At 29.4% G+C, this 121,896-nt stretch overlaps 7 protein-coding genes and 1 long non-coding RNA gene across 12 annotated transcripts; 6 read left to right on the top strand and 2 right to left on the bottom strand.

Annotated features, from left to right (window-relative positions):
- Nucleotides 1-12,392: 12,392 nt before the first annotated feature.
- On the top strand, nt 12,393-17,884 carry LOC136968665 (uncharacterized). The gene is made up of 7 exons (XM_067262667.1): nt 12,393-12,529; nt 13,579-14,047; nt 14,704-15,786; nt 16,254-16,325; nt 16,720-16,869; nt 16,954-17,078; nt 17,160-17,884. The coding sequence occupies exons 1-7, from the start codon at nt 12,527-12,529 to the stop codon at nt 17,364-17,366; spliced, it is 2,109 nt and encodes a 702-aa protein (XP_067118768.1). The 5' UTR covers nt 12,393-12,526; the 3' UTR covers nt 17,367-17,884.
- Nucleotides 17,885-29,296: 11,412 nt separating this feature from the next.
- On the top strand, nt 29,297-30,386 carry LOC136968827 (cuticle protein 16.8-like). Its single transcript, XM_067262875.1, has 3 exons — nt 29,297-29,335; nt 29,452-29,580; nt 30,007-30,386. Exons 1-3 carry the CDS (start codon nt 29,297-29,299, stop codon nt 30,340-30,342), a joined length of 504 nt encoding a protein of 167 aa, XP_067118976.1. The 3' UTR covers nt 30,343-30,386.
- Nucleotides 30,387-47,530: 17,144 nt separating this feature from the next.
- Nucleotides 47,531-47,939, top strand: LOC136968263 (uncharacterized). The gene is made up of 2 exons (XR_010879632.1): nt 47,531-47,756; nt 47,846-47,939. It is a non-coding gene; the product is annotated as an uncharacterized lncRNA (long non-coding RNA).
- A 567-nt stretch (nt 47,940-48,506) lies between these two features.
- On the bottom strand, nt 48,507-50,606 carry LOC136968267 (uncharacterized). Its single transcript, XM_067262256.1, has 3 exons — nt 50,166-50,606; nt 49,009-49,252; nt 48,507-48,934 (listed from the first exon to the last, which is right to left on the bottom strand). The coding sequence occupies exons 1-3, from the start codon at nt 50,433-50,435 to the stop codon at nt 48,669-48,671; spliced, it is 780 nt and encodes a 259-aa protein (XP_067118357.1). The 5' UTR covers nt 50,436-50,606; the 3' UTR covers nt 48,507-48,668.
- An 8,754-nt stretch (nt 50,607-59,360) lies between these two features.
- Nucleotides 59,361-73,472, top strand: Tctp (translationally controlled tumor protein). Its single transcript, XM_067262679.1, has 6 exons — nt 59,361-59,516; nt 59,596-59,666; nt 70,670-70,851; nt 70,924-71,045; nt 71,126-71,238; nt 73,263-73,472. Exons 1-6 carry the CDS (start codon nt 59,489-59,491, stop codon nt 73,263-73,265), a joined length of 519 nt encoding a protein of 172 aa, XP_067118780.1. The 5' UTR covers nt 59,361-59,488; the 3' UTR covers nt 73,266-73,472.
- A 3,243-nt stretch (nt 73,473-76,715) lies between these two features.
- Nucleotides 76,716-104,761, top strand: LOC136968683 (ankyrin repeat and death domain-containing protein 1A-like). 4 transcript variants are annotated; one of them, XM_067262699.1, is made up of 10 exons: nt 76,716-76,846; nt 86,190-86,237; nt 86,329-86,449; nt 92,725-92,817; nt 94,458-94,678; nt 94,752-95,007; nt 97,681-97,813; nt 97,993-98,195; nt 98,294-98,548; nt 101,675-104,761. In XM_067262699.1, exons 4-10 carry the CDS (start codon nt 92,739-92,741, stop codon nt 102,298-102,300), a joined length of 1,773 nt encoding a protein of 590 aa, XP_067118800.1. In that variant the 5' UTR covers nt 76,716-76,846; nt 86,190-86,237; nt 86,329-86,449; nt 92,725-92,738; the 3' UTR covers nt 102,301-104,761. The 4 variants fall into 4 exon arrangements, with proteins under 4 accessions (XP_067118800.1, XP_067118792.1, XP_067118812.1 ...); XM_067262691.1 differs by lacking the exon at nt 86,190-86,237; XM_067262711.1 differs by lacking the exon at nt 86,190-86,237 and having other exon boundaries at nt 94,503-94,678.
- A 619-nt stretch (nt 104,762-105,380) lies between these two features.
- Nucleotides 105,381-108,905, top strand: Arr1 (arrestin 1). 2 transcript variants are annotated; one of them, XM_067262267.1, is made up of 10 exons: nt 105,381-105,578; nt 105,649-105,709; nt 105,771-106,012; nt 106,091-106,218; nt 107,025-107,245; nt 107,310-107,382; nt 107,459-107,596; nt 107,670-107,756; nt 108,621-108,743; nt 108,812-108,905. In XM_067262267.1, exons 1-10 carry the CDS (start codon nt 105,390-105,392, stop codon nt 108,897-108,899), a joined length of 1,350 nt encoding a protein of 449 aa, XP_067118368.1. In that variant the 5' UTR covers nt 105,381-105,389; the 3' UTR covers nt 108,900-108,905. The 2 variants fall into 2 exon arrangements, with proteins under 2 accessions (XP_067118368.1, XP_067118379.1); XM_067262278.1 differs by having other exon boundaries at nt 108,636-108,743.
- A 1,457-nt stretch (nt 108,906-110,362) lies between these two features.
- Nucleotides 110,363-121,620, bottom strand: LOC136968708 (FUN14 domain-containing protein 1-like). Its single transcript, XM_067262722.1, has 6 exons — nt 121,497-121,620; nt 118,657-118,712; nt 117,988-118,105; nt 111,356-111,431; nt 111,160-111,279; nt 110,363-111,088 (listed from the first exon to the last, which is right to left on the bottom strand). The coding sequence occupies exons 2-6, from the start codon at nt 118,661-118,663 to the stop codon at nt 111,008-111,010; spliced, it is 402 nt and encodes a 133-aa protein (XP_067118823.1). The 5' UTR covers nt 118,664-118,712; nt 121,497-121,620; the 3' UTR covers nt 110,363-111,007.
- Nucleotides 121,621-121,896: the final 276 nt, after the last annotated feature.

The raw sequence follows: 121,896 nt of genomic DNA on the forward strand, positions 1-121,896 counted from the left end.
TTGAAACAAACGAGTGAACATGTTATATATATACGAATACAATTAATGAAGATTAAATTATGAAAGTATTGTATGGATGAACCAGGCTAATCCTTTCCTAATACTGTAATTAACCTGGTAATTTTACTTTCCTTTTTCACTAGGGTAAATCAATTATTGATTTAATCTTTTTATGTCTTAATGTAGTGGATGTTTGTAACGCTTTACGTGATCTAAACAACTTATAAGAACGGTCACTTTCCAGTCTTATCTCACCTGCATGTTACTATAGATAATAATAGTTGGCTTACTGGATACAATAAAGTTATTCTTACAAATAAGTGGGATCAATCGAAGGTAAATACGTTCAACGTCAATCTAAATAATTGTCTGGAAAAGATTATGTTCATCTCGTTCTATTTTTGTCATGGAATGATTGACATTTTTCGAAACAAATTTAGATCAAGTTTATACGACACGAACTTTCTAACATGTGCAAAAAGAAAAGAAAAACCTTAGATGCAAATTTTAAATCTACTGGGTCAATAACGATTGTAAAATCCTTTGTTTAACTGTTCTCCTCCATCCTCCGTGACTGGCTGCTTCCAAATTCCTCTTTATTTTTAGAGAAATAATTTACTTATTTTTAAAAACGATATAAAAACACGGTAGAGATATAAACTAAAATACCAGCAGTATTAACTAATATTCGAAAGGTTGTCTTTCGTATGTATAAAATTGAAGGATGAAGAAAAACAGCTTTCCATGGTTTCGACAATTTGCTAGACGTGGAGGAACTGCTAATTTCTTCTAGTATAATACAACTCACTCTTTTGGAACGTAATTTTCGTCTATAAGTATGTTTTGCCGGTATCTTTTAAGGCCTTTGACCTCTATAGATATCTGCACTTTTCTCCAGCTTGGCTTATCTTTCAAATTTACTACTACTATCATCTATGGGTTATTTTCTAAGCTTAGTGTAGTTGTTCGTCAACGGGGAGAGCTGTCAAATGAGGTTGACAGTCTCGGCTGGTACATATTTATTCTTCCTGTACTTAAGTGATCTTCAAACTTTTTTCTCGTTATTCTCCAGACAATGTTTGTTTTTCCTCATATGAAATTTCTCACTTATGTATGCGAATGACATAGTTATTCTCGCAAAAACGCAAATAGCACTCCAAAGAAAAATAAATAAGTTTTGCAATTATACGAAAGAGCCAATTTAAGTCAACGTTTTCAAATTCACAATAGTAATTTTTCTGCTGATAATAGAAAAAATCATCTAGAAATAGTTAACGAGTATGAATATTTGGGAGTGATCTTCAATATCCACTTATACCCCGATACCGCATTTGTAACAAATTATTATATTGTATGCTATCCAGCCAAACAAAATCCTATTATTCTTGTTTTCCGGAATAAAATTAACTGGTTTGTAAATAATTTTTGGGCTATTTAAATACTATATATGTAAGTAAGTGTCTCCAATTTGGGCGCTTAATTTTCGGACAAATTGGAGTTTAAAATCAATAAAATTAATTTAACTAAAAACTTTCTAATGAACTTTCTTTATTATATGATTCTCTTGAATACACTTTATTGCAGTTAATAATGGAAAGATTCTTCCACCACAAAAAAATACGGATTGCTTCAAAGCCCTGTAATTAATTAAATGTTATCCCAGGAGGCTTTAATCCAACTTTGATATTGTCTGATCGGCCATATTTGATTTTATAGTGGACTCGACAGTTTAGTGTTTACACATTTATTGTTCCGTAAAATTTACAAATTTTATTATAATATATTAAATCTTATCATGTCAATTCAATTATAATTCTTTTGTTTGTGTTCTCTGTCTAGATGAGGGATAAAATACAAACAATTTCTTAAGTCTCGTCAAAAATGCTTTAAGGAAAAATGTTAAAATATGCTATTAATGCCTTATATTAACGCTTACATTTTATTCATTTTTAGGTTGAATTTAAAACTTTTAGTTCTTATTTAAACACATTTTCATTTGTCAAACAGTTTCTTTGTGGTGTTAAAATTGTATTAATGTAGAAAAACTTTGTTCCATTTCAATGCTGAACTGCATAAAAAGGAGAATGCACTCAAAGCAAGATTGCTAAATATCCTTCGTGCGATTTTTTCCCAAAATTTTACTGGTTCCTCTGATTACTTTGCTGAATTTGAAACTAAAATTTGATAATAAGTAATTTCATCTATCGGTACATTTTCTTCTGAAAACATCTAGAGCTCTGAAGGAATGAAATACAATTTGTTAAAACAAGCTGGATCCAATTTCTGAACTTCTTTCCAAAAAGTAGTAGAAATGTTGTCCATTCGTATAAGTAGCTATTTTTGGCTGGGAAAACTCTTTATTTAAGAATGTCTGAAGAGTTCTGAGATTCTGCCAAACATTACTTGCAGGAAACCCATAACCTGGTCGTGCTTCAAGCTGGTAGATTAGCTTGCCAATGTCTGGAAATATTTTTTCGATAGCTTTTAACTGCGTTTTAAATTTCAGTACAGCTTCTTAGTAACTTAGTAATTTTAACTTATCATTAGAGGAAGAGATGGCAAAACATTTGTTCTTCAATTTCTCTTAAAACAGTCTAAAAGATTCTCTCTTCTCGGCACTTTCGTAGTTGCTACTTTAACATTAGTAATGAACAGATCCAATTTCTTCAGCCTGAAGGTGAAGAACCCAGCGTACAGTAATCTTGGACCAAATACCCTTCGATCTTATGCCAGAACAAAGCGTATATGGAGCACTGATCAGTGATTAATTTTTTTATTGACATCAATATGATTAAAGCCTCTTCTGCAATGGCTTCAGCGTTACATTTCTATAAAAAGCAAGTAACAGTCAAAATTTTATGAATGATTCAAGCCTGTACACCAAGATGTTGAGAACCTTACGATTTTTTGTCAAATGATCTGTCTACTATTTGGCATGCATCACAACCACTAGACAAATTCATAGTCAGCGGCATCTCCGAGACCCTACAAGTAACAAAGAAATGTTGATTCACTTAGTATTGTTTCTTCGCATTTTAGTCACTCAAACTTCTTCGGCCATTTACGTAATACTTAAAACTCCTCTTAGCCAATCTTTCCTCTGATATAATACTTTACGTTGACTTAGTATTACTAATATTCTGCTAACTCCCTTCACTTTTAGCTTTACAGAAGAAATATGTTGTTTTCACAATGGATTTCTTCTCAAATAATACTTAATTATAGGGTATTCACTATAAATGTTTTTATGCCTCTGATCAGCCTTATTAATTATATAAACTGTAATATATGTATATATATACTCAAACCTCGATATAGCGCCACTCTCTTAAGAGCGAATGAATACGTGTAAATAGATATTCCTCATAAATATTAAATACAGAACTCCTCAATAAATGTAAATTACTAAATATACAATATATATTATTCTTATTTTTTCAAGTAATTCGGTTTAACGTCACACTCAATTTAGCGCCAGTTTCAAAAAAAGAAAGAAAAATGAAGTTTGACTGTATATTACATATATGATCAAATATATACATTATTTATCTGAATACAATCGTATATAAATCACAGTTTTATTAGGTAAAACCTCTGAAAAAATATATATATATATCAGACTCGAAACTTTTTACTGTACATACTTTAAACATATATTTGAATTCATAAAATATTTATTTTGTGAATTTCTTCTCGAATAAATATTTTGTATTCACAACATTTGAATGTTTTTGTTAAATATAATATGAAGTTTCCTGAATTTTCACCCGAAACCTTTAAGAAAATTATGTTAATTATACGGTATTATATTTTTTAAACATCTCCCTGGCTTTTATTTTTTTTATTAGAGTATATTTTAATACCGTATTTTCTTCAATATAAAAGAATTTGAGGTTTTAAGGATTTCTTGTAGGATATTTAATTCTCTTTCAAATCAGAAATTCTCTCAAGTTTAAATTTAATGCATACGAAATGAAACTATGTAATGTATTTTTTATGTAAGAGATTCTAATACACTTAGGTAGAATTTTTAAATACGAGAGAGTAAATAATTTAAATTGAATGCAGTGAAATAAATATATTATTATTATTTTTTCCCCCATTTAATTCCATGCTATAATTTTCTTTTTATCGATACTTTTATTCAATGCAGAACGTGAAAATTGTTACAGATCGGATCGAAGAATTTAGGTTAACCTTAAAATCAAAAACCCAGAATTTTCTATAGTACTATTTTCTTATATAATTTATACGTTCTGTTAAAAAATAAATTAAAATCATTACAGTTAAGTTACATCTGTAGACACGTCTAAATTATTAATTTTTTAAAAATAAATTATTTACAGAATCTTGAATGTATTTTTTATATTTATAAATAAGAATATAAAGGTAGAAATTTGTAATATATTTTTTTAAATGAATAAATATTCAATAGGTTTGTGAATTATCTTTGCAAAGAGAAGATATTAAAACGTTTTTCTGGTAACTGAAGATAAGGAAACGGTTATCAGTCGTTAGTGAATTGACTTGAGAAATTACCTGTTACCATAGAAACCTGATTTTGGGAACTATGCGTTTATTATATTATTTCTAAGTTGTTGTAATTGCTAATACAAATTTTCAGTCCTTTAATAATTTATGCAAATTCATTATCCGGAGAGAAAGATTCTTAATATTAAATCAATTTATTATAAACAATACAATGTATTTATTTCGTATATTTTTCTTTTAAATAGTGATAGATGATATTAATTTTTACAATTATTAATAAAAATAGTAATTTGTCTATAAAAAAAAATTATTAAATTCATATTAACGTAGTGTTAAATGAAGGTTCGATTTGAAAGAGTGTAGAATATCTGGAATATATTTTTTGTATGTAACGTTATAAATTTTAGAATGCTTGAATCTGATATATTCTAAAAGAAAATGGTATAAAAAGATACCTTTCATTTCCGGTCAACCAGTGACCGAGTGGATAAAACCATAGTAGTAGTCTCTGGTAGTTTGTCACCTGACCAAGAGCTAGTCACGTGAAGTTTTCCGGGTTTTCTTCACGTGTCTAACATCTAAATAGGGGCCATAAATGTCTTCTAGTCTTCCTGGAGGGTACACTGGCTAGGCATATGGCCCATGCAGTGAAGTTCCTTATTGCAACAAAACCAATCTTTCATTTTCGAGATGGCCATTACTTATTGATAGTAATAATTACAATAGTTTAGTATAAGTAAAAATTGTAATAATTATTAACATTTCTCGGTAGATATTAATGAAATAAGTGTTTTCTGTTGCATTGTTTGTCTTTATCTAGGAGTAATAATAAATACAATACTTCTATAATTTAATGTAATAATTATATCTGTTATTCTAAAATAACACAGTTTACAATTATAATTCAATTATTACCAATAAAATTATTAGCATAGGTTAGGTTAGGTTAAAACGTGCGTCCCCACTGTTTCCATTCTTCTATTTGCTGGAATCAGAGACGAGCCGCCATTTTGGAACCATAGGTAACATTAACCGAAATTTTTAACAAATAATCTATCATAATTAATTATTTTTATTCTAGATTTGTTAACTTTACAATAACAATGTACAAAATAGAAGAATTTTCAGCAAAAGATAAATTATCATAAAATGTTTACTTTAAAAAACGCATAAAATTAATTAATATTTACATTAAATTAGAGAAAAATTCATTAATAATTTCATTAATTTTTAATATTTTAACTTGACTAATTTAAATTTTTTATCAATTTAATCTATAATCTCTCTTCATTAAACAGGTTTACATAATTATTTTAGCTATTTTTTACCCCGTATAAAAAAATTAATTTTTTTTACTCTAATTATTAAATTCGATCGATACAAAATACGTTTTTAAATACACCTGTTATTATATATGTCATCTTGAGGTCATTTCTGATTAAAGAGGATTATAAAATGTACGAATCAACAGGAGAATTATATGGAATTTCAATAATCCGCACCTTAATCGGAATTTAATCCAGGAAACAGTTTGGTAAATGGGCTCATTCTAATGGCAGATAACTAACCGCTGCTTCTGAATTTAATTAATTAAATGAATAATCGATCTATGTAATATCTGCGAGTGATATTCATAACGTTATAAGTTATATCGAAAATATATCAGGAATACTCAGTGTTTATACTCATAAAAATCTTTGGTTAATGTAACTCTTGGTGCCAAGATGGCGGCTCGTCTCTGATTCCAGCAAGGAAACAGTGGGACGCACATTCTAACCTAACCTAACCTATTCTAATAATTTGGTTGCTAATAATTATGGTAATTTATTAGAATGGGTTAAGTTAGGTTAGAACGTCCGTTCCACTGTTTCCTTGATGCCGCCATATTGGCACCAAGGGTTACATTAACCAAATCTTGAAAATTTTATAATATATAAGATTAACTCGATAATTTTTTTCTTCTTTATAACGTTTAGAAGCTTACAATATATTCAATTTCCATTATATTTAAAGAATTTAAACAATTAACACGCACTGAATATGTGTAAGATCTTACTCAATTTGTCCAAAAATTTACATACAGATACTGTATACATAGAAGGCACACATCGATGAATCCTGAAAATTTGCTTAGGGAGGATGATGTAAATATTATCTGAGGTGAGAGAACAAAATGATTCTTTTAAAAAGATATTTTCTAAGAATGAATTGAATTCTCGTCTTTTCATGTTTATAGTGAGATATTTGGCAAATAGTGGGCTTAATTAAATTTTTTTTAATTAAAAAAATATTGAAAATTGTACAGTAAGCGTATAGGAAACTAGTAAAAACAAGAGTGTGACTGATGATTTGATAGTGTTTACTAAGGAAAATGCAAATTAACAAAATTACTGTAAATTGTAAACAAAAAACAATTATAAATATGTAAATTACATTGAAATATGAATAATTCATAATCGGTAACATACAGTTAGGTGTTACAATACAGGCAAGAGAATTGACAAAAATTGTTTTGTTTAAAAATAATGGATTTACAAATAAAGAGGAACGTAGTGTTACGCCATATTGAAGCAGCAATGCAACTAGCATAAAAAAAATTAAGCTCTTCGTTCAATTTCTGAATAAACTTCGTCTTTTATGTTAGTTTATAAATATATGAAGTATATAACAATACAATAAATGTATCCGATATAGCAGTCCATAAATGTACAGTGTATAACAGTTAAAGAAATAGTACTTGAAGCGAATTATTCCAATTATCATTCCATTAAATCTATATAATAAGTTTTAGACAATTTATTTAAACAGCAATTCTCCAAATGGATAACGAAGAACAAAAAATTATTCTAACACAGATTCATTCGCGTAATTCATATATTACAAGAAATGTAATAAATAAATATCCTCAATATTCAAGAAGTTTGTTAGAAGATGAAAGATGGGCAATAATTACCGTAATCTGGAGAAAATCCATTAGCAGATGATCTACAAGATAATAATACTACACGAACAAATAACAAATAATTGAAAAGAAATTAAATTTAATTAAGTTAAATGTATTGTATTATATAATAATTTAAATTTTATGTCTAACACCTAAATATGGAGCAGTTTTCCATAGAATGTCCTGATGGAAAGCGTAGATGGCCCACGTGTTTTGCCTTTATAATCAATGCAATCTCATCCTTTTTCACATTCATCACGAATTCCTCTATATCCATAAGGAGGATATGCAGATGGTAAGAGACTGGGTCGACATAAGATGACTCCTTAATTACCTCAGCTATCCTTCCGTCAAATTTACTGTAGTATTTTTTTTCCATTCGTCGTATTCTTGCAGATTTCCTGTAACTTACATTATGCATAATTCATATTATAAAAATAGAAAGACATTGTTTCCAAGTAAACAATATATATGTATACATACGTGTATTGTACTGTACTGTATATATGTCTGTACATGTTCTAAAGGGTACCGACTGCAAATTATTACGTTTTCAGGTAATTATTTATGCACAAGATTTCCATTTTGTATTATATTTTATATTGAATAAAATTAATACATAAGAACTATATTTATACATTTGACCCTTCAATGACGGCCACCTCTAAACAGCGGCCATTTTTTATATTCCCGTCAGCGGCCGTTGGTCACAGATTTGACTCTATTAAGATACTCATTTAATTAGTTAATTCAATATTAAGTAATTAAATTTACATCACCATTATGTTAACATTAGAATATTATAATAAAAGTTAATTAGATTTCGAAAAATATTTCAAAAATAACAAATAATATTTTTAGAAAATCGATTAATGTATTTCCAATTTCATATTTTAAAATTTATGAAAAGAATAATAACGATATAAAAATTGTTCTTGCGTAAAGTTATATATTAATTTTGATACTTACAAAAGTCAAAAACAGCTTATAAATTACATTAAAATAAAAATAAATTCATTCTTTTATGATCGAGTGGAAAAACCACTTGGTTGCGAGTTCGTAACTGCTGATGTGAGTTGACCATGTGGAATTTTCCGGATTTCTTCGCGTGTCTAACACCTGAATAGAGACTAATTTCTATACTGGCCACCTGGAATTTTCCGGGTTTCTTCACGTGTCTAACACCTGAATAGAGACTAATTTCTATACTGGCCACCTGGAATTTTCCGGGTTTCTTCACGTGTCTAACACCTGAATAGAGACTAATTTCTATACTGGCCACCTGGAATTTTCCGGGTTTCTTCACGTGTCTAACACCTGAATAGAGACTAATTTATATACTGGCCACCTGGAATTTTCCGGGTTTCTTCACGTGTCTAACACCTGAATAGAGACTAATTTATATACTGGCCACCTGGAATTTTCCGGGTTTCTTCACGTGTCTAACACCTGAATAGAGACTAATTTATATACTGGCCACCTGGAATTTTCCGGGTTTCTTCACGTGTCTAACACCTGAATAGAGACTAATTTCTATACTGGCCACCTGGAATTTTCCGGGTTTCTTCACGTGTCTAACACCTGAATAGAGACTAATTTCTATACTGGCCACCTGGAATTTTCCGGGTTTCTTCACGTGTCTAACACCTGAATAGAGACTAATTTCTATACTGGCCACCTGGAATTTTCCGGGTTTCTTCACGTGTCTAACACCTGAATAGAGACTAATTTCTATACTGGCCACCTGGAATTTTCCGGGTTTCTTCACGTGTCTAACACCTGAATAGAGACTAATTTCTATACTGGCCACCTGGAATTTTCCGGGTTTCTTCACGTGTCTAACACCTGAATAGAGACTAATTTCTATACTGGCCACCTGGAATTTTCCGGGTTTCTTCACGTGTCTAACACCTGAATAGAGACTAATTTCTATACTGGCCACCTGGAATTTTCCGGGTTTCTTCACGTGTCTAACACCTGAATAGAGACTAATTTATATACTGGCCACCTGGAATTTTCCGGGTTTCTTCACGTGTCTAACACCTGAATAGAGACTAATTTATATACTGGCCACCTGGAATTTTCCGGGTTTCTTCACGTGTCTAACACCTGAATAGAGACTAATTTATATACTGGCCACCTGGAATTTTCCGGGTTTCTTCACGTGTCTAACACCTGAATAGAGACTAATTTATATACTGGCCACCTGGAATTTTCCGGGTTTCTTCACGTGTCTAACACCTGAATAGAGACTAATTTATATACTGGCCACCTGGAATTTTCCGGGTTTCTTCACGTGTCTAACACCTGAATAGAGACTAATTTATATACTGGCCACCTGGAATTTTCCGGGTTTCTTCACGTGTCTAACACCTGAATAGAGACTAATTTCTATACTGGCCACCTGGAATTTTCCGGGTTTCTTCACGTGTCTAACACCTGAATAGAGACTAATTTCTATACTGGCCACCTGGAATTTTCCGGGTTTCTTCACGTGTCTAACACCTGAATAGAGACTAATTTCTATACTGGCCACCTGGAATTTTCCGGGTTTCTTCACGTGTCTAACACCTGAATAGAGACTAATTTCTATACTGGCCACCTGGAATTTTCCGGGTTTCTTCACGTGTCTAACACCTGAGTAGAGACTAATTTCTATACTGGCCACCTGGAATTTTCCGGGATTCTTCACGTGTCTAACACCTGAATAGAGACTAATTTCTATACTGGCGACCTGGAATTTTCCGGGTTTCTTCACGTGTCTAACACCTGAATAGAGACTAATTTTTATACTGGCCACCTGGAATTTTCCGGGTTTCTTCACGCGTCTAATACGTAAATAGTGGGCAGTTTACTATAGAAAGTCTTTTCGGGATGGACTTTTCCTTGCCACGTGTTCCCTTACCTTATCCTATCACTCCACACCATATATACACAAAAGTATATATTTGTACAATGTTTTATCAATATTGTTTCCCGTTTTGAAAAAAAAAATTAATTTAAAATGATAATTTTTAAATTAATACAACACCATGTATGCAGTGTACAAAGAACATTTTAACGATTGTTTTTTTTTTTTTAATTTCTTCGATAATTTTCCTTGTTGTCAATACGTCACTAATCTTAATGGATTGCCTGTACATATAAATAAGAAAATAATAACAAAAACTAATATTTGTCAATAGATAATCCAGTCTTAAAGAAAATTGTTTCAATGCACTTCGAAGTGATTGAGTGTATCATTTCCTACATAAAAGTTATTTCTTGTTGCTACATAATCTCAGTTCTATATACATAATATGCCATAAATCAATAAAAATGCATTAATTATAATTAATACTAACAACAATTATAATCATATTATAATTAAAAATACATAAGAGCCAATAGCCATTTGTGTTAAATTTATACAAGAAATATAACATTAAAAGTTATAAAATTAAGAAAACTAAGTTTAAATTTCTGTAAGAATTTACTTAATAAGATTTTATAAAATTTAATTTATTAACAATAAACGTTTTATGATTATAAAAAAAAAGACTTAAAATTCAATTTAAGGTCGTGAAGAGAGATTAATCAGATGCATTTTTTTTCTTAATAGCATGAAAAAAAATCCAATTTAACCGTAATATAATAATGTTTATCTCTATAACGGTAATGAGCAAAATAATCTTCACAGTTCATAAATTCTTATAGAGAAGGATCGATTTGTTTACGTCACTTCAACGTCAAAAGCATATGCAATATACTTTTAGACAAACAGAAAGGAACTAGATTTTAAGATTAAAAATTCAAGAATATTTCTATAAATATTTCAAGATTAAAAACATTATTTTATTTAATAAAACAAAAAAAAAAAAGCTCTTCTGTATTTAAAACACTTTATAAACACTTGATTTAATTATTAATATTTATGTAAAATATTCGAAAATATAAAAGATGTTTGCAGTCCTGAATACATAATTATATGATAATTAATAGTGTTTACAATTCTGAATTTATAATTAAATTACCACTATAATGTTTAAATTAACACAGATACTGTGTCTATATACAATTGATTTTCTTTTGTTAAAATTATGGCTTAAATAATTTAATAAAAAAAAAAAAAATATTTAAATTAATTTATCTAAAAACAGAATGACAAATTTTAATGATTACCTTTAAAAATTTTCTAAAATAATTCTGTTTATGCCCTTATCTCTCTTATTTTTCTACCCTCATCATTATGATTTCACATAGGATTTTTTAAAATGAATTTATGTAAAAAATAGGCCTTTTAACTATATTAATAATATTATATTGACGTAATTTATATGCCAAAATTTCCCGTCGTTAACGAAATGGAGTTTATGAATGAAGAGCAGCTCACAAATGTCAACCTTTATCTCCATACAGCAGCATCCATCTCCAAGGAGATGATATTAAATTCAAGAATGCAGTTAATAAACTCTCCTATACTTATATTAATATATTTATATATAAATTCAATCGATATCAATTGACATCCTCATCGTTTTAAAGCTCATAAATTTAAAAAAAAAACAAAACAACAATGCTTTTTTTTTACATTTAAACTCCTGTATTCCTAGCTGTACTGTAAGCCGGGTCTTATATAAGATTAAGAATTGTAAAAGGTTGTATATTAAAAATAAAAATAATGATTTTCAAAGACTTTTAACTCGTAAAGATAAGAGATTAAGTGGAGAATGAAGGAGTAATCCTTAAATGTATTGAGAGTGTGCGTGCGTGCGTGCGTGTGTTGTCATAGTAGCATAAGGTCTGGTTACTGTATCATCGACTTATGATCTTTCCTGGTCAAAAGACCTCCTATAGTGTACATATCGAGCAAACACTATTTTTTAATTAATTGTTAAAAGGTTCATTTTTTGGATAGCAGCTTGCTTCGTTGGAAAGTTTCTCACTGATGTCAATACCTAACCACGCAAGCGTGGAGGGACTGCGGGTTATGACGTCACAGATGGAATTGAGGGTGAGCATAAAAGTGATCCTTTGTCTGTTAACGGCGATTCCATGTCCAAGTATCGTGTTTTAGCTTAAAGGTTCTTTTTATCAACTTCATACAAGATAATGGTAAGATGCAAAAACTGTAATTAATAACACGATTCTAGTGTTGTATCTCTGTAAAAATCAAGTGAATATTTATGTATTTATGTAGATATATATATATTTTTTTTTTCTTAAATCTTATACGATAATAAATCGAGATGTATTTTTCTTCGTTAAGTTAAGTTAGCGCACTTATTAATTATAAAATTATTTTAACATGTAAAAGGTTGTGTATAGTTAGCTAAAATCGATTATGAATGGGGAAAACTGGATCGATAAGTATGGCTGATCTTCATCGCTGTAGTCGTTATCAATTTTTATAAATAAAATATTTGTCTACCCATTATTTTTTCACTCATAAAATAATCGTTTGAAGTGCTAACATAGTTTCCACGCCATTTATTTCACTAGATTTAAACAAAACGAAGCGAAAAAATGCTGCTTTCCTGCAGTACAGAACGTGGAGATTCTTAATATAAGAACTATACTGAAAACTTTAAAAAATTTTTGTAAATAGAACAGATAAAACCTCCATTATATAATAAATTTAATGCTATTTTTGTCAAGTATCAAAGCTATAAATGGAAGAAAAAAAAAAACAATCGGAAAATTTATAATAAGAGCATTCATTTCTCGTTTTGTAAATACTGCAATGACAGCAGAAAGCATTTTCGTGCATTAATAATTAAATTATAAATTTAAAAATAATAATAATAATACCGCAAACACTAAAACACACTCATCAATTATTAAATGTGAGAAAACTTGCATAATATCTTGTTTAAGCGATAGATAAAAATTGATTTATGTCGTGCCGTTGTTTAATTTAAAAAAAAGACACCACAAAAATTCACTAGAGTTAAGAATTTGGTAGTCAAAAACGTACAATAACATAACATGCAAATGTCAAATTGTCGTCGTCATAGCAACATTCGAATTTGCTTATTAATTGGCCTTGGGATATTTCCTATATTATACCCGTTATGTAGTATATATAAATCAATATTTAATGCTAACATTTTTTTTAAAATATATTAATAATAATTTACGAATAAATATTTTATATTTTTTAGGCCAGAAAAGGAAAATTTACATCGTTTGTAGATCACCAGTTACTACTATTTACAATATATGTTTTGATAGGAAATACTGTTTGTCTATCTTTGGATAGTTTACACGAAAGTCGAAACCCTGAAGATGAAAATTTTAAAATGGCTTTAGATAGCATTCATCATCGGAGGAACATGGCCGAGAAGAGAAGATATCATTTTGATAGCCGTTTCACCAAGAAAGATCCTCAATTAGAACAAAACGATGACGAGTACGTTAATAAAAATTATCGACCATTAAATTCTATTTATTCTCCAGCTTTATCGAGAAATATTCAGAGATTTCTGTCGGAGATTGATGATGATGATAACATAAAAAAGAAACGAGACAGAAACGACAAGTACGAAATTAGGGAAGAAGAAGAATTGAAACCTGACGTAACCACGTATGATGGAAGGAGGAAGAAGTCCCACAAGAGACAATTCGTCACGGGTAAATTTTATTGTTAAATTTATATTTTTAATGGATAATATTCGTGTAGAAAATATATCATGATTTTTTTGCTGGTTATACTACTATTAATAGTTAAAGAATACTTTATTAAACTCAGTGGCACGTTATCCTATGGGGAAAAAAGGGCAATTGCTTGGGGCCCTCGTTAACTGGGGGCCCCAAACCAGCCTTTTATAAGAAAATATTTTCCTCAAATCATTTCCCCGAAGAAAAATGTCCGAAACCAACACCGTACTGTACACGAGGCCCCTAATTTAAATTTTATACTTTTTAAGATAAGAATATTTTGCTTATATTAAAGAAATAAAAAATTAGATTATTAAAGTAAATGATATTAAGTAAAATTCATTAAAATAATGGCTTAAAAAATCATTAAGGTTAAAGAGAAATTTTTAAATGACCTATTAAATAACGCGATGAAGAATTTTCAGTAGATAGAAATGATTAATGATGAGTTTTTGCTAGAGAAATAATAAAAATAGGAATTTTTCTCATTGATATGATTGATATTATCAAATTATTCATAAATTTAATCGTGTTCTAATTTTAAAAAATAGATATTTATTTCGTAAAGCTACAAATTTCAATATTATTACTTTTATTAATTCGTTATTATTGTTACTGGATGTATTTAGATATGGAAGGACCCTCGAGAATTTTCGCTCATAAATCCTCTCCTATTACTAATAACATGGAAGAAAGTACGGAATATCCGATAAGTAACGAATCAAAACACCCAGAGGGTAAACATTCGACGATAGGCACGAGAAGAAGGAAAAAAAGTAAATCGGATCTCTTCAATTATGCTCGAGGCATTGAACATTATAGTCACTTCTGGGATCCTGAAAGAGGTCGAGAAAAGTTCCAAAGAAAGCGGAATTTTCGTTACAACAATAGGGAAAATACTTGGAATTTTACCAAGAGAGGTCGATTCGAAAAAAGAAGAATGCATTCGGGTAAATCAGAGCTTTCCGGTCACACGAATGTCAAGAGATCGAAAGATAACAAGGAGCAGATCTTAGGGGAATTAAAAGAGATATTCAAAGACGAAAACGAAGATAAAAAAGACATTAAAAAAAGGGAGGATAAGGATTCTGGAAACGATATCTCGGAAACGAAATTAGATAACAGTAGCGATACTCAGGGACAAGGAAAAGTAATAGAAAACCGAGAAGATTCCGTTAGTTCTATTATTGAAAAAAATGTCAAAGCGGATAAAGAAGCTGGAGATAAATTCAATCAGTGGTTAAGAGACGAGTACTTCAAAACAATGGCCATGACCATGGCAAGTACAAAGAAGAAAAGGAGTGGGTGGGCTCCTATTGTAGCTGGCGATTTCGATGATTTTTCCACACCTGGAGTACCCTCGAATGAAGATGTCGACGATGAGAAATCTCAGAAGTTTCAAGCGATCGATGACAGATTGAAAACAATTGAAAGCGCTATCTTATCTGATGCACTTCAACTAATTCGAGAAGGAGCCGAAGAAAGGATCGGATCTGAAGAATACGGACAGAAAATATTAGATAAATTATACGCGGCCGATGATGTTCAAAAGTTAAGAGAGGCTTTGGATCATTTACAAGGTTCGATGAATAAGATTAAGCATTACGACGACGACGAAGAAGAAGAGGAAGAAGATGATAGTTTAGAAAGTAATAACAGTTACGAATCCGACAGCATTAAAAACTGGCCAAGTGTTTTACCTAGAAAAAGAGGTATGTTTAACAGTGTTTGTACTAATATTTTATTTATAAACTTACAATTTTGTTAAATCAAATCAAAGCAATTTAAATCATCGAATATCATGTTAGAATTTTTGAAAACAGAGAATACGTTTTCTAATGTCTAAACGAATTAAACTTTCGACAAGTGATACATGTCCTACAAGAATAGAAAAATCAATACAAGTCTCTGTTCGACAAATTGGTGGTTTAAGTTGTTTATCAGATATCGAGATAGTCTCTAAAAGGTTTGAAATGCCATGGTTCAAGACGACATTTCGGTTTCCACCATCTCTTCATTATTATTGTTGTTTTTTATAACTTTGATGTATTTCTTTTTATCAAAATCGAAAGATAAAACCATTTAACAAAATTATGATAGTTTCGTTTAAACATTTATTAATATTTTATACAAAAAAAAATTTATTTTAATATTCAGACTTTTTACTTTATTTTTCTAGAAGAGGATCTCGCAAAAGCTTTAAGAGTGATGGCTCCTTACCAAGCTAAAAGACAATATTCTTTGTCAAACGGTAAATAAAACATTTAATTACATTTTGAGTATCTTAGAGAAAAAGAAATCGTATGATATAAATTTTGTATGAAACGATAGCTGTTTTCGACGATAAGTCTTTCGATCAATACACTTCAATCTTCTATGACATGTCTGACTTCTTCCGAACTTAACTCGCCTACACATTTACTGCGTGGGTAGAAAATGCTATTTAGATCGTCCTACTTCACTACATTTCAATATAAATTTTCGACATATACTTGAAAACATTGTATAATAAAGTCAGAAGAGAATTCTAGTTCATAAAACAATGTATATATGTATTTTTATACGATAGTTTACTTCCTTACTAAAATTTATCGGGGTCTTTGTATCGAATGATACTATATTGTTATGTTTATTACATTTTACAGGTATAGATTCATATTTGCCAAGGATATCAATGCGTAGTCTACCTTCATTCACTCCAGATGAGAATAATTCAGGGCAGTTAGTTTCGGTGTTCTCTCCAGAGACTATCTATAATGGCGAAGTGGATGAGGATGAAATAATGGATGCTGCAGGTTTGTTCTTAATGTAAAAGCAAACATGAGTTAACTCGTCTGATAATTTCTTGTTTATAAACTTTATATTTATATAATTACTAGAGGAGTGTCCTGCTCTAGACCTTCTCTCGAGTGACTGTTCGATTTTGGGAGATATCGTACCGGGCGGGCCATTAAAACGCCTTGTTTTAGAAGCATGTAACTGGCACGAAGTATGTTACACCTGTGTAAGTATACGAATGATTATTATTTTTTTAATTATGTTTATTTAATTTTCAGTTAATTAAGATAGATATTTAATTATTTAGGGAGTTAGTTTTGGTATGAGCGCCGACGATTGTGATATTGGTTTCGTAGAAGAGAGTAAAACTATTTGCCAAGACGACATTCCATGCCAAACTAAAGCTAAGATGATGATGTTGCCACTTCGCCAGAGAAGAATTTTCTTTAAAAGAAGCGTACCTGCTGTATGCCATCGTGATCCTTGCGTTGAAAGATTTCTGAAGCACGGTTGAAAATTCCCCCTCTTCAGAACGTAGTCACAAAGCATCTCTTTAATATGTTCTGTTTAAATGTGGACATTCTATACTGTATTTGTAGCATTGTTGTGTTTTGTTGAGACCATTCATTTTAATAGTCATGCCAGAAAGAAAAAAAAAAATATTAAATAAATAACACATGGCTGATGTTGTATAAGTGTAGTTTAGGCAATACAGTAGATCAATTGAGGTTTAAATAAAATAATCTTAAAAAATACAAAGATGTAAGAATATGGAACTAAGGCTACCATATTCTTTAAAAAAGGGACACAAGTGCAATATAAAATAAAGAAAAAATATATTAAAGTAATAATGTGTTCATTAAAAAAAATTGTAAGTATGTATATGAGATCAATCTGTATATGTCTAAACGCACGTAAAAAAGTTATTATTATTATATAACCACTATAAAAAAAATGCCATGAATGACTGAATGCCATTGTGTGACGAACGTTTTGACAGAAATAAAGATCGGAAGTCTTATATTTCATAGACATTGAATTTATTAATTATATTTTTTAAATATTACAAATATTGTTAATAAATATAAGCATCTACTACTACTATTATTATTTTGAATAAAACATTAAAAAAAAAAAAACATTTTCATATTTAGATGTGTGTAAACACTGGAAAACCTTCGATCGATAACTTTGCGGATAAAGAAATGCTATTTTTCAGAACGATGATCAAAAAAATTCAATATTTTATATAAGAAATTTAATATAACTTTATTTTTATTTTTATTTCTTTTTTATATTATTTTAAATAATTTTTTTTTTTGGAAATAAAAATATATTTTATTATAAATATCAATTTTACACTACCTGGAATTGTCAACAATAGATAAAAGTATACTGCAATTTATCACGTGTAAACATAGTGTTATGTATAAATTCATCTTCCAACTTATCTTTATTATGCATAAAAGATGACCACCCAATCGATATTGACAGCTTATCGAAATATACCCAACAGAAAATCACGTTTTCTTCCTCTTATCTACTTTAAAGCCCATTTTTATCTCTCATTTCCATACTTAAGAGGTTTAACTTTATGTTTAAAGTATTTAACCCGGCCATTTAAACTATCGACTTGCAAAAAAACCCAAATTATTATAATGCAAATTTAGTCGAATTTATCTAAATTATGTAAAAATATTAATATTTAAAATTATAATTTCTTTAAATAATAAAATATTTAGAAAGTTTTCAGAATGTATGCAGTACAGCAAGCTTTTAATAACTTCTATTTCTTAATTATTATTATTATTATTATTATATTAATTAAAGCGAATAATTTAGATACGTTCGTCGTTAAATATTGCTTAAATTACTTTAATTAAATCGGTGTTTTTAGCTTCGTATCGATCCATTTTTAGTTTTAATTCTCTTCACAATTATGAATACTCCATATTAATGTATTTAGTTAGCATTATATTAAACTGAAAACAGCTTGACCTTTAAAGAAACTCTTCTGTATTTATAATAATTGAGGCCTACTATAAATACACATATATATATATACGTTTTTCTACACAGAAATGAGATCAAATAAAATTAAACATATCAAATATCAATATTTAAATAATAAAAAAAAGTCAAATTTACATAAATTCGTATTATTATTAAAGTAGAATACTCCACTCATTATAAAGATTAATTAGAACATTGGCTCGTTATTAGTGAGTTGTTGTTATTATTATTAATACTCCATATTAACATTAGAAATTTAAGAGGAAATGCATTAAGGTAATAAATTACTTTTATATCGCCTACAACGTTCCTATAAACATCGAAAAGGCTTTTATTAAGCCAAATCTACAATGTTAAAACCTATCAATAATACAAATTAATATCTAAAATATCCAACTTTAATGGGAAAAGTAAGTAAAATCTATTAGAAAAAAAAAACTTTTATATTTTTAATTTTTTATTTCAACATCCAATTGTAATTTATCGAAGTAATCAAGAAAGAAGAGAAATTAAGCTTGAACTTTATTGTATTTTTTTTTTAATAATAAAGAATGGCTCAGGTCTACCGTGATAACATTTTATTGAGCCACTTGAGATTTACTTTATATATAAAATAGAGAGAAAATTATATAAAAAAAAGTATTTTAGATAAAATTAGAATTCTTCTATACGTTATTGAATATTTCTTTAAAGAAGGAATTATATAAAAGAAATTCTAGGTGATCATCAATATTCAATATTTCTATATTTAGGTCAATTTCTATGTGTTGAAGTATCTTTAAATCATTCATAAAACTATAAAAACCGAGTGGAATTTTAATTAAAAAAAAACTATATATAAAAATTATATTATTTAAATGATTTTAAGAATAAAATTAATTAATTTTTTTGTTTATTTTGACGTTAATAAATGACAACAAAGATTTAAATTTTGATTTACTTTTTTTTAAAAATCGGTTTTTATAAAAGTAATTAATTAATAATAAAAGTTAATAAATATAAATTTAATTAAGTTTTATTTATTTTTTAATAACAATTAAGAAGTATGCGTACTAAAAATGTTAATATTAATAATGTTATAATTCAATTATGACGTCATATATGATATAAGAATAAATTATAATTATAATATATAACAATGTTATTTATATAAATCGAAATCAACACGTTATATACGTTTACATAAATTTTAATTTGTTTAATTAAGTATTAAATTACACGTAGTTCATTGACTTAATAATGAATATTAATATTTCGAAATGGTATTAATTTTCTAATTTTACAGCTTCCATTATTAAAATATTATAAAAATAATATTTTTAAAGGCATTTTAAATCAGAGAAATAATAATAAAAAACAAGGGGAAGATTTATATTGACATTATATACTTATTTTTATGGTAGATAATGGAATTTTTTTTTTTTATATTTATTATCTGCACAAATATACCGTAAAGGTCAAAAGAAAAAGAATTTATAGATTTCTTTCTGATAATTTAAGTTGTAAGGGATACGTATATTGTTATGTTTATTTCGATCTGAAAGAAATAGAGTAAGAAGTATTAAAGGAATCAATTGTGTATTGAATTTTTTTATACTTGTATTTCTTTATTTATTCTTTCGTATCTCTTGTGATTGAAGTATGAAATGTTGACAATGATTGCAAACTAAAAATAATCTTCTATAAATATTACAGCGTGAACTATGAGCAAATGTATGTTGCATTTTATGCCCTAACCTTTTTTTCTGTGGTTTTATGGCATTTACTGTTGGATATCAAGATGATTTACTGATTTATATGAGTAAAATATATATGTTTGTTTGTATTTTTACGAATAAGGGGGAGCTTGGCGATAAATAAATATATCAATAAATTTTTAATTAATTATTTAATTTTTAATTTTTTTTTCCAGTAATTTGATGACCTGTGGTGGTAGGTGTAAGGTTACATATCTTAAACACTTTTACGGTTATAATTTCTGGAAGTTTTTAATCGATTCTGGGCGAGTGCTCTGTTTACTCCCTCTACGGATGTCCATGAGTAAGTATATTCTTCGTCTCCTTAATTTGGGATTCTGAAGAAGTAAAATTATAAAATTAGAAATGATATATATATATATATATATATATATATATATATATATTTTTTATTAGAATTTTAAAATATAATGAAGACTCGGTCGTGATTAATTGTTTAAAGATCCTGAAATTTATAAAATTATTATTATAAATGGTTACTTAACTTTGTTTTCTCACTTATAACAAAAGATTTATTTGCTATTTTCTAAGAAAGATATTGATATTCAACACGATAATAGGCTAAATTTAACACAGAGAGATTTAACTAGTTTCAAAACTGTTACTACTATCAATATATAGATTAAAAATTCTAATCATATATTTTGCAAGTAACTATGAATAAATATTTTCAAATAAAAATATGTTAGACTAACACATAAAAAGAGTTAATGTTACTTATGGTTCCAAAATGGCGGCTCGTCTCTGATTCCAGCAAATAGAAGAAAAGAAACAGTGGGGAACGCACGTTCTAACCTAACCTCCTTTCTTCTATTTATTGGAATCAGAGACGAGCCGCCATTTTGGAACCATAGGTAACATTAACCATAAAAGTTATAATTTTTACGCTCTATAAATCTACTTTATTATTCCATATTCGATAAAGATTATGTGAGTAACGCCTTGCATTATGTGAGAATATTACAGACCCACGCTGCATATTAATAAAAGAAAAGTTACATCACGTTTTTACATAAATTCTTCTAAGAATAATTTAAGATATTTTTAAAAAATCACAATACAAGCTTAAACGTCTCATCTTAAGTCAAAATAAAAAGAAAAATTCAATATAAAATCGGAAACGAAAATATTTCAGCTACAAAGTCGGATTAGCAAGAGATAAAGGCATCATCTTAAGAGAAAAAAAAAAAAAACAGACATTATTTGACGTAATCTGTTTCAGTTTATTTTTGATGTCGGACTACTCAAAGAAAATAACTTATATCGAAATGCCTTCAGGTAACTATTATAAATATAGAACAAAATTGAAGCCATTTTAATTTATGCCAAAATATTAATATTGCGTAATGGAAATACTAATAACTAGTTAAAAGATTAAAGATAAACAGGTTTATAAAGACGTCAAACATCATCATCCCCCTGTTTTTTCCCCTACTCTCTTTTAATCGTGGCTCGATTATCCCGTCCTAAAGAAGTTTCCATCTTCACCTTTTTTTTTTAAACTTATTTTTGCTTTTTTTTAAACAAAAAGTCAGGAAGTAAATCGTGTCCTTGATCTTTCATCATGTTTGCGATGGTCTGTGACTAACTATATTGGCAAACTTGTTTTTCCTTATCGATTTTGCCTGTGAGATGTACAAGATCAGACATGGAATATTTTTCTCGGGATATCTTCTCATTCTTTATGTATTTAGAAAACTATGACAAGCATTTCGCTTAATATAAGTCCAATCCACCTACAAACAATCCTAAATTGGATTTTACTTTATATACCTGCCCACGTACGAGTCACAAAAACACTCCTCTATTATCCTTTTATTATATTTTTATTACTAAACCGGCATAAAACTATAATAATAATTATTATTATAAAAAATTTACACGGGTTATACATCAATATAACACAGTAGTGATTTTATTATATGTTTTTTTTTAATTAAAATAATATAAAAAAAAAATGTTAGAAAATAATAAAATCTTGCCCTTAAAAATTCCTTTTTAAAATGTCAAAAATTTAGTGGAAATTATTACTTAAAATCTTTATTTATTTATTATTTTCTGTAATAAAATAATGTTTTATGCAATAAAACAAACTGAAGCAAATAAATTACTTTAAATGTTTAGTTTTATGACGAATTTTATTATTAGAAATAGCAATAAAAAATTTATTCTATCGCATATAGGTCATAGATAAAATATATTTTAAACACTAAATAAGTTTTTCTTTATTAATGATTAATGCATTGAAGACTAAGTTAAATTTTTGTTTTTCTTTTTTTTAATTTAAATTAAAGAAGCTCTACTTTACGAATATAATATATTTAAATTAAAAACTTAATTAAAATATATTATTAAAAAATTTGTAAAGAATTTCTTAACATAAACTTAAAGATTTAAATTGAAAATAATTCAAATTGTTTTTAAATTTTAAGCGGTTTTAATAAATAATTTTTATACTTATTTTCCTAAACTACATTAAGAAATCGGTTTTAAAATACTTACAAATATCTATTATCTTCTTAATTATCTTAATTACACGTTAATACGAGTATTAATTGACAATGCACGAACACGAAGATAAAATTAACAAGTTGCATTTTCAATTGAATGCTTTATGGATGGGCAGTCTTTCAGGGCACTATGAAATATTTTCCTCTATGATAAATCGAGATATACGGTATCATCTGACCTACTAAGATAACCATTGAGAAATGTACTGTAACTTAGTCTTGTACTGTTTCGTATTAACTTCGATAGTGTTAAATAACACTTGTAATTAATAATTACAAGTTTGTTAACCATAAAGGTTAATGTTACCTATGGTTCCAAAATGGCGGCTCGTCTCTGATTCCAGCCAACAGAAGAAAGGAACAGTGGGGACGCACGTTCTAACCTAACCTAACATATTCTAATAATTTTGTTGGTAATAATTGTGGTAATTTATTAGAATAGGTTAGGTTAGGTTAGAACGTGCGTCCCCACTGTTCCTTTCTTCTATTTGCTGGAATCAGAGACGAGCCGCCATTTTGGAACCATAGGTAACATTAACCGTTTATTTAACTATACGAAAGATAATAAAATCATCGAGCTTTAAAATTAAGCATTTAACAAGCAAAATACACGATATCAATTATAAATATTTCAATTGAAATGACGTAGATTTAGTCATATTTTTGCGTGTTACACGTTTCTGTTGATTTGGTTATGCTTGACAATTGTTATATTGAATATATACACTGTAATTTCTGCATAATTAAGGTTTAGATCCGCGTTTCTCAACCGGTAGTTCGCGGTCCATTATAGTGTAGGGTTTTAGGGATCAGAAATATTCTTAAAATATGACCACCGCCGTTTACAGGTTGCTGCTATTGGAGGTTCGACTGTATTACGATTTTTAGGCTATAAAATTTTCACGTTTTAATAATGTCAGTATCGTTAATTATAATATTTCTAATAATCTAATACAGATTTTTATTAAATTTTAATTCTATATAATTTTATATTAGTGAAGTCTGGTGTAAATTTTGATGGTATTATTAAATCGGTGTTTTCTGAAGCACGTTAGTACTAAACTCTTCTTACCAAGTAAATAACTTTTACAGCAGTATTCATGATCAAGGATCAAGAGTTAGAGTTCGAAGTTAATCAATCACAATTCACTTTACATTTAATACGTAGACGGTGATACGTGAACCAAGGATCAAGTGTTAAAAGTTAGCCAATAAGCTAACTTTTAACACTTGATCCTTGGTTGTAAATATAAACACTAGAGTCCTTATTGTCACGTATGTCGAATCTGAACGTGTCCTTACTGACTTCTTATAGCTTTAATCGAGTTTTCAGCTTCCAGGACTGTTTTACCGTGCAATGAAATTAAAATTTACAACAATCCAATTCACATATTCAAATTACTTACAAAGAAGAAGTCATAAAACAGAAAAGTAATTTCGTTTTAAGTAAAATAACTAAGAATTGCTACTAGAATCTTAACGAGTCAGGACAATATTAGAAAACGTTAATTTATATAGAATTTAGAATCGCTGAACGTTAACCCGCAATAAATGTCAACTTAGATTATTAAGGAAGCTTTCCACCGTTTCCTTAATTGAACTGACTACAAATGTCTTATTAAATCTATAATTATGTTACTCAGTTTAAGAAAGGATTACCCAATTATTTTTTCCACTTGATGCTTATCTTCTAGGTCGATTTTCAAACTAGAATTGTTCAAAATTTAATAACAATTAATATATATATATTTTTAAATTAGATTTTTACCTATTTTATCATGATATAATCCCACTAGAGATATAAATATGAATCACAGACAAGTTTAAATGTTACAATATATATATTTTACTTCATTAAAACCCATAAAATACCAGTTTTCCTACTTAATAATCATTAAAGCATAATAATCTTTAGTGTTTTTATTATAATGTAGTCACACTACAGAGCTAAACATGAATCACAGACACGGTTTATATAAATCTAGATGTAGATAATATATTAAATACTATAAAATATTATTTTTCCTATTTTATAATCGTTGAGGCGAAATAATTTTAAGCATTTTTACCTTAAAACACTTATCTTTAATGACTAGAATTGATGATGAACAGGTAAAAGAATAAAATAAATTCGTGAATCAATTTAAAATTAATCAATAATACGATTTATAAATTATAGAAATGAGATTATAGTGTTAATAATATGCAAGTTTTCTTTAAAGATAATTTTATATAAGGGCATAAAAACTAGATCTGTATGCTTCGTAGTAAACCGGAATATTATCTCATTTAATAATAAAAACTTAATGAAGTCTACGTTTCCTGTTAAGTAAAAGAAATAAATAAAAAGATTATACAAAGAGACAAAAATAAAACTGATTACTCGATAAAAAGTTTTTTTATTATCGTTAAAATTGATACGGGGGTTTCTTCTATGAAATATATATATATGTGTGTTAACAATAGGCAGAAGGTAAGATAAATGTTATGAGAATTGAAAACAATAACAGACAATAAACGGATTTACAGGATAATAATCCATTATATATAAATATATATATAAAAACAATAGAGAACAGGAAATATTATACTGTAAAACTACACAATAAAATAAAAAATGAGTTGACTTTAAGCTTATATAATGTAATAATTTAATAGTTTATTAACTATTTAATTAAAAAAAAAGGGTTTAAGCTTTCTTAATTAAACTATTTTTATAGGAAAATAGTTTTGAATGGATTTTTTTACTTCATTTATTCAGATTATTAACATGACATTTAAATATTTTTCAACGAGATAACAAGCTTAGGTTAATTTATTGCGGATTTAAATAATAATAGCTAAATAAACTCACTTAATAAGGTATATATTTCTTAATAATTAAGAGGAAAAAAATATCTGAAAGGTTTTAAGTTCTTATGGTTTATAAAGAATGCATTTTATTCAGATTTCCATTTTAAAATGTGAAATTTTCTCAAGTGAAATGATCCTTTTATCGGTTAAATCCTCGAAAGATAATTATGTATCCTAAATTCTCGTTCATCAAAGATGGGTTTGTATCACGAAAAATGCGAACCTTATGAATAATGCTATATAATTTAACTTACTATTAACAAGGTTGAGTTGTTTTTTAGACGATATCACGAACTCAACGTACTAAAAATGTGTTCTAGAAGAAGAAGAATGAAAGCAATTTACATAATTTCCCATGTTTTCAATGTCACTGTCACATTTTTTAACGTCGGTGATGCTGAAAGGAAGGATTTTTAAGAGAGTGGATTCATTTATTGTTTACTTTTTTCATCAGGAAGTATTGCTTATTGTTTAAGGCCAAATTTTTGGATTCAGTTGAATAATCATAACCCAGTGAATTTTCATTTTTTTCTTTTTTTTTTTTTGTGTATATTTATTTTATTTTCTAGTAAAGTGTTTTACGGTGCTCACGCACGTTTGGTATTTATATATTTTTCTTTATTATATAAAATTTTCTACGCGCAGATTAACCGTTAATTGTTTAGAAACACCTCATCATAAAGGAGATCCTTGCCGCTAAACAAAGCATCAATAATTGAGCAATAATCACTTTATTGTAACAAAATACTTGCAAATTCAAACTAAACACTAGGTATATGTGTTACAAATTCAATTTCGAAAATTAGGAACAGTTTTGCCTGTAAACATCATTGTAGGAAATCAGTCTCCTATAAGAAACTAGGCATTTTGCAGGAACGTTTTAACCTTTTCTGTATTAATTACTATTGGAATTAGCATTTAATACTTTTTTTTTCCCATAAGAGAAATTAGACTTTTCAAAGAAAAATTCGAAATTTTTGGCACTTACTACCTTCCTCACTTCAACTCCTCAATTGTGTTCTTATCATTTTAATTTTATCACTTAAATACATAAAATAAATTTGAAATCATTTAAAGCAGCAATTTCTTATTGTAAATGTCCGTTAAACAATTTAAAAATTCAAGCAACTGTAAAATCCACTTTCCTCGCCCATCTTTTCAAGCGAAGATTTTTGAATGCTTGACTTTTAATAGGTTACTCTTTGGGAAAGAAAGGCAAAAGATCTGGATGAACGGGTTTAGAATAACATTGAACATTTTTTTAGATATATATATTTATTTATGATCGTTTTCTTGATCAAATAAAAGGTAAACAACCTGATACATATGTAATGGAAGAATAATTTTATCAAATAAACGTAAGTTATAGAAGAATTTATTATTTTCCGACTTATTACTTATTGGAGTTTTTAAATCTCGAATTAAATCTCTTTTTTTTTCGATTTATAAAAACAAAATTCTATTAGAATTTTCGTTTTTATAAATCGAATAAAAAGTAATCTAGATTTGTTGAGAGTGCATTTCTTTTTTAAACGATAGCGAATATAAGATAAGTTTAATGTAAAATACTTAAATGTTTTCTTGATAAAAACACGTTTTTATCTAGTTTTTTAAATAAAGAATCACAGATATTTACAAGATAAATATAATTTTAACAGCATTGTGCAGAGCAGAGTAGTAAAATGAGACTTAAATCTCTGATGTTTTCTTATGAAACGTATGATAAATTATGCAAACATTTCTGGAATTAGTTAATTTATTTATCAGTAACTAGTTCTATAATCTTTTTACGTGTGTTTGAATGTTTAATTTACATAAAACTTTACAATAAAATCATAAGAACTTGTAAGCATTTCCTTTAAAATTAACACTTTTTATCAAAAGTCGAATCTGGTAAACGATAATTACACTAAATTTTAATTTTTTAAATACTAAAACAATGTTAATTTTTAACTTGAGACATATATTCGTCAATTATTTCAGAAAAAAGAATTAAAAAATAAGTTTGGTGCGGCTGTAGAATTAATAATTAACGCAACAATAGCCGTATACATTCCAATTTTTTTTTACCCTATATTTTATAGGTGTTTGACATTACTAACTATAATTATTTTAAATGAATAATTAACAATTAAATTTCGAGTTCTTTTTTTAAAAAAAAATGTATTTAAATATATTTAATTGTCTTCGAGATAAGCTTTAGTCAAAGCTCTTACAATTTAAATTTTCCTTTTTGATCGATTGACAACTTTATGCAGTGATAATTACTGACATAAATTACATTAAAGAAAGGTCATTGCTATATGTATACGATTATAGTCATGGTTTTTGGCGTGTCAAGTTCAAAAGAAATTCTATAACAGGACAAAGCATTGACAATGATTTAGGATCCGGATTTTATCGAAGTTTGAACCCACCAATGTATAAAGTTCGTTGCCTAGATCATTATTTTCGTTCGAACTGTTAGAGCGTAAAAAAATTCCTATGAATGTGAGAATTTTTAGTGAAATTCTATACATATATTTTCATTATAAGAGATATATTATACATATAATAAAATATACTCGTTTCTTCCAAAGATTTACATTATCTAAACTGATGACCGTTCTCTTTTTATCTGTAAGTTCCTACAACTTAAGTGTTTTTTAAACACGTAACATGTAGGAAAATTCTTAAAATATCCTATTTTATTATACAGTTTATTATATAAATATTAAATTTATTTCTTAAATCTATACCTGTTTCATACAATATGTATTTGTTTACTTACAGATGCTTTTATAACGAAACGAGTTGAAGTACTACGACTTCTAATAGTATATTCTAATCACAGATGCTTACGACTACTGTAAAACCTGATAATACTTGAAATTTAAGATATAAATCTCATAGTTGTTATATACGGATTTTTAACCCATCAGCTTTACGACCCGACATGGATAGATTACATCTAAGCATCCTACTCATCACACGTGTCAGTTAAAAAGAACATTTACAGGACACGAAGAAGTCACTTAAAATTGTGAAAGTGCCCCAGACCTTGAATACTGGTACAAAATTATCATAATCAAGCTATGGAATAAGAAACTGTAGATTTAAAAATTAATATTAGCCCGGAGTAAAGCGGAAATAAGGAAAAGCCAGAGGGCATGATTCATCCAAGCAACCAACATTGACATATTGTTATGATTGTCTCAGACAGAAGTTCTAAGACTTGGCCTAGATTTTATAGGAGAGTTTTTAGGGCGATCCACGCCTATATAAATAAGAAACGCACGAATACCAGTTGACATGTCGTTAACTAAACAGAGATGAGTTGTGATTGCTCGTTGTTAAGCATTATGCTGAAGGTAAGAGAATTCACTTCAGTTAAAATCGTTTATACATCAAATTATAGTGTAAAACGTATGATATTTTTAAGTTTATTTTATAAATTTATATGCCATTTATTCTTTATATTTTATAGATTTTTGTTCTCGTTGGTTTATTAAATTTCGTCAGTACCCAATATAAAGAGGGTGGTAATTACGATGTTTACGTTCGAGCTCTGGTGCCAAATTATGGGAAGAACCACCATCAAGAAGATGAATATTATGTAAGTAAAGCTTTGATCTATGTCTCTTCATTGGGTTTAAACACGCCTTTAGGGGTTATTTTAAAGCGTAGTAATGACTTTTAGCAGATTAATATCGTTACGGTTGCCTCTAGGGATTTAATGATACGTGATTAAAACAAATTTGATTTATGTTACGGGGACAAAAATAGTTAGTTTACACGACATTTTAAAATTAAATTTTTTTGTGTAGAATTTAGTTTAATTAATTAATTGAAACACGGTCTTGATTAATTAAGACAATTGAAAATTATCGACTCTAAATGAGGCGAACAGCTCTATTCACGATTCTTCTTCACTTAAAATTGAATCCAATTTTCTCCGCATAAATAATTCTATTTTTTAAAAATATAATTTATTTAAAATAGAATTGATTTGTGTATGAATTATTTCGATATCTATTTTTAGGGAAAGGCCACACCTTACAGTTTCGGTTACGACTTGAAGGATGAACATGGCAATAATCAGTTTCATAGAGAAGAGAGTGACGAACACGGTACTAAAAGAGGATCATACGGTTACACCGATGCTTATGGTATATATCGCCATGTCGAATATGTAGCTGATGCGCTAGGATTTAGAGCAACGATAAAAACAAACGAACCAGGTTTATCTCAACAAAATCCTGCTCACGTTAAAATGCACGTGGAAGACCCTCCAGCATCGTATCATCAAAATTCTATAGCTTATTCTCCTACCCATTCTCAACCTCAACTAACGTATGCACAAGGAAAATATGAATAAATCATCGAGATCATTATTTATATCATTCTTTGCCAAGTTTGATTGAAAAGGATACTAAAAAATAACTGGGTTTTATACGTTACTGAATTTTAATGAGTTGGATAAAAATCACTTATATCACTACTATACGTTGCCAAGATCATATTCCATTGTACAGTTTGTATATGAAACTACCAGTTCTGTTTTTATTTATGGTATCGAAACTCGATCGAGTTTCAAATATTACAGTTATCATTTTTAAGTTAAATCTAATAATAATCTTAATATATTATCTGTATTTGTTTTTTGTTTACGTTATTTTTAAACTTAATTCATAACATAATACTCATTTTTTATATAACAATTAAGTCGTCCTCTTCGTGATTTATAAATGAATTTTTAGTTTTTAAACAGTAAAATTCATAACTTTAGAGTCATCTACCTTTAAAATCTATAAGGAAACTGTAGTATAAGGCGTGTACTATTCCAGTCTATTAGTTTTGAACATGTATTTATTGTTTTAAAAAGTTACAAAATTTTCCTTTTTTTCTGTAAAATTTTATATATATATAAAAAATCTTTGTAAGATCTAAACTTTTAAAAATTTTATTTATTTTTTTTAATTGTGTCTTATAAACTCAAAAGACTATTATATACATGCCTCATTAATGCCATGATTAATGTCCTATACAATTATAGTAATGTCTTTTTTTTTTTTTTAATGCTTAAACTTCTCGAATCTATAGTTTTTAGGGCATTTTTCATTCACAAAAAGCAGTTATTGTTGTGTGTTTCTTGAGGATTTTTACGTGTTGACTGTTCTATATTTAAATAGAGCAACTTCTTGTCCAGTTTATGTCATTCTTCTTTTTCTGTATTTGCATCAAGTAATACAGTAAATGCATTCATTGCCATTTATCACATAGCATTATATTTATACACACAAAACATTTCCATTTAGTACAGATAATCTATAAAAAAAAAAATAATAATGATTTCGGTTGATTTAAATTTTTATTTATCTATAATTCAAACAATATATATATATATAATTAAATTGGGTAAATTTAATATGAATTTTCTTGTAAAATATTTGTAAAAATTGAAAAAATATTTTCCTTTCCTTACAGTTTTTTATTCAATTGAACTTCTATTATACTCAATTGGATTATTTTTTTATATTTATGTAAAAAAAAAACATGTAAAAAGGAAGATTGAAGTTTAAAATGCGAGATCTTTTACTGGATTTTAAATATTGATACAGTTTTTTTTATAAGTAAAAGATTCTATTTTCAAGTAGAAAACAGTTTTATATAAATAAATAAGTAGTGAAATGTATGTAAAGCAATTTATTTGGTACTTTCATATCATCTTTAGTCACGCTTTACGTAATGTTTATATCCGATTAATCGAGAAAAAAATAAAAAAAAAATCTTTAATTTTTAATCGAGATTAAAGAAATCGAAAATATAAATTTATTTAATTATATATATATATATTTCAAAAAAATATTCATTAAAATTATTAAGATAACGTTTAAAAATTGATAATGTTGGTTAAGTAAGTACGAAACAAAAATATTTAAATAAAACAAGACATGAAATATGTAAAAGTTACACACGTAAAAGATAATTTAGCAATTTTTAAAAGATTTTTATAGGTAGAAACTGAATAAATTCCAAAAATAGATATGATACACGAACGTAAAAACACACCCTTGACCAGCTAATATTTTTATTTTTAAAGCTATATACATACATACCACATACAGAAAAATAAATAAATAAATTATATATATATAGTTCTCGAACTGCTAAGGAATTTTAAGTATTTTAAAGTACTTTATATATAAAACACTTTGACCTTTAAGCAATGTATCTCGTGGCGTTAAACTTAACTTAATTTCTAAACTTATATAAATAGGTTTATACGTGAAATCCTCTTTACAACTCTTATTTATTAGATAAAAATAAAAATAAATAAGTTTAATATCGGAAATACAACTCAATTCTTTAATTAATGAGAAATTTTTTTAAACTTTTGTCTTTTTTTATTCGTTCTGAAATTAATTGAGTCATTTCTTTTTAATTAATGAGTGTTTATGAGTGGCAAAAGCAGCTACGAAACGAACGAGTTGCTTAACTTTTCCGGCAACAATTAAAACTGCTTGTGTGGCGCCATCTGTTATAACATTTTGTTAAAAAAAACCTTTTTATATTTTTAATTATTATAAAGTGGCAAAAGCTTAATTTTGAGGGTAGGGATGGGTTTTATAATTTGTAAATACGTTTAACGAGTAAAATCGTCATTAAGTCCGACCCTACTCGAGTTATGACACACGATACGCTTTATCTCCCCAACCCGTCGATCTTTAACCACCAAAATTTAATAGCATCAATTGCTTTAATACACAAACCGTCCTGCAAAATTTCAGAAAATTTCGACAAAAAGCACAGGAGTTATTAAGCTTCAAATAGGGTGAACAAAATCGTGCCCCCCACTTTCAAACACCCACACACGCAGAAACCCCCGATTTTTTTTTGCATTTCTCGACGTTTCAAGGTCCCCTGAATCCAATAATATAAAAATCTCTGGGAGGATTTTTTGACCGATTGCCATACTTTCCTTCTATTATACAGTAGAGAACCGAAAATCGGAATCAATTGGGGACTGGGGTTGTTCAGATTAGTGATTTGTTTCGATTACCGATTATGTACGAATAAATATATTAACCTGTCCGATGTTCAAATTTTTCTCCATTGCGTGTCGCTTCGTGTTGAATTTTTCTCCGTTGCGTGTCGCTTCGTGTTGAATTTTCGTCGATTTTAAGCCTAACGAAAATTTTTATAATAATAATCGAGGCTATCGTATCGTTAAAAATTATTTCTGCATTTTGAACAAACAAAATAAATATATTGAAGAATATAAAAACATGAGAATTATACTTTAGAAGTAAATTTAGTATCAAAAACGTTCGATTCAGCACGACACAGTCCGACTGAAAATCGTTCCGATTACCGGCGATTCCGATTACCGGGGTTCCGATTAACGAGTCTCTACTGTATATATATAGCAGAGCCGGGAACGTAAAAAAAGGCTGATTGAAAAGACACTTTTTCTTTATTTTAATTGTAAATTTTAATTACAATTTTAGTGTGTTTTATTCATATATTTGTCATTAATTAATTTTATTAAAATATTATTTTAACTAATTAAATATTATTTTTTCAGTCGGATATACACGAATATACTAAATCTTATTGACACAATGAATTCATCTAAAAAAATTAATAAATTCTTTGATGTTATATTAATTTTTAAATGTTATTATTAAATTTCTTTATATAAGTATAATTAAAAATATTTTTTTATATTAAATGTCGTGTAGATAAAAATTCTTTTATTATTTCGATGAATTTTTAATTTAATTTTATAAAGGAGAACACTTAGAAGTCGATGTTTTTTTAAAGAAAAATATATTTTCACAATCTATTTTAATTCTCTTTAATATAATAATAAACGAATGCTTTTAAAATGAAGTGCATTAAATGTTAAATTTCTACGATTAAATGATTTAATAACTTTTTTCAAAATGCACCAGAGAATGTTTACATATAACTGACGTAAATTAAATTTAAAAGTAAATTAAATGGGAGTTCGCACACGTACAAAACTATTTTTCTTCTTAAATTACGCTTTTAAACTTAATTTAATAACGTTCTCTTTAATTTTTTAAAATTAATTTAATGTTGAGAGTTTCGAATAAATATGCAATGTACATATTTTTTTAATGCTGATAAATTATGTAGTAAGAGTATTATATTATAATGCTGGTTAATATACTTGAATATTAACAACTACTTATACATAATACACAGATTTAAAGTTCAGTTCTAACAGAGTCTCTGGAGAATCTCTTAGAGAAGCGTTAAGTTCAACAAGTTAAGTTTTTTTTTTTTTTTTCAAAAATCTGAATTTCCTTCCAGCAATGTGTCCAAGCGGTTCCGTTTTCTGAACACTAAGAGTTCGGTTGTGGGTTCGCGCCTGGACAGGACGGGCTGTCCACGTGAGTTTTCCCGGTTTTCTCTACGTCTGTAATGCCTGAATACCCTTAAAAAGACCTCCCGGAAGGTATCGCCCAAGTGTCGCGTTGTCATAACAGAACAACAAACAATCCTTTCAGCAACAAGCAAACAATGCTGTATGATCCTCTACCAGAATCAATTTTTTTGGATTTCAAGGACGGTACACGCAGAATTAGAATTTACTTCATTGAAAACCATTATGTCGATATAGATTCTATAATGCACATGCCAAAATACAAACAGAATCCTTCAGTCACTTTCTGAGATTCAAAGAGAAAACAAAGGTTGTGAAGATGATGACAGCGATGGTATCACAACCGAAATGACATGCTACAGAGCAACCGACAGAGTGACCAGTAGCCCACCAACAGAGTCATGCAAACAGTCCTGCACTACGTACATAAACTCTAACAGTTTGAAGATCAATAGAAAAAATGCAGGAGGAGCAAACTTAACACAAGATTTAATTGTACTGTACATAATGAGGCAGATTGATGTAATCGATGTTAAAAAACAATAATACTGACACAGTTGTAGGTTAAGTCATCAATTATTGCTATTTTTTGTGTGGATGCGTATTGTGTTCGTAAACCAAAATAGTGCAAGCTACATTTAAAGAATATTTTATTTAAACGTAATTTTTCACTTGTCTTAATTGTGATAATGAGTTTTAATTATCCAAACCCCAAAATATTTTATTGTGTTTTCGCTTTCCCTGGAATGTTACAAATTTTTCATTACGAGTTTTTCACTCTAGATCTGTAACATCAATTTATATATATCTATACATTAGGTAGTGTTATCATCGATCTTTATTTGGTAAAGACAGTCCTTACTTTAGTTTCAGTGTCCTTCCCTTCTTATTTAGTAATACAATGTTCTTCGTAACAGCAAAGTAGATTGTAAAAGAGTGTTATAGCAACGTTAACAGCTAGTGTTCTAGTGTAAGCTAGTATATTGTATGTAGAGTTTTTCAACCACATCACAGAGAAACGCTTTCTGGGAGCTTATGAAAAAGTGTTTTCTGGCAGGTGGGGCCTTCCCCAGTTATAACTCCCACATATATTTGAAAAACCAAAAGGTAGTAACCCTAGTACTAGGTGCTTTGTCACTGATTTTTTTCTACGGTCCAACCCGATGTTTCTCGTCGCTTTCAGAGGCTTTCTTACCTATATTGTAATTTATAACTTTGCATACCGGGAGAGCAATCCAGGAGACAATTCTATTCTAGATATGTCGGACCCATTCCTCAATACCCGGGTGCCCCATAGTTGGTCAATGCTAATCCACGATGGGATTTTAAAAACTCTTTTCACCCTAAGAGGGCCATTTTTAGCAACCCATTATAGTTCTACCAGGCCCATGCAAATACAATTACTGTATGTACTAAGAGTTCTAAATGCCAAGAAAATTTTTTTTTCTCTGATCGTATCGAATGAAACGGCCGATGGTCGAGCGGTTAAAAAAATCGTACCGCTGAATGGCAGGAAGTCCATGTATAGTACAGTGCATACCTTCTAATAACTCTACTTTTTTTCTAATTATAAATGTGAAATTTAGTGCACAGATCCAATAAACCCAATAATCTAGATTTATGATTAGCACACACCATTATATTGTTCAGCTTGCCTTCATTTTTTTAATACAGTCTCAATGTAATGCAATTCCCTATTTGTTAAAAACAAATTATTTATTTCTACAACGTATTCAAATAAGTTGTATTCCAGTTTATATATAAATTTCCCAGATCACGTATAAAAAATCTTTGCAGATAATTGTAGGATTTGATAAAAAATAAGATTTTCTCACAATATTATCTATACAATATTTATAAAGCATTTCTGACTTAATTCTTGGTAAATGTTATCATCGAAATCATCTGTTTCCCGGTTTGTAAAGAACAGAAAGCAGTTTAAATCAAAAAACAAATGCATTATAACTTTTAAGAATACAAAAGACAATATTGAATCAAATTCCAGTTAAAAACAAAAATAAACATTAAACTAACAACACGAACACGCGATGTCACTGACGATTGATTGTTCTTTTCCTCATAACATGTGACAAGGAGAATTGTTTCCCTTTAGAATGCGAATCGAAATCTTTTAAATGTTTGTAATTTTTTCAGAAATGATCTTGCTCAACAAACAAATTACAAAATTGAAAAATGCATTATTATCAAAATAATGCATTTTTTCAATTTTGTAATTTGTTTGTCGTGTAACGTCGATAACAGAAAGCGAGTAAACATTTTAAGAGCGTTATCAGAAGACTGTTTACACAACTGTTAAATATGTTACGCTTAGAATAAGTAGCTAAAAAACATTTTTTAAGCTTAAAAAACAAGTTAAATATTCAATAAGTTATTGAAGCGGATTGTAAATTCTTAATCAGTAGACTTTTGTTTATTCATGAAATGTTAATTAAGGTTTATATAATATTATTATATTTTTTTCTAACATAAACTACTTGCCTAAATATATAATTTATGTATTTTATGTAGGCCTATTATCTTTAAATCATAATTTTTGTTATTTAAAAATCAATTAAAATTTATTAAATTAATGAGAAATTATCAAGAAATTTTATATTATGAAATACTCGATTTATATATAATTTTTAAAATTAATAATAATAAAAAAATTAAAACAATATTTCGTGTCCATTTATTCATTGTATGTATCGCCATCTGTGAGAAACAAATACAAGCTTTTTACGAAATTAAATTTTTAAGATAATTTTAAGCAATGACAATATTTAAATACATTAGTAATGTGCAAATTTAACTAAAAATAAATAAATAAAATATTAATAGATTAATTATAGTTGAGTATGTTACTTCATTAATATTTTATTGTTTATAAATAATATGGGTACTTGAGAAAATCGAGTTCTCTGGTTACATCCAATTGTATTTCTTGATCAGTTAAGATCATTTACAAAATCCAAAATGAATGAGATTCTATTGTCTTCAGTTAGAAAAAATCTCGGTGGAAATTTCAAGTATACAATGGATTAGACGTGAATCGATGCTGTCTTATGCAACTATAGATTTTATAATAAATGATAATTTGCTTTGAGGTATTGAAAGAGTACATTTCTCAACCTTTGTCCTAAAACCATAGAAACTGCTGTAATGATTTCTAGTCTTCGCCATGGATAAAGATTTCCAGAAGAAAATAGAAAAAGTTTAAAATCTGTAGAAATGAAAGGGAACAAAGAAACTAATGTAAGGTTGGTTTCATAGGCATGCAGCAATGCAACAAGTAGGCGATTTGCAAAAATGGATGTCTCCCGGGAGAACTTTCTATGGGAAATTGGTACCTGTTTAGGGTGTTATACATGTGAAGGAAATTCTATGTGGCCAGCCCGTTGGTCAGGCGTGGACCCACGATCAACTGCAGTTTTCAGGAGGTTCACTGGTAGGTTTATATACTGTAAGGAAAGCCATTCTAGATTCACGACTTTTTTGGTAATTATGGGGATAATTTTAATCTTCAATAATGGAGTCAAACTGATACATAATGGCCAAAATGTTGGGAAAATTAGGTCAGTTTTAGTTTCGTTGATTATATACCAGGCATGGGCAAATGAGGCTCCGATAGCCGCACGCGGCTCTTTTTGAGTTACATGCGGCTCTTGCTGAAAGTGTTAATTTCTGTTTTTTATTATTATTTTTACAATTTTATTTTTATAATTTTGTGAAAATATGTTTATTAAAAAAATTCAAAATTGGTTTATATTATATTTATATTATATAATAAAATCGCGCGTTTTACCATACTATCCGCCACGACAGTACAGAACTGCGGCTCCCATGCATTTTGCAAAACCTACATTTCGGCTCCCACTGAACTCTTGCTTGCCTACCCCTGTGATATACCGATATGATAAAATTTCACAAACAAGTTTCCTGGATATTTTCATCATGTTTCTTGTCTTATTTACTGATATGCAAATCATTTCTTTTATAAAATCTTTTCCTTTATACCATAAAGAAGGCTTAAAAAGCACGAAAAATATATAAGAAAATAGTAAAATTCTTCTTAAATATTATAAATTGTATATTAGATGATATCATTTGAAAATATTTATATATTTTACTAGGGGCACATATAATAAATTTTACAAACTCGTTTGAAAAATAACATTAATAAAAATCCAGCAACGAGTTGCCTAACTTTCCCAGTAACAGTTAAATTTGTATGTGATGACTTTTGTTACGAAATTTTATTTTAAAAACTTTTTATATTATTATTATAAAATGGCAGAAAGCTTAATTTTGAGTGTAGAGATGAATGTCATTGGTGTTTACTTTAGAGTTGTGTGACGTCATTTTTAACGGAATTAGTAAGCTCGAAGTGCCCTTGAGCTTTGCGCTAATTCAATATGGCTACTCTAATAAAAAATGACTTTCTTGTATAAAGAAATGAGAATGGAGTTATTATTAGAAAAAGAAACAGCAAAAAATATTTTTATTGGTAAATTTCAATTATTTGTTGCATAAAATGTTTACAATGATCTTTACTTTTTTTATTGTAAAGTTTAATAGTTGTAGATGACTTTTTTCACGAGCTTAGAGAGTTAAAAATAAATTTGTTTTTAAATGCCCAAGTTAGACCACCCGTCATATTTGAACATCTAATTATTATTACTTCGTTTTGTTATTTCTATATTCAACAGTTGACTCAACAATGAATTTTCCGTTGAGTCCCTCTGTTGAACGATCTGATGTCACGTTTTCTAGAAAAAAGAGACACTTGCGTTGAAAGGACATTTTTTAAGAAACAACTTTACGAAGAAAGCCGAAATAGAAAACTACGTCCAAAATATTGTTCCCCAGCTACACCGAAACGGACTTTACGGCTCATTTTCGTACCCCAAAGAAACACTGTCGAAGTAAGTCTCTGCTAAGAATTGTTAGCTGTAGTAACTATCTGCAGAAAAATTGCTTTATTTGGCACTTTTAGTTTTTTATTAATATTTAAAAATCAATAATTGTGTTATACTATAATATAATAACTTGTATATGACGCATTGGAATCCCGGATATACGTCTTGCACATGTGCGTTCTGCACGGAGCCATATTGTGACGTTTCCGTTCCGTTTTAACCTCACCTGATACATAACAGAGTAACCGAACTTTAAATGGGGGTACAGATGAATTTTATAAAAAATTCTAAATGTTAATAACGAGTAAAATCTTAAAGTCCGACCCTACTCGAGATACGATCGACAATCCCTCGGTCGTTAACTACCAAAATTTAATAGTATTGATCCTCCAATATACAAACCACCTTGCAAAATTTCAGAAAGTTTCGACTAAAATCATGGAAAGTATTAAGCTTCAAATTGGGTGAACAAAATCGTGCCTATTTCACATACACACACATCCATACGTACAGAAAATTCCTCGTTTTTTTTTTTTTTTTTTTAATTTCACGACGTTTCTAGGTCTCCTGAGTCCAGAAATGTAAAAATGCTCCCGTAGTTCCCTCTGTTATGCATAACAGAGCCGGGAAAGTCAAATAATTGTTTTTACCATCTTCTAATCGCGATAAACTTTCAGACGCAAGCCAAACTATACACTGCCACGAACAGCACCTCGCAGGAAGCCGAGCGATGATGATTTGGTCATGAGATAATGTTCATGCAAGTTCTATATAACCTGCATCTAGCGTCTCTTGTCGCCCACTTGCTTCTTTTCACCCATCCACTTGTTAGTATTTACTGCAAAAAAGAAAAAAATTTCTAGCAACGAGTTGCTTAACTTATCCGATCGCATTTAAAACTTCGTGTGTGGCGCCATCTGTTATGATATTTTATTATAAAAACTTTTATATTTTTAATTATTACAAAACGACAAAACGCTTAATTTTAAGAGTAAGCATTTTCCTAACTTTTGTAATTTCTGCTTGTATTGACATTTTCGTTCCTTATTATATTCAATTCAACGGAAATAGGCAGCTCTTCGCTTGCCCTTCGTCATTTCCAGACCAATGACAACCCAGAACTCACCACGCGGAGGTGGCTGCTTGAGTTCCAGAAGTAATAAAAGACTAACCTATACAGGTCAACACGTTAATAAAACAAATGCACGTTAGGGCAACGAGACTATAATTTACGTCATTCCTAATAAACCTCATTTAAAAAAGTCAAAATACTCGTCCTACGCGGGCTTTGGAGAAGCGGGACACAGAAAGCCCTCTTCGTCTCCCGTCGGTGTCTTCTGTCTTCGCCCTGAGCGTCGACCATGGGACTGCCAGAATGAACCCGTAAAATTTTTTATAATTAACGTTGAATCCGGGCCTCTAGGTACGATGTATGCCTCGGGCGCCAAAATGGTTCGGCACGGCTCGGAGGAAGATATCACTATAAATATCAATTTGTTATCTGATAAATTAACTTTAAAAAAAATCGTACCCTTGTACCAATTTCATATTCTATCCCGAGTTATTTCATTTTGATTTTTTATAAATCAAATGTAATAATTTACTTATATTCTCTCGGAAAATCTGAAAGAATAAAAAAGAGGATTTTCGGAAAAATTTCCGCTTATGAACGTCGACCTACAATGGAAAAAGCAACAATATAAACAATATAATTCTAACAATTCGTTACGTATTGTTAGAATATGTTATTAACAACGCGTTACGTATTACGATTCCAATAAATACGTCACGCGTTACATTAATCGGTTTGAGATATTTCACTTAGTTAAAATACTAATCCTGTTCTTCTGATGAATTAAATTATAAAAATAAAATTTACAGATGTCAAGTACTTTCATTTATTTCAAAGTAATGTTATCTATATTTCGGAAAGCCCAAACAGAAATTTCTAACAATTGTAGCCTTTTGTACGCCAGGTAATGCTACCAAAATGTCTTAAAATCGCTACTTCCGATACAGTGCCGTAACTAGGACGGTGCCCAGGCACAGGGCGCAGACCCTAGTGGGGGCGCAGAAATGACCTGGACCAAGTTTTGGGTCATAGTTTTGGGGCGTAGTTACAGAAGCTCGAACCGGGCGCATAAAAGGCTAGTTACAGCGCTGCTCCGATATTCTATGAAAAGGCTTCCAGTGGCTTACAATTTTCAGTGTACTTGTTGTTTTGTATGTTTTCGAAGGTTAGGCATGGCTTCGCGACACAGTAGAAGACGTTATGCACCGAGTCAAAGGGCTGAGGAAAATAGGACTACAGTTTCGCCAAATTGACCACTATTTGCACTACTCTCATCTGACTGTGAAGGAGGTATTGGGGCAGTAGGTACGTTAGGTCACACGTACTGTACAATACATGGCAGGCAGGCTCTGGACACTTTTGACAAACTACCAGGAAAGGTGATCGTCTGATTGAGAGAGAAGTATGAATAGTGCAACCACGTCAGCAAGTTTGTCTTGCTTCTGACGTGCAAGCAGTGTAAAAATAGCGAGGTTGAGGCCGAAGTTTAAAACGCGAAAACGTGTACGTCGGACTGTAAGCCTAGTAAGTTTGACAATGGTGTTTGGAATGTCGAGCATGATTCCACTGACTTTCCAAACGCCATTGTCAAACTTCCAGGCTTACAGAAAAGCGACGCTGAACGTCCGACGTACACGTTTTCGTGTTTAAAACTTCGGCCTCAACCTCGCTAATAACAAGTTGCTTCACTCACGGGGATGGGAAAGATTATTGAGCAACACCTCTTCTGGTAGTTGACCACATAAGGTATTGTCAGGTCTTCAAAACATAACGAAGGCTCTGCGTATTTTTTACAAAATGCCTATTATTGAGCTTCGCTTAATTGTTTTTCTGGGTAGTAAACTATCAAAGCACCTGCCGTAGCTAATGATTTGTATTAATTCTGATATAATATGTAAATAATGAGATTGTCGACTATTGGGTATACTTATACTACGTTCGCACACAATCCACGACTCACTTCGATCTCGATTTACCTACAATCTGGATTGTGACTGTCGCCAGTCGAACGTCGTGCTGTTCTCACAGACAGTCCGCTTGAGAAGAACCCGGCTATTACACGCGATGATAAAACTGACATAACTATGTGGTAAGTCACGAACACCAACAAACAAAATGGAAGTTTTGGTTAGAAATAAGTACAGTACTTTTTCTTGCCACTTATCTAATAATAGACAGATGTCATCGTCTCTCCAAATACAGTATATTTTTTATTTCTCAATCGATAGCCCGACACGTGTTCCGCCGCCATCTTGTATTTTCTCGCGCGCGTGGGATTGTGGGATCTCTCTTATGACTGGATCTGGTTTCAAGAACTCTCTTGAGTCAATCGCGATTGAACCTCGTTTCATTCGAGATTGAAACGGTCGAGGGAGGTCGCGCCAAGGCATAGGGCGCGTTTGGAAATTCTAACCGGTAATACAGCGGTAGTGGTGTCTGACGTCATCGATCATAGCTGGTTATTTCAGGTGCGTGGCGCATTTCTAAACAGAGTGGTCATTTCGTGGTGAAGATCATGGCGGTGCATTCAAATCAAGAAGAGACAATTTCGTTAATAGTATTAATGCTTTCGAATATCGATTCGGAGGCATATGAATGATGAAGATTTGGCAAGTTCAAGTTCAAGTTCATCAGAAAATGAACTTAGAGAAGTGGAACGACTATCGGAGAAAACTCCGAAGGTGGAAGGCTAAGTGGAGGAAATCGTTTCGCGATTTTCCACACAAACGTTTAAAAGCCATTTTAGAATGACTCCGGAAACAGTTAATGTCGTTGAAAACATGATAAGCTTATCAAATATATTAATTTTCGTAAAAATTCAGAATAGGCGGGAATTTATTTGGGGGATACTATAGATTACCACCTATAGAATTTCGGGTCTTTGGATATATGCCTGAACTCAGGAGACCGAGACGAGTTCAACGATACCCTACTTTTGGACCGGAGACGAAAAATAAAAAAGTTATCATACTTTTTTCCAGCGATCACGCGATGATAGGGAGTCGCGTCGCTCTCTCCGCTAAGTCAGCCTCGCTATCGCGATCGGGAGTCGCGTCACTTGCCGTTAAAATTGCCTTTAGTAGACATTTTTCCCCTTTTTTACTTTGTTCAAGAACTACCGTGAATCAATAACTAGTGACGTTTAGCACATGCCGGCCTACCGGCGGCTCCCCTCCGGGAGGTCAGTCGGGAGCACGAACAGTGGGAACGGCCGCCATGTTCGCTGCCATAAGTAACATTAACCGAAATGGCGATCGCACGATGATCGGAAGTCGCGTCGCTCTCCGTTCTCGTATCGCGTGTTTAACCCTACTGGAGATGACCGTAGTCCGACGTCATGGTTTGCAGACTTTACCGCAAGATGGCAGTACTTTTTTTTTTTTTTTTTTTAACTCTTTCCGCCCTGTGGGCACTAAGAGGGCCTCTTTTTAGTAGGCCCATTATGGGTTCGGCCAGGCCCACAATGGGGCGACCGGGTGGTGAGGGACGGGGCCCGACATATCCGAACGGACCAACCCCCGAAAAATTCTTGGGGATTATTCGACCCGTTCGGATTCGATCCCGGGTCCCCCAGAGCGGTAGGCTGCCACCTTTACCGCTCGGCCATCCGGCCATGAAGATGGCAGTACTAGCAACTATGGTGCCGTCTTTATGAGAGCATTAAAAAAGTATGATAACTTTTTTATTTTTCGTCTCCGGTCCAAAAATAGGGTACCGTTGAACTCGTCTCGGTCCCCTGAGTTCAAATATATAATCAAAGTCTTGAAATTTCATAGGTGGTAATCTATAGTACACCCTTAATTGGTTCTCTGTTTTATCGCTTGATCTTTATTTTACCTTCCTATTTAAAAACATTAATAATTATTGATGTTTTAAGGATAACTAAGGAGGAAGGTAAAATGAACTATTTTATTTCCGTTCTATTAACTAATACAATATTCTATAAAGAAAATAAATCGTTTTAGATTTCGGAAAAACTCATTAACAGCTACAGCTCTGGTCGTCAGACATTAGAGCCGAAAAAACAAATTCTAATGATCTTGTGGCTAACTGTAACTCCGGAATCGTACAGGTAATCAATTTTGTTTTTAAGTGTTCTAAAAAAATAGATGTTTATAGATGTATTCTACGGTAGGGTTGCTCCAATAACAGTAGGAATGTTAAATTAATGTCATTTTAGATTTTAAGAGACATTTGCTTTGATAAAGGAGGATGCACACATGCGGCGCGGCAAGGAAAAGCGGTGACGCAAACGCGTCTTCGCCGCGCGGCATCACGACCACACAAGCGGCAATCCGTTTACATTTCGGCGCATGCGTTCAGTATTCAAGATGGCGAACGATATCGACGCACCGCTATCCACGTGTTTACAAATTTTGTTTTGTACGGCTCGTTTTATTTAGCTGGAAGATTTCGTCGAAGATTCGAATGAATATTTTGGATTAGAGATATCGTATTGGCAAGAATCTTGCCGAGATATTTTGTTGGATCGGTAAAGAACTGATGTACAAAATAGGCTTATTCTTCGATTAAGATCTCTCGATAAAGAATACTATTTCGAGTAAGATTCGGTTGTTTTGTTCTTTAAATTAAATGATATATGATTACTGTATCTGTGTAGAATTTGTGTTAAATTTATTTATTATTCTTTCCTCATTATTCTGATGTTAGTTATCTCGGTTAACCACGTTGAACTTTCCGCCATTAAAACACCACGTGATTGTATTTTCTCACGTGACTGCCAGACGAAATGTTATTGGCTGATAGAAACGCGTCTTGGCGGCGGCCGCCGCGAAAGATAGAATTCGACCAACTTTCGCGGCATGAGAAAAGCGGCACGAAATAGACCTCTGCGGCGAGAAAAAGTGACGTCATTCTGCCGCTTTTCCTTGCCGCGCCGCATGTGTGCATCCGGCTTAAGTGATTCATAAAATTTTACAATTGCATTAAAAACGTTTTTGAAAGAATATTTAATTTTTCTATTTTTAAGATCATTTTTTAGTTTGATATCATTCATTCCATTGATAAGTAAATCAAGAAAAATGCTTTGTTAAGCCAGTTTTTTGTTAATAGATAAATATTATTTTCAGATCTGTAAGTGATCGTTTTAATGTGTCTAAAACAGGGCTGTGGAGTCGGTCGATTTTCACACGACTCCGACTCCGACCAAGGGCGGACTTGTTAACAAAGTAGGCCCGAAAATTCTGACGTCATCACGTGACCTCAGAATATTAGCATCAATAAATATAGTTCTAATAATGATAGAGGCATATTTTAGCTTTGGAATAAAAAAGTTTCTACGTTCTAAGTAATGAGTCAATACGATAATTTTTACTTTTCTGTTGTTGGGCCTATATTTAACAGAGGAAAAGTGTAGCGATAGTTCAAAAAATGATCTCACCCCAAATTTTCGCATTTTTGGACTCAGGGCACCTCAAAATGTCGAGATTTGCAAAAGATTCGGTTTTTTTTCTTGTATGTACGAATGTTAGACTGTATGGGAGGCACGATTTTGAATCGGAGTCGGATGGTTTAACACAGGAGTTATTAAGCTTGAAAATGGTTGAACTAAATCGGTTGGTACACATTCTAACATCCGTGCGTACAAAAAAAACTCCGAATGCTTTTGCACTTCTCTACGTTTCAAGGCTTCCCGAGTCCAAAAGCGTAAAAATCTGAGAAAATCATTTTTTGACTGATGGTCATTCTTTTCCTTTGCTATAGGCCTCACTGTATAACAGCCGGGAAAGTAATAATGACGACGATTCTGATTATTTTTAAAAAATTAATTAAACATTAAAATTTGACACATCTACCGAATATATAAGTTCACATTTATTGACTCGTTTGACGATGGCATTGGTATTTGGTAAGCGTGTATGAATAAAAATAGTAAATACATTCTTATACAAACAAATTACTTTAATAAAAATGTTGTACAGTACATAATATACAAGTATATTGGATAATATATAAGTATACAGGTACATTAAACTAAGTCAAGAATGAGAAATATAACATTTAGACTGGTAAAAAACAGGTTGCTTATTTTGCCACGTTGATTAATTTATTATTTTTCATCTCTGTTATAAACAGAATTACTCCTTACAAAAAGTAATAATTTCTATTAATTCAGCATTCACTGAAGTTCTTAAATCATATTTAATAATTTTAAGAGCGGAAAATAAACGCTCTACTGAAACTTGGTTGGTGACAATGCTGTGACAATCAATGTTGTATTTTGGATAATGTCTGGATAGTGCAGTATTGCCGTTTTAACATCCAAACTCGAAGAGTCGTCGATGTGATTTATTTTCTCCAGTGCATAATAAATATCATCTTCAAATTTTGTAAGATTTCCTTTTCTGTCTGTTCTCATATTAGAACTCAAGCTTAATTTTGAAGGTAGAGACGAGTTTTATAAAAAAAAATAATAAAAAAAACTAGCAGATGAGCCAGATGTTGCTCACGCAAAAAGTAACGATAACGAAGATTAAGATATTTAGATTATAGCCGATTTTATCCGTTTTCACTGGGTGCAATAATTAGGTCCTCTCTCTTCCGAGACTAATTAGAGAATTTTTAGATGGGTGTAAAAGTATGTTCGATTTTTCACAAAAACGCAAAATACCGCATCTAAAATAGCACGGTAGAAACGGAGTTCTTCGGGGTAATCCTTAACCATCTCCCTCTTCCCCCCGCGAGAGGAATTTCGAAAAATTCCTTCTTAGTGTACATTCTTACGATGTATCCTAACTGTGTGCCAAATTTCAACTCAATCGTTTGAACTCTGAGCTTATCATCATTATTATTATTAACCCATCTTGATTATATTATAAGATTGTGAATGCTAATAACGAGTAAAATATTAAGTCCGGCCACACTGGAGATATGACGCATAACCCCTTCTATGTCTCTACTCTGTCGACCTTTATTAAAGAACCAAAATTTAATAGCATTAATGCCCTTTATACACATGCTACTGTGCCAAATTTTGTTTCTTTAACTTTACTCATTCTGAGATATTGTTTAATAGTTCAGAACAGAATAAAGAAATTAAACAAATTAGACGCCAACATACTCGCGAATTTTTTCCTTTATTTGACTCCGACTCCACAGCCCTGGTCTAAAGCCACATTATGGTTTACGTGTAAGAAAGTTTGGGAGGCAATTTCCAGTTTGTCTGGCCAATTTATACGTTTTCCATCAGGTGACGAACTTGAAGTTAATGCTTCTCAATTCAAAAAAGCATGTGGCTTTCCTGGTGTGATTGGCTGCATTGATGGATCACACATACCAATAAAGGCACCAATAAATCACCCGGAATCGTACATAAACAGAAAAAATTTTCATTCAGTGTTACTCCAAGCTGTAGTGGATTCAAGGTTTGTAAATCATTCCTTTTGTTTCGGTTTAAATTTAGATTTAGATTTAGATTTTAAAGTTAATTTTATTGACTTAACTATATCATTAGGTGCAGGTTTATAGACTGCTATGCAGGAGAAGTTGGAAGTGTCCATGATGCTCGTGTGTTTAGACGTTCCAAATTGGGGAGAAGTTTGAGTACGCTGGTTCCACCAAAATACTATCTTTTAGGTGACTCTGCGTATCCCCTACAAGAACAGTTAATAACTCCGTTCAGAGATAATGGACATTTAAGTCCACAACAGCTAAATTTTAATTTAAAACACAGTAGGACAAGAAATGTAATGGAACGAGCTCTCGATTTATTGAAAGGACGTTTCAGACGTTTGAGATATGTGGATATGGGCAACCCTTATCTCATACCAATGTTATCATGGCCTGCTGCGTTTTACATATTTGTATAATTTATGATGGAGATTTAGACGATAAAACTGAAATTCTAAATGACAACCCTAGTGAATCTGTACCAGATTCAAGTAGTACATGTGCTCGAGCACAAAATAAAAGAAATATTTTAATGAAAATGTTGTAAAAATCTGTTTACAACATATAGTATTGGTGTTTATTGTTATTTTAGTATCTATTTAAAATACAACAGTGTTACATCATGTAACCATGATGTTTTCTAAAAAGATGCAGTATTGGTGTTTCTTGTTATTTTGGTATGTTGTAAACTGATTATTAAAAAATAATTAACAGTAACAAATCTGAAATAAAAAATTATAAAATAACGTTGTTGTTGTTGGCTGCCTTGAGTAATACATACATTGCCACTGTTCTTTCAAATGAATCTCATCTAATTGGTGAAAAAATTTTTTGTGTTTAAAGCATAATGCAAAGAGAGAAGATTTTGTCAACATTTAATAGAATTTTTATTTTACAATCAAACTCTTTAAAACACCTAACAGCTCTTTGCGGAATTCCATATTATCCTCATGCTGTTTCCTCTTTAATTCTAATAGTTCAGCATGTCGCTGTTGTCTTTCTTCCCTAGATTTTTCCTTTAGTTCTTTGTATTCGTCAAACCATTCTGACTTCCGCTTACGCTTTTGTGGGAGTTTAGGAAGAGAAGAGACAGTTGATGTTGATGACTCAATCCCGATATTTCTCGAATCTTCCGAATTGCTTTCCACCATGTCTACATAAAGATAATTATATATTGTAATATGACATTCAGACAAATCACTTGTATAATGCAGACAAATCACTTACTCAAAACCTGTAAAGTTGAAGAGGAACTCTCAAAAGTAGCAGGTGGTTTAATATCTGGCCGCTGTCCGAGAATCTCATCCATTATAGAAAAAAATTCCCACTGGCTTCTTCCTCGGCCAGTTTGCTTGTTCCCATCTTTAATTTTCCTATAAGTTTTCTTTAAATTTCTCCATTTTTCATCACATTGATTACCTGTGACAAGGTAATTATTTTCTTGCAATGTTTTTGAAATTAAACTCCACACCTGAAAGATATAAATTTTAGGTCAGAGTGCTAAAATTTTTTTTCATTTTGGTTTTTGTGTTAAATTTTAGCTCCTAATATTAACACAGGAATTTAATAATTAAATACTTATATTTTAAGAATGACTGACTATTTTCATTAAAAACTTTGAACTATAATAGGTTGAGGATTAAAATGTTTGTTTAGAAGACAGTTAAACTCTTGTCTTGCATAGCTTTTAAAAAGTTTTCCTCTAATTATGGGTGATTTCATGCCAAGCATCAGTTATTACCTTTTTAATGATTCCACTGATGTATATTACTTTTCATTCTTACATAAATTCACTCTTATTTTATATTTTATATCATCCTATGTACTAATTTTTCATAACAATTTGCAATTTAAATGCTGAAGTAAAAATGAATATCATTATGGTGTAAGTATGTCCTGTGCAACATTATCAAAATTGGTTTATATTTTCATTTTAATATTTTTAAATAAAATTATTACATAATATGATAAACCAATAATCAATCCTCTAAGTTTTGCTTACTATTTCTATTATGTCACTACTTTAAAATGGCTCTATCATTTGGGGACAGACTGTAATAATTCCTTTGTAAAAAAGAAAAAAAAAACCTTTTTTAGACTTGAAATGTACATAGACTATCTGTGTTGCATTGCTCTATTGTACTGTACTGTACTAGCCAGCAATATTGTAGTACTGGTCATGATAAATTAATATTTTTCTCTCTGCTCTATACTGTTGTGATAGAATTTTTTTAATAACCGAGGTGTTTTTTTTAATCAATATCTTATATGAAAAACCATATGGATTAATTGTTAAACAATTAAGTGTTAGACATTATGAGTGAGGACTTCTAATGAATAAGCAATTCCTTTAACTACTCGAAAAATAATAAATATTTACATACCTTCTTGCTTGGCCAACAAATATCGGAAAATTTGTTTTCATGCTCTTTATACAGTGAAATCAGTAACTTTACAGCATTTGTTGACCAACGACCATACTGTCCGTCTGCCCCATCCGTTAAGGCTGAATTTTGTGACGAAATTGTTTTTTGAACATTTTGTTGATCGCTTTGTGGAGCAGATACATGTTCCGAAACAAAATGCTGTTTTATTTCATCCAAAGTTATAAAACCTCGGCCGCAATCTCCACAACGATACACCGTGTCCGCCATTTTATAATTTAATAGAACCGCTAAAACCACTTTGACACCTGGGTAACTTTGGTAAGTACCGCAGGACAACTGGTGACATCATAACAGTGATTTCTAAACGCGGTTAGTTATTTAGGTCACATTTTCTAAACGCCTTGGTAACTACAGGCAGTGGCCAGTGTTACCGGTTACAATTTCCAAACGCGCCCATAGTCTCCGGACTTGGTCACAATCTAGATTGAAATGCTCGGTGCGAACGGGGTATTAGTCTCATTCCATTCAACGATTGAACCCTCTGTTTGTGCTATATGGTGAAAACAAAAACTCATTTGTTCCGGTGACTCATAGTGGGTAGATACGAACAATAGATTCTACTTAGCTGCATCGGAAGTTACTTATGACTCGACCTGATAAGTGTATTTGGGCTGTTTCAATTGAGAAATGGGGAATGTATAGAGATAGAAACAAAAATAATAAACTTTTTTTACTTCTATACGTATCCGAAAGTAAAAATATTTTATTAATTCGGTATGTATTGATACTAACGTTAAACAATTCGTTATTCATATTTGCTGAGCTTTATTTTCGATGAATCCTCATTTAAATTTGATACAGATGATAAGAAGTAGACAGGAAAACTAACTTGATTTAATATTTTAAAAAACAAACCATAATATATTTAAAAATTTAAAAATGTGATGTGTTATCTCGATGGATTTCTGAAAATGCCATTAAAGAAATTAAATTCAAAAAAACTATAAAAGAATCATGTAACTGAAGTGTTGCTGTATGATTATTTAATAGGTTATTTCTCTCTCTTAGTATATTTTTATAATAGCATTCATTAGAAATACTGTATAAAAACACATTAATAAAATAATTCTCAGATATTACAAGAAAGATCAGATAGAAGAGCTATGAAAAATGAATTATTTACTTACTATTTACTGAATCTTTTTAAAGAAATAAAAAGGTGTATAAAAGTATATTTTGCTCTTTTAAATATTTTATTTATATAATATATCTATAATTTAAATATTGTTTTAAATATTTTAAACATTTTTAAATACTCTATTTAATTCATTTAAAAATTAATAAAGAAATAACTTAAAGTATTACCGATATATGAAAACACTAGCGGGAGATTATCACGCCGCTAAGGTATGCATGATATAGTCTAAATCAAATTCCTTGTATGTTTTAATCTGGATTGTATTTACTTTTGAAGCGAGCAAGCGACTCTAATTGACAAATCCCTGAAACACGTTTTGCGTGTTTCAGCGATTTTACACATTAACAGAACTAATAAAATGGCGTGTCGTGACAAGAGGCCAAATTTTAAAATTCGACTAGAGCGGGGAATATTGTGGGTCAAAGTTCATCCGTACGTTAAGTAAATGGGAAGATTTTCCATTGTAAAAACGAAAACATATGAAATACGGTGAAGCTCTTGCCAAATTTTTTTCAATATCCATCTTTCTTTTCTATTTTTCCCAAAAAATGGAAAAGAAATTGATGTAGATAGATTAAATCGGACCGGTTTGTTTAAGAATTTTCAGAAGCTTAGACATCTTTTCGGTCTCTAGAAAGAGTATCAAAGTGTTTTCTCCGTATACTGATACATTTGCACTTGGCTTTTATTGATGACATTTGTATGCTCTTCAATGTTTTTAAGACTATAAACCATACAATTTATTTTGTTATTTTTAGTATTTTGCATGGTTTTGATTGACTTAACATTTAAATATTACCTATATACCCTGGAATATCAGGCATTGGAAAGTCGGCATGCATCAGTGGTTGATCACTTTTAATTCCGATCCAGTAGTCAATCAGCATAGTCGCATGATCGTTTATGGCGGTCGACAACTGGGTTTTCTTCATCGAGAGCTTCACAAATCTTGTAATTGTGAAAGTGAGACCTGACGTATGCATTTTCAGTCATGCTGACATGCGAATTTGCGGAGTAAGTATACCCAGTAGTCGACAATCTCATTATTTACATATTATATCAGAATTGATGCAAATCATTAGCTACGGCAGGTACTTTGATAGTATACTACCCAGAAAAACAATGAAGCGAGCTCAATAATAGGCATTTTGTAGAAAATACGCAGAGCCTTTGTTATGTTTTGAAGACCTGATAATACCTTATGTGGTCGACTACCAGAAGAGGTGTTGCTCAATAATCTTTCCCATCCCCGTGAGTGAAGCAACTTGTTATTTTTACATGCTTGCACGTCAGAAGCAAGATAAACTTGCTGACGTGGTTGCACTATTCATACTTCTCTCTCAATCAGACGATCACCTTTCCTGGTAGTTTGTCAAAAGTGTCCAGAGCCTGCCTGCCATGTATTGTACAGTACGTGTGACCTAACGTACCTACTGCCCCAATACCTCCTTCACAGTCAGATGAGAGTAGTGCAAATAGTGGTCAATTTGGCGAAACTGTAGTCCTATTTTCCTCAGCCCTTTGACTCGGTGCATAACGTCTTCGACTGTGTCGCGAAGCCATGCCTTCGAAAACATTCAAAGCAACAGGTACAGTAAAAATTGTAAGCCACTGGAAGCCTTTTTATAGAATATCGGAGTAGCGATTCTAAGACATTCTGGTAGCAATACTGGCATGCAAAGGGCTACAATTGTTACAAATTTCTGTTTGGGCTTTCCGAAATATAGATGACATTACTTTGAAATAAATTAAAGTATTTGACATCTGTAAATTTCATTTTTATAATTTAATTCATCAGAAAAACAGGATTATTTTAACTAAGTGAAATATCTCAAACCGATTAATGTAATGCGTGACGTATTTATCTAAATCGTAACACGTAATGCATTGTTAAAAAAATATTTTCTAACAATACGTAACAGATTGTTAGAATATATTGTTGCTTTTTTTATTGTAGGTCGACGTTCTTAAGCGGAAATTCTTCCGAAAGTTCCGCTTTTCTCCTCGTTTCTTTCAGATTTTCCGAGAGAATTGCGATTAGGTAAATTTCACTAGTGTAAGTAAATTATTATATTTGATTTATAAGAAATTAAAATGAAATAACTCGGGATAGAATGTGAAATTGAAATATGTGTGAGATTTTTTAAAATTAATTTATCAGATAATAAAGAAACTTTGATATTTATAGTGATATCTTCCTGCGAGTCATTCCGAACCATTTTGGCGCGCGAGGCGTACATCGTACCTGGAGACCCTAATTCAACGTTAATTATAAAAAGTTCTACGGGTTCATTCCGGCAGTCTGAAGGTCGACGCTCAGGGCGAAGACAAAAGACACCGACGGGAGACGAAGAGGGCTCTCTGTGTCCCGCTTCTCCAAAGCCCGCCAAGAGCGAATACAAAAGACACCGACGGGAGACGAAGAGGGCTCTCTGTGTCCCGCTTCTCCAAAGCCCGCGTAGGACGAGTATTTTGACTTTTTTTTTTTTTCTTAATGAGGTTTATTAGGAGTGATGTAAATTATAGTCTCGTTGCCCTAACGTGCATTTGATTTATTGTGACTTGTATCTTTATAGGTTAGTCTTTTATTACTTCTAATAATATTGCATGTATTAATTTACATAGTAATAGGATAATAGTGTTAGTTTCGAAAAGTTAAATTTGAAGGATTGACAGGTAATTATAAATATTTTTATAGTGTGAGTTAGGACGAATGAAACTGTTTGTGTACTGTACACGCAGTTGTCTACTAAGAAGACAATTTTTCGCTTGTTCACGACCCCATTTAATTAATCAATTGTTGAAAATAATATTTGTTATCCAAGCATTATTAAACCAAATTTTTAATGCTAACCTTTCCAGATCGTCCTCTCTTCTTATCCGTGTTCTGGTTAGAAAGTGAACTGTTCGATCTATTTTTTTAAAACCTTACACAATTGTGATTGTAAAATTCTTAAATGTGCAGCCAACTTACATTGATTCATTTTGGGCAACTTACCACTATAAAATTTTTGCATTTCTTGAAAAGACAAATCTCTACGTTTTTCTTTGTTTCTGCCATGATCCAAAGTGTTTTTATAGAGCATTTTATAGTCTTTTTAATTCCACAAATCACAAAATTAAACTACAGAAATCGCAACGAGTGCACACATGGGCGTCCGCAGAGGGCCACGCGAGGTACTTGCTCCTCCCTGAAATCGAGTAAAAAATTCCACAAATTTTAATCATAACAATGATTGACATAAGTAACGTAAGTAACCTTATACCTTTGACCATAAGACGCTTTGATGCAATACTGTATTTATAATATATTTGTGAAACAAAACCCCTAAAAATTAAATAAAACTTTATTGATGTAATTATTTGTCTCCAAGCTTAGCCCCCTGGAAAATTTTCTGCGGACGCCCATGGGTACACGTTTATCCCCACTCACTGCAACTATGGGCACGTCTCCTTAGTAAAGCCACTTTGTTAAAAGACAGTTAAGCTATTTCCGCTTTAAATTAGCGACTGTAGCGGTAGTGCAGCGAGGTTCACAAGCGCTGAAAATAGAAGTTAAGATGGCTGCCGCCATAAATTATACGCGTATTACGTACTGTACCCGAAATAAAAATTATGGCATTCGAAAAACTATTTCAAACCGGTTATCGGAAAAATTAGAAATGGAATTTTCCACATAGTTTTCTATTCCGCCATTAGTAGTGGCATGGCGTTCTATTGTTGTTGTTTATCATACAGCTAATTAAATTTTAATGCACTATCGAATTTTCTTGATCGACTGCCTCCGATATTTTAAAGCCTCGGCGTCAATTCTGCGTAGTTTCTGACTAAATAGTTTTATTCGTACAAAACAATGCATACAGAATGAGATTAATTCACAAATTCTTTAATGATAATTAACACCTTAGTAATGAACTTTACAATAACGATGGTTGTTTTGACATGTACAGTACATAAGAAAGAACACTCAAAATGCATTTCGGACGCAATAATTTTCATAGACATAAGTGAATACCATAGTTATAAATCAATAAATTATATTTTATTACATTGGTATAACAAAATACAAAAACCTATACATTCCGAATAATTTAAATAGAGATGTAAATGATTTAGAAAAAAGTAATGTTATATACAAATTTAATTGTAATTGTAATGAGAGAATGATACATGTAGGTGAAACAAAAAGACGTTTAAAGGTTCGAATAAAAGAACATATTAATGCAATAAGATATAATACACAAACTTCAACTGTAGCAAAACATTGTAATTTAAACGGATGTGAAAGAGAAAAGGATTCGATAAAAGCTATAAAATTAAAAATTTAAAAAGAATTAATGATAATGTAGGTGTAAAAATAGATAAAGGTTGGTATGATTATATTGATGAAAATAAAAATCGATTTATGACGTAAACCTGTTAACTTAAATGACGTTTAAATATGCAAATAGTCGTACTGAGATCGCTATTTCGTTGGAATTTGATTGTAAAAGTATATTGTTTTTCTTCTTTTTTCTTTGTGTAATGTTTCAGTCGATCCTTTAGAAGCATCAATCGTAAGTATTGTGTTTATTGCTTTACTGTTTTAATACCTAAATAATAGTGTCTCCTTACGGCTGGCTTGATTGTGAAAATATGAAGTTATTATACCGCATTTGTGAGATAGCGCCAGTTTCTTGATGTCTTCATCGTTATTGCGGTCTTTTAATATAATTTCGTGTATACTATCTCATGTGTTTAATTGAAACACCAACTGAAGAGGGACTATTTTAAAGTTCGAAATGCATTTTGGGTGTATTTTACATATTTTGTACATATTTGTTTTAATTATTGTAAATCTCTTTTGTAAATTTAAATATATATTAAATTTCAGAATTCTTTAAGGTTTAAATTGATCATTTTATTTTTAAATTTCTGTTTTAATTAATAGAACAGAAATTTTTTTTAAGGTGTCATTAGAAAAAATATCGACTGAAAAATTAAGGAAAGATTGAGAAATATTGGTATAGAGAATTACTTTGAAAATTTGTATTAACCAATTTTTGTACGTAGATTTATATTGTCAGAGTTTCATTATTAAATTTTCAATATATCGATTGTACTTGGACAATAATTAGAAATGCCCTTCTTGGAAAACATCTGGACGGAAATGGCTGGAAGTACTGTACATCTAGGTCAGTCCTAACGGTATTGTCTTTGTTGTAGGATTATAACTGTAAAATGGACCTTATCCGGTTTTTGAAGACAATGAAGCATAGAAGATTAACGCTAACGAGGGCGATAATGCGATTAGGGTTGTCGGACTAATACATTTTGAAAAGTAAAGAATGAACGAAGACAGTAGTAGTTGCTAGGGGAGACGAGTATGATGAAAAGTGGTTCATAAAGTTAGGTCTCTGGGCAGGATAAAATACGAACTTCAAACTAGGTGGATACTAAATAAATAAATTCATTCTTCAGTCTATTTCTTGATAACGAGCACAACGATTCTAGTCCCGTAATAAAGGAAGTTTTCTCTGACTTATTATAATTACAATCTGGTCTGTGTGTGAAGGTATCTATAAAATTAAAAATAAATAAATAAATAAATCTGTTAAATAAAAGGCGGAAAATAGCGTACGTAGAAGTGTGTTCAGTGGGGCAAAGATAATGGGACATAAGATAAACTTCATTTATAAGAATACTAGGATATGCATTCCATCTGCTGTAATTAGTGTTATCATATGTAGAGTAATTAAAGGCTATTAAAGCTCACCAGAAAAACATTCTATTATATATTGAAAAATTGCTATAAGCATAAGGTTAGGATTCTCTAATGACGCTTATCTCATTATTGTTCTCATTAGCATTAATCCGTCCAGATGTCTTCCAAGAAAACCAAATTAGGCCCGTTTTACATTCCTAACTCGACAAAGACAATCCAATTAGAATTGGCCTTCAGGTATTTCCAAGAGACGTTTCTAGTCATTGTTTAAGTACAGTCGACATGTTAAAAATTCCATAATGAAACTCTTACAATATAAATCTATATAAAAAATCGGTCAACAGAAATTTCATAGATAAAATAAAAATCCTAATTTTTTTGTAGTCGAAATTAATTTCAAGTCCCTAAGCAATTTATTTTCGTTCCTGGATTTACATTGAGAAACACTAACGTTTTTACATTCCCGTTTTTAATTAGACATAAATGTAAAAATAAAAATTATACAATAAAACAGTCAAAAATAATAATAAAATGAATTAGTCACAATAATAGTTTTTATAAATAGTTATTTAATATAGCAATAGTTCATAAAAATAAAAAAAATAATAGATCTCAAGGAACAGCATTGGAGTATTGATGATGTTTCGTGTCGTTACTAGTACTACAATTATATGACGTTTGCTTCTTTCTTCGAATTATTCATAAATCATAGTCTTCTATATTGTATTCCGAGGAATATTACAGCCGAAGCAGTTTCAGGTGATAAAACTATCGCTCGAGGAGATACAAAGCTCTCAGAACTTCTATGCATACAAGGAATAAATAGAGAGTATGGAATGAAGACGAAATACCAACAAGCATGAAGACATTAGAAACACAATGAACTCTTCAAAAATCTAACTAATCTATTCATAAATTACATTGTTCAATTTCAGCCAGTTCCAGGTAACTCAGAATATGTTTCATCTTCCAATTTCTTTTTTTAGTAGACCTACTTAGTGTAAAAAAAAAGGATTAACAGAAAGTATAAAGTAATTGTTACACTAAAACACACTGCATAAGTAGTTGAACTAAAACATTTAGGGTAATTACTTTAACTTCAGTAACATAAATATTGTATATAAATTAAATCTTAATAAAAATTATTCGTAGAAATTTATATTGTATTCTTTCTTGTTTTGTATTTTTTTGTTCTCCCTGTACCATTGATCTCAAGAATACTGTTATTTTATGCTTAATGCGGATTGAATCACATTTTGCAATTAGATTATGGAAATGTGAAATTTATAAATTCGAGAAAAGAACATTCCTGAAAAACTCTGAGGTGTTTGCACGGATAAGATCCTGTGTGACTCAGAGCGGCAAGTTAGCACCTTAATCATCTCCACTATCTGGCTGGCAATTTTGGACGATTAACCATCTTTTCATCGCTTTTGAATCTTTATCTCACTAAAAATGAAATGTCTTCAAATGCATAAGCAGGATGAAGTGAAAGTAGCAAAGTTGAAGCTATAAAGCGAGTGATGGAATATTTTCCATTGAAATTGTTCAGCAAAGCAGGCTCATTCGTATGAAGATGTACCAGTACGGTCAGGAAATGTTATCACCGTTACTCTATAGATTTTGTGTTTGTTTACATATCTCATAATTATTTTTCAAGGTCTTTTCATTTTTTATCAGCGCTTACTTGCTCCTTGATTGAGGACTTCCATCAAAGACCATAACGAACTTAGAAAATCACGCATGCTGCTAGTTATCTTATTGCCCATTTTCTGACGCGGTTACAAATATCTGATAAGTGCGGGAGTATTGTTAATATATATATATATTTTTTACTCGATTTATGACATTTTCTCGGATATTACGCAAAATCGGAACTTACATCTCCATCACTTGATATCTTTTCTTATGACACATACGTTTCAATGTCAAAATGCACGAATAAGTTTTAAGTTTTCAATTCAATCATACCTCGATTTCTAATTCAAACACGCTTATTTTTTCCGTACTTACATAATTTTAAAATTTATAAATTAATTAATTCGCTATAAACTAAATGCATTTTAAAATGCCCGAAACGTATTCTTTATACATATTTATTTTAACAGGCCGAATTAACGTTAATAATTAAATTTTACGATTGCTTAATTACAGAATACACGTATACATTTTTATGCACTACCATATGTAATCGTAACGTTAAAAAAACAAAAACAAAAAAAATTCTTAATCTTCAAGAAAATTTACAGAATTAAAAAATATATATATTACTCGAAACCGGCAACACTGCTAGCTTAGAATTAGCGCCCTCTGGATTGGCTATATTTCTGACGGAATTTGATAAGTGCGTCCTTTTTAGCTGTATTGGCTTTGGGTTAGTTGATAGACTAGTTCCAATAATCCAAATACATCGTCAAAATGATTATCTACAAGGATTTATTAACCGGTAAGGAAGAATGACTACGTTTTAATGTACGAAATAATGCCATTCGTGTTATGTTTTAACGCTTAAATTTGTTTTGTAGGCGATGAAATGTTTACCGATTCTTCCAAGTGCAGGCTTGTCGACGATTGTTTGTTCGAAGTCGAATGTCGGGTGAGTTCTAATCTAAACTCTTTCGGATGAGAATAATTTTAATGAAATCGTACTTTAACCTATGTAATGTATTATATCGACCGTTCGACATTTATCACAAACCCTTCTATCAGATAAGTGTTAAGAGCAGTATGTTACTTAATCTACGCCTTTTTTAAAATGGGAATTAATGTCTGGTGTTGTGTTAACATTTGTACAGTTTATATTCTTTTTTAATTAGTGAAATTAAGTTTTGAAATAAGCTTAAGATGGTTGCGTATTGGCAAACAGACTGATTCATCGAAATAATTTTTCTGAGATATGAGGTTATTCACTTCATTAGCGTGCAGTTATCATGTGATTCATTTCGTTTTTCCTCAAATATATATTAACTTTAAAGATACATATGGGGGGAAATCAATTATTTTTCAGATAAAAGATGAAAATTTTGACTAAACTTAATATAAATTTTAATAATAAACCAATAAATACTTATGAAATTTTGATTTGTTTTAATATTTAAACTATATATTTATAGATTAATAACAATAAAGTGGCACCATTTTACATATGTAATAAAACTGCTTAATTCGTGGAGTGGAATAGTAACTTATTAGGTAATTTAAGTGATGTTCAATTCTACATATATGTAACTGCTGTTCTTTATTTGAACCTAGAGATTAATTTTTTTCAATTGAACAAAGAACTTTCTTCATATAAAATAGTTTGCTTTCTGAATTATGCTGTTTTAGTATGTTTTATACATAGATTAATCAAATTTTAATCTGGACCCTGACTTAATAGTTGAGGATAATGTTAAGTTAATCTTTGTGTTTGTGTGTGTGTGTGTGTGTATATATACAAAACTTGGTATCTAAAATTGATTACACGAATATCTTGATTTTGAATGTGTAAACAGTACTTAGGGATTTATATAATGTTTTCAGTTCAAAAGATACAAATTGTAATTCACAAAGCTATATTTATTAGTTTATTCAGATTAAATTTATTGGAAAATAATATATGGAAACCTAGTTTGGTATAATTTTGTCCATGAAGACAATACTGTAAAAACATATATTTTTTCCTTTTACAGTTAGAAATTAGCATTTTGTTTCTCACAATTAGGAAGTACTTTAGTTACAAGAATAAAACTGTTACCTAAACCATGTTTTTTTATTTCCAGTAAGTTGTAATTATTTTGGAGTTATATTGATTTGGTTGTTTGTAATTATACAAGATTTTGAATGTTTAAATTCTGTTTTTACTATCTGTATTATATAAACTTTGAAAAGTGACTTTTGTCTGAAGTCACAAAATATTAGAGCTGACTAGATGTATACTGTATGCAAGTTTTTGAATAGTAATACTTTTAAATGAAAACTGCTTTCAAGTATTAATGACTGTAAGATATACAATCTGCGTGAATCTTAAATGTGTGACAATTTTAAAAACACTTGCATGCAAATTTTTGGTTTAGATGCCATTTAAAGCAAATTTAGATGTGAAACCTGTCCAGAATTTATCTTCAAACATGTACAAATTAGCAAAATTTGTTTTTTCAATCATTGTGGAAAATAGGATGCACTACTTTAACTGATGTTTTTACGGTGAGTTTTTTGTGGCTTGTGATTTGAATCATTAATGAAGACAGTCTAGTGAAAATATCTTGTTAATAATTGTCATGTCCTCACAGGATTTTCATAAATTGTAAGTAAAATGTACTTTTGAGAGACGACTGTTTCAAAGTAACATTTGTCACTTCATGCATTTTACAAATAGCTGTTTGTAGATATCTCAAAATTTCACAATTCTATTAATTGAAATACTGTTGAAATAACCATCTCAAATCTAACATTTGAGGCTGTATTCTGGTTAGTGTCTCTTGTCTCTGAGATACTGTGTCTATGTCACAAGCTGGTCACTGATTGGCTAATCATTTGTTTACATCTCGATCACCATGTCTCTCCAAATGTAATTCTGGACAACTTTTTTTCTCTTGGAGACTAGTGGATAGCAGTCTTTCAACTGGTCTTTCGTCTTTTGCCTAGAATTTGTTATATCCAATATGTGTGACTGGACGCTACTCACCTTATACAACCGTATTAGGAACATTCTCTATCTCAGAAAAGAATATTTCGATATAGATAAAGCTTTTTTTTTTTAAGTGGCTACTTGGGGGGAACGCAACCGACTTTTTTTTTTTTTTTTTAATGATCTTATTCGTATAAGTATTTTTATTTGTTAAGAGACACGGTTACCAGAGACATCACAATATTTAAAAATGTTACAAAACAAAAGACATCTTTATCAAAATTACATGCTTTATTTTGAACTCATGCTTTCCTTACCATGTGATCTATAATTTCGTACTCTACGTTTTTGAAAATTTTACAATTTTATCGGTTAAAATTCTATACTGTGTTGCACGTGCTCATAACCCGAACGTGTATAATCAATTTAATAGAATCATGACATCAACAACAAAGACAAGATCATTATGAATGGCTAGAATCATCTGTCTGAGAGACTAATTTCATCTTGTTTTGACATTATTGTCTCAAAAAGAAGAGATTAGAGATAAGTGACCAGAATATGGCTCCTGGAATTATGTATTTGCTGTAATTAGTCTATAAATTAACTATTTTAATTATATAAGTAGCTTAATGGTGATATAACAAACTGTTAAAAAGCTGTTGAGTTTTATAATTTGGGCATCTGTTTTATCACAAAACACAAATTTCATTAAACTCATGCTAATATGATTGTATAAAAATACTTGCTTCATTAGTATTTATAAAAAATATTTAATTCTGCATTAACAGATACAATAAAACCTCAGATGACCATATTTTCTTAGAACAGTTTTTTTTGGTAGTATTTGTTTTTGATCTTAAGCTGATCATCAGGATTCATCTGTTTTTTGTAGGAAATAACATCTTTGTGATGGCCAGTTTTATCCCATCCAGGTTGATAAAATTGAAACAAAGGGCATGTTGCATTGTTGCATTAATTATGAGTTTCTCAGTTTTTTCATAACTTTGTCTATTTTCTTCTATTTATTGCTATTGTGGACAATATACATAATTGACAGTTAATATCATGAATTCATCAGAAATTAGCCTGTGCCAAGTTCTATTATTTTTTCTTATACTAAATAATATAACAAAAGCTAATGAATTTAATCTTTCCATAATAGGATTAGATAAAATGGTAATTAATGACAAATTTGTGCAGTTTGAATTTTTGATCTGAAAGATGTCTGACCAAATAGAAATATTGAAATCATCATCTTATAAAGCTGAAATAGAAAAGGTAATTTTCAGATTAGTCTTAAATGTTACTTAATAAATTTTCATCTGTTGTATACAGCAATTTTTTTTTGCTGTATTGTCTATATAGTAGTATGCAGGGATGGAGTCAGGAGTTGAATCTTTTTATGGGGATTGGGAGTCAATATTTTTCTGCTGACTCCCTCATCCCTGTTAGTATATAGTGTTACACAAGAACACAATTCTATGTACTAGTACTATGTATTGGACATAGTCTATATACAGTACTGTTCTCATTACATTGTTTTTATCACCCACTTTGACATGGCCATTCCTTGAAGACCAGTTTTTTCCCTAGGTTTTGAAGTGGTTATGTTGATGTTAACCATTGTCATCCAACTCTTGGTCATCAAATGGATAATGCTGTCTGTCCCTGTGGTTATCTTAAAGATGTATTATATCTTGTCTCTTTCCATTTACTTTTTAACAGCTGCAGATTTAAAGTTGTATTGATATCTTGCTCAGGATACTATTAGGTAATTCCTTTTTAAAAAGTCCTAACTTAACATGTCTGTTAGTCATTAATTTGTAAATAGAAGTTAGCTTGGTTAATAACGACTGCTTTCATACAATACATGATAGTAGACATGGTGAAAGGAATAATTTCAGAATCTAGCTTAGATTTTTAAAACGTGCATAGTATCAGATTTGTATATTCATTTTTTTGGTTTTAAGACTTTCTGGTTACATTGAAATATAAGAACAAATGCAAAGTTTGAAAATTCAAACTTTTTATTATTTTCATATTTCTAAATATAAATGTATTATACATGTGTAATTACATAACTACTCCTTGATTTAACATATACTAGGTCAGTTGTTCTCAACCTTTCAGGCTGTGGAAGACTATTCATATGTTTTATGTGGAACATTAGCATCAATATATTAAAAAATTGATAAGCAATTCGTGTTTACTATTCTCAGGAAACAATGAAGCAATAAGCTAATAAACATTCAATCTGTTTTCCTAATTTTCTTACACTTACTAGTTTGAGCTATTTATTTGAATTAAAATTAATCTAGCCTTTCTAGTTATTGAACCACTACAGGTATACCTCACCTTACGTCGGTAATTGGTTCCAGGAGAGGCTACGTAAGTTGAATTTACTTGTGTAGTTATGATGTAAGTCAAATCTACGGTAGAAAACGCCAATAATGAGCACTTAAAGACTGCTAAATAAGACGACAACACAGAAAAACAATGTTTTCATGTTTTGTTCTCTAGGATTTATGATGACTATATTAACATTTACTGTAAATGTACATATTTTAATATGATTTTATGTGCTTTTAACACTTTTCTAGTGATATTACGACTTCAATATTTGTGGCAGACGGATATAAAGGCGAATAAAATGACTTAAACTTGATTTTTATTTTTCCATATACTTTTTTGACAAACGACATAACTCGAGGTATACCTGTACTTTTGTTTAGGTTTTGGCTTTATATTTACATCTTAAATTATAAAATTTACATTAAAATGTGTAGTGTAAAATTATCACTATTAGTGGAATATGATTTTATTTTGGCTAACAGTTGTGGAAATGTAGGGGAGGGTTTGGCCTGAGAAAACTGTTTAATTAAAAACTCTTAGCAATAGCTTTAAATTCGCTGCTGCAATGCAATTGCAATAAGATTTCAAAAGTACTGGAGATAATTTAAGGCAGCTATCATAAATAGCAAAGCTTATGAAAGATTTACATAAATTGTCTCCAATTGCTATAAATTTTATAACTTGACAAGTCAAAAGGCCAGATGCAAGCATCGGGGCATACTAAATTACAAATAATAATATACTGAGTATAATATAATAATAATATACTGTAAAAATATATGAAATATAAAATTTATATTGTTAATTTAAATAATAGCTAGGGGTGCCCCTAGTGGCTGTTTTTGGCATACTGTCACAGAAAGATTCCATTTTTTTCCAGCTTTACTCAAAGGATACAAAAATCTACTATATAAATATCTACTATATAAAGCTGAAAAACTGGGTTCTGTCACGGTAGGCCAAAAATGGCCACTATGGGTGCCCCTAGCTATTATTTAGGGTGTACTATAGATTACTCCCTATGGAATTTCAGGACTTTGATTATATATTTGAACTGAGGGGACCGAAACGAGTTCAACGGTACCCTATTTTTGGACCGGAGACGAAAAATAAAAAAGTTATCATACTTTTTCCCGGCGATCGTGCGATGATAGGGAGTCGCGTCGCTCTCTGCTAAGTGGCCTCGCTATCGCGATTGGGAGTCGCGTGCTTGCCGTTAAAATTGCCTTTAGTAGACGTTTTCCCCTTTTTTTTACTTTGTTCAAGAACTACCGTGAATCGATCACTAGTTTAGCACATGGCGGCGTGTGGTGGCTCCCATACGAGAGGTCAGTCGGGAGCACGAACAGTGGGAACGGCCACCATGTTTGCGATTGCACAATGATCGGAAGTTGCGTCGCTCTCTCCGCTCTCGTATCACGTGTTTACGTGATACGAGAGCGGAGTTCATCGTTATCACGTGTTTACCCTCCGGAAGATGACCATAGTTCGACGTCATGGTTTGCAGACTTTACCGCAAGATGGCAATACTAGCAACTACGGTGCCGTCTGCATGAGAGCATTAAAAAAGTATGGTAAGTGAAAAAGTATGATAACTTTTTTATTTTTCGTCTCCGGTCCAAAAATAGGGTACCGTTGAACTCATTTCGGTCCCCTGAGTTCAAATATATAATCAAAGTCCTGAAATTCCATAGGGAGTAATCTATAGTACACCCATTATTTAAATTAACAATATAAATTATTTTATATTTTTACAGTATAATAATCAGTATCTTATTATTTTTATTTAATAGGAATTCATTATTGTCACGGAATGCCTGGAATGCGCAGTAGGGGTAGTGTGTATCGGGGCATATATTTTGTATGCTCCGATCCACACACAGCTGTAAGGCGCGATGCCTGCATTGGGCCTTTCAACTGGTTATCTATAAAATTGTGAACACAGCAAAGCAGTAGTATAGTTTTCTTTCAAAAGCAGAAAGTACTTAAAGCAATCTCCAACTGCTTTACTTGGCAAGCACTTATTGTTTAATCCAATGTGATTCATGTAGAATTTTTGTAGAATAGTTATGAAAATTTAAATTGTAGAGGTTATTGCTCTAACTTTCAATAAAAAGTATCTTTAAGAGAAAGTTGGAGAAATGATAATTGCTAGTTGCAATTCCTCATTAGCTTGGAAAAAGCCAGTGACATTGAAAAAGTACCAAAATTGTAATATAACTGAAATGTATTTATTTTTAAATTGTAAAAGTACTGAAATGGCATGCTTTTGCATAATTGTTTTTAAGCTGTGGTGAATTTACAATAATTTTTTAAATCTCATATAATAATGAAGAATTTAACATTGTTTTGACTAAGATAGATTTTAGATGTTTATGAATTTGTTGTATTTTCCTAAATTTTCATTGTATTTGATTTAAATTGAAGTAAATTATACTAATTTATCAGCTGTTGAATTTTATAACAAAATTGATCATAATTAACTGAGGAAAATAACAGGAAATACCTGAGTTTTTACTTAAATATACAATTTCATATATAAATAATAAACAACTCAAAGCCCAATGTATATACAGAAATAACCAACGATTGCCTTAAATATCAGGTTATAATCTGGCTAATTAAATGATTGATATAAAGTAATTTGTCACTAGAGATAGATGTTAGGAGCCCCAGGTCAGTTCCTTTATTCCAGAAGGTTCTAAATTTATTTAATAAATCTATTTTATAATTACTAATTTAGTTAAGAGATGGTGCCTAATGTCTTCCTCTAGTGACAAATTACTTTATATCAGTCATTTAATTAGCCAGATTATATTTAAGGCAATCATTGGTTATTTCTACAATTTCATTGTGATTTTTAACATAAATATATTGTTACAACTAAATATCACTTCTTTGCAAAGATCAAGAAATCTGTCACTGCTCATAGTTAATCATTAAAAGTGAATTTAAGGCTAAAAAATATTATATAGTAAGGCCTTATGTTTTTAAGATCTAAAGTTTCAAAATAAATCAAATTTCAAAATGATTGCAGATGGGAAAAGCATAAATGTAATGTTGGCTTGTTAACAGATTAGGCAATTTGGGTGGAGTAAAACTAGTAAATATTTTTGGCCTGACAAGTGTTTTATATATTGTGATAATTACAAAACAGTTGTTTTTTAAACTGTTATGAACTTTTTATGGAGATTAGTAAAACTTACTTTTCTACCAATCATTTGTTTTTACTAATGAGACTGAAGTTGCCATTTATGTAACATTAGTGAGTACCAGGACTTTATACCCAGTGAAATGTGTTAACATCAAAATATTAAAATTCAGAAATTACAAAAATGTTTCTTTTGCTGGTTAACTAAGATGTTTCTTATTAAAAATGCATATTAGAAGACATTTCATTACAATGTTTGCAGATATTTCTTCTTGCACATTGCTATGTCTACTTGCTAACTTACTAAAATCAAATGAAGTTTAACAAATTTTAAAATATGCAGTAAAGTAAATGATTTGTACAAAGCATTGTTTTATAGATTTCAAATTTTTGGCTACATATATTTGCTTTACTGTTAATCTCCTGAAGCCTTATGTAACATTAAGAAACCTAATAGCTTGATAGCTAGCTAGTAATAGCTTGATCTGTTTTTACTTTGATTTGATATTTTGAAGATTAGATGTAGACATTAAAATATACTAAAGAAACTTTCACAAACAATAGTTTTATTTCCATTTTAAAATTTTATTTAACCTCAAGTTAAAATAAGAGAATATTTGCCAATCTAAATCATTTTATGTTCCTGTTTGACTTACCTGATGTAAGTCTAAAATATGAATTATTTACGGGGATACTGTAAATTACCACCTATGGAATTTTGGGACTTTGAGTATATATTTGAACTCGGGACCGATATGAGTTCAATGATACCCTACTTTTGGACCAGAGGCAAAAAATAAGAAAGTTATACATTTTTCTGGTGGTTGCGTGATGATCGGGAGTTGCATCGCTCTCTCCGCTACGCCTATCGCATGTTTAACAGGCAGTCTGGCAAGTCGGCCGTATGTACCTTCAACAGAGGCAGATGTTGATCCACGAGCGCACTGATCGTCTGCAGTTGGAGGTAAGTCCTTTTTGCACACCCTCAACATCGGGGTCTGCTGCTGTATTAATTATGCAGTATTATAAGTTTGAGAGAATATTCTAATGTTAAATATTTCAAAAAATCTTTATCATATCTCATAGTCGAAAATAACACCTAAATTCAAACTTTCCAGCAAATTAAGTTCAAATGTTTTCGGCCACTAATTTTATCAGCCCTCTTCAGGAAAATATAAAATGGAAAAACTGTTCTATAAATAGAACATTGTTGCATTGTAAATTTTTTAAGAAATCGAAAACGGCTGTGACGTATTGTGTATGACACATATTATGAGTCTAGATAGTATTTTCATGCATTTGGTACGTGAATGACATCCGTGTTGATGCAGGTTCCGCTCCTGCTTGCCCTGTATATCTCAACTGCTTCTAAAACTTTTATATATTGCTGGTCGAAGACCTTTTATATTAGCTTGGCCTGTTCCCAATGGGGGGAAACCCCCAGATTGCTGGTGTAACATGCTAAAGCAAACATCAATACTGCTTACAAAATACAGAAACAGATTGGCTGCTGAAGATGACATTAAGTTGCAGATTTCAATAATTATTCCCGATGTAAAAATGCTTTGATAAAAAAAAACAAGCAGTCAAGTCATTAAAAGAAGTTTCTTTTTATTAATTTGTTATAATATAAAATATTATTATTTAAAATTTATTTTGTATAGCCTACTAGTACTTTTTTTACATATTAACAGGATTTATTATACTGGAAACTATGGATGCAGATATTTAGTCTTACAGATCAGAAAGTTTCCAGTATAATAAGTCCTGTTAATATGTAAAGTACTAGTATACAGAATAAATTTTAAATTACGATAAAAGGGACACAAAGGCATAATAATTAATAAAATATTGTTCCTTTTGTTAATTATTCATAAAATGTATTCTAGAAAATAAATAAAATAAAACCTGTTTGCTACCTCACTATTCATTGTTTTATTAAGATTAAATAAAGATAAAAGAATAATTTTGCGAATTTGAGTAGAAAAAAGCTTTGATAAACTGTTTTATCTGCTACGTAAACATGAGGTTCCTTCAAGAAAACAATGAGCTCTAAGGGTTCCTAAAAGTGTAAAAGGTTGAAGACCCCCTGCTGTAAGGGATGTGAGGGTTGGAATTTACGAAGTTGGTCATGGAATTTAAAATAAAGAGTTCCTACTCAAATTTTTATTAGATCAGTTTATTTGAAATTTTTTTAATAATAAAAAAACTGAAGCAATGAGCATAATGCTGTATTTAAACAGTAGTTAATTTTCTTCAAATGTGATGGAGTTGGTAAGAATGTTTAGTTTTCTTTTTATTGCGATAAAAGTAATTATCTTTATAAAATGATTAAATATACCAATAACCAATTAAAAACTTTAAAAATTTTATCTGGCATTTTTTGTAAAAAAGTTTTTTCTTTTGAATGACCAAAATATTTGATTTTCAATTAAATTAATTGAAAATCAAATATTTTGGTCATTCAAAAGAAAAAATTATCCTAAAGTTATGAATTTTAAGTAGTCTATAAAAATACTTTGGGCAGTCTGAAGCAAGAATTTTGTTAAATTTGGCATTTGAATTGTTGAATTGCCCTGAGCCTAAAGAAAACATAATCTTGTAGTTATCTAACAGTTGTTAAAGCACATATTAGAAAAATATTAAGATGCCAAATATCGTTAGATGATACATTGAACTGCAATAAATTTTTTAGTTATACTGATGAGTTACAGTGAAATTCAAATGTTTGACTTCTTGATGACTATTTTGAGTTTTTAGTTTTATCAATGGAATTTGAATATTTTTGATTTTATAGTACTGTGTATGGTTTGACATTACTAATGTTGTATGTAATTTTAAGACCTGTAATATATTTGTAGTTTGATCAGTTATAGAAATGTTAATCTTAAGCTATAGCTTACACTAGTGGTGTTTAAACTATGGCCACTGGGCCATATCCAGCTTACATTATATTTCAATCTGGCCCACAAACAATTTGATATATTTGATAAAAATTGCCAGGACAAGTAATTGTAAAAATTAATATTAGATTTCATGAAGTCGTCTTTGTCGTTCCTCAGGAAAATCTTGTGGTGGAGTTGCTCTTTTGGAGGCTGCCTTGTCCATCTTATTATGCAAAATGTTTAAAAATATATTTATCATTTATATTATATGCATCAAATTTTTTTGTGTGTTGAATGTATGAAGTATTTGCATACAAGTTATAGGTAGGTAAGGTCACAATTTGCCTCACCAATTAAAGTTTGGATACCACTGCATTATATTCCATAATTGAATCTCTTGTGGTTGACTAATTGGACTTTGGCAGATAGGTCTGTTGCAATTTAAGTCTATAAGTAATTGCTATAGTAGTGTTAAAGCTCTTAATAAACTTTGACAGTGTGAAATTATACCAAATTATTGATTATAGAATGTACAATTTAACAAATTCACTATAAATTTTGATTTCAGTTTATGCTTAAATTTATAATTTAATTTTTAGCACATCTCCAGAAAACAAGGAGATATTCAGTTAGATGGAGCAAATCCATCTGCTGAAGAAGTTGATGAGGGAACAGATGAATATGTAGAAAGTGGATTAGATTTGGTGCTCAATCAAAGACTTGTAGAAACTGGATTCTCCAAAAATGATTATAAAAGTTATCTGAAAAGTTACACCAAAATGTAAGTGTTAAAAAAATGATGTTGCAATTTAAATCTGCAAGTATGAGAATTAAGTTTAACTGTATTTTTTAGGCTTCAAGATAAATGGAAAGAAGTGGGAAAAACTGATGATGAAATCAATCATGCTAAAGCCAAAATTACAGAAGCAGTGAAAAAAATTTTACCAAAATTGAGCGAGGTCCAGTTCTTCTTAGGTAGATTATGCAAATGTTTATATATTTTTAATTTGAAAAGTGAAATTGAAGAATAAATTAATGAACATGAATTTCTCTAGGTGAAAGTTCCAATCCTGATGGTATGGTTGCTATCTTGGAGTATCGGGATGATGGAAATGGTGAGAAGCCTTACATGATGTTTATGAAACATGGATTAGAAGAAGAGAAAGTAGTAAGTATATTTTTCATTTTTGTAAACAAAAACTTGTACTTGTCCAGTATTAAAAATTTTGATTTTAATATAGGGGTAATAGTAATAATTGTTACTATCAAATTACACTTATAAACTGTTATAAATATGCTGCAGAAGCTATTAAAATTCATTAGCATAAACTTTTTCATTTTTTTACTGTTACAATGCGTACTTGTGAATCAAAACAAATTTACATTGCTCAAATTAATAAAAGTACACTATTAGTTTTTAGGTTGTTGTTTCCTAGTGTGAATAAGTATACTTCAAATTTTTGAAATTTTCTTATATTGTATGACAAGATAAAAATCATTCATTAAAAACTTGAAATCTAAATTTGTCACTTTACTTAATGTGTGGTAATGTAGCATTAACCTTAAATTCAAAAATAAAGTAATTACTAATAATTATCAGTTTAATTGTTAAAATAGTTTGAACTAACTGATTTTAAAAATTAAGTTCAGATTAGTAAGAATGAACTGCATCAGCATATGATTTGTTTAGTGTGTTAAATACGTATGTAAAGATACAAACTTTTGCTTTCTTGCTACTGCAATAAATTGTGGGAAAATTATAATCTTATAATTGCTTTGAAACACTATTGATGGAGGCATAAATTATTTTTCAACTAATTTTATGTACTTGTTTTTAAATTGTTTATTCACACTGTAAGTTCTATAAATAAAAAGTAAAAGAGCAAGGCCAGTTTTGGGATGAGAGTATGTCTTGGTGACTTGGCTTGACTGCACACAGTTCTCTAAGGAAAAGAGAAAAATGAGCAGTAACCAACGAGGAAAAGTCGACACCAGTACTTGGGCTCCTGGCGTAGATTACGGCAGGCTTCGTTGCCGCCGTGGTTACAAAGGGTTGCATATCATGGGTCTGTTCTTGGCTATGGTAAGCAGGAAGATATTTGTACCTGAATTGTCCCAATGTTGCTCTTGTCATTTTGCCATCGTGCCAAACAATGAGAGCAAGAGAACACACTTTTGTCAAAATTTGATTTCACATTTTGAAATTCCCAATGAGCAACACATGCACAAATCTCGCACTAGTGCCTGTTTGTAAAAACAGTGTCACCATTTTATATTTTATTTTGACTTTGTTCTCAGTCCCCTGACTACTTACAATACCCACAATTCTGTTTTCTTTTTATGTGCACATGATTTGGGCACCAAATACTCTGTGCAAAATTGCAACTCCTGACATCTACTCCATACCTCCCTAAGGTGTCCAGCTATTGACAGCAGTGCGATTTTATAGACAAGACAGTCTCATCAATTAAGTTGCCAACAACTATCTTCTGATTATAATAAAATGTGCTGAGTTATTAGCTGACCAAATCCTGTAATTAAAACATTACTAAACTTATTTGCAGTTTCTCTTGCATATTAAGTGCTTATAAGAAAAACGGGCAGAACATTCAACTTATACAGTCTTATTGCTTTGTTGTTCACTAATGTATCCTGTTTAAGTATTCATGTTTGGGCTGCTGAATTTATGTACTGTACATATAAGTAGTACCTAATTTAGAACAGCATACATGTAGAATAGTGCATGTGGAATAAATTAGGATAAGAAAGGAGTGTGCATTTTGTAATTTCTGTCGCTGTATTTAGCTCAACTACTACTTAAGTCCTCTTTGAATACCATGCTATCAAGTAATAACATTTTCGCTAGGTTAACAACTTATCTGAGCTAAGGTTTTTCCATTTACTACTAATGAACAAATTTGCACATTAGAAAAAAAATAGCCATTTAGTTAACACACAACATGATTTGTGTTTAACAAAGTTTTAACATTTACCACAAATCTAATATATATTAATAAAGCACACAATATTAGGTAGATCTTCAAAACTGATGATTATAATTAAAGTTACGTTAGATTTAAAATATTTATTTCAATTTTGCCACTTAATTCAAAGAGCCTATATCACTTTTTTTTAATTTCCTGAAGTTTATATTTATAAATTTTAATTGATATTTTTTTTTTCTTTTTCTAGTAATAATCATCTGTTATAGCAAGAATCTAAGCTTTTTAAGACATTGAGTTGGAACAGCTGGTTGGATTCTTCCGAAATTCATGCAATATCAGGAATAGGAACATCTAGCCTCTAATTAAATACAGCCTGTTGTGTCTCAACTATAATTTTGGAAAATTGTTTGGATTTTTGAATTAACAGCTGAGCTGTAATAAAATTGGCTTTACATGATGTGTGGATTTTTCTTAGTGAAATCAGGTTGAAGACAACTAAAGATATGTGCAATGCAATAGAGATGAAATAATAATCTTCAAAATACCGTTATTATAAAGGTTGAAATAACAGTCCTCGTTTTCAAAGATGTATTTTGAAAATTTAAAGTAATTCTATCTAATTTAAAATAAAGATGCACACTTTTTCAATCAAATTACTATTAAAATGTTTATTTCGTAAACATATATTCAATAAGTAATCAAACTTATGAATATTAACAGTGTTTTAATAATTCAGATTTATAAAATGTAATTCATTACAACAAACCTGTTTTCATTTTAACAAAACACCAACCTGAAGATTGCATTTTATACATAACAAAGGTAGAACAAAGTTCTATCAGTAATGTAAAATAGTTACAAAATATCGAAAATCATATTCTAAACACTAATTAAAATGACAAATTTAATAGCAACACTTCTTGGCGACCTGATGTTTTGGTATAAGAATGGAATCCTGACCATTGTTTTAAGTGAGTTTGAACGTAACGATTATAAATTTTAAAATGTTCGTAATTGCATATTAAAATTTATTTTCTACTTAAACCCATAATTTTAGTTTAAGTAAAATATCTAATCTGGCGATCCGATAGTCACATTAAACTGCTATTCTGTACTCAAAGTACAGACGTGCTTTCCATTCGTTAAAACTAAACTTAGTGGAAATACGCCAGCTTGGCACTACCGGCGATGGCAGCGTGCTCTGTTTCGATCATCAACATTTGAATTTGTGCTGTTTGGGCTTAATTGTCATTACGTCATATTGTTTGAATCGTTAATTCATCAAAAATATGAGAATTCAATAATCAGGCGTCTTAAGTCGGATTAGAAATTAATAAACTTGAATGTAAGTGCTTGTGTTTGGTTTTAATTGTTGCTGAACTCCAAATTACCTACTGTATTTCCACGCATACAATGAGTATGCTTTTAGAAGCTATGGAATATACTTTTTTTTTTAACTGTTTTTTGAAGTATTTTTGATAGGTTACCGCAGAAATGTGTCTAAATAGTAACTGTCTTGGTGTATTTACATTGACAGCAGTGCTGTGTTCTTGTAAGCCAAAACAACTTGATCATGTTTTTAGAAATGGACGTAGAATAGTATTTCCACGCAAATAAAAGTATGCGTGGAAATACTATAATTTGGATTCCCGAGATTCCCATTGATTTAACAATATCAAAATTATAAATACCGGTGTGCATATTACATTTTTCAAAATTGCTAATTGTGCTGTACAATTCATGGTAGAACCGCAGAATGAGTTTCGAAGATCAAATAAGGATAACTTTGGAATAAAGATAGAGGATCAAAATCTATGTTAATCATGTTTTGAAATTTGTAGCAATGAGAGATATTTCGAATATCACACTCAAAGAATTAATGTCGGCAAGTGCAAGTCGTGCTCAGTTATAATGATTGCTAATACCATTTATGAATTCGTTTATTTAATATTTTAAGATGTAGGAAAAGTTGCTGAAGTACCATCCACTCGAGATTTTTTTTATAATTGTTAAGACCAACTAACAATCTGAATACTAATTAATATTATGAATGAGCTATATTTTTTCTACTCTGAATAATTTTTACTAAATTGTCCAATACTGGAGACTAAAAAAAATTTTCGAAGTGTTAAACGTCCATTCACGTCACCACCGTAACACAAGATTAATTAGCGTACCTTTCTGGCTTAGATAAAATTTACGTGATAATTTGAAAACTGATCGAAAATGGTTTAATATGTCACACATGCACCATCGACGTTCCGATGAATTTAATTGATTTTGGCCGTTCTGTGTATGACAAAATATTGTCAGAGAAACGAATTTAGAAATAATGCTAACTTTTTCGAGTCATTTATTATTATATTAATCATGTAGTTAAGTTTACTTACTTTATACATATAAACAATTTTCTTACAATATTCTGAATACTAATAATGAGTTAACACAGCATGTGACATTTAAAGTCCGTTTATTATGGAATTAATAGCTATTCCTTTATTTGTTGTGAAGGACATTATGGAATGATATTCCTCCTGTGTATTAATTGTATATCCATTTGCACAACATGATGGGCATTTTCGTTTGTTTCACTTTATTCAAAACAAGATGAATAACCACTATGCTGACCGCGTGCTATCTTGTTTACACACTATCACGTGACCTACGTCACACGAATAGTCCTTATTAATTAACACTAGTGGAATCGACCTTTATAGGCTCTTCTACGTCTATACTTATGCAAATTGTTTAATTGTTACTGAAATGTATTTACAAGATGTCATAGCAGTTACTGTGACGTCGAATATGTGTAAAAATAAATCCGGGATGAAAGGTTGACTCCGGTGATAGTGAATTTGTGAATGGACCTCAAAAATAGATTTTTGTATTTAGTCTCTAATATTGTACATAAATATTTGTCTTCATTAATAATTATTAGCATCAACAAGTAATATAACAATGACTAATCTCACTATAACTTAGTTTTTCTTTATAATGTATATAATCATTCTCGATATTTGTGTATTAGCTTCAATATTTGTCAGAAAAAATTATATAAATTTCCATTATCAGATTTTTATTTTTTCAAGTGATGTCTGAAGCGTTGAGTAAAAATTTTCCGAGTCCATTTATACTCGTTATCAATTCATAAAATATACGTAACATATGAATATTCATTTAACATCAATCTAAAACACAATAAAAGATGTTCCATTGTTTATTTCTACACTTTCATATTTGTCTCTCCGCCCCGTGGGCACTAAGAGAGCATTTTTTTTTTTTTTTCTTTTCAGAATGCCCTCTTATACAGCACACAATGGAGGCGGTCGAGTAATACGACATATATGGGATAGACTGCCCATAAAAAGTTCCTAGTGTTCTCTGACCGGATTAAATGCCGGCATTATATCTGTATTTCACTAAAAGGAAGAATTTGTATTTAAAGATATAAAATATATCAAAACATATTGGATAACAAAGTGTTTTAACGTGATGATCGTTGGTGATATAAAATAGTGTTAAATATCATAAACGCTATTCAATAGTAAAGAACTGTAGATTAAAATTTATAACGCTGTATCAATTAATCAGATATAAATTATTGACAAACTCAAAGATAAGATAATTTTTCCTTATACCTTTGTAGACATTTAATTTTTTTATTATTATTATTATTAAAAGCAATTTTAGATACCAGGTGGTACTGATGCGAGAATTGATATTGGTATGGCTGGAGGGGCGACACAATGACGCTTGATAGTGGTTTGTAATGTTTCGAAACGTTTTGAATCTTTTCTGCAGGCTTTCTCGCAAGAAATATCTCTGATATAGGTATATTATATATTTAATAAGTGCAATAAACAATCTCTAATTTATGCAATGTTTTAATATTTTGAATTTCTTAAATATTCATGTTTCATAATATGTAAACAATATTGGATATATTCACATATAAAAAAACAACTATTTAAAATGTATTTGTTAACATATAAAGTATTACTGAAAGAAATCTGATGTTTGCAATTACCTGATCATATACAATATACATATAAAAATAGAAGGAATATATATATATATTCTATATATAATAGGAGGAATATATATATTAATATTTGCATATAATTAATACAATTTATTAATTTGAAAACAGGTGAAAGTAATTAAAACTAATGCAGAAAGTATGGTACTTTATTTATAGAGATAATGGTGGTTCACACAATATATATAGCAGCATCAAACAATCAACAATTATGTTTTAGTTAACTGTGCGGAAACTTCCAATATTTTTATTGCAGTATATATATTTCGTAGCATACTCCTCGTGTGTATATATATATATACATGAGGAGTATGCTATGAAATATTATTCATTTCTCTTATAGATACTTGTAATACAGAAAAATTGTTGCTTATATATAGTACTACATACAAAGTTAATCTGCATACTGTAAACATATATGTTTATATGCTATTTTGTGTACAGTACATCAGACAGATAGATATTTTGTAAAATCTACGTAAAAAAATATATTTAAGAAACACATGCAAAATATTCTGTAAAATATTTTTATAATAATTAAATTTGAACTGTACATTATTGTTGTTTTTTAAAATCTGTAATATATTGCTAGCATATACAATATATAAAGCTGATACAATAAGTTTTTCTAGGTAAAATTGTATTATAATAACTGGTTCAGAAAAATAGCTTTTTTATTTTGATCTAACAAGTCAAATGACATTGCAGTGAAATCTCCCAATCAGCTTTTTTGCTCTGATACTCTAATTGATAGTTCTGCTATGAGGCTAGTACATGAAGTCAATGGCATATGTTGCTGATAATGTCAAAATAAATATCTAATCTTATTTTTTCACTTTGAAATTATCTTTTTATTTTCTGTTAAGATTTTAAATAAAACATTTATTTTATATATAAATATATATAATGAAACAAAAAATATATATTAATTATTTAAGTAAAGAATATGTTTAGTAATTTTACTTATATTAAGTAAAATAATTAAACAATTCATAATTTCTTTTTAATTAAATATATTCAAATATTATAAACTCATTCTTTGTTCATAAATATGTATAAGACAATATTTTCATTTAAATTTTTACCGTGTAGTTTTTCCTTAATTAAAATTCTTTATTTAAAATTTATAGATTAAAGAAAAGTATTAAAAATATTAGAAGTTTTTAATATTGACTTACAGCTATTAATTATTTTTCTTTAGTTTATGAATTCATTTACGCTACGTACAAATTTGTAAATACATATACTATATTTATAGAATAAATGAGTGTTTTTTTTATTTAACATTAATAAAAATTGCTGTACATTTGAATTTCTTATGTTTTATATTATGTGAGATGATTATATTTTTTTCACCGGGCTTGAGTTTTTTTTATTTGTAAATTATCAATATATTTTTTTATTCTTAGATTATAGTTATCAATTGCATAAATACGATTGATAATTCTTTTATAAAATTAAATAACATAAAACTTTTTCTTATTATTTTATTTTATTTAGAATATTTTTTTACTTTGTTATCCACTATCTATTTTCTGTTTTAGACTATGATAAATCTATTTTATTGTGTAATAGAATTTTATCTTAATGTATATGTCTGAGAGGCATCAGATAAGTAGACATTTGATGTGGTTACAGGAAAAACAAATTTAAATATTTTATATTTTGTATTAAAATAATAATAAAAAGTTCAAAATGTAAAATTTAGGAATAACGCAAGCTGTAATATTTTTTTTTATACGAGTAGAAATCATTTTGGGAAAATTGTTACGAGAATTTTAGATTCTATTTTAATTAATCCCGAAGAAAATAAATTGCGCATTTTTTTTTATACCAATTGTATTTTTCTTTAAGATTTATATCTTTATTTAATTGCATAATGTTAATATAAAAACTGATAAGTATTTTAGTCTATTTTGTAAAATAATTCTACTTCAGAAGTAAAATTTAAAATAATCTAATCGTATAATATTGATTTTCAATTAACCGGTAATTTAGATTACATAATTCGGATATTTTTTAAAAGTTTTCTATGATGTAATTATTTTTTTTACACTATCAATAAAAGTTTCTATATTCTAGAAAAAATGGGTTTAATACAATATACAATGCAGACTGCTTATTGTAATCATATACTTGTTGATCAGTGGTTAGTTAATGTTATTGGAATTAACAAGTTTCAAAGCATATAAATTAAAATATTTTGATTATTGCAATCAAAGTTATGTTTTAATCATTATTTGATCAAGGTCCAGTAGTTTAAATCATTAACATTTGTTAATTCTATGCAGAATGAATTACTATTAATAATAAAAATTTTTTTAAATTATTGTACTTAAGTTATACAGGATTTTTTTAAAATTTTTTTACAGTCAGATTCAATAAAATCAGAATTTTCATTAATTGTAATCTTATTTACTCATCCTGCTTAACATTTTTCAATTTGGTTATCGTTATCAGTATATGTAAGTCTTAAGATTATTACAATAAGTGGATATTACTGTACTATTTAATAATTTTTAATTTATTTTAATGTAATAATTTAAAGTCAAATCAGCATCTTGTTATTTATATATATAAAATACTTAGCTTAAAACTGTCACAATATTTTTTCTGTAGTGAAAAAACAAAATAAAAATAGTGGACCGGAAATCGATGAATTATCACAGTTTTTAAGTGAGTTAGTGAAGTGAAGCGTTCTTGGGGAGTAAAGTGAGTAGAGATAGCCCCTTGCAGAGGGTTGAATTGTTTCAAAACTTTTCTTATGAATAGTCTATATTGGAAAAAGTGGGAAAACTCATGCAGTGATCAAGCAAAGTGAACTAAGTAACCATGAAATTGGAATATTTTTCTGTGGGTTGTTTAAAAAATTGATGTTTCACCAATTCGAAAATAAGAATGTTTTTTTTCGTTCTGGAATCTGAGGATTGTTTTATCTTAGATGAAGAAAATCTGAAAAAAAAGATTTGTGTCTTTTGGACTTGATTTCTTGCTGTTCTCGCAAATTAGTTGTATACACCTCCACACTCAAACGAATTGGAAAAAAAAGTTTTTTCAATTTGTTTGAGTGTGGAGATGTATTTCTAAACAGATCTGAACATAGTGCATTATGGAATTCCCATTCAGAATTAGACAGATAAAAATATAACTATTATTGAAATTTTTGATGTGAATAGTTTATATTGAGAGCAAGTGGATGAAGCAAGCAAGGAGTTGGGCTGCTGTAAGCAACTAGGAGGGCAAAGCCTCCTAGTGTATATACAATAGACTCTCCCACATCTAGCCCTCTCATATTTAGACTCTCCCATATATAGACTGATCAAAGGCAACCACAAATTTTTGGAAATATTGTACATTGCAGTATGGAAAGGTAAAATTCAGAACATTGTGTACATTTAAAAAGTTTTTCTTTTATTAAGATTAATTTGGAGTTTGTAGGAGAGCATAATTCATCAACAATTGCAGATGTGATCATGATGAAACATTGGTGTAACAGCTCATTAGTGAATCACGATTAAAACAAACAACTTTAACACAGTACTTTCAAAATTAATTGTAATTGTCAATGTCAAAATAGTTTTATACATACAATAAGCATGTATGTTAGTCTTATTTAAAAATGATCACACTCCCTTATCCAGATGTTTCTAATGTCTCGATCATTCCCATCCATATTAGTTTGGATAAGGAAGAGCCTACTGTATGTATAAAAATGCATGCGATTTGCAATCAGTTTTAAATTTTCTAATTCTATTTTATCTCATGTTTATTGTCTTTTTAAAAATAATTCATTCTACTGTTCTGTTTTGTTAGTAAATGCACACATTTTTAGAAACATTATAAGTAATGTTAGTTATAATGCTATTATCAATTGTTAGTGTTTTATAAATTCAAGCAACTAAACTGATATGATTATGAATCAAAAAGTATTCTTGATTTTCTATTTGTAAGATAACTCTCTTCCTTTTAGTTATATATGATATTTTTTTTATATTTCTAATATATCTTCCAAAGCAACAGTTTGCTGTAAATTTGCTTAATAATACATTCATACACAGAACAAAATTCAAGCATATAATCTAATGAGTAGGATAATAGTGCTTTAACAATATTTTTTGCCAGTTAATAGAATTTAGTTGTTTTAAAGGAAAAAATTTAATAGCAGTCTTAGTTGGAAAAATAAATTGACTCTTTTAAGAAATAAATATAAAAGAAAATTTGATGTCCGAAACAATTAAATTGTTTATGAAAATATATATTTAATATAAATAAATAACGACTAACCCGTTACAAAGCTATACATCCACAAGAGCCGAATTATCGGGCTAGAGTTGGCTATAATAAATAAATAATTAATAAGACAATTTGGCACTAGAGCTTGGCATTAGGTGCCATGCTCTGTGAGGCGATCGGACTGAAGGTCCGGGTAGCGTAACTGGTAACGTATCTGCACGGATAGCAGAAGTTGCGGGTTCGAGTCCCGCTTCGGGCCAATTTCTTTTCCTCCAGTTCCAAATTATTAAAATTATTTATTTAATTTAATTATAATTATTAAGTTTAGTAAGAGATGGCACCTAACGCCAAGCTCTAGTGCCAAATTGTCTTATTAATTATTTATTTATTATAGCCAACTCTAGCCCGATAATTCGGCTCTTGTGGATGTATATATTTAATAATTATAGATTAAAGATTGTTCAAAGCAGAATGAATATTTATTACAGTGATTCTCAAACTTTTTCAATCCACCGCCCTCTTTGTTCCATAAAGTTATACCCAACGCCCCCCATGTGAGAAAGGATTGGAAATATTCTTAGGAAAACTTTTCTACGAATCTCACACTTTGTGCCCTTACCATACATTGTTCTCGACATCTGGAAACCATTAAATGCAATGTTTCCTCTTATCCGTTTGACAGAGGAAAGGGAACTTTTACCTTTGATCACCGTTCAGTACCCTGCCTCCAGCGCCCCCCTAGATTTACTCACCGCCCACAAGGGGGCGTTATCGCCCACTTTGAGAAACGCTGATTTATTATATTGCAATCAGTTGTTTAAGATAATCAATTGAAGCTATATTTTAATTGTTACATTATGCATTTAAAAACTTTCCAAATAGCATAATTATTTTGTGTATATTAATTATTAATGCATAGTTTACCAACATAATTTACTTAATATTAAACTTACATTAATATATCATTTGAATAAATTTTAGTAAGTACTGTATAAATATTGCATGTATATTTAATTTATTTAATATCTGCAAACTTTCCTAGAGAAGTATAGATGTGTACCATTTTTCAGTAGAGTTGATGATTAATATTAATATAAATCTATCTAAAGATGAATTTGTATTTTAAGTGTGAACTTAGACAAAATAAAGCTTGTATATGATAACGTAAGAAGCTCTATTTTTGAAAGATTGATCAAAAGATTTAAGACTTTACTGCAAAGAGAAATTACTTCTTCCCTTCTTTCATGTAATGTCTAATTCTATTTTCTTTTTCCTCGATGTAATCTGTATATTTTATTACTTACATTACTCTAATTAATGGATATTAATGTTTCAGAAATTTCCATATTTTTCCTGGTTATTGATGACATGAACAAAATTCATTCAATATTATTCGTTTTATTTCATCCGTTATATAATTTTCGGATAGTCATGATAGACTCAAAAACCATGGAAACCAGAGAATTACTTGATCCATCAATTTGATACGAAGTGACTACTAATGTATTTTAAATCTGCAATAAATTGTTTTTATAAATCATATTGTGATTGATTTTATATTATATTCTGAAAAATTTAGCAGATTTATAACTTTCATGATAATTTTTAGCAATTTGAATTTTATTCGTCGAGAACAAAAGAATTATTGAAATTTTTATTAAAGCTGTTTACTAATGTTTAGAGTTTATATTTAGTAAATCCGTGCGTACTCTAAGATACCTCAATAAAATTCAGATTCTTAATGAGGAGATTTGATGCATGGCTATATTTTTAATGATGAAAAATAATCTGTTGAAATTTAAAATAAAAAATAATCTAACTACAGGATTTTGATAAGTTTTGACTATCCAGTACACATACCTTTTTAGCAAAAAAAATAACAGAAGGAAAACTATTATATTTTAAAACCTGCACATATAAATTCATAGTTGTATTGATGTTGAATAAATTATTTTTATTAGCTGTATACTTTGAAAAAATACTGTATCTTTGCAAGGAGATTGCAAAACACACAAACACGAATTTTACAAGACACTATGAGAAGATATCTTAAATTGAAAAAGTAAATTTTACTGTAGAGTAAAAAAGTGATCTAAATATGGTTGAAATAGTCAATTTTTAGGTTTCGACACCAAATGATTTTAGTAATGTTTGGTAACATTTTAAGCTATAAATGCCCTCTTATATATTCCTCCTAATCTGTAGAGTAAGATGCTCTCGAAAAATAAAAATTGATTTTTCTAACTTCAGGTATCTTTTTATAGACCACAATATATATATGTATAAAGTAAAACAAGTTTACTGAATTAAAAATTAAAGGGATCTGAGAGTAAATGGCATTCATTTATTAAATAGTATGTTTTTGTAAAGAAAATAAATTTTACATTATAAAAAATAATTTATTTGTACTTAGAAATATATTTGAAAGTTATGCATTATTAAGCAAAGTAATTACTAAGCATCAACCAAGAGAAATAGATATTTTTTTTTTTAATTGATTTCATAGTATATTTTTAGTGTGCTATATCTACTTTGATATCTACGTGGATTGGGGCAAAGTTATACTAGATAGTAATATAAATAAATTTTATATTGGCAAATCTACTAATACAATAGAAATTACTATACTGTAGAAAATAAGATGTAGAAATTTGCATAAGTCAATATTTCTAAGATCAATAGATTATTTTTTTTTTTAATTATGTAATGTTATAATAAATGCAATTATTACATTTGGCTATTGAATTGAATGTAATAAATTATCCATTCTACTTGCATCTGATAAGTTAATTGAATTGAAGACAAGACAAATTTTTTGTTTTATAGTTTGACTATATACATGCATAAAGAAACATAAGAATAAGTGAAACAGGATCAGACACATTTTATCCTAATAAATACATCATATTTAGATACATATCTGAAACCACAATTAGATGTATTATATCTAATAATATATTTTATCACTTCTAATTCACTATTATGACTTTTTAGTGTATATTTAATATAATAAGTAAGATTGCATGTTGCTTAGCAGTCGTTATAAGAGTTTTATCACGCAAACTAATAACTGGTATTCCTATCAAAAAAATATTCATAATGATAATTATTCTGAATTCTGCAGAAAGTCTCTATTGTCTATAAAATTTAAAAAGTGAATAAATTAATTAATTGTTGTGTATTATGCTAATAATTACATTAAAAATGACTTTAATGTAATTATTCATTTTTCAATAAAATTCAAATGGAAAACATATAATAATTAAATTTTATTGTTAAACTTATAGAAATAGCTTATATTATTTAACAATTAATTTTAGACATTTATATACTATATAATTTTGGTAATCCAACATCTATGAGACCAGAAGAGTGTCAGAGTAAGGAGATTGATAGATTATTGGAATTAAAAGTGAATTCATTGGTTTAATCGTTTGGAAAGAAAATATTTGAGATGCGTAGTTTCAAAAACAGCTAACTCCACTTTCTCTTGGTCTGAAAGATAATGGCCGTGGCTGATTTTGAAACTAACCTCTGGTTTTCGTCCCTCTTTTTATTCTTTCTTTTATTTTGTAGCTAGAAGAAAACTGCCACTTAAAACTGGTTAAATTAAAATTAAAAACACTAAACCTATAAACCAGCAAATTTTTATAACAAGTGCAAACGTTTGCTTGATGATGCCCATTCAAAATGGGCAAAAACGTTTGCACTTGTTATAAAAATTTGATGGTTTATAGGTTTAGTGATTTTAATTTTGTAGATAATTTAGAAATTTATAACAATCATCATTGATAAAAATAGAAAAATAAATAAGATCAAAGTGCTTAGCTAATTCTTTTAAATATGGAAGTTTTGAGCTAGTGGGAAGCTTGTTTACAATTTGACAACAGTGCCACTAATACCAGAGAGAGAATTAGTGTTGGATTACTGGACACGCCAAACTAGCAAATGGCTGGATTACTAAGATTGTGCTGTATATTGTTTTAAGTGGTTATTTTATAAATGAGTACTTATCTAAATGAAATGCACGATTATTCTGCTTAATCTGTTTTAGATTTTTTTTTGTAGTACAGTAGAACACTGATTATCTGAAGTAATATGGACTGATGTTATCTCAGACGACCAAAAACTCAGATAACATGGATGGCATGGCCATTTCGGATTTAAAATTATGAATGTAAAAAGATTTACTTGGTATAAGTTTTAAGTCTCCCTTTTTTCTCTTTAATGAACTTAATCGATTAAACACATAAGAATAACATTTTTTACATCATTTCTTAATTCTCATTTTTACAACAATTATATGTATCAGTTGTATAACTGATACATATAATTGTTCTAAGAATATAAATGTGTAATAAAAATGTATAGTAATACATCATTTTAATATGAATGATTTGTCTCACATTGAAGTTAAATAATAAAAGGTAACAGAAACATTATTTTTTAATGTACAGTATATTATCATTTTACACTTTTGTTTTATAGCAGTTCCTCTATTGTTTGCCAAAGCAGTTACTTAAGCATCAGTCACACACACAGTAAAGTCAAGGTTAAAAGCACTATGTTGTTTACTGTACACTCTTGGTGCATTCATAGTAAAGCTTTTATGAACTACGTATAAGAAAAGTAGGGTATTCGCTTACAAGTTTCCCTCGGATAATGCAGGATCTTGGTTAATTGGGGTATTACCGTACTTCCAATAATAATTCCTAAACACTTACATTATATAAGTTAATAAAATATAACTGAATAAAAATATAATAGTTATTTAAATGAAAAAATTTTGCTTTAAAATGCAAAATTTAGAATTAGATATGAATAACATATATAAATAAAAAATTATGCTGTGATAAGTACATTATTTGGAAAATAAAACTACGATTTTTTAAAATTTTGTAGCATAATAATGTAACATTCTGATGAGTTTTATTCTAATTATTTTGAGAAGTAAGATATATTAAAATATTTTCAATTATGTATTTAAATTTGTAATGTTCATTTTATTACTTAGATAATTATATTCAATTTTTCAAATTAGGTATGGATCTAAAGAGAAAATTTTATTTTTCTTGAAGATGTGATTAAATGAGAATGAGTGTTGTAAAGTCTTCAACAGTTCATTTTATTAACCTCATTACATATAAAGGAAAGAGTGAAAGGTAAATTTTTACTTTTTGTCAAAGTTATAAAATAAAATAAACTTTTTAAATTAATGTAATATTAAAAGGAGGAAAACAAAATATTTATACATTAAGTGATAATTTTACATTGTTTTACTAATGTAAAATTATTTTTTATGTAGCCAATGTAATTACAAATTAAAAAACAAAATTATTTCTGATGTTTTATTTTAAATTTTAAAGTAAAGTGCGTGTAAAAGATTGAAAAATCAATAAAAGAATAAATAAGGTTATTGTTTGTATTTGCTTAAATATTAAATTTTGCATATTAAGAAGAAAATTTTAGTGATATTTATTCAATAAGAATTAAATACGCTGTCATTATTATTGTTCAGAATAGAAATTATGTTTATCTCAAACAACTATAGGTATGATAGTAATTAGGAAAATATTTAATAAATATATAACTTCTCTCAAAATATATGCAGATCATGACAAACTTTTAGCTCAAAATGTGCTGTATTTTGAATATTTCAATTAAATCTTGTGAGAGAAATAATGCACATAAATGAATTTGACAGTGTGGAGTCCACTGTTAATGTCACAGCAAAACACAAGTCGGACTACTGATCAGAACATCTGAGCATTCCAGTAATCATGTTGCCAAGTTAGTGGATTAACATGAAATTGAGTAAGAGATTTAGTGAAACTTATACAGTATTACTTTTCCGGCTCTGCTATATATATAACAGAGGGAAAAGTGTGACAATCAGTCAAAAAATCAGCTTCCAATATTTTTACATTTTTGGACTTGGGACCTTGAAATGTCAAGAAATGCAAAAAATTTGGGTTTTTTTCCTGTATGTGTGGATGTTTGTGTATGTATGGGGAGCATAATATTGTTCGTCCACTTTAAAGCTTAATAACCCCTGTGCATTTTGTCAAAAATTTTTGAAATTTTGCAGGGTGGTTTGTGTATTAGAAGGATTGATACTATTAAATTTTGGTAGTTAAAGGTTGACAAGGTGGGGAGATAAATGGGGTCATGGGTCATACCATGACCCCATTTACCTCCCCACCTTGCGGTCATACCATGAGTAGGGTCAGACTTAATGATGATTTTACTTGTTATTAGCATTTACAATTTTTTATAAAATCCATCCTTGTCCTGAAAATTAAGCATTTTGCCATTTTATAATAATTAAAAATGTAGAAAGTTTTTAATAAAATAACACAACAGATGGTGCCACCAAAATTTTAAATATTGCTGGGAAAGTTAAGCAACTAGTTGCTGGATTTTGTTGAAAGGAATTTTTGGGAATTGATTTTTATATTTATATAGTATTGTGTTATAAAATACTGTATTTTTTTGTGTACTTAAAATAATGGTGTAACAATCTTAAATATTATGCCCATTTGAGTGTTCAAGCTCAGGCTCAATATTATTCCACATTTAGTGAGAAATGGAGTTTGAATTAGTGGGAATCTTGTATATTTGGCAGCAATGGCAGTAATACCAGAAAGTTGACTAATGTTGGATTACTGGACATGTCAAACTAGCAAATGGTAGATTATTAAGATTGTACTATAATTTCACTGTCAGATCGTTACTAAAAATTAGAGAACATAACTTACTTTTATGTGCGAAATATATAATTAAAACTAAATTAAGCAAATTCATGTTAAAATTATGAATTATGGCAAATGAATTTATTCTTTCTGATGTCATTTAAAATTATATTATAATTATGGCACAACTGGAAACTGTTGAACAACTGCAACATTGAATGTTGAGTGTTAGTATTGTTTTACATGTAACAGATAAGACTGTCTGGCACTGATTTTGAAGTGTATGGGATTATGGGAGAATTTTACACACTTGTCTGGCAACTAGTTACAGGATACCTGTCTGAAGATAATCGGACAAAATCTTAGTGTTGTCCAGTGTCGAATGCCAGATATCTGATGCTGGATAAGCTGAAATATACAGAATTCATTGCAATCTTTCAATCTATCTGGTAATTGCATGGCAGCAACAGGAATATACAGCTTTGCTCCATAGTGGAAATAACAACATGGTTGAACTCTATGCCTAAACTGGCTGCTACTCAGTGATGTGTGAAAGTAAATGATTGACTTGATTCTTGACATTAAATATCTGATACTGAATAGTTGTGAAATTAGGTTCAAGTATGGGATATTTTGTTGCTAACTTGTATCTAATATAGAATAAGAGTGCCAGGAAAGTAGAATACTGGAATGTATAGTTTATGAGAAATAGATATTGTCTTTTGGCAAAATAATCTGGAATACTTCTTGCCAAATTTAAAATATTATTGACTTTTGACTATTTGACTATTTGACTAGTTGCAGATTAATCCCTATATACAGTATATATATATATATTTTAAAGTCATACTTGTTATGATTATTATAATTGTCATTTGTTACAGTTTCTTTAGTGCTTAAACAAATTTAATAAATTATTTCTTCAGTATTCAGTTATATTCAATGCTTAAAATATACAGTATATTAATATTAATTATTTTATTGGGACTCAGAGTATAAGCAATTTGCTTATTTCTTTCATGATTCGTAAACCAAAAAGTGAATTGAAATATATTAATACTTATGATTATTTATTTAGAAGAATTTTAAATCTATTTAGCTGATGATGGTAGAAATAGTTTGAAATGTTTTTCTATATATTATTCAGATGTTAGTTTTAGTTTTGGACTACATAAAATGCAATTGATTCAATGAAAACAATAAATCGGCAATCTAAATTGATTTAATGTTATTTTTGGCTGAAAAAACAAATAATAAAGTAGGACCATCTGAAATTGAATTGTTTTAGAAAGATGTTACGATATAGAAATTTTGATTTATTTAAAAAAAAAAAATGAAAAATGTATTTATGTAATAATCCTTTTTTTTCTATCAAAATAAAAAGAAAATTTCTTAAAAGCAATAAAAGATAATCTCTTAAAAGTAATCAGAGATAAAAGATAATGATATAAATAGATATACTGTATACCTCGGCAGATAAGACGATAGTTGAATCATAAAAAAAGGCCCCGAAAATCCAGGGTTGGCTTATAGGAAAAAAAAAATTAGATTGAAATTTATATAAATTAAAACCATTACAGTAAAACAGACAAACTGTAATTATTTACTAGTAGAGAGTAGAGTATGTCCACAAAATAGAATAGCCCATACGATGTTTTTGTGAATAGTCAAAGTCTTACCTGAATGCTCAAATCAGTGTGAATGCTTGCAACAATCACAAGGCAGTGTTGCCAGATGCAAGAAAATAAAATTTGATGTTCTTTCAAAAAATTACGAATCTATATATATAATCGAGATGAATTGATAATAATAATAATAATAATAATCAGTGCAGAGCCCAAACGGTTAGGAGTTGAAAGTTGAAATTTGGTACACAGTTAGGGTACGTCACGAGAACGCACACTAAGAAGGGATTTTTCGAAATTCCTCCCCACAGGGGAGAGGGACAGGATTAAGTCTTAACACTTCCATCAACAATGGAAGTGTTAAGTAACAATGGAAGTGTGAAGTAACAATGGAAGTGTGAAGTAACAATGGAGAACAAGAGAAAGCGATGTGCAAGATTTACCGGCACTGGAGAAAAAAAAGAAAGAAAGAAAAAGAGTAATATGTTAGAACATATTCAATTTTCAAATTTAAACACATTAGTTTGGTTTTTCTTGACCTTTCTTTAGAACATTCGATGAAAATCGAACAATATTAGAACATTTGATTTTCAAATTTGACCTTTCTTTAGAAATACTTAGTTTGTTGATGAAATTACTCTATCTCTTTTGAGACTATAACATAATAATTTTAATATTTATATAGGCCTGGCGTTGCTTGGGCAAAAGTAACGATAGCATTCGCTATCGTTACTTTTGCCCAAGCAACGCCAGGCCTAGTAGAACATAATTCCGTATATGCTATACAGTGTTATTATCCAGATGATGATTGTTGATCTAAACTAAATTCATAGGCTGTTGATAGTTTGGGGGTCGTCTTGTAGGAAGATATATACTAAAACTATAAAACTTCGATGAAAATTTATACCTTGTCTTATCTGCCGAGATCTACGGTAAATGAAAAAATATATAATTTTAAAATTTTGAAATAGCTAAATTTTTAATTTTTGAATCAGTTTTTTACTCATTTAACTTTTTTGTTAAATAATTTGTGTAAATATTTAAAACAAATATTCTATTTATCTTTTGTAAAATTAAACTCTGTTATAAACTTCAAAAATGTTTTTTAGAAAAAGAGAAATCTGTAAAGACAATCCTAGATATAAGGCCCATCAGTGACCAAGTGGTTCTGTTCCCTGAACATTGGGAGTTTAGTCATGGGTTTGAACCTCGCCATGACGGGCTGGTCACGTGGAGTTTTCCGGGTTTTCTCCACCTAAATAGGGGCAAGTTACTCTTAAAAAAGACCGCCTGGAAGTCATTTCCTAGGCAGATTGCCAAAGTGCTGCGTTGCTGTAAATGAACAAACAAACAAACAAACCTAGATATAAAATCAGATCATACAGATAAAAGATATTTGTATACGGTAGACTGCACTATCGGACTATATCAATGAATAGATCATTTAATCCAATTAATCAGTGGCCCATTTATGTGGATGTTATCTCAATAAGCTGTGGAAAAAAAACCTTTTTCCATAGTAGTCTAATAAATAGGTATAATGAACAGTTTAAATTAATCATGTATTAACCCAACAAAATTCACACCTAATTGCTAATTCCAGCAGTCAATGAACAAGTAATTTTAATGTTTGAACGTTTTCGGCCGTCTTTCAGAGGCCCTCGTCAGGAAAAATGCACAAAACAGAAAAAACAGTTCTATCTTTTGAAAAGTTTTAGCTTTTGAACATAGCTGTGTTCTAATTTTTTAAACATTTAAGTGATGTTCAATACAAAGATCATTACATATTACAACATATGAATAAATTATTTTTTAAATAAAGCTATAAATAAATTTATTAATAATATAATATATGGTGTACAGTAATCATACAAGGTGTGTGTGAAAAGTTTGGTGAATGGTCTCATAAAATAAAGGAAAGAAGAGATACAAACAAAATACATTTACTGGCATTCAAAGTAATCGCCGTTAGCGACAACACACATTTGACATTGGTTGTACAGCTGCTGGAAGCTGTGAGCAAATGCTTCTTTCAGTATCGCACAAAGCACCATTGTCACACATCGTTGGATCTGCATAACGTCGGAAAAGCACAGGCCCTTCAGGACTCCTTTGAGGCGGGGAAACAAGAAGAAATCTGCAGGTGCCAGATCTGGAGAAAATGGAGTGTTGAAGAACTGTCACCTGGCATGTAGCGAGGAAGTGCCGTACGTGGCTCACAGTGTGCAGATGGGCGTTGTCATGGAGCAGAGTCCACTGTCCACTCTGGTACAGCTGTGGCCGAAGTCACTGGATGTGTTTCAGCAGCCGTTTCAAAACTCCCTCGTAGAATTCTACGTTGATGGTTGTATCGTTGGGTAAAAACTCATGATGGATCAAGCCCTTACTGTCGAAAAAGGCAATCAACATCTTTCTTTCCGTCTCTGCAGCATTTAAACCATTCAAAAACACACTTTTTACTCACTGCTTCCACACCATACACTTTCACTAACATTTCATGTGTCTCCATTGCCATTTTGCCTAATTTGAAGCAAAACTTGATGTTCACACGTTTCTCCATTTCGCAGTGACACTCCTCCTCACACTGACTGCGTTGCATTGTTTGTTGTGCGCACTTCCGTTTAACTGACGTGATTTTGATGCTAGGGGGCATTAGTTGGCAAGTCTCTCACTACGTCTCCATGAGTGCAATATCCTAACCAGCGTGGTTATTCAACTATGGGACCATTCACTGAACTTTTCAGACGCACCTTGTATATTGCAATATATTGTAAATATTTTTGACAAAATATAACAAAAATCTTATTAAAAAAATTAATAAAATATTTTTATGATTTATTTAATAAAAACATTTTAAATTGTTTGAACAATCCATCTTAATTTCTAGAAATGAAAATATTTCATTAATTTTAACATTTTCAAAACTCATTATCTCCAAAGTGTATATTTTATGGAAATGATGTAAGCTGTAAAATTATTAAACTGGAAGAAAAAATTTTGACTTTTAAAAAAATAAGTGTCCTAGTTATATTGCATAAATTAAAATACAGAGAAAGATCTATATGAATAATTTCATTAAATATTTTAAATTATTTTTGTTTGTATTAATGTTTTTTATAGAACTGTTTGAGACCATGTCCACTTTAGAAGAAGAACTATATGAAGCTGTCAATAACAACAATGTAGAATGTGTAAAGGAACTTCTAAGAAGAGGTAAATAAATAATTTATTCACATAGAAAATAGTCATTCTGTCTATTTGTTAATAGTCATTCTATATATTTATACTGTATTTCCTCATATAAATCTCAGGGAATAAAGGTGCTGTTAAAAATAAACATTGGGTTGAAAAACATGGTAAACATGTTGAAGTACTGCATTTTATGGGGCAGTGGTTTCCAACTTATTTTTATCATGGAACTCTTTTCATTTTAGTAAAAAAATGTTAGAATCCTGACTATTTTTAATGATTATAGATAAAACAGCAAATAAAAACCCCAAAAGCAATTTATTGAAAATGCAAAAAATAAAAATAAAATCAGATTAATAATGGAAGGCAAATGGTCATTAATGTGAAGGGTTAAACTTTTTCTTTCAATATTTTAAACAGCACTAGTGCCTGGATTTGTATCTTTGTTACTATCCACCATTTTACTTTCCTTGTCACTAGAAACATTTGAAGTACTTGCTACATTTTTCTTCAGAATTCTTCTCTGAGCCTACACTTCATGATTTTTTAATTTGAGGCATACGCAATACTAAAAGAACTATAACTTTGTACTGTTCCCATTATACTTTTATATGAAAAATACTTAAAATATCACAGAATGATTGTAATGCAAAACTCTAATAATCTTGACTGATACACTTGCTTATAAGCTGTACTGTTGTGCTACAACACACTACAGATGATGGGACATTAATTAATTAACACCTTGGTGACATGTGACGCTCGTCTGACATGAGTATCCTGTCGCTAGTATTATGGTATGTACTGTACAGTACCATCAGACATCTGACTGGCCACTCCCATCATTAGATTAAATAGGCTTGTGCTAAATATCAATGAATTGAAGCATTTTTTAAACAATTGTATTATTATTTATATCTTAAAAGCATTCTTTATTTATAAAATTTAAATAAATGACTTTTAAATGGTGTCTGAGATTGAGATGAGATTATTTATATGATGAGAACACGGAATTTGTTAACAGTAACATATTACAGTAGAACCCTGATTAACCAAAGTTCTGTATTATCTGAGACAAGTGTGTAAGTGAATATATTCCTTTTCTTACACTGTAATTCATAAAAGAAAGTTCAAAATATTAATATATATTAAAACATGGTTTGTTTCTGTTGCCTTTTATCATTTAACTTTAATAAGACAAATCATTCATATTAAAGTGTAACTACAATAAACATTTTAATTCATAAAACTATTGTACGTATATTAGCTATATAATAAATTATTATTCTTATGTATGATTAAATTTACTAAGATATGAAAAAAGACTTAAATAAATTTTTTATATTCCTAAATTTTAATTCAAAAAGGCTGTGGCCATTCATTTTATCCAACTTTTCGGTTAAAACATTGGTCCGTGCGACCTCTGATAATCAGGGTTTTACTGTATTTTTTTTTTACATTAATACCATTAAATATTTAATTTATAAATTAAATTTCTTTTTATCAGTTTTAGCACATTGTATCATTAAATTTCACATTTGCACAAACATCTGATTTTATAGTAAATGTCTTTATATTTTATTTATTTAATATAATTTCTACTTCAGTATGCTAATTGAAGCTCACAGTGACTAAATGCAACAATGATGATTATTTTTATTCAGGTGCAAATGTAAATATTTTAGTTCATTCTGGACGTACAATTTTAGGCCGAGCAGTTCAGTTAGGAAATGTAGATGTAATAGAAGTCTTACTTCATGCAGAAGATTATCTTCCACCTGAAGATAATTATGAAAATGAAGAAATTGAAGATGTTACATCATTGGAATGTTACTTAGAACCTGGATTTTTGTCATGGACACAAGATAACAATGAAACAAATCAAGTAAGGTTGCTAATTTTGAAATTTTTAATTTTTACTATTTAATTAAAGCTTAAATGGAAAATATTTTTGTTAGGAAAATAGAGATCAAGGTAATAGTATGTCTGAGGATAATTCATGTTGGACAGAAAATAGACTCTCGCTTAGTGATGGTTGGAAAGAGCCACCTCAGCCAAGTTTAGGAGGACTTGTGTTATTTCAGTCCTTAAGAAAATTTACTTTTCATCGAAGGAAATGTGACGTTAACTTGCCAGATTTTTACGATCGCATGCCTATTCATTATGCTGCAGAAGGTGGAAAAGTTGAAGTATTGGAGATGCTTTTAAAAGCAGGTAATTTGATAAATGTTTTAGAAATACTGTATGTGTACATGATTTAGTCACCTGATTATGAATTTAATATTTTAACTGTAAAAGAAATAAAAACAATCAAAATTTCCAAAATTTAAAATTAGTAAAATTGAAAAAAAGATTTTTTTTTTTTTTTTGCATAAAATAAAAGATGATAAAGAAAGCTTGCTAATAACCTGTATTATAAATAGTTTAATAGACAATTATTCAAAATTGAATAACTATACTCTTCAATAATAATGCTGAATGTTGTGAAGTGATTCTTTATCTAGTCATTGGATACTTAACTGAAACAAAAATTTGACTACAGCACTTTCAATAGGATAGTGGTGTTGCACACATGAATTACTTACATCTCCTTGGCACTATCACTTGAAGTGTTTGAGGATAGATTAATTTCAAAATTGATCATTGTAATTGCTTGATTTTACACTCCTTGATTATTATTTGTAGAGTAAAATGGAAATCTCAGTTTACAAAGACAATCTATACACTGCCTTTGTAAAGAACAATATGTTTAAAAACAGGCCTGGCCAACCCAAATTGTTTCGCGGGCCACTTTGATCACGTGTAACATTAAGGTGTGCCACAATTTAGGCAAACATGTTTCTAAAAAAGTAAAACAAATACAAAATGAATAAGATTTTATTGTTATACCAAGAGTTCGTACTTGCACTTTCGCATTATAACAATGACACATGCAAATTTTCATTTATTTAATTGTTTTAGTATACACATAACAGGAAACAAAAGTTGTAATAGATATATAATATCGCTTAGCGGGCAACACAATTTAACGTGATGGGCTGCGGGTTGGCCAGGCCGGGTTTAAAAGAACATATTGCAACATTTGTTTGGAAATTATTAAAATCTTTTAGAATGATCTCTTATGAACATGCCATGTAAGATAAAGTATGTAGATATGTGTTTATAAGCTCAAGGGAACCATTTTCAGCACCTTTAATTAAATTTTTTTTTTCATTTTTACAAAAATGTATTTTTGTAGTAGTTGTTGTTACTTTGCACCAGCACAAACAGTTGGTGCAAAGTAATTTTTCAAAATTAATTTGCAGTTTGTATTCTGTATTATGAAATATTTATTAATGACTGATAAAAAGTACAAATGATTAAAAGTCAGCTTCTTCCTCAGAAAATAAAAATCTAGGTTATTTGAACACATTTTACAGAATTAAAATTCTGAACTGTTTTAGCGACAGACTCCTATGTGGAGAAATAGAGAAACAAAACTTTCAACTGGTCTAACAAAATCCAGGCATTCATAACCTACCAATTAGTTCTGTAGTTGTCTATGTGTCTAAGTTCCAGATCATTGAGAGACAGAAAATGACATGAATAAATAAATCACATGCAATATTTCACAGACTGCAGAACTATCATGAATTGTGAAGTATAGATGTGTGTTTTGCGTATTTTTTTCATTCTGGTTCTGTTAATGTTTTGTGTTCTTGGAAATTGTTGCAGTACTAATTGATATGTTGTAAATTTTCTACTGGTCTTTTGTAAGGAGTTTAAAAATTCATGTTATTTTATTTATCCATGTATTCCCTGAATATGCATCTGTGAACTTATAATTCTCCAGAACTGATTGTAATTTTCAAAACATTCTTAAATAAAGACGAGTGATAAGTTATAAGAAGTTTTATACCTAACATTTCTAATAGACTACATGAAATATATACATTTATTTAACTCATAAATAAACTAGTTTAAAACTTTTACCATATATCTTGGCTTAATTTTCTCTTTAGTGGAAATTTGTATCTATCATAATTCAATTATTATAAAGTGTCATAAACTGTGTTTTTAAAATATACTTAAATGAATTCTGAGTTCTTGTGTATATTAACTGAGATAGAGTATATTAGAAATAATTATTAACTATTAATTAAGTGATCAGAATGTAACATATAAAGAATTTAAAAGTTTAAATTTTAAACTTTTATTTTAGCTTTAATTCTAAAAAACAAATTGCTTGTAGTTAATCAGATAAATATTGAGTATATTGCTGCTTTGGCATCAAGTTTTGTGTGTATGAAGCATTATTTCACAGTAATATAGGTTTACAATTACTTTTATAACAATATGATCAATGTAAAAAACCTAATTATAACTTTTTACATGAACATTCGAACTAAAAATGAGCTTTTATGAGAAAATATGAATTAATTATTGGAAGTTAATCACTAAGTCTCAATGAAAACTGTTTCCTTTTCAGAAGATACTTTAGTTCCAGAGTTAAGAATAAAAATTTAAGGTATATTAATATAGTATTCTATTTCTTATTTAAAATTTGTATTTTAATTTAGTAATTAAAGAAATTATATGTTAATTTAATGAGAAAATTGGTGTGGAATCCATACATTTTGTTTACAAATGAAAATAAATTAAAAAGTAATGAAAATAAAATTTAACAAGAATCGTGGAAATAGTTTTGCATCAAGAAAAATACTTTCGTTAATTATTTGGCATTAACATTCAAAGGAAGATAGACAGCTTTGTATATTCATTACTAAATCCTACAATGTGTAAGTTATCTTGCAATTGATATTTGCATCAAAAATTTAATATTAGGTTGCTTAATTCAAATAATAATAAACTTTTGTAAAAAATATTTCATTTAAATCGTATTTTCAGGTTGTCGAGTAAATGTATCAGATAGTGAGAATATTACTCCTCTTCATTTGGCAGTTTCTCGTGGCCACGAGGAAATTACAGTGATGTTGCTTAGTGCAGGAAGTCGTGTCAATAGCAAAACCAGGTATATCAGGTATTATCTGCAATTATCAAGATTGAATGTTTATTGCATTTAGTTGTAATAAACATTGACTTTGAAATAAATCAAACTAAGTAATTAGTATTTAATTAATGTAATATGTGAGTAATAAATGAGTAAATATATTATGTTCTGAATATACACCGTTTTTTTTTTGTATAATTTGTTTTTAGTGATAAGTCGTCTGCTCTTCATATTGCTGCTAGTCGAGGATATCCTGGTATTGTAGAAAAACTTCTAAATTTTGGTGCCAAGATTGATATTTTAGATGCATCAGATCGAACACCTTTATTCCTTGCCATTAATCGTGCCAATCATCAAGTTGTCAGAATATTACTGCATTGTGGAGCAAAAGTTAATGTCGAGGAGATACATGGTAAGATATCAAGATTTAAAATCTGATATAATTAAAATTTTATTATAAAAATTAGTTTCAGAATATGTGTATATATTATTTCTTAATTTATTCCAAAGGTTATACTCCTCTGTCTGAAGCTGTTTGGCAAAAAGACTGTGATCTAGTCCAATTGTTAATCCAAAATGGAGCCAAAGTTACAGGTGTTCATCATCTTTTACATTATAGTGTCTTGCACCATTCCCTCCAATTAACAGAACTTTTACTTAATGGAGGAGCATTTGTTAATGTTCGTGATGATAGTGGTGATACACCTTTGCATATTGCTGTTAGAGGGGCACAAGTTGAAATCTTAAAACTGTTGTTGAAACATGGTAAGAAAATTTAATATGTACAAAGCATAAGTAATACAAATTGTGCTGATCTTTTATAAATGTATTATGTATTGACATAATACTGATACATTTAATATTTCCATATTTATGTAAGGGATGCCAATAAGTAATCAATTATTTTAATATAAAAGACAAATTTAAATATATAAACAAAATTTTTATAATCTTAATCATTATTAATGACAGTATTCTATCTTTACTACAAACATTCAATTCCCTTTTTTGTATAAAGCTGTTGGCTATGACACAAAAAATATCAAAGTGTGTTTCATTTGCTCTAAAGATCTAGACAAATGATAGATGGAACAATGCCCAATAAATCTTGCAGAAGCAGTAGAGCTTTCCATTTGAACTACTTAATTTTTTCCTCTATAGATTTTGTATGTGTATTGTCATGTTGAATAATTATATCTTTTCTGTTGAACAAGGCTGGTTTCTTTTTTTAAATAATTTTGAATAAAACTGTTATAATTGTTGACAGTACAACTCAGCAGTAACTGTTTCTCAGGGTTTAAACAGTTCAAAATGAACTATACCACTACAATCCCACCAAATAGCCAATAACATTTTTTTACAGATAAGCTTGATTTAGGAGTTGGTTCTGGTTTCTGGTTTGAAGAAAGCCATTAACTGGATTACTTAATATTTTGATAAATGTTCCATTTTTCATCTGCAATGACAATTCTGGTCAGAATTGGATGGCTATGTAATTTAATGAGCAATGAAATACAAATTGTGTCACTAATTTTTATATGCATCAGTTAATTGATGTGGAATCCATACATTTTGTTTACACACTTTACTGATTTCTTTCACAGTTGATCATGTTAGTTACACAGTTTGTTACAGTTGAATCAAGTCTATATGACCTAATTTTCTCAGATAATTTCTATACACTCAATATCAGTTCAGTGAGATTGAGTGTTCACTAAAAATTTTAAAGCATCATTATACAATTCAACATTATTCACTTTGAGGCTCGTCAGATAGATCATAATCACCAGCAGCGAATTTTTGAAATTAACGTTTGACATTTGTTGACCTTCAATACTTACAACCGTGGTAACAAAAAATTTATATTAAATCCTGAATGAAAATGAAATAGCATACAATGATGAATATGATTTTTGGAATATACAGTACAAAGTCCACTATTTTATTGCAGAGTAACAAAAGTAATTAATTATTTTGAGAATTAACTCACTGTGTTTTACTGAAAACCATGAGGAAATATGTTTTTACTCTTGCAGTCAATGTAAAACTAACTCCCTGAAAGTAACTGTGATTACTTTTGGTAATCAGTTAATTTCAGAGTAGTAGTTTATGAGTACATTGAAATTTTTAATATGAGAATATGTCTCTGGACAAAACTGTAGATATTCAGCCTGTATTCATATAATATATAATCAGAATCTTAGACTTAGTTTGGATTATAGTTTCATAATTTTTAAAGTAATTATTACAAAGGTAATTTTGAATACACTTTGCAATTATATTGCTTAGTTGACTTTGAGATTTTTGACATCATTCACTTAAGTTATAAAATTTTCTCGTACCATAGAAAAATGTTGTTTTTATATGCTATTTAAAACTTTCCAAGATTTAATTAGCAATGTACAATAAGAAAACATTGTTTGTAGCTAGCTATGCAAATATGTTTTTTAAGTAATCTTAAAGCTTAAATCTTTGAATGCCATTAAAGTATTATCAACATCTTTGAAAGTTTTTCAGTTTTAGAAATCTAACATATTTCCTAAAGTTTTCATTATGTATATTTAAAGAAAAACATGATGTGCATGTATACATATTTGAATATTATTTGTTTTTGTGAAAATGTGAATACTTTATTTTTTGATTGATAATTTTCTTCGTAAAGATTTTAAATATTATTATTTATTATATTATACTCTTTACAGAAAATCTCCTCTGGAAGGAGGGGTTAGTACAGTTAATGGCCTTTACAATAAAATTATATTTTTTCCAAATTGTTTTAACAAAATCTGTATTAGAAAACAATCCATATACCCTGTTTCCAGTAGAAATACAAACGTTGCTACAATCTTCAGTTGGATAAAAAGATGCAAATTTTTCACAGTTGTATAAATAATGATTCATGGTTACATTCCCCATGTACAATAAACATTTATCTGAAGAATTAAAATTTACATTGAAGTTTTTCCATATTAAACAAAACTTGTTTAAACATACCTGGGCAATCATTTTCAATACATTTCTTTTCTTGTGTACCCGAGATAAAATTTAGCATTGGCTATCTTTTCCTCTTCCTCTATGGGCAAAAAAATCATTAAATTCTAATATAATTGTGTTACTATAGTATTTTATGGTCTCTGAAGATGAATCAATTAGAGCTAAGGAAAAGCTGATTCAGTTCAGTTGGCCATTCAACTGGGTGTACCAACTATTTTTTGAATGTCAGTTCATTGACAGTCATTTTAAAACCAAATATGACACAAACATAAGAAGAATTGGTCAGAGAGAATATTTGACAGAAATTTAAGTACGAGTTTACTGAAGTGTTTATAAGGAAATTCCAAATCCAATTCAGATCTGATAGTGTACATTGGTGTTGATCTCTCAACCAAAAATGTGACAAAAAACAGAAGTTCAATTGAATCAGTCCTGTCAAAGTGAAAAGATCCTCATAAAAGTAAACTGTACGACTAACTTGATGTAAATAGAGAAGCAGCCAATCTTTCAAAAAGAAGCATATGGCTATTTTTTATCTTGCTTAAAATATCAATCACTACTTTAGCCTTAGGGAGAGCTTTACCCTTTACAAAGGAAACACAATTGACAAAAGTGCCCAATACTGATAAATTAATATCCAGGATAAAGATTTTAAATATTTTTCAATACATAAATTTATATTTTTAAATATTACTGAAAATGATAATTTTTTCAAATAAATGATTATCTAAAAATCACATATGTTACCAGCTTAGCAAGACTAATTTTAATTATTGAAGTTAGTTAGTTAGTCTAATTTTCTAAATAATAAAATATTCAGTCTGCGTCAGTACTACAAAATATTTAGTTATATAAAATTTTAAATGTTTAATAATTTATGTATTTTTTTTTTTATAGGTGGGAATATAAGTCTTTGTAATGGACTCTCAGGACAGACACTTGTTCATGAAGCTGTAGAAGGCATTCAGGAACAGAGTTTTGATGTTTTCTGCAATATTCTTCATATCTTAATACAGTGTGGCTGTAAATTAAATGTTGAGAGCTTCACGCCTGGTGATACGCCGTTATATCGTGCTATTTTGTTGGACAAATTTATATTTGCCGAAGAACTGATTCGAAATGGTAGCGATGTAAATATGGGTAACTTATATTCATGCAATATTGACAATCTGTGCTTAGCACGACGAAAGAATCATTTTCATACAGTTAAATTACTGGTCTATGCAGGATTTTATCTTCATAGAACTCCTTGGCTCGAAATCCTTCCTTCTCCATTTCCCCACAATTATACCATTCACAGTATAAAAGGTTGGCTAATTTACATGAAAGGCAATCCAATGAACCTCGTTGATATCTGCCGAATTGTCATAAGGCGGAAACTGGGAGAAAACCTAGCTTTTAAAGTGAATAAACTGCAGTTTCCATTGCATTTGAAAAGATTTCTACTCCTTCAAGATATAGCTGCAGAGAGAGATCCCATTCCAATCCTAGATTCTAACAATGCAAATGTCAGCATGAGATGACATTCCTATCCGGGTTTAAACAATTGATAGTCAACAAATTTTTGTTCCTGTTTCATAGTAGATACCTCTGACAGTAGTTATATACTTTTGGAATAGGAAAAATAATATATGTTATCACACCAGTAATATTTATTCAATGATATACTGATCCTTCAAACTGTTGACAAAATAATTTTTCAACGTTTTGATATCCAGAATTTGAGAATTATATTTTGAGACACAAAACAATTTATTGGTGCAACTAGTACTGTATATAGTTTGAATCTAAAACCAAGTGATCATAGCAACTATTACTTAAAAAATTTGCTACTTTTTTCTAATGTATAAGAATAATATGTTAGAGAATATGTGAAAAGCCAGGATTATTATACAGACACTGTTAAAATTAGCACATAATATTGCTTTTCCTTTCTCCTGTTGTGCTATTTTCTGCATCCAGTATTACTTAAGGTTTCCTAGATAGATAATTATTTTTATTATTTGCACAGAAAAAATTACTGAAATATGCACATGCACAGTTTTATAGTACAGAATGAGAGATCCAATCAGGAATTCGCAAATGTTACAATTTCATTTCAACACTCTCTACACTAATATTTTTATAAATATTATTAATATGTCCTAACTTTAAACTGCAGATTTATAAAACAAAATCAAACAAATAGCTTGATGTGCACTAAGAAAGAATTTTGTTTTGCATATTTTTCTAATACAAAATTTCAATATTCTATGTACATATACTGGAATTTAAAACATTGGAAAATATATTACATATACAAACACATAAATGCAATAGGTATCAGACAATTTACTTTTTCACTATCCGCTACTTAAAATCCACGTTAATCCAGTTATCATCATCGTACCTTGACATGTTTACCATAAGTCAATTTGGATTGCAAAATGCTATATTTTAGATAGTTTTTATTTTATCTAATATATATGAAATTTTAAAGTATTTTTGTCAGAGATTAATTAGCATTTAATATTAAAAATGGGTAACCATTATATTCAGCAAAATGAATTGAATGTACTCCAAAGAGAGGAATCTCTGTTAGAAAAATCCTCGGCTGAGTTAACTAGTATTGATTGTTTCAAATGTCACGATGCAAATTTTAAAAAAATGTATATGGCACATGTTAAATTAGCAATATTCAAATGTTGCTTGAGTTAATTGACTGTTTTAGGAAAGAACTAAAAGTTAATGATATGAGAAACGATTGCATAATCATATTAAAGTTTTATAAATTTCAAAATTTTGAACATGTTTTGGAAATATATATAAATATATATACATATATATACACATACATATTCATGCAACCATTCTGTGTGCAAATTTAATGATCAATTGCATACCTCTAATGATTTTAAATGTTTAGAACATATTTTATGCAAACTACATATAATTTGTCAAGACTTTTTCAACTAGACGATGTGATGTATTGTGCCAATAAGCTCGAATGTTTAAAAATGATACATTTGAGCTTTCATTTACCTAATAATAAGTTTGACTACAATGTATCTTCAAACTTATTATCAGTTAAGATTTCTATAATTCGTCACATCTGTCTGTTGTAAAGTAGCCTTTATAAATGACTCATAAAGTTGATTAAATCAATTGTTTGTGTCTCACTTCTCAAAAAAAATATAATTATATATTATAATTTAGTCTGTGTAAATGTAACAAATTTTATACCACAACAGATTTAGTTGAAATTAATGATAGTTTTAAAAGAAAAAATTTTATTTACTTAATTTATGCTTAAATTTAATTAAGCACATTATCCATATCATTCATATATACAGTATAATATATATATATATATGTATACATCTTATACATTTGCATATATAATTTATATCTGTCTCTGAACCCCTCTAGTCAAATCTGACATTAATATTTATGTTCCTGTCTTAAAAATCATTTATTTTTATGGTATTTAGAATAGTTTGTTATAAATAATCTCATAACAGCTGTTCAGATAGATCAATTAACATATTAAATCTTAACTATTAGTTTAAAATTCTTCCTACTGTGATAAATCTGCTTTCAAAACTTGTATCAAATATTTCTTTTTTTGTTTACTTTCTTTCTGTCTTTCTATGGACTGTTTTTTTCCTGGTTAAACCAATATTTTTATTATGTATATAATTGTCATGTAAATCAATGTAAATTTATATTGTATATATAAATATATATACACACTATTTATACACATTTTACTAAAATGTGTAAACTGTGCTCATGTTGGTTTGTTTATAATCAAATTTTACAATTTCTCTTCTGTCGAAAGAGAAGAAACCATACATTTTATTTAGAATTATTTTTAGTTTTTTTTGTAATAAAAAAAAATGTATGATTTTAATTGAAAGTATTGTGAATATAAATTCAACTGTGATAGCTTTGTAGGGGTTGAGGAGTACAAATTTGAAAAGATTAAAATCATTTAAAAACAAATCTTTGTTTTCATTATTAGTAAATAATAATAATAATAAACGTTCATTTATTACAAATGTGTGACGTCTTAATTACAATTATTTATTGTGACGTCTCAATGCCGGGCTAAAATTTTTAATCCTTTTTAATTTAAAATATATGCTCTCCACCTCAAATTAGTAGTGGCTTGCCCCTCTACATCATACTTTTCCTGTTAGCAACAGAGTCGTGCCGGTCATCTAACTCCTTTCAGGGGAAAATTTTCGAATTGAAATAACGTATAATCGGGGCCTGCTACCCATAATCTTTCCATATTTGTTCTGGACATTCATCTATCTCTGTTCTCGAGATTAAGGAAGGACAGTGGGAATTTATAGGTCTATAATTGTTTTCAAATTGCAGCCAAATGATTATTTGTTAACATTTTCGGTCCTCCTACGTCCTGCACTTTGCAACGATTATAATTGTGTTGAACACAAATTTAAAACTGATTTATTAATCTTACAATATAGAAAATAAATCAGAAAAAGTTATTCTACATCGTACGCAAGCAGAAGGTGACCATAAATACCACAAACCTTGCCGAAATAATAGGTTTAGTTACTCGAACTTAACAATTTGGTCTTTAAATTTATGATTCTGATGAATCATGACTTTAAGCCACACAAGACATTTGACGTCATTCCTTAATAGAATTAAAGAAAATGTAGATCAGCTTGATAAAAATCTAATCCAATTATCATTAGTATATGAGGATATCTTTTATGCAAGTTTCTTTCACTTTAACACTATGGTGGTTTCTTTTCGTGTCTACAAAAAATGCTCTCCAAACGGAAAGGTATTTTCTCAGATAATATATTCTTATTGCTTAATTTATATATATTATTAACAATAATTTCTGATTATAGATTATCATATATTTGGCTAAAAGGGAATATGTGGATCATATCAACTGTGTAGATCCTATAGGTAAATATTGACGGCGGATATTCAGGCATACTTTCGGTTTTAATCATTATTTATTAATTAGATGGTGTTGTCGTGGTTCACGATGATTACCTGAAAGAGCGAAAGGTATTCGGCCAAGTCGTGGCCACTTTCCGTTATGGTAGAGAGGACGATGAAGTCATGGGACTTCACTTCTACAAGGAGCTTTACCTGTGCGTGGAACAGATCTATCCTCCTCCCACAGATAAAGAATATACTCCGACTAAAATACAAGAGAAATTGATGAAAAAATTGGGTCCAAATGCGTATCCATTCTACTTTCAAGTAACTTGTATTTTTTTTTTATTTTAAAATAATTATATAAATTAATTTTCAATTTAATGAAATGGCTTTGTTATTTAGTTGCCAATCAACGCTCCCCAATCTGTCATACTTCAACCCGGTTCCGAAGAAAGTGGTCAACCCTGCGGCGTTTATTACGACGTTAAATTATTCGCCGGACAATCGGTTGAAGATAAAAGTCATAAAAGGTAAACACACAATCCTTATCATTTTAACATAACATGCAAATTATCTGTTTGTTATACATTACTTTATATACATTAATATACTTGTTATACATTAATAAATACATTAATTAACCATTGTTACATATAGCAAATATACAGAGTGGCTACAGTTTTCTACACGTAATAATTAAAGTTGTTCATTCCGTACCTCACACATCTTTAATTTTTCCCGCTTCTTTTCGCCTTGTGGGCACTGATAGGGCCTCTTTTATATCGTAGATAGGTATCAGCCAGACCTATCTTGGGTTCGGCCAAGCCCACAGTGGAGGAAGTCGGGTGATGAGAAACGGGTCTAACATACCAGATAGAAATCCCCGAAAAATTCCTAAGATTGTTCGCTAGGATTTAATTTCGGATTCCCCAGAGCGCAAGCAGCCTTTTCTATCGCCTCGGCCATCTCTGTCTCTATGATATACAGTACTATTATACACTTTGATTTGTTAACGCAAGGTACTAGCCTATTAAGGCTATATGACTAGTCACAATTTTATCTATTACGGCGGGTTTAATCCGTAATAGGGTCAACAAATGACATGCATCTCGAACGAATGACGTCCCGGCCTATACTACCAACTATAAATTATAGTAGTCTGAATGGAATTCGAATCCGGATTCCTATGGCGGTAGGTTGGATATTATATTTCAAACGCTACAGTTAATTTTAAATTTAAAAAAAAAAATACAGATAAATAAAAATTTAAAATTAGTATGAACATGTTTAAATAATGTAAGATAATTTCTGTTTAAAATAAAATATTTAATGGCAGGAGTACAGTTCGTATGGGAATAAAAAAGATTCAATGGGCTCCTATAACCCAAAGCAGACAACCATCCACAATCGTTAGAAAAGATTTTCTCCTGAGTCCCGGAGATTTGGAACTCGAAGTTAATTTGGATCGACAAGTGTACTTTCATGGAGAACAAATCACCGTTAATATATCCGTCAGAAATTACTCTAATAAAACCATCAAACGCATTCGAGTTACCGGTAAGTTGATGTAGCGATTTATTCTTAACAAGTATAAATCTTATCTGAAATGTTACTTCTTCAGCCGTTCAAAATATCGACATTTGCATGTTTGCGAGTGGACACTGCAAAGAGATAATTGCTTCGGTCGATACGGAGTAAGTATTTTTATATTTATCTTTGCATTCTTCGACTTATTATTATTTTTATAATGAAGAAAAATGTTAACGGCAGCAAAGGATGTCCAATTCTTCCCGGGGCCTCCATTCAGAAAGTGGTAATGTTGACGCCCACCACCGAATTACGTCGCCGTGGCGTTGCCTTAGATGGACAATTAAAATCGGACGATGTAAATTTAGCCTCTTCTACTCTGTAAGGGAATGCATTTTGTATTTAGTTTTAAATTATTTCTTGTCGAATAATTTTAAAAATATTTTTGTTTTAGTCTTTCTGAACAAGATCAAAGAGATGCATTTGGGATTATAGTTTCTTATTATGTTAAAGTGAAGCTGTATTTAGGAGCTTTAGGAGGGTGAGTGAATGACTAATAGTATGTTTTGTTTTTTTTCCTCTCTCTTTCCGCCCTGTGAGCACTAAGAGGACTTCTTTAAGCAAGCCCATTATGGGTTCGGCAAGGCCCACAATGGGACAGACGGGTGGTGAGGGACGGGGCCCCGACATATCCGGCGGAGACCACCTCCCGTTAAATTCCTGGGGATTTTTCGATGCATCTAATTACTAGAAAATTTCCCAAAAATGTTTTTGTTTTTTTTTCTTTGGAGGGTGCCAGAGCCCCTTGGCCCCTGTTCGGGTGCGTCATTGCACGTATGACAAACTTAAAAATTGAATTAATAATTTACCAGGCAATGCGCCCAGTTATTAAAAAAAAACTTTGGGTAATGTTACCTATGGTTCCAAAATGGCGGCTCGTCTCTGATTCAAGGAAACAGAAGAAAGAAAACAGTAGGGACGCACGTTCTAACCTAACCTAACCTATTCTAATAATTTGGTTGGTAATAATTATGGTAATTTATTAGAGTAGGTTAGGTTTGAACGTGCGTCCTCACTGTTTTTCTTTCTTCTGTTTTCTTGAATCAGAGACGAGCCGCCATTTTGGAATAATAGGTAACATTAACCAAAACTTTAAATACAAAATACAGCTGGATAAGCAAGCCAATGCGAAAGTTTGTTCAAACAAAACGGGCTCACTTATTCAGTTGTATTAAAGCCGCTTTACCAGGCAACACGTTCATCAATTATATAAAATTATAATTGAAAAATATTCGAAATTTTCTGTAAATTATTATTATTTTTTAATTATGATAATTATACTATAATTTATCAAGATTATTTAAAAAAAACACAATAGATCGAATCCATTAATCAATATATATAGGTTTTGTTTTCTTAGGGAGGTGTCAGCCGAATTACCTTTCATTCTCATGCAACGTTGTCCAAGCAAAACTGAAGTAAGAACGGATAGCATGGATAAAGACATGGAAGTGGCGCAATTTAGAAGGTAATATTATATTTCATAAAAATTAAATCAGTGAAAATTCAAGAATTAAATGAAATTGTTTTATTTAGTTCTCGAGAGAATACTTTGGATGAAGAAGGAAGCCAGGGAAATCCCGTCTTCGAAGATTTCGGAAAAACTGCGCTTATTAAATCTTAAGAACAAGTACGAAATTCGGCAAAAGTGATATTCGAATTTAAAAAAATTTATTGATTTAATTAATTATTTTTTCTAAATGACTAAAACACTAACTTGTAATACTAACAAAATGTATATTCAAATTGTCATACAAATTCTTATTAATCGCATAAAAAAAAACTTATAGATGAAGTTTCTAAATTTAAAATTTTTCATATATTAATAAAGTCACAATTTTAGTAGTTAATTATGTTAAAATAAATTTTGATTATTGTTTCAAATGGTTTAATCAATTACATACATAATTATAAAATAAACCGGCAACGAGTTGTTCAACTTTCCCGGCAACATCTAAAATTTTGGTGGCGCCATCTGTTATGATATTTTCGTAAAAAACACTTTTTATATTTTTAACTATTATAAAATGGCAAAACGCTTAAGTTTGAGGGTAGGGGGTTTTATAAAAATTTGTAAATACGTTTAACGAGTAAAATCGTTCTGAAGTCCGACCCTATTGGAGATACATTATCTACCCCACCCCTTCGACCTTTAACCACCAAAATTTAATAGCATCAATGTACCTAATAAACAAACATACTTGCAAACTTTCAGAACTTCTTTACAAAAAGCATAAGAGTTATTGAGTTTCAAATAGGGTGAACAAATTCGTGTCCACCCACACAGAGATTACCCCCGAATTTTTTTGTATTTTTCGACGTTTCAAGTCTAAAAACGTAAAAATCTGGGGGTCATTTTTTGCCGGATCGCCATATTTTCCCTCTGTATAAAACAACTGGAAAGTAAAATATATATAAATTAGTATAAGAGCTTTTGATTAATCAGTTAGTAGTTCCCATATTCAAATTTTTTCCCCTAAACAAGTTATGGGACCGATCCAGAAATAAAGTATAAAGAATGCAGCGATTTCAAACTATATAACTCAAATCTATAAGCACTAACAGGGTCTTTCCACATGGCTGTTGCAAGTTCGACCATGTTTAATGTCTCTAATTTCATTAATTCGAGCAAACATAGTGTGATGCTAATTTAAAGAACTTTAATGATGTCTAAGCTCGCACTAAAAACTTTTCTGATTAAAACTAGTAATGAAGAAGCGTCTTTAATTAAACAAACAATCTCACCTGTTTGACCCAAATATTTATATATTTACATATATTAAGCAGAAGAATTCATGCTTTCATTGTGGCTTATTCGTCGGCTCATTTATTCTCCGAAATCCTGCATAATATACGATCATGTTTGCCCTATTTGTATATTTGTACACAATATTTGTGGTATGAACATTTTTAATGAGCCATTTTATCTTATGTAGTGCAAAAGGATATATGACAAACTTTATGATTTATTTACTATTTTCCCATCGAAAAGTTTTTAAATGAGAAATATTAATTGTTATAATTACTACTGTGTATTTGTAAGTAGTACGTAAAATGTGAACCTATCAATGAAAGAAAACAAGCAAATCACCTACTGAAAAGTTTATTACAAAAATACAATTTCATAATCTGCAAATTATATTTTTGATTTTAATATGAATACAGTTAACATTCCTTTCCAGTTATTTTATTAGTCAATTTGCAATTAACAATATTCATATATATATATATATTTAAAAAAGTAAATTCACCATAGCACTTTTAAAATGCATACCTCTTGGTATTAATAAATTGTTTTACACAGGTATAGAAAAAGCTTAATTTTATGAAATAACTTGATTTTTTTTTATAGAAAATCAAAAATGAAGACTTTTGTTATGTACCAAAATGGTGTACATTTTGCAAAACTATACAGGTGTGAAGTTCTATATATATAATACTATAAGTAAAAAGAGTATATAAAATAATTTACTACATCAAAAAGTTTTTTTAAATAACTAAAATAAAAAAATTTAGCAGATATTCTTCTAGAAATAAATAGATGTTAACTTACTACAAAAATTATATCAATAAGATTATTACTGTGAAAGATCACACGTAATCCGCAGCATATGTACTCGTTTAATAAATTCAGTAGAAGACGGATGCTATTTGTGCAGGGTAAATAATCTAGAAATACATATACCATCGAAAATTATTTTTTGTTCATTCTAAATTTTAAAAAACCACAGTCTAACTAGTTGCAATTCCAAACAGAAATCCTCCAGTAAAGCCAGTAGCTAGAAAAATATTTTCTTCCAAAAATTCTTCAACCTAATAATAATAATAATTAAAATTTAATAATTTTATAACTAAATTTCATGAAGATTATCTATCAAATATACCTCTGCATATATGCGATTGAATCCTCTTTTCTTACGTCTCTGCAATATTCTCTTAGCATTTTCAATATCTTTATTTAATAAAGACCAATTAACTTTTATATATCCTTGATGATGAGCTAACTAATTAATTAAAAATAAATAATGTCAATTAATTTATAAAATTTATATATTCTATTCTTCTACGAAATTACTTTACTTGAAATAATAAAAGGCTTGCTCCAATCGATGCGGCAGCTACTTTCCCAACTTTAGCAAAAGTTACTCCAGAACACCTGAAATAAAATAAATTCCATTTTATATTCAGTGATATTCATTTGTTGATACTTTAATAAAAAATCTTCAATTCTTTTTATAAAATTAATTAATTCAATACATCTTGGAACAATTTGATCATTTTAACAACAAAAATTTTTTTGAAAATTCAAGTATTTGAATAAAGATATTAGTTAATTTTTTAAAAATCTATGTTTTTAACATGGTCAAGCACATTTTAAGTTGCTATTTGAATGCATATACAGTATATATATATATAATTAGTGGCCATGAAAATTGTATCACCCATAAAATCCTATTAAAAATAGGTGTTTAATTTTTTAAAAAATAAATATCACAATGCCCACTTTATGTTCTTGCAGGTCTGCAAGAACATAAATATCACAATGCCCATTACACCATAAACATGACGTTATTTTTCACTGGTTGACAAAGTTTACTACAGCATCTTTCCCGGTGATTGCACAGTCCGTTGGTATCAAAACCTGTTCACTTTTATAAGCAAAATGGAAAGTTTTTGACAAGGACTTTTTACACAGTATTAACTAATTGTTGCTTTAAATACTGAAGGTTTATTCTCTCCTGAAATAGCACAGAGAGTACATTGTCATTAATCAACAATTGTGTGTTTGTTACAAAGACAATACTAGCATTGAAAGAAAAGCTGAATCAGGAGATAGCCTGTGTGAGTATGTCATTCCAGGATAGAATGACAAACATCTCAATTTGTCAGAACATCATTTTCAGTTTGGAAGAACTAGCAGTAAGTGAAAAGAGCAGACAAGCGTAAAAGTGAGTGCTTGAACTGTGTAATGTTGTCAGCTATGAGTACATTACTCAATGTTATCTGTACAACATATGTAAACAGTATGCTTTTAAACCCAAGATCCCATTCAATGAGAAACAACCCCCCATTTAATGATAAGGATCCCATTCAATGAGAAATAACTGTTTATATTGTATCTGTCAGGCCTGTTTAAGCTGTGAATATTTGCTGTTTTCTTTGTTTCATAATTGTGAACGGTAAGTTCATGCAACAGTACTCATTAACCATATCAGTGAGGTTGTGGTGTAAAATAATTTCAATGTAATTTTATAAATGTTATGTAATAAATTGCATTTTTTTTCCTGGTTTTCTTCTCTGTACTACATGTTATCACTACAGGTCATGATCTTAGCTTAATTATGCTACTTTGTACATCTGTTGAATGTTTGTTGGTGCATATCATAGGTGATTAACTTTCAATAGCTGTTACTGTATGTATATGTATCCTAAAATTGAGTATTTTATCTAAGTTAATAGTAATAATAATATTGAAGTCAATTTCAATGTGTTGTTTTTATAAATATATCATATTAAAAGTACAATGATATGTTTTTATTATTACATTATATCATTATCAAGAGAATAGTTCCATTTTTATCCATGGCATACAAATTGTTATCATTAGATACAGTACTTCATAGATGAATGAGCAATCTTCCTGCTTGTCACTTAATGTATTTTGACATTGATAACTTATTTCAACAATAAAATATAATGAAATATTGTAATTCTAACAATTCAATTCTCAAAAAATAAATAACAATAAATGAATGTTAACATATGGCAAAATGAAAATATAATTAAACTAATTAATAAAGTATCATACAGTACATAAGAAAGCAGTAAGTATTTTTCTAAAATTCACATAATATACAACATCAAGAGCAAAGTATAGATTAAATTATATAAAATATTTTTTTTAGTGAAATTTTATATTATGTAATATACAGTAGAGCATCGATTATCGGACTTAATTGGGGACTGGGTTTGGTCGGATAACCGAAAAGTATGAAAAAATACATTATTAGTATAGTGTATTAGGCCTGGTTTAAATACTAGCCTCCCTTTTATGGTCGAGCCAGTGCTGCCAGCTAAAACATGCAAAACTTTAACACAAATAATATTAAAATAGCCAAGACATAACCAAATATTGTAGCGCCGCATCACTAGCGGACATTTGAATTTGCCGACTAGAACGTGGTCGATTAATTGGGGGTCGGATAATCGATGCTCTACTGTATTAGTAAAAATTGCATCTGTTTTGGACTACAACAGTATTTTTTAATCTGAGATATTTAAAAAATGTATGAAAAATATGGAGGATAAAACTTGCGAAGCTTTATTATTTATTTAAAGAAACAATATATAATATGAATAAAATTAACATAAGTAAATTAAATATTCTTGAAAAGTAGCATAATATTTCCCTTCTTAACTATTTAATTTATATTTATCGCAACAATTATAGAGATTAAATGATAGAAAAAAAAATTACCGACAAGAATTTTGGAATGCAATAGCCTAGAGTGTGACCTTCATTTCTAATCTAGTTCCTATCATTAAGTTATTTAATTTTTTTTCTTAAACAAGTTTTTATTGTAATTTTATTTCTTTCTATCATAAAGATGCTATGAGACTGATTCGATTTAATTAAATTACGCCGATAACTAACATTTATTTGCCAGAAAAATAATATAACTATAATAGATTCAGTTGGCAAAATACCATCTTAAGTTTTTAAGACTGTGGATCTAAATTAAAATTATAAATATGTTGGACTAATGTCAAAGAAATGTTTTCAATCTAACTTTGTTATTTATCTAGTTTCTAAATTATTTTAAACATTTAACAGTTTGTATTTAGACAGAAATCGTCGACATAATTTAATTATAGAAATTTTAGAATAATGATCAGTTCCCGTTAATGTTTTTGAAGAACAATTAATATATTAATGTTTTATTTTTTTAAATAATAATGCAAAAAACTAATTTTATTGATCAAGAACAAAATTTTTTAATGATGATATATTATTTTGATCTTATATTCATTTTTAAATGTGCACTTTTAGTACAGAAATCCTGTTTAAATACAGTACATCCTTAATAATTTACTTTCATTTAAACTTTGTCATTTTGCATTAGAAAAACCATTTATTATTAAGTGTATCTGTAATATGATAAATGAAAATGTTGAAAAGATTAATAAATAAAAAAAATACTGAGTTATTTTAATTAAGATTTCAACTTTGTATTTTGCTTCCATTTAATCACTGTCGGAGAATATTTTTCTTATTTATGAAAAGCTTAATCTAGACTCACGTATAGATATAATTTAAAAGCATTAACACATATTTTAAGTCATTTTTTAAATACTTATTTGTAAATGCATTTTTATATAAATTCCACACAATATTTGTTGTTTAATTAGTTTTATTCGTGTGTTAATTATTTTGACTTTTAAATTTACAAGAAAATTTCTGAATATTTTGCAAATTATAGATTTGGTTAGTATCATAGAAAAATGTATTTTTGTCATGAATAAAATTATATACACTGACAGATCACAAGTTGCAACTGGACTTTATGTCAGGAGTAACACCTTGTCTTATACGATGAAAACGTTCCCAAATTTTATACATTTTACATTATCAATAGAAGTAATGATATAACAAATGTTTTGATTTTAAACTAAGTTAGAACTAATACTCTATGAATTTCGTTTATTTAATACTTATTAAAATTTCATGTTTTGTTGAGTATAATTGTTTTTTAATAGTACTTACCATTGCTACTCTATGCTATAGTTACATTTCTTTGTTTATTTCTAATACAAGTATCACAAATTATACATAACTCGATGATGGATGACGAACACTGTTGCCACACGATTAATTCGGTACGATTCGGTCAAATAATAGATGTATGTACTTATTCAAAGAATATTTCATGCATGAAGTATCTTAACTAAAATCAGACATTGAATCGTGTCTTCATCTCAAAAGAAACCGAATATGTTATATTATACAGGCAATAAAACACAAGTTTACTGCTGGATAAGAAGGTTGTTGACCTGTGTTTATCATTTGATTTTCCAGTTTGTTATCTCTGTACAAGCAATATGAGTGAATTGTACTGTATGTAGTATTGAATATTATATAATATTAGTGTTATATTATTCTTGATTGAATGATTCAAAGTGAAAGTGGATAAATTGTCTATCATTGATTCTATATTTCTAATCACTGTATTCTACTAATAAACTGATGAACAAAACAAGTTATACTGATTTGTATGTTGTCTTCTGGAAACATTTAAATTTGGAATCTTGAATGAGTTACCATATATTAAAAATTTCTTGATTATTTCATATGCTGATTTAATAATTTAACTGATCACTTGTTCATTGCAATTCATTTTAATTACATATGGTATTAAATGATTCATCTTGTGCATTATACAGTATTATTTTGTTTTAACTTATTAATTCTTCTATGACTAAATACAGTTTTTATTTTAAAAACATTCAGTTATTTAAGCTCTTAAATAAAAACTTCATTTATGAAGCTTTAGAATATTAGTAAATTATTCTTTTGTAAATATGGAACATTAATAAATTATCCTAAGTTTAGTTAGTAGTATTACTATTAGTTTGCATTTAGTTAGTATTATCATCATAATGGTGACATACAACTAGGACATTATGCGACTCTGTAACAGAATTCAAGCAATAGGAAAGAAGTGATCCCAGCACTTGTTAGGCACAGAAGAGGTAATCCTTGTACCTGATGAACACAGACAGGTGAAGTTTGCACTTGCTGTCATGAAAGAGGCTATCCTTGTACCTGCTGGCCATGGTGGGATCCTGCACTTGCCAACATGGAGAGGCAATCCAAGAACAAAACAATTGCCATTGATTGCTTTGTTCTTGTGTTTAGTTCGTTTTCATGCCTATTTTCCATTTGGCAACCACAATGCTGTTTTCATTTTTGACTCCTGCACCTAAATTCTGTCAGGTGCACTCATTCGCATCAGAGAGCATAGACATTGTTGCTTTAGGCTAATATCTCTGTATATTGAAAACAAAGTCATGAACTCCTATTTTTTCATTTAAATGGACTCTCATTACATTTTGGATTCCTTGTTACAATTAATGGAAAATGACAAAGATTTATCAAAATAAGCCCATTAAATATCCAGGACAAACTCAATTCTATAAGCCCATAGAAGAAGATGTGCTAGTGACAGTGGAACATTTCATGACATTGCTTTGTTGGTGTGCTTGTGCTATGACCTTATATATGTAAAAAAATCACGGACCCCCATTTTTAGAATCCTCATCAAAATTAATGGAAAATAGAAAAGTTTAATCAAAATCTATCAAACAGATTTTGAGACTGACACAATTCTGTAAGCCACATACAACAGGCTTCACTAATGCTCCACCTCAATTACAGATTGAAGACAGAAAATTTGAAATTTATACATGTGTGATACATGGTTAAAATAAACATCAGGTAGTTTAGTCAAGCATGAGTAATGGAATAATTCATATAATACTATATGTACAGTACCATTTTCTAATATTTAAATTTCGCTCCAATATTATCTCTAAAATGAAATTTTATTACATTCAACTCTGTTTTTATTACTTCTATATACAGTTAAGTTGTGTTCAAAGCCTGTCTTTCCCGAAATAGCCGATGGCTAGCTAGTTTAGTGTTTGTTAGTTAAATGTTAAGATTAAATATAATATTAGATAAAAGACCGGATTCATTAAAATAGAAATTTATGCTAACGTATATTAACGATTTTTTAAAGCGGAGTATTTAAAAATAAAAGGAGTCAAAATTGATAAAAAGACTTAATACATTTAATTAATGATAGTTTTTTAAATATAGCTAACAGTTAAAGATGAGAAGTAAATATAAACAATCGAATGAATCATCATAGTGATTCAGAAAGTTTGATTCATACATTTAAATGAATGCAATATCTATTACTGCATTGTGTGTTTTCTGTAAATCTGATTCTACCTGTAAGCATTTATTTTCCTAGGTTTATCAATAGTTAGCTCTATTAATAAACTTTCCTGTAAATCCAATAAAAAAGTTCAAGAGAAGCAACTGTTGATAAACTAATTCTTTTTTAATCAAAGACAATCTATATTTGTCTTCATTCAATCAGCTTTTCATATTAGCATTATTATTTGATTTGATGATGATTACTTATAGTATAAATTTGAGGATATCTATATATTTCTGCATTTAATGGATATGAAAATAATGTCTTCAGCTAGTCAGTGAAAGTCTTAAGATATATCACATTCACATTGATTAATGATACACAGAAAAATATGTAATATTATTTTAGACAATAGTTTAAGGAAGTTTTTGTAGACAAGATATGTTAATACAAGTGTCAATGGACTTTTCAGAGTTAGGGAAAAAAGTTTAGACGAAAACCTCTTCAACTTTAAAAAAAAAAAATAAATTTATAAACAAACTATTTCTATTAAAACATAAATAATTAAAATAGTTACCTCTTGAATTTCTTATAGATTTACTCATTATTTTCTAGCTTAATTTTATGTATTTATTTTTTAAATTTATAAACTATTACATTAGTCATACAAGATCTCCAACATTTCTTGTAACGATATCAAAAATCAAACTTTTTTAATTTAAAAAGCTTCTTAAAACAAAATTGAAAAACTTTGTGATTAAATATTACCATCCAGTTACAGCTCCAACAGTTAACTGTTTTGCTACCGTCCCTTTTGATAAACTTTTCCAAAAATTGTATTTCTCCTCCTCTTTTGTGCCAATGTTTAAAAGGTCCTTCAATGTATCTAAAGATATGATAGCATCATTCAATAAAAGATTAAAGAAATAAATTATTCATTTCGGGAGTGCTCTTCAGTTATAGTTAAAACAAAGCTTTGAATATAATGAAGTAAAGTAATTATTGTAGTTTATATTAAAAAAAATATGACCAAATATTCTAATTGATACAAAAATTGCAGTACTAATTTTCTTTTTTTAATTATTATAAGCTGATAGGAATGTTAAAAGATTTAATGTTAAAGATTTTAATTACATAACAAGATATTTATACATTAATTTACATGTACGTACTTTATGTAGGTAAATTAGATAGAGATGAACCTTGACGAACTAATATGTACTTAATAATTTGTATTTATTTTAATATACTGCGGACAGTGTATTTAACTGATGAGCACTGAATTGTGCATTGTTAATAATCATTTTCTAACGATGTTAAAAAACATTTAAATAATATTTAAAAACACTTATTCTGGATAGACATTAAATAGTTTAATCGAAGTTAAATTCTTTTTTTCTATTAGTTTTACATTCTTAACATAGTTTATATATTTACCTGTCATGGCAGTTTGTTAAATAAATATCTTTTCCAACTCCTCATTCACAGAAAACCTTTAATAATATGGAAATTGTTAATAATATATATATATATATATATTAAGTAAAATATTGGCTTAAAGATTTAGTAAATCTTTTTAAGAGTAATCATCTTATTGTTAAGTTAAATTAAATTAGACGATGTAAATATAACTTTCGACTGTTATTATTCATAAAGGCAAAATACAAGGAATAAACATTTCATTTTTATTTACAATATTAACATTAATATAATTTAACAATATTTTTTTTTTCGAAATTTAATATATTTAGACCTAATATATGTTAAAATATATTATTTAAAAATATATGTATATGTACAATTGAGTAAATTCGAATACAGTACATAAAATATTTAAAATACATTATTTCAGTAAATTACTCTAATCGCTATATTTTTTAATTAACAATAAAAATAAAGGTCTTAAAATTACAAACAGCAAACTACTTTTAGAATTAGCTTCGTAAATAAGCTTTTTAATTTGACAAAGATATTTTCAAAGATGAAAATTATCCATTTATCATTACTACAGAAATTTCTAATTTGAAACTATCAATAGAATTATATTTTAAAATATTTATAATTAAGGAAGTTTTGTTTTCGGTATCGTATATCTTCTGTTTATAATTATACAATTACATTTTTGGAAATCTTACAAAGTTTAAATTTATCGGGTAATTATTTCTATTATATAACAAAAACAAGTATTAGTTAACATTTAAATGCATTTCTTTTTAATGGTATGTGGTTTATGTTTAATTTGAATACAAGATACATTGAATAAAATCAATATATCTTCTACTATCTTTAATAATGAATGTATGCTTTAAAATATAATATTTAATAAATACTATATTTTGTTTAAGAGACAATACATTTATAATTTATGAAAATTTTAATTTATAAATAATTTAATTTAAATACATTTACAAGTGAACCGATAACGTCAATCAGAATCGTAAAACCAATAATCGGGATCGATTAAATTATCTTCTTGATAACATTTAAATACCGGAAGTTCAATTTTAGGCACGCATTGAAGTTCTTTTTCGAATGGAAACCAATGAATAATGTGTACGGCTTGACACGTTTGAGCCGCAATTTGTAATCTAGTTCCATCAAAACTGATATCTAAACTCTGTATTTCCTGCTGAGATTGCACGTAAGAGGTCGTAATCTTGATCGTGTTAAGAGGAAGAAGAGATTTTAAGTCTCTTAAATCGTCATTGTCATTAATTAAAAATATATAAATTTCTCCTAATTTTGTTCCAACAATTAACAGGTTTCGTTTTAAGCAGATGGCCGTTATCATTTCTACTAAAACAGAAGAACATCCGAGCGTTTCCCACGAATTATATTTCTGATAAAATTGGCATTTTCTTAAAATTGTTAATTGAGTGCCAATTTCAAATATTAAGTTCCGAAAAATTGAAATATTTAGACTTCTAATATTCAAGACATTTTCAAAATAATAATTTTCTATCCAAGTCTGTTTAGTTAAATCCCACGTAAGAAGTTGAATCCTACTCATATTCCACCAAAAGCACATAATTTTGTTTTTCCAGATATTAATATCCGTTATCGGTATCGGACACAGAGTTTGACCGAGATCTTTTACGAGTAACAAAGATCCACTCACGTTCACACGAGAGACGTTCCATATATAAATATTTCTATCTCCGCACGCAACCACGATCATATTTCCAAATATTTTAATAACGGCATTCGAACAATCGGAGGCCAAAAAATTTTCCCAGAGTTTAATCGGATGATGACCGTGACAATTAAATTCGTTAATCTGAATGCTCTTATCTAACGAAACGCTGACCACCACGTTATGTTCGGCAATCTTATTCGATCCTTTTATCTTATACGGTCCTTCGTTCTGTACGTTCATGACGCCGATGTCTTGAATAGAATTATTATGTTTGGCTAATATTCCTATACATCTTCCGCTTTCGTAAATATAGACTTTATACACTCTAACATTTTCGGCAGTGGGTGCCAAGACGAGAAAATCTCCGGAAAGTCTCATAATACATTTATTTAAAGAATTGTTCTTGAAAGGCAGAGAAAACTTTTGATGCGGGGTCTTCTTGGCCACGGTGTGACGACTCCACCGTAAAAACAGAGCCTTCCACGCCAACGGGGTCATCTGTCGCAGAAAGACGGCGGGCCTAGAACATCCGAAGATCTCTATCAGGACGTCCTCCGGGATCTCTCTCAAGCAGCATTTGTGCCAACATCCTAGAGTTAAATTGCTCCAAACCAAACATACTTTACTACAACTTATTAAAGATGAAAAATCTAAAAATGACAGAATGTATTCTTGAATTTCTATGGGTAATAACAATATGCATATCTTCTTGTTATCCATTGTAATTAAAGATGAGATGATTTTAAATAACTATTTTTTTTTTTTTTCAAAATAAATAGTCTATAATTCTTCCACACATAATCATTTATATAAACTTGCTTCATTAATCTTCTAAGCTGTCATATAGAACTAACACGGAATTTTAGTTATTTAAATATATAATTCGACACTAAAGCAATTTGATAAGCAAAGAATTACGGTTTAAATCTGTGTAATAGATGAGATTTGAACACGTGATCATCCTGCATAAAATTGTAGATTTCATCAATGAAATCACAACCAAACAAGTACATCATCAGGTTTAAATATAACTACTTAAATTTCACATTTAACATCTTTAAAAATGATAATTGTACAATTTATTTTTTTAATCTTAAATAAGAAAAGAATAAAAATTATATAAAATTAACTAAAGTTTTACCCGCTGACGATTTTCCTTTCTTGCAACTTACACCTTAACCGACCATAACAACAACAGGATGTTTGCATGTAACGACGTCTCCGATTGGTCAAGGACGTCTACACATCATTATAACGACTAATGAATCGTAACGGTTTACATGATATGTTAGGGTTAATTGGAATGTTATAACCCGAAAAAAATTCGTTAATAATAATTAATATATATATATATATATTTTATTATTATAAATATTTATTTATTTATTTTAAAAATGTCTTAATTTTCTTTATATTAAAGTGATTACAAATAATAATTTTATACTTAATTTATATATAAAATTTAATTGATTAAATACAGGAAACATTTTTTTTTAAATTAAGAACTATTTAAATAACATTTTGTAAAGTTTTATACGTAA

Source organism: Centruroides vittatus, unplaced genomic scaffold, assembly GCF_030686945.1.
Source record: "Centruroides vittatus isolate TY-2023 unplaced genomic scaffold, ASM3068694v2 contig_1033, whole genome shotgun sequence".
NCBI classification, from domain to species: Eukaryota; Metazoa; Arthropoda; class Arachnida; order Scorpiones; family Buthidae; genus Centruroides; species Centruroides vittatus.

What these genes read in the sequence shown, in the direction of transcription:
- LOC136968665 (XM_067262667.1), top strand. An exon ending in TGAAATAATGGATGCTGCAG is followed by an intron (nt 16,870 to 16,953) that starts GTTTGTTCTTAA and finishes TATAATTACTAG; the next exon opens with AGGAGTGTCCTGCTCTAGAC. An exon ending in ACGAAGTATGTTACACCTGT is followed by an intron (nt 17,079 to 17,159) that starts GTAAGTATACGA and finishes TTAATTATTTAG; the next exon opens with GGAGTTAGTTTTGGTATGAG.
- LOC136968827 (XM_067262875.1), top strand. Translation starts at nt 29,297, where the DNA reads ATGAGTTGTGATTGCTCGTTGTTAAGCATTATGCTGAAG. An exon ending in TGTTAAGCATTATGCTGAAG is followed by an intron (nt 29,336 to 29,451) that starts GTAAGAGAATTC and finishes TATATTTTATAG; the next exon opens with ATTTTTGTTCTCGTTGGTTT. An exon ending in ATCAAGAAGATGAATATTAT is followed by an intron (nt 29,581 to 30,006) that starts GTAAGTAAAGCT and finishes ATCTATTTTTAG; the next exon opens with GGAAAGGCCACACCTTACAG.
- LOC136968267 (XM_067262256.1), bottom strand. Translation starts at nt 50,435, where the DNA reads ATGGCGGACACGGTGTATCGTTGTGGAGATTGCGGCCGAGGTTTTATA. An exon ending in TTTGTTGGCCAAGCAAGAAG is followed by an intron (nt 49,253 to 50,165) that starts GTATGTAAATAT and finishes TATATCTTTCAG; the next exon opens with GTGTGGAGTTTAATTTCAAA. An exon ending in TTCAACTTTACAGGTTTTGA is followed by an intron (nt 48,935 to 49,008) that starts GTAAGTGATTTG and finishes ATCTTTATGTAG; the next exon opens with ACATGGTGGAAAGCAATTCG.
- Tctp (XM_067262679.1), top strand. Translation starts at nt 59,489, where the DNA reads ATGATTATCTACAAGGATTTATTAACCG. An exon ending in TGTTCGAAGTCGAATGTCGG is followed by an intron (nt 59,667 to 70,669) that starts GTGAGTTCTAAT and finishes TTTAATTTTTAG; the next exon opens with CACATCTCCAGAAAACAAGG. An exon ending in CGAGGTCCAGTTCTTCTTAG is followed by an intron (nt 71,046 to 71,125) that starts GTAGATTATGCA and finishes GAATTTCTCTAG; the next exon opens with GTGAAAGTTCCAATCCTGAT.
- LOC136968683 (XM_067262699.1), top strand. Translation starts at nt 92,739, where the DNA reads ATGTCCACTTTAGAAGAAGAACTATATGAAGCTGTCAATAACAACAAT. An exon ending in AGCAAAACCAGGTATATCAG is followed by an intron (nt 97,814 to 97,992) that starts GTATTATCTGCA and finishes ATTTGTTTTTAG; the next exon opens with TGATAAGTCGTCTGCTCTTC. An exon ending in TAATGTCGAGGAGATACATG is followed by an intron (nt 98,196 to 98,293) that starts GTAAGATATCAA and finishes TTTATTCCAAAG; the next exon opens with GTTATACTCCTCTGTCTGAA.
- Arr1 (XM_067262267.1), top strand. Translation starts at nt 105,390, where the DNA reads ATGACTTTAAGCCACACAAGACATTTGACGTCATTCCTTAATAGAATT. An exon ending in ATTGCTTCGGTCGATACGGA is followed by an intron (nt 107,383 to 107,458) that starts GTAAGTATTTTT and finishes TGTTAACGGCAG; the next exon opens with CAAAGGATGTCCAATTCTTC. An exon ending in TATTTAGGAGCTTTAGGAGG is followed by an intron (nt 107,757 to 108,620) that starts GTGAGTGAATGA and finishes CAATATATATAG; the next exon opens with GTTTTGTTTTCTTAGGGAGG.
- LOC136968708 (XM_067262722.1), bottom strand. An exon ending in CAAGCCTTTTATTATTTCAA is followed by an intron (nt 111,280 to 111,355) that starts GTAAAGTAATTT and finishes TTAATTAATTAG; the next exon opens with TTAGCTCATCATCAAGGATA. An exon ending in TCAATCGCATATATGCAGAG is followed by an intron (nt 111,089 to 111,159) that starts GTATATTTGATA and finishes TATTATTATTAG; the next exon opens with GTTGAAGAATTTTTGGAAGA.